General features: G+C 36.0%; 17 protein-coding genes and 1 pseudogene across 24 annotated transcripts in view; 9 read left to right on the top strand and 9 right to left on the bottom strand.

Moving 5' to 3' along the window:
• LOC145574331 (chloroplast stem-loop binding protein of 41 kDa b, chloroplastic-like) overlaps window positions 1–3,331 on the bottom strand; it is a 3,470-nt gene extending 139 nt beyond the window's left edge. The window contains exons 1-10 of the mRNA XM_081632088.1: window positions 3,150–3,331; window positions 2,530–2,664; window positions 2,336–2,422; window positions 2,128–2,218; window positions 1,989–2,043; window positions 1,801–1,861; window positions 1,423–1,644; window positions 922–1,038; window positions 739–828; window positions 1–182 (exon numbers count right to left, since the gene is read on the bottom strand). The exon at window positions 1–182 is cut by the window's left edge and continues 139 nt beyond it. Coding sequence (XP_081488214.1) covers window positions 6–182; window positions 739–828; window positions 922–1,038; window positions 1,423–1,644; window positions 1,801–1,861; window positions 1,989–2,043; window positions 2,128–2,218; window positions 2,336–2,422; window positions 2,530–2,664; window positions 3,150–3,251 — 1,137 coding nt within the window. The 5' untranslated portion in view covers window positions 3,252–3,331 and the 3' untranslated portion in view covers window positions 1–5. The remainder of the gene's footprint in view (window positions 183–738; window positions 829–921; window positions 1,039–1,422; window positions 1,645–1,800; window positions 1,862–1,988; window positions 2,044–2,127; window positions 2,219–2,335; window positions 2,423–2,529; window positions 2,665–3,149) is intronic.
• Window positions 3,332–4,506: 1,175 nt separating this feature from the next.
• On the top strand, window positions 4,507–10,518 carry LOC145576042 (Golgi apparatus membrane protein-like protein ECHIDNA). Its single transcript, XM_081633829.1, has 6 exons — window positions 4,507–4,686; window positions 5,473–5,529; window positions 5,678–5,881; window positions 6,017–6,076; window positions 6,373–6,499; window positions 10,197–10,518. The coding sequence occupies exons 1-6, from the start codon at window positions 4,672–4,674 to the stop codon at window positions 10,283–10,285; spliced, it is 552 nt and encodes a 183-aa protein (XP_081489955.1). The 5' UTR covers window positions 4,507–4,671; the 3' UTR covers window positions 10,286–10,518.
• Window positions 10,519–11,591: 1,073 nt separating this feature from the next.
• On the top strand, window positions 11,592–16,055 carry LOC145574327 (AP-3 complex subunit mu-like). Of its 2 annotated transcripts, none has more exons than XM_081632085.1 (8): window positions 11,592–11,965; window positions 12,130–12,232; window positions 12,334–12,444; window positions 13,625–13,714; window positions 14,227–14,474; window positions 14,710–14,919; window positions 15,021–15,228; window positions 15,386–16,055. In XM_081632085.1, exons 1-8 carry the CDS (start codon window positions 11,931–11,933, stop codon window positions 15,629–15,631), a joined length of 1,251 nt encoding a protein of 416 aa, XP_081488211.1. In that variant the 5' UTR covers window positions 11,592–11,930; the 3' UTR covers window positions 15,632–16,055. The 2 variants fall into 2 exon arrangements, with proteins under 2 accessions (XP_081488211.1, XP_081488212.1); XM_081632086.1 differs by having other exon boundaries at window positions 11,924–11,965; window positions 12,130–12,215; window positions 15,386–16,054.
• Window positions 16,056–16,099: 44 nt separating this feature from the next.
• On the bottom strand, window positions 16,100–19,212 carry LOC145574330 (psbP domain-containing protein 1, chloroplastic-like). The gene is made up of 3 exons (XM_081632087.1): window positions 18,994–19,212; window positions 17,090–17,524; window positions 16,100–16,516 (listed from the first exon to the last, which is right to left on the bottom strand). Exons 1-3 carry the CDS (start codon window positions 19,156–19,158, stop codon window positions 16,295–16,297), a joined length of 822 nt encoding a protein of 273 aa, XP_081488213.1. The 5' UTR covers window positions 19,159–19,212; the 3' UTR covers window positions 16,100–16,294.
• A 1,589-nt stretch (window positions 19,213–20,801) lies between these two features.
• LOC145574326 (alkaline/neutral invertase A, mitochondrial-like) lies at window positions 20,802–26,102 on the top strand. The gene is made up of 6 exons (XM_081632084.1): window positions 20,802–21,853; window positions 22,442–22,607; window positions 22,815–23,026; window positions 23,960–24,453; window positions 24,542–24,590; window positions 25,481–26,102. The coding sequence occupies exons 1-6, from the start codon at window positions 21,128–21,130 to the stop codon at window positions 25,802–25,804; spliced, it is 1,971 nt and encodes a 656-aa protein (XP_081488210.1). The 5' UTR covers window positions 20,802–21,127; the 3' UTR covers window positions 25,805–26,102.
• Window positions 26,103–28,225: 2,123 nt separating this feature from the next.
• Window positions 28,226–33,728, top strand: LOC145576041 (putative pentatricopeptide repeat-containing protein At1g56570). Its single transcript, XM_081633828.1, has 2 exons — window positions 28,226–28,819; window positions 32,517–33,728. Exons 1-2 carry the CDS (start codon window positions 28,226–28,228, stop codon window positions 33,726–33,728), a joined length of 1,806 nt encoding a protein of 601 aa, XP_081489954.1.
• A 2,364-nt stretch (window positions 33,729–36,092) lies between these two features.
• LOC145574325 (protein AGENET DOMAIN (AGD)-CONTAINING P1-like) lies at window positions 36,093–53,392 on the top strand. 5 transcript variants are annotated; one of them, XR_014098041.1, is made up of 5 exons: window positions 36,097–36,725; window positions 41,866–42,309; window positions 42,589–42,649; window positions 49,104–49,211; window positions 53,099–53,392. XR_014098041.1 is itself a non-coding variant. In XM_081632083.1 (4 exons), the coding sequence occupies exons 1-3, from the start codon at window positions 36,300–36,302 to the stop codon at window positions 42,607–42,609; spliced, it is 891 nt and encodes a 296-aa protein (XP_081488209.1). In that variant the 5' UTR covers window positions 36,097–36,299; the 3' UTR covers window positions 42,610–42,649; window positions 53,099–53,392. The 5 variants fall into 5 exon arrangements, 3 of the variants coding, with proteins under 3 accessions (XP_081488206.1, XP_081488209.1, XP_081488207.1); XR_014098040.1 differs by having other exon boundaries at window positions 42,589–42,653; XM_081632083.1 differs by lacking the exon at window positions 49,104–49,211.
• On the bottom strand, window positions 50,910–51,787 carry LOC145576039 (uncharacterized). The gene has a single exon (XM_081633827.1). It carries the CDS (start codon window positions 51,700–51,702, stop codon window positions 51,115–51,117), a length of 588 nt encoding a protein of 195 aa, XP_081489953.1. The 5' UTR covers window positions 51,703–51,787; the 3' UTR covers window positions 50,910–51,114.
• A 1,459-nt stretch (window positions 53,393–54,851) lies between the features above and the next one.
• On the bottom strand, window positions 54,852–62,527 carry LOC145576038 (intermediate cleaving peptidase 55, mitochondrial-like). The gene is made up of 14 exons (XM_081633826.1): window positions 62,355–62,527; window positions 61,559–61,633; window positions 61,219–61,482; window positions 60,961–61,053; window positions 60,433–60,639; window positions 59,341–59,444; window positions 58,721–58,787; window positions 58,537–58,644; window positions 57,984–58,076; window positions 57,021–57,117; window positions 56,817–56,887; window positions 56,534–56,589; window positions 55,344–55,404; window positions 54,852–55,154 (listed from the first exon to the last, which is right to left on the bottom strand). The coding sequence occupies exons 1-14, from the start codon at window positions 62,403–62,405 to the stop codon at window positions 55,047–55,049; spliced, it is 1,455 nt and encodes a 484-aa protein (XP_081489952.1). The 5' UTR covers window positions 62,406–62,527; the 3' UTR covers window positions 54,852–55,046.
• A 632-nt stretch (window positions 62,528–63,159) lies between these two features.
• On the bottom strand, window positions 63,160–68,815 carry LOC145574322 (rhodanese-like domain-containing protein 6). The gene is made up of 7 exons (XM_081632078.1): window positions 68,221–68,815; window positions 67,582–67,780; window positions 66,196–66,277; window positions 65,982–66,064; window positions 65,435–65,567; window positions 64,330–64,507; window positions 63,160–64,085 (listed from the first exon to the last, which is right to left on the bottom strand). Exons 1-7 carry the CDS (start codon window positions 68,723–68,725, stop codon window positions 63,346–63,348), a joined length of 1,920 nt encoding a protein of 639 aa, XP_081488204.1. The 5' UTR covers window positions 68,726–68,815; the 3' UTR covers window positions 63,160–63,345.
• A 1,027-nt stretch (window positions 68,816–69,842) lies between these two features.
• Window positions 69,843–79,058, bottom strand: LOC145574324 (importin subunit alpha-4-like). The gene is made up of 10 exons (XM_081632079.1): window positions 78,651–79,058; window positions 76,176–76,272; window positions 76,005–76,096; window positions 75,788–75,919; window positions 75,227–75,412; window positions 74,982–75,145; window positions 74,738–74,816; window positions 74,128–74,256; window positions 73,506–73,633; window positions 69,843–70,647 (listed from the first exon to the last, which is right to left on the bottom strand). The coding sequence occupies exons 1-10, from the start codon at window positions 78,867–78,869 to the stop codon at window positions 70,269–70,271; spliced, it is 1,605 nt and encodes a 534-aa protein (XP_081488205.1). The 5' UTR covers window positions 78,870–79,058; the 3' UTR covers window positions 69,843–70,268.
• Window positions 79,059–84,018: 4,960 nt separating this feature from the next.
• Window positions 84,019–86,704, bottom strand: LOC145576037 (putative gamma-aminobutyrate transaminase 3, mitochondrial). The gene is made up of 7 exons (XM_081633825.1): window positions 86,576–86,704; window positions 85,293–85,413; window positions 85,128–85,212; window positions 84,958–85,030; window positions 84,720–84,817; window positions 84,372–84,464; window positions 84,019–84,260 (listed from the first exon to the last, which is right to left on the bottom strand). The coding sequence occupies exons 2-7, from the start codon at window positions 85,391–85,393 to the stop codon at window positions 84,153–84,155; spliced, it is 558 nt and encodes a 185-aa protein (XP_081489951.1). The 5' UTR covers window positions 85,394–85,413; window positions 86,576–86,704; the 3' UTR covers window positions 84,019–84,152.
• Window positions 86,705–91,438: 4,734 nt separating this feature from the next.
• On the top strand, window positions 91,439–94,583 carry LOC145575064 (putative glycerol-3-phosphate acyltransferase 3 pseudogene; annotated as a pseudogene).
• Window positions 94,584–100,156: 5,573 nt separating this feature from the next.
• Window positions 100,157–103,051, top strand: LOC145576036 (putative glycerol-3-phosphate acyltransferase 2). The gene is made up of 2 exons (XM_081633824.1): window positions 100,157–100,850; window positions 101,849–103,051. Exons 1-2 carry the CDS (start codon window positions 100,239–100,241, stop codon window positions 102,725–102,727), a joined length of 1,491 nt encoding a protein of 496 aa, XP_081489950.1. The 5' UTR covers window positions 100,157–100,238; the 3' UTR covers window positions 102,728–103,051.
• Window positions 103,052–104,758: 1,707 nt separating this feature from the next.
• LOC145576035 (uncharacterized) lies at window positions 104,759–107,680 on the top strand. Its single transcript, XM_081633823.1, has 3 exons — window positions 104,759–104,934; window positions 105,444–105,592; window positions 107,235–107,680. The coding sequence occupies exons 1-3, from the start codon at window positions 104,820–104,822 to the stop codon at window positions 107,310–107,312; spliced, it is 342 nt and encodes a 113-aa protein (XP_081489949.1). The 5' UTR covers window positions 104,759–104,819; the 3' UTR covers window positions 107,313–107,680.
• A 5,673-nt stretch (window positions 107,681–113,353) lies between these two features.
• LOC145575063 (uncharacterized) lies at window positions 113,354–115,066 on the top strand. The gene has a single exon (XM_081632993.1). The coding sequence runs from the start codon at window positions 113,354–113,356 to the stop codon at window positions 115,064–115,066; it is 1,713 nt and encodes a 570-aa protein (XP_081489119.1).
• A 3,653-nt stretch (window positions 115,067–118,719) lies between these two features.
• On the bottom strand, window positions 118,720–122,108 carry LOC145574321 (uncharacterized). Its single transcript, XM_081632077.1, has 4 exons — window positions 121,747–122,108; window positions 121,226–121,379; window positions 120,799–121,000; window positions 118,720–119,050 (listed from the first exon to the last, which is right to left on the bottom strand). The coding sequence occupies exons 1-4, from the start codon at window positions 121,872–121,874 to the stop codon at window positions 118,956–118,958; spliced, it is 579 nt and encodes a 192-aa protein (XP_081488203.1). The 5' UTR covers window positions 121,875–122,108; the 3' UTR covers window positions 118,720–118,955.
• A 2,070-nt stretch (window positions 122,109–124,178) lies between these two features.
• LOC145574320 (uncharacterized) lies at window positions 124,179–137,891 on the bottom strand. 3 transcript variants are annotated; one of them, XM_081632074.1, is made up of 10 exons: window positions 137,727–137,891; window positions 137,417–137,575; window positions 135,083–135,175; window positions 132,945–132,975; window positions 132,729–132,864; window positions 132,522–132,612; window positions 131,645–131,706; window positions 129,586–129,671; window positions 126,060–127,159; window positions 124,179–124,710 (listed from the first exon to the last, which is right to left on the bottom strand). In XM_081632074.1, the coding sequence occupies exons 3-9, from the start codon at window positions 135,097–135,099 to the stop codon at window positions 126,065–126,067; spliced, it is 1,518 nt and encodes a 505-aa protein (XP_081488200.1). In that variant the 5' UTR covers window positions 135,100–135,175; window positions 137,417–137,575; window positions 137,727–137,891; the 3' UTR covers window positions 124,179–124,710; window positions 126,060–126,064. The 3 variants fall into 3 exon arrangements, with proteins under 3 accessions (XP_081488200.1, XP_081488201.1, XP_081488202.1); XM_081632075.1 differs by having other exon boundaries at window positions 135,083–135,172; XM_081632076.1 differs by lacking the exons at window positions 137,417–137,575; window positions 137,727–137,891 and having other exon boundaries at window positions 135,083–135,449.
• Between the last annotated feature and the right edge of the window lie 2,512 nt (window positions 137,892–140,403).

Genomic DNA, 140,403 nt, shown 5'->3' with positions numbered 1-140,403 from the left:
CTATTTTAGACAGTAGCAAGGGTCTTGCCCAAGATAATGTCATCTGTTTCAAAATCAGCTGCTTTCCTGAATGTTCCCTTTCCAAAGTCAAGGCTGTATGAGTCTGTGAGGCCTTCGACTAAGTCGAACTTTGGTGTCCAACCAAGTTCCTTCTTTGCCTTCTCTATTGATGCAAAGAAATGCTGCATTTAAGAAACAAACTTAGGAATCAGGATTAGTTATATCAGTTATGAGGAATCAGCTAAAATGAGATGTTTCCAAATAAAATTAGCAGGGATAGATAGAACTATGATGATTTAAGTAGTCAGCCTGTTGCAATAAAAAAACTGATTATAAGTGCAAGTTGAAGGCCTTCAAGCATCTATGCCACAATTCTTCTTGGAAAACCTTGACAGTAAGGCCTAGAAACTCGTTGGACAATTATGCTGTTACCTATACTTAAGGCAGCCGTGGGCATAGCATTCCATTTAGAAATTAAGGAAGTCGTAAACAGAATGAGAGAGGTTCCTTTCCGGATATGATCCCCAAGCTTAATACTTCTTATATCATCCATTTCATATCATATATGGCACAGATGGCAAGACTTCCTAGTGTTATAGTGCAATTGAACTTTTTTGTTCCTAGTTATCAATTTTTTTTAATGCAATACACATTTAACATTTTATTCTGATACTGTTTCCTCTTAACACATGGAAAATGAAGATGAAACGATTAAAATCAAGCATAGTCGAGTGATACCTGGTCACGGAATGGGAAAGGCTTCTTTTTACCAAAATCATACTCCTTGGGGTTATAGTGGATAATCTCAGGTTCTGGAAATCCACCAGCCTGAAAAACGAACGAAATAATCAAGAAATTAAAGATTATTAACAGTTAGGGGTTTATTTTAACTTCCACAGATTAAAATTTCAGCAACATTACCTTTGCACATGCCCTTGCTAGTCCATCAAAGGTTACATACTTCTCTCCAGTAATATTGAAGACTTGTCCACTTGCAGCTTCATTTCCTAGAACGTTTACGAATGCATCTGCCAAGTCCTAGTACAATTTCCCTTTTATTACACTTTGACTTGTAACACTTGCCTTCATGCAAGCACATAATCTATACAGCTATATAGTCTATAGCCCTTGTTATCTTCAACTGATTTTTACGGAACTGAACTGATTATTTCTAACTAAAATTGATCTTCCCTGATTTTTGATTGATTTTTAAAAATCTGACTAATATAAGTTGAAGCGAACAAGGCCTGTATTCTTTTCATACTCTTTATCTATGAAGTGCAATTTTCTGATTGCTTATACCTGATAGCACTGATAAACAGCATAAAAAGGCGGCTATAGTTTGTTTGTGAGCAATACTAGTGCAGTACTTTCTGATGGTATAATGATTTAAAAGCAGATAACAGTGAGGTGTTTGCTAACCTTAACATGACCGAGACTGGTAATTTGAATTCCTGAACCAGGGATAGGAATTGGGCGGCCAGCTTTGAGGCGATGGAAGAACCATTCTTCGACAGGGTTATAGTTCAATGGACCATATATGTACACAGGCCTTAAAGCAGTCCAATTTACACCCCTTGTTTGAAGCAGGCTCTCTGTGTCAAGCTTTCCCTTGTGCCTACTCTTTGGATCAACAGCATCTGCCTGAAAATATAGTGTTACCAGTCATGTCAATGAATGTGAGATTAATATACTGCAAACTGTTTAAAGTTCTACGTTCTAACTCCATGTTGTTAGACACGGTGCACTGGTGCAGTGCACATCACATATGCAACTCTGTAATTGTAGTCATTGGATTACCTCACAGTGTGGCAAGAGGTCTGATTTGAGATAAACACCAGCGGACGAGCAGTAAATATATCTGGTAAGTACAAGAATAGATTGTAAGTCACTTTCTGAATTTAAAATGTCAAGACAGACTTATCCTTGACTGTCTGAATCTATCTGCCTGACTCCTAAAGAAACTCAGTTTAGAAGACTAGGCTTACTGCTCTAATTTTGGAAGTGCATCCAATATTGGTTCCACCTCAACTGCCTCTCTTCCTGTAATGAGACACTACATATGTAAATATCCAAGTATGCATCAAGCCGTGAACTGTGTAATCGAGACATACATATACAACTTACCATTTATGTCGTAAACAACATCGTAGCCTTCTGCAGCCAGGCTGCTTTTAACAAAGTCAAAATCCTGTCTATCACCTTTCAAGTGTAGGATCTGAGAATCAGGTAATGTGATTATGATTAAAATAACCATAATGGTTAAGAAAAGAGCTAAATTACTACTGTTGTAAAGTTGATGAAATCATATTCATTTTGTATTTTGTCAGCATACCTTGGATGAAAAATCAGCAAAATCAGCCTCTGATTCACCAGGCAATTGCTGGGCAATTGGTGCTTTTCCTCTTGTGAAAAGTGTCACCTAGATTAAGGCAAAACAGCAAACTTACTGTAATTGAGCCAATCAAGACGTGCACACCCATCAGCGCGCAAAAAGTGGGATAGATGATTTGAATTCAACACGAGTACCTGATGTCCCTCCTTGACAAGGAGTCTTGACAAGAATATACCGATGAAACGGGTGCCTCCCATGATAAGGATTTTCTTGGCACTTGATGCTGTTACATGTAATGCTCCTTTTGGCTGCACCACATTTCTCTTGAACTGCAACAATACCCAACATCAAGTAAATCAATTCGTAGCAAAACAAGGTTAGTACAACTCTAGTTAAATTCCAAGCTAATGAGACATTACTTCCCAATATTCCAATCAAACTCAATTCAATATTACTTCAGAAACATAATTAAATTAGCAATACCACTGAATACATTGTAACTTGGCATAACACCACCACCAACATTTCATTTTGATATGTGACTTTAATGGGCATGAAGCAATTTTTTTTGATTTTTTCCCTTTTCAATTTCTCTTTCCGTACTAGACAGTTGTCATATTATCTTAACTTCTCCATTATGTAATAGTCTACTTGTACATGATTAATAATACTGCATAGCTCAAAAAGTCAAAATAGTATACGTGACTATTAATTTCGCAAAAAGGAGTGCTTAAATGGAAAGACGGAAATTAGATAAACACCCAAATTTGTAACAACAATTCTAATAAAAGCCTAAATTGGCTAATGAAAATACCTGAACAGAGTGGGTGAGTCTACAGCCATTGAAGTCAGAGGAGAGAGAAGAATGAAAGAAAGCTGCTTGGTTTGGTTGAACCACTACCAATCTACTAGCCATTGTTTCTCAGAGTAGTTTATGGGTTTTTGGCAATGGCTGAATAATGAAGGGCTACTGCTTAGTGGGCTAAATTTGGCCTTAATAATATTAATGATCAATATCATCTTTGTAGTTTGTGGTGTTCTTTCTTTCACTTGGTTTCTCCCTCCCATTTTCTCACCAGTTAGGATAAGACTATGACCCTATCTCATCCCCACACTTCGGTTTATAACATCCACACCCTTTCCCTCCCCTTGTTACCCAATAGCCGCATTCGTCTCTATTCGGGTCGGATCACTTATATACGGAGTAATAATTAAATGAGCATGTTTAGTTCCAAATACTCTCTCTATCTTAATTTATATCACTAGTTTAGTGAGTTGGGTTAGTGTTGAAAAATGTAACCCAAAAATAGCACAAGCCAACTTACTTATTTAGCGGGGCATATTTAGATCAATTCGATTACTCGTTTAGTTGCATACCTGCTTAAGATCTATAAAAAAAAAAATTTTAAAAAAAAAATCATATTCCACTATGGCCCAAAAAGAATGATTATGACCCAAAAAAAAAATTAAAAAATAACTCTCCATTGTGAGGTTAGTAAGTTGTTCCCGAAAAAGAAGCGTAGCACTTAAATTGAGTTAAACGTAAATATGAAAATTGTAACGATTCAATTGCTAAAGAAAGAAATGTTAATTAAATTAATTATACATAAGTATAAAAGCAGTAGTCCAATAATCTAATTTATAAACTCCGGAAGTCCAGACTCTCCTTCACTTCCTGTTTTTTTTTTATTTTTTTTATTTTTTTTTATTTTTAGGAAATCATTCACTTCCTCTTTTATTACTCTTCACAACTTCATTTTGTAGGAAAACTGAAAATAGCATATTGTACGAAATTATAATTAATATAGAATGAAGTTCATTTTAATTCAAACTTTGTTGTATTTGACTTATTTTATCTGAACTTATTTTTATAATATTTGAAGTTGAACTTTTTTTTTTTTTTTTTTTAACATTCTAATTTAAACGTATCTAAACTTATTATCTTTGAAATTAGTTTAAAAAAAAAAAAAAAGCTAAGCAGAAAGGGGCCTAATTACTTCATATTCTTTGTATGAGAATTCAATTACGGACTTTTAGAGATAAATTTGGGTGAGCCCAGAAACTCAACCATTACAGCAAAAGCCCAAACTTATCTTCCTCCTCTGATAGCGGGTCGGGCTCGGGTAAAACCATTGATACGTCATACGTCTGTATCCTGTAACAAACACAAACAAACAAAAACAAGAGAGAGAAAATACAAAGGGGAACGAGGTGGAAGAAGCAGAAATAAGCAACAAAGGTCGCTTTTACTTCCCTCGATCTTACAATAAAAGAAGCCATTTCTAACAATTTTGCAATTTTCAACGCCAAATCTTTCATTTGTCTTGCTTTTCTCCATGGATCCGGTCCAAGTAATCCCTCTTTCTCTCTCTATCTAAAGATTCAATTTGATTTGCGTATGTAAAAATTCTAGGGTTAATTTGATGAATTCAATTGCTGATTCAGTTTCATTTTGATTATGATTTTAATTGTTCATTACTTAGATCTGACACTGAATTTGGTTTGATTATTAAGCTTTATTTGATCCTGATCTTGATCCTAGTGTTGTTACTTGTGTTGTTCGTCTTGAATTTTGCGCTGTATCTGTGTTTTACGACTATGATTTTGTAGTAATTGTAGCATGAACATTTTCTGAGAAGATATTGTTGTCAGAAGTTTGGAAGGTCAATGTAGTATCAAGTATTAAGAAATTTTGTTGATCTGCAAATTGTTGTTTTTAGGGAAGGAATTTCTTGCTAGTAGTTTGTTCTGATGCTATAATCTTGTTGTATTCTTTGTTGTTGACCGTGATCATTGACTTAATAGCTTAGATGTTTAGAGCAAGTTAAGCAAATCGGATTGTCTGCTGCTAAAACTGTTGCAATACTTTTAGGGGTCTTACTTGAGTGATTTATTATAAAGAACTATCACTCATTCGGTGTTAACTTTCCGACGTTTTGTCATGGATTTGGAAACAACACATTTCATTTTGGACTAAAAACATGCAAAATTTCGATTGACTGCCCGAGTGTGCTGGTTTGGTACAAGTAGACAACTTTGAGTGCCAAAGTTTATTGTTTCCTTTGTTATAAAGTATAACATAAAACCTGGCATATCATTATATCTATGATTAATATGACTCTACTCCTAATTTGCAGGCTCCTACTGAAAACTATTCAAACCCAAAGACATGCTTCTTTCATGTATTTTTCAAGGTATGTTGTTATGAGAGCCCATGGCCAATGGCACGCTTGGTCTTAGTACTAGATGGTTTTTTTTTTTTTTTTTTTTTTTTTTTTTTTTTTTTTTTTTAATTATGTATATGTGGCAACACTATAATATCATGGGTGTTTTGTTATGCAGGGTGCAGCTTTAGCATTTTACATTCTCTCTGCACTTTTCTTCGATAACTTCGTGATTATCTTTGTGGTTACTGTTCTTCTTGCTGCTCTTGATTTTTGGGTTGTCAAGAATGTAAGTGGTCGCATTTTGGTTGGTTTAAGGTGGTGGAATGAAATTAATGATTTGGGAGAAAGTATCTGGAAGTTTGAATCTCTTGATCCTGAGGTAAGTACTCGTTATTGCACTAGACTTGTTCTAATAGTCATTGCATGTTGAGTATTGCTTGACCATCTTTTGCTTAGCTGAATGGCGTGCCTTTTTAAGTTTCTCTGTATAAATTCATCTTTTTGTGCTATACAGTCATTGGCTCGCATGAACAAGAAGGACTCGTGGCTGTTTTGGTGGAGCCTTTATCTCACAGTGAGTGAAGTTCCTCATTTCGCTTTATTTTCTTTAAAAATAATGTAGTCCCTTCTTGCAAATAAATATCTATCTATTTTTTTGAGCCATTACAAATACAAATTAAATGTTACGAGGTACTCTCTTAAAATTACATCCTGTTCTTGAATTGGTACAATTGCTACCTAAAATAACTTTGTTAAGGACTTAATGAAGTATACAATGGTTCCAAACATGTCTATCTTATATAATTTGGGATGCCGATTTTGGTATATTGCTATCTAAGTCCAGGTTTGTTAATTTTTCCTTCTTTGTAGGCTGCTGCCTGGATCATTCTCGGAATATTTTCTCTGATACGGTTTCAAGCGGATTATCTCCTTGTTGTAGCAGTGTGTTTGTCTCTCGGCATTGCAAACATTGTAGGTTTTACTAAATGCCGCAAAGGTGAGTAAAATCTGTGTGCATAATTGTTGATTATCTCAACTAAATTAAAAGATAGTTTTGTGTGGTGTCCCTTTTTTGGTTGTTTAATCTGAGGAAAGTTCTAAGTATATAAGTTCTTTTCTGGATGGTTGTATAATCACTTGGTCACTAGAATGCAATTAACAAAGTTCCTTTTGCATTTCTGAATGCAAATCAATTTGCAATTAGGTGTTTTTTTTTTTTTTTTTTTTTTTTTTTTGTTTTTTTTTTGTTTTTTTGTTTTTGAGAGATGGGGGGGGGGGGGGGGGGGAGGTGAGCCCTCAGTTTTATCATATCCATTGCAAAAGAAGCTTTATGTTGATGAGAAGTTGATATATGTAAATTATTTTGGGGTATGAGATGACACATAATTGCATTACTGATAAATTTGCAGCTAATATGTCTACTTGTCTTGGTGCATTCAATTCCTAGTGTTGCTGGTTCTTCTTATGCATGCTAAATGGTGATTGACCACCCCTTTTGTATCTGTTTGATTAAGGTTGTTGCATGTGACTTAATAAAAAATGATCCAAATAACTATTATAGAGGGTGCACCCTATGAACGAGAGGCTGTTAGGTTCCACACTTGACGATATCATGGTTTTGGGATTCAAATAATGGTGTAAAGAGGGAGCAATTGGTCCCTTTGAGGTGACAATATGGATAATAGGGTAGGAAAGGGGAAAAATAGGTGGAAAGCCCAAAAATTAGGATAAGCTTGGGAAAATATGGGAACGGGTATTTGACATCGTGGGAGCTCTAGGGGGTTTTGTGGGGTCCTGGTGTATTGTGGGATGGAAGGGTTGTTTAGTTGGTGATGAGGGGTATTGTTAACATGCTTTTGTTTATAAATCAAAATGTAAAAACTTGTGGCGGGGTGACAAAAGACTTCTGTAGTATGATTGGATTACAACAAGGGTTGGCATTGAATCATTTTCTCTTTGCAACAATACTGGATGAACTAATAAGACCTATCCAAGATGAGAAACATTAGTATGTTGCTTACAAATGATAATGTATTGGTGGATGAGACTAGAGTTGAGGTTAATGCAATTGAGGCAATACTTATGCATGCATCACAGGTGAGTTTGGATTTGGTAACCCAATGAAAGATTCTTGATTCCTTAATAAGACCTTGTCAAGTTGGTGATTGGAACCATCTTTTGCAACCCTTGACTACCTCTACATCATAATTCCAAAATAGCCATATAATGTGACCAAACTCATTTTCGGGACTACATAGTGATATTTTATGATTCTAAATTAACTCTTATGACCCCCGAGGGACACTTCCTACACCCACTTCAAATTTGGAAATACTTCCTAAACTCTTTTAGAAGCATGGATTATAACCTTAGGTTTTGTACAATTTTCGACTTTTTCTTGGCCTGAAAAAGAAGAGGAAAAAGTGTTTCCACAGACCCTACGAGACCCCTTGGAGGTCATTTGGGTGGTTGTTATCATCAGCTTTGCTTTTAAGGGTATCAATAAAGCCGGTTACGTACACGCCTTTCTTCATAAACTCAAGGTCATCATGGGTCTTTATGTGACCGATTAGTGGTTGTATATGATTCTTAACAACATTATATAACCCCATGATGAATCTCCTATCATCACTTGAATTTTTGACACCCTATATTATTGACTTCAAATTTTGCCTTCGGAGAGCAAAGTTAGGCATCGAGGTGCCAACCCTCCCCCGGAGACCTACTTGGTGCCTTAAACCATTTTATTTATACTTTACTACCTCAGCGTCTTAGCACACCCCTTGTTGTCATGTATTAAGATGCCTTTATTTGGCCTTGCTTAGCAAGCTAAGACAATACCCTTTATTGCCAAAAGTAGATATTTTATAAAGGTGTTCTTATTTTTATTGCCTTGTGCCCATATCCCGTGCCTTGTGCTCATGCCTCATGCAGTTGTGCCATGCTTCATATGCTAGGCCATGGTATGCCTTGCCTTGGGCAGTAGAGCCCATGTCTAGGCCATGGCATGCTCGGGCTGATCATGGGCTCAAGTTTCACTAAGTACTCTAGGAATATCCCGCATCAGCAGTAATAAGATTGGCCACATAACCACCTTATATGACCCCAAGAGTCACCCACGCATTCAGTTCATTTTTTGAAAAAATATCAAAAATTGACCCAAAATTGTGTATTATAGCCTTTAATTTTGGACAAATTTTCATTTTTTTAGACCCAGAAACTACGAAAATTGCCAAGATGCTTTTTCCCATGGACCCTAATACACAACGGGAGTCCATTTGGGTCAGTAAGACCATCCAATATACCTTTAAATTGTCGATTTACCCGCTTACGACTTACACCGATTTCATAAACTCGAGGCTACCACGGACATTTATGACAACATATAATGATCATATATGGTACCAAACGACATTATATGACCCCGGGATGTATTCCCTACTATCTCGAGACTTTTCGACATCGGGTCCCGAAACCTCCGAAATTGCCAAAAAAGCGTGGATTGTAGCCTTCAATTTTGCAAATTTTCGACATTTTTTTAACCTTCCTATAGACCCTAATATCCCCAGGAGTCCAATAGGGTGGGTGGAACCATCCAATTTTCCTTTAAGCATCCAATTTACTCGATTTCGTACACGCCTCTTGTATTGCCTATAAGCTTCCACGGGGCCTTTATGTAGCTGACTAATGGTCGTTTATGGGTTGAAAAAACATTATATGACCCCGGGATGCATCCCGTAGAGTTTCGTGAAAATCTGACGCCGGGTCTCGACACCTCCTAAATTGCTTCGATTTCATGTATTATAGCCTTCAAATTTGGTTTCCGTACATCATTTTTTCACACAACGAGGTATTGCTCTGATATGTGCACAGATAATGACGGCAGGTATTGAAGGATATTTGTGTGATTCAAGTCCTGTATAACTTAATCAGTATTTTAAGAACTATCAGTTTAGGGGTGGGGATCTCTGTCTCCATGTGTAGAGGAGGTTGTATTTGTTAGGTTTTAGCTAGCTCCAGCCTTGGAAACATCCTCTGGATTTGGATCCCGGGGGAAGTACACAGCACCTAGTGTGTTAGTGTTAGTTTCTTTTTTCTATTCTTTATTAGAAATGCTATCTCAGAGATCAACTTATCGTATCTACTTTGACCTGTATAGAAAGTCGTGCTGTGTTGATAGGTTTATGTGCTACTATCATTCAGCAAGTAATCAAAAGTTTTGGTGGTACAGTACACTATTACTGCCTGGGTTTACAATATGCAGATTTTATCTTTCAAGCTTCCTTCACATTGCAACCATGTAGGTGATTGTATTTAGCGGTTGAAGTGGTTTAGTGATAGATTGTTTGTCTTCATTGCCTGATTGAACTAACTGCACTAGCTTTAATCTAGGAAATAGTGGATTATTTCTGGGAAAGCATGTGGAACTATGTTCTGTTTTTTAAATGGTGTGATTATATTGCGAGTCCTCAAGAACAACCTTGTGAAGTTGGATATGGATAATAATCTGGTTGATACAAACAGATCATACATTCCAGTTCTAAACTTTGTTGTTTGAATTTTTCATGGCCATGCTATCGTTTCTTTAGTATTATCCTCAAGATTCAACCCTCTTTGTCTGGATTTCCTTATTCTTTGCTGTGTTATTTTAAAATTAGATTGGTTCACTGAGAGATTTTCTGTCTTCTGTGCAGATGCCAAGAAGCAATTCCAACAATTTGCCACCCAGACACTAACATCTCAGTTTACATCCACTATACAATCAGCCTTCAGTGTTGTGTGAAGCAGGAAATTGATGTACGTGTGATTTATGCATACATGTCAAACTGTAGGAGATATTCAAAGCTGAATACTTTAAGAATTTGTCGGGGCCAGCTGCTGATCAACTTAGTCTTGACTGAATTCATTTTTGGTGTCTATTTTCTGTAAAGATGCAGCTCGAATTTCGTAAATTCATAATGATTTTGTATAAACAACTAAATTAGATACTTGAATCTTTTTTCCTATTCTCTGAAAGATGGTCTAATAACCCCCCCCCCCCCCCCCCTCTTTCGTTACTCTGTGCAATGACCTTATACCACATTCATATCAGAATTAGTTCCCGTCTTTGGTGCCTGTGTGCTCGTGAGGCTTGTCTAATAGACCTAATATTCTCCTGCAATTTTGTTTTACATAGCTATTATTTAGCAGCTCACCAAGCATGAAGAAGGTGACTTTCAAGTATCAAGTGTGCCAATAATCTCAACATATAGCATAACTTTTGGTGTTCATATGGACCTTTTTTTTGTGTATCCTTTTGTAATTGCTAAATTCCTAACTTCCTTCTGGTGGCTTATTTTTGTCATTGCACAGTTGCACTTTGCATGGTGTAGTAGGGAAGCTTATTCAAATCACTCGTCATAATTATTAGGACTTGCAACGAAATACAGGGTAAAAAATGCGCAATGTACCTTAGCTTTAGGATGAATTTGTGAACATGAGAGAAATTGTGCTAAGTCGAGACAGTACAATTTTGCCAGGCAGGAGGCACCAAAGCATATGGGACATGCCCATGGTGAGGCTTTGGGGCAATGGTATGGCACAACATAAGAAGTCTTGTATGAATAACTGAGTAATTGGTTAAAAAATTGACTTGTGGGTATTATTAATCCATCACGCACAAGTATTTATTTGGTCACGTTAAAATAAGTTTTAATTGATATAAGAAGAGCAAAAATAATTTTAGTTAAGCAAAAATAATTCAAGTTTTGATAAATATCACGTGAGGAGAACAAAGCTTAATGGAAATATCAATCATCGTTTTCTTGGACAAGTCCATATATCAATCAAAACCCATCAAACCTCTTAAGAGTAACTTATAGGGTTTCAATTTGCAAATCGATTGAAAATCAAAACCCATCAAAGCTCTAACCTTACAAATATAAGGACAAATCAATATATTAATCTATAAGTTGGTCATCCTATATTTAAAGATAAGCTAATTTATCACTATTTGTATGTGTGTGTTTTTATGTAAAGAGAGTCACAAAAGACAATGATATAGACGAGATTCGATTTCAAGTTTTGGTTATACCATAAGATTTTGACAAATTTATGACCATGCGTGACAATGTAATTGTATTTGTAATTTTTTTTTTTTTTTCTTAACCCTTCCAAATATTATAAAATAATAATAATAAATTTTTTTTATTTTTTCAAATTTTTTTTTTATTTTTCTATATAGTTTTCTCCTTTCTTACGGAGTGTAATTTCTTCCTCTCTTCAACTTTCACCAGTGACAGCAAAATCTTCGCAAACAAAGTTCAACATCTAAAATTCTACTCATATTAAATTTCTCAACGCAAAAGGTCGAAGCTTTAACATCTAAATCAACCATTGAACCTCATCAAAATCTCCAGGAGAGAGAAACCTGAGAAAGAGACACAAACATGCTACAATGCATATTCATCTTATCAGATTCTGGGTAAAATTCTTTAACTTTACAATCCCAGATTCCCCAATTCCTTCAACAATTTTCAATCTTTCATACTTATTTCAATTGGGTTTTTTCAATATCAATGTTTTCAATAATATCCATATGAAAATTTTAATTACATGTTAATTTTTTTCTCGTGCTTGTGAATTTAGGGAGGTTGTGCTGGAAAAACAGCTGACCGGCCACCGGGTCGATCGGTCTATTTGTGATTGGTTCTGGGATCAAGCCAATTCTCAAGGTGATTCCTCTTCCAAGGTACCCTAATTTTTGTTTCATCTATTATAATTTCTATATAATTCATGTCAATTCAATCTGACCCGATAATTGTAATGTTGATTGTTTGAATTTTGTGATAGCTTCCATCAGTGATTGCTTCACCAACACATTACATTTTCCACATTGTTCGCGATGGGATCATATTTTTAGCTTGTTCTCAAGTTGAAATGCCGCCTTTGATGGCAATTGAGGTTAGATTATTTGGTTATTGCTGAAATTATATCTGTTGTATTTGTTTGACTTCAAAAGAATGACCTGAACTTTGGTGTGGTAATGTGTATGCTTTTATTTCGTGAGTAATTGGTTAATTGGTTGCCTTTAGTAAAAGTGGAATTGAAATATAATGTCAAGGTTTGTAAAAGGAAATCTATCAAATGATGAAGAAGGGGTGTTCATCTCCTTGAGGCCTTGTTAACCCTTTCGTAGGAGGGTAACCACAATCAATGTTTTGCTCAATCTTTGCATTTTTAATAAAAGAAATAGAAACTGCATTGCTAATTTTAGCTCTAGCATATGGGTAACAGTTACTCCTTACTAATTAAAGCTTCTGCTAGTTATACTTGCAACTTAGGTTTGGTTAACACTTCTGTCATATGGGTACAGAAACGGTTGACTCCACAGTTTATATCATTATCCAAGTTTCTTCCAAGCATAACGATGTGCTCGGTTTTAGGGTAGCTTTGGTGTGCTGGTGGTGTTAGCACAATATTTGACAGATGGTGTTTATCTTGTGTTTTTATTTGCTCTTATATGCTATACTGGTTACATGTCTGATTGATACTTCTTGGCATATCAGAAAATGCACTTCATAGTTAATATAATTATCCTAGGCCTTCCAACCTTAATGGTGTGCTTGGTTTAGGAGTAGTCTCATTGAACCCTTATGTGATTCTGCATATATGCCCTTGGTTGGAGATGGCTATCTACTTATTCTGTAAGGAATGCGCTAAAGTAGCAAGAGAGAGGCATATGGACCAATTTACACACTCCCTCAATCCCGTTAAGTCATAATAATGGTGACTCACAATATTGTGGGTCACAAATAAGTATGTACATTGTTCGTGGGTGGATAGATTACTTTATAGTGTATTTACTATTTAGTAGCAAGGATTTGGTGGGAAAGGGGAGGAGAGGGAGTCTAAGCTATCATTTTTTTCTAGTTTGGAGATAATTTGCCTTATCCAGTTAAAAGGATAATTTTAGTGGTCAGACATGGAAATTTTGGCAAAATATGCAGACTCTAGGCAGTCCTCTGTGTAATGCTGGATCTCATTAAATTGTGCACACTTAAATCATGCACCCTGTTTAATACTTTTTTACATCTTATGCATAAATAACATTGCAGTTGAACTTTAACTTTTCCACCTTTAGTTTCTTTGCAGAGCAGCTGATGTACTTTCAGATTATCTTGGAGGAATGAATGAAGACATAATCAAGGACAACTTTGTTATTGTGTATGAGGTAATTTTAAGTTATCTGTAATCTATTTCTTTCATTATCCCCTGCTCTTCCTTATGTGCTCTTGTTACAGGATTTCCTAAAGTAAAATTAGGCCATTCCTCTGACAACAGAGCCTAACATCCTGAGATTTTTAATGTGTGATTGCTTTAGAGATTTCTGAGTTAGTAGACAGTATTTGACGTTTGCGTAATGCTTCTCTCTTGATCCTATCACCCAATAATTGAAAGTTAGACCCTTGAGTTTATGATTCAATGAAATGAAGATTGAATATACAGTTCTAATAGTAGCAAAGTATTGATATGTGATTTTGTTGTATCCTGGCATATAGTAAATCACGTCTGCTATATGTATAGTTGTTCCATTGTGGCTAGATTTCATGAATCACCTCTTTGGATATAAGGTTGTGTTTCAATTTATTCCATCAGTCTGTAATATGTGTTGTTCATATGTACAAGGCTGTCTTTGGGGTTTGCTTCTAACAAGAATTCAAAGTGACTCAAGTTGCCTTGCAGCTTCTTGATGAGATGATCGATAATGGCTTTCCTCTGACAACAGAGCCTAACATCCTGAGAGAGATGATTGCACCACCAAACATTATTAGCAAAGTATTGAGTGTTGTGACTGGTAATAGTTCCAATGTTAGCGGCACGCTCCCAGGTGCAACAGCATCATGTGTGCCATGGAGGACAACAGAACTTAAGCATTCAAGCAATGAAGTGTATGTTGACCTCGTTGAAGAAATGGATGCAATCATAAATAGGTTGGCATTGTTATTTGACTCTGCTTCCCCTTTGTCCTGGAATATTTAGTAGTGTATTGAGGCTTAGATGTTCTCTTATTGATGATCTTTTTACATCTTGTCTATTTGAAGTGTTATCAATGCCAAAGCATTAGTTTCTGGTAATTTGTTTTGTGCTAATTTGACGTCAGCTAGATACAGTTTAACAATTATGAATTCCTTTTTTAACTACATTTTCTTTGCTGATGTTGCTCAGGGATGGCGTTTTAGTAAAGTGTGAGGTTTATGGTGAAGTTCAAGTCACTTGCCATCTTTCAGGTGTCCCTGACTTAACATTATCATTTGCAAATCCCAGCATCTTAAATGATGTAAGGTTCCATCCTTGTGTCCGGTTTCGACCATGGGAATCACATCAAATCTTGTCTTTTGTGCCACCTGATGGACAGTTTAAGCTTATGAGTTACAGGCGAGTAGATAGACACTCAGATATACTTCCAAATATTCCATGCTTTGGCTTCCTTATTCCTTGAGATTTTACTATATTTTTATCTTCTTTTCTATTTGCAGGGTTAAAAAGTTGAAGAGTACCCCGATATATGTCAAACCACAATTCACTTCAGATTCTGGTGCATGTCGTGTTAGTGTTATGGTTGGAATACGGCATGATCCTGGAAAGACAATCGATTCTATAACAGTGAAATTTCAACTGCCCCCTTGTGTTGCATCTTCAGATCTGACAGCAAATCATGGAACAGTGGACATCCTTGCTAACAAGGTAACACTTTTATATGATTTCAGCTATCAGTACAAAGATTACCTTTCCTTATTTAGCTTTGAATGAATGATTGATTGTTTTTTTCTTTTTTTTTTCTTCTGTGGGGGGAGGTGTTAGACTTGACTGATCCATGAACTTACATTGTACACAAATCCAGGTCTGTTCTTGGTCTATTGGCGGAATACCGAAGGACAAAGCCCCTTCGTTGACAGGAACATTAATGCTTGAAGCAGGCTTTGAAAAGCTTCATGTATTCCCAACTTTTGTAGCAGAGTTCCGCATTATGGGTATTGCTCTTTCTGGCCTGAAAATAGATAAGCTTGAAGTGTCAAATGTAGCAAATCGGCCTTACAAGGGTTTCAAAGCTCTAACTCGTGCAGGGGAGTATCAAGTGAGGTCATAAAGTTAAAAGGCTCTGGATATGTGCCCTGAGACCTTGGGAAACGACTTTACAAAGAACATCTGCCTTCTTGAAGCTTTGCAGAAAACAGGGTGTTTCCTCCTCATATCTCATCTCAATCATTCATTGGACCTTGGTGCTAGGAATTTCATGATGTCAGTTTGTCAATTTGTGTGAGCCATCTTTAGAGCTTTTGGGTGTGTTAGAGTAGTTGATTTATTTATTTATTGATTATGAGATACTTGTATCATGTGTGTAGACTTTAAAAGGAAATAGAGATTTATAGAGGTTGAAAAGTTCAAGTTCTGGGCTCTTTTATCCTTCTCTCCTTCCCCAATTACCACTGTAATTCTCCTTCACCCAATCACCGCTGTAATTCTGATGGCAATGGAGGCTTAGCAAATCCTTTTACGTGATTTGTATTCTCTCCCCATGATACCGTATTCTAACATATTGTAGTAGGCTAAAATATACAAGCAAATACGACTAATTGCATTCATGATCATTACAGAAGAGCTGCTTAACATTGTAATTCAATTTGAATATTTGATACAGCTCATAGAGATTGCAAAATGGAGAAGTAGATGGAGTTGGAATCACAAAATTTGCTTTGTTAAACCGTCTTGAGTAAATATTGTGAAAGAATTGCCTTGCACTCATAATAAATTAGGCAGTAATCTTGTTTACTCTGAAGGAATCCATTACTTGACGAAGGTCATTTTCTTCCTCTCGGAATACATCTTCGGGTACTTGTAACCGCAACTCATACAACCTGTTGTTTTCCACTCCAAGAACTGAAAGGTATCTTCGATCCCATTCCTTCCTAACTACACGATCCTGGGGCATCACAGCCAACTCATTGTTGTTGGCATATGACTTAATGTTCACCTGTTTACGGCATCAAAGCATGTCAGAAGGAATTACAATACAACATAAGCAAACGAGAAATCAAAATTCAAAAAAAAAAACAGTTGCTACAACATGACAACAATGCTACAATTTCTGCCAGTAATAGACTGATAGACATGCTCATAGATTAAGAAAGAACACAAATTGTCCTGCAAGCTCGAGTTTCAAGAATGGAGACACCATCACATTATTCAGTATCTAATGCAAGCTCAACACACTAGCAATCAAGGTAGAACCATAATGCCATACTCAGCTTTCTTAGCTACTTGCCAAGAATGCTAACGGCCTAGGGCCAGAAGTCCAATTCAGTTCACACATCATGTTCTTGTCTCTGCTGAATCTGAGTGAAAAAAGTACGCTAGGTAACCCAATATTATTACTAATCCTTATTCTCTGAATCTAAAATTCCAGCACTCTTATTCATTTTAGGTTCTAGTAAACATCTAATGTTTAGTTGTCAAGGACTCAAGGCCAAAGTGAACCAAACACACGACCAGAACAAACTATGAAACTGTAACAGTCTATAACATTTCAGATAAATAAGGCCCTTACTTCAATTTGATAATAGAGCCTCCCATCATCAGCAACTTTAGAAGATGTGGAGAGGACATTTGATTCACGTCGAACACCAAGTCTAGTAGACATGAACTCTGTTAGATATTGTTTCAACATGTTCTTCCCAGCTTCTTCTGGTGGACCCAAATCCTCAACACTCTTGTACTTAGATGATGAGGGTGAAGATATATCCACAAAAAGATTTTCGTCGAGAACAAAAGGATCCCTGAAGAAAATATCTGCCCCAGCACCTTTCACTTGAATCCAATTCTTAGGGTAGTTTAGGGAATAACCGTCGAAAAAATCTATATACTCCCTGAAACCAACAGATTGTAGAGCCTGTGCACGATCGTGGGTTATGATTTGTGTAGCAATGCATCCAGAGAAAAGCCCCACCATTGCATTCCTTCTTGAGACAGCAAAAGTTGGAGTCTGATTATATGGTAGAAAATGTCCTGTGAGAAGCCCATTGCAGTAATAATGCAAGTGTTACTAATGAAATACATGAGAATCATTGGAGAAGCTAAAGCAATGAACCTCTAGATGTATGAATGTATGATTCAAAAGTTCAATACAAGAAAGCTGATCAAAGAGCATCCTAAAGTTTGTCTATATTAGTAGGGGTGAGCAAAAATTCAGGGTACCCTGCTGGAACCGGAACCTGCTCGGAACCGCAGGTTCTAGAACCGGAACCTGTAGAGGTTCCGGTTCTGGGTAATAAAATTGGGAACCTGTTGCAACAAGTTCCGGTTCCGGTTCCGGGTAATAAAATTTTGGACCCGGAACCTGTAGGGTACCCTGTCAGTATAGGTTTCCTATAGGGTATATGAAACCGGAACCTATCATTTAAGCCAAAGTATAAAAGCTCTATATCAAAATTGTATAAAAGCCATCACCTACCTCTCTCCCTCTTCTTATTCATTTTTCATCTTACTCTTAAAGGTTTAATTAATGATATTAATATAAGTATTTGTGATTTTATATTAAATATTCTAGAAAATTAAGTAACTATTAATCTTGCTTTTTAAAGACAGGAACCTATTGCAACAGGTTTCGGTTTTCAGGAACCTATTGCAACAGGTTCTGGTTCCGGGTCCTGAAATTTTTACAGGGTACCCTACTACACTCACCCCTATATATTAGTACATTCAAAATTCAATTCTTTACGGCGATTCTGTAGACAGATGAATTCGCCTGCAATTCAAAGTATATCTTGATTACAACATGATTAAAGCTATAGAATACACAACACAAGCTCCAAAATCTAGAAAGAAGCCAAGTAACCAATATATACTGGCATCTCAAGGTCTTTCTCCCTATTTTAAGCAGGACATTTGATCAAATTATTCAAAAAAAAAAACACATTTGTTTAGGTGCTCTCAATAACTAAACTGCATCTATGTAGTTCAACCTTTCTCCCCCTCTCCTGAATTTGTAATGCTGAACTTGGATACGGGTGTCGGATTCAGGTACTGTTATAAGCACAAAGGTTGATTAATACATACGAAGCATAAGATATAATTTTTCCTGTAATCTCTTGGGCATAACCACATGATGTTGGGAAATGGGAAGTCCATCTTAATCAAAATTTCAGATTGTACCTAATTTGATGGTCATTTCATGATTTATGTGTAATGCCTATACTAATTAGTGTAATGGGTTTCTTGCTCTTACACCCATTTAGCAAATCATACATGATACATTGCTATCACCAATGACACCAAATGCAGTTCATAATGTGCAAAAAAACCCACAAAGGCCACAAATAATCAGAAATTAAAGCACTTAATAGTAAATATAAGCATTATTAAGTATAATAAAAGTAAAAATACAGCCCATTAACCAAAAATTCACAATCAGAGAATAAGAAAAAGTAGATAAGGAGATGGCAAAAAGCTTACAGTTTGAGCTTTGCAAAAAGTCCTGAAAGAAGGCTTCAATTGAGGAGATAAATGTGGGAAAACAAAGGACCCCATTTGAGAACTGGAAGCATTTGTGTTGGTGGGTAGAAAACTTGAGGAGAGAGAAGGCGCCGGAAGTGACTTGAAGATGATGATGGACGCCATCTTCGTTATCTACTTGGGACTCTCTTTCCTACTTTGTGTTGTTTCAAGAGACTACTAGAGATTATAGATTAAAGTACAAAGTAATTAAAGCCGGAGGGGGCCTCGTATTGTATTGTGTCGTGTAACTCATGTTAGCAAATAACAAATTCCTTAAAAATTTAAAAACTTAGTAAATCGGTTAAAAATGGCAAGCCAGTTAATACTCATGTCGGGTTGTGCCAAATTTCAAAAATAATGTATATGCATGGGCTATTGCCATTGTTAGGTTCAGCCAAATTTGTTAAGTGAGAGGTTCAACCCATGGAATGACCGGCTGAGTTGCCTTGAACTTTAATAAAATTGCTAAGGGGACGCCTAGTCTAACAAATGGGAGTGGTTTAATTAGGGATTATATATTTTTTACACAAATTAGGGATTATTTAGGTAGACTAATGTGTACGCACCTTTATATTCAAAGTTCAGTTGAGACACAATAACCTATGATAGAATTAGTTATGCAAATGAGGATGCTTCTAAATTGTATAGACAATCGAGATGTTGTACTAGCCTTGCAAGGGAGGAAATGCATATTGGATTATCGCCTAATGGCACGAAATCTAAATTGGGAACTTGAAGTACTCCATTTTTTAGAGAAGAAAAGGGGGTCATGAATTGGTTAGCTAACAATATGGGGTGGATTAGATAACGAGGTTGAGTCGATTTAAGCCTCTCTATTGGAACTGACTTATATGCTTTGCGAAACTATTATAGGATAAGCTAGAGGTGATCAATTATGGCTCGTCCCACTAACCCTAATCGACCCGTCCCAAAAAAGTATTGGGGGTTTAAGCAAACCTAAAAACAAATTTTAAGTTATAAATCCGAACCTGGCTCGAAAAGTTTGCTTTGGCCTGACAAGCTCGCAACTTTTTTGTAGGTTTGGGCATAAGATTTGACGTTTAGGTCTAGCCCGTCCCAAAATTTTATCATGCCTAGGATTAGTTATGCCTTGAAATCTCGAATCATCTATACTAATATACTAAAGTAATCACCGGAGAGACACTTGGCATGATTTTATGAAAAATTCTCCTTATAAAATGATTTTTTTTTTAAAAAAAAAAATTATATTAAATTTTTTTTAAGGATAGACATTATTAAATTTAATTTTTTTTTTAAAAAAAAAGTGTTACATTAGTCATTTAATTTCAATTAATTATATTTCAATTGACTATTATTATATCATACTTTATAAATTTGTGCAATTACACGGGGACAAAACTAGTTCTAATAAAATTGGTCGATATTTTATTTTATTGTTTCATCGGAATATTCCTCGTAGAAATTAAATTAAAAATTTACAGGTTATAATTTTGGATTAGGAGTATGAATATTTGGACATTATCTCTTACGAATAATACTTTGCTCCATTGGACTAAGATTTTTATTTTTCAATCATGGCAACTTGCAAATTAAAGTAGCCTTATGAAAAGACGAATAGCATAACATAAACGTGGCTTCATAACAATGGCTCGTAAACCTCGCATAAAATCAATTCTTACATGACACGTTAACGGATAATATCTGCATTATCCATTTTTTAATCCGTCAATTTCAATGAAAAATGGTGGGAAATTAAATTACAGCGTCGAAAAAACCAATATTAAATAAATTCGACGCTTTTTTTTTTTCTTTCTTCCCTAACATTAGGAGTTGTCTATAAATCCGCAGCCTTTAATTCATTTTCTCTCTCCAAATTTTCGGACATTTTTTTTACCCATTTGCCTTTATTCGCAGATTATTCTTCCCTGTAAGTTCTAAGTATTCATCTGATTCTTTGTTTCTAAATTGCTTGAATTAGCATAATTTAAGTTGCTTCAAATTTTATTATTACATAATTTATATGTATGAATCATTTCTTATATTATCATAAAATCTGAATTTAGTTGGTTATTATCTTGCTATTTCAAATAATTGTTTCTTATTTGGGAAGATGAAACCCAGTTGTAGGATCCTGTCAAAATGTAGAAATCTAAGGAGTTTTGCTCAACAACCCCAAATTTGCCCACATTTGCCAAGTGGGGATTTGTTGAAATTCAAGGTTTTTGATTATAATCGCAAAATTCATAGCTACCCATATCAATTATTTGGGTTTCGAAGTGAATTTCATCATACCCAGAAAAATTTATGCTCAAATCAGCCAAGTTTTGGGCAATCTAAGATTTGTTTTAGGGTTGGATTAGGTAGAAATAGGTTTTTGGCTGGATGTGATTCCTCTGATGTGAGAGATTATTCGACATCGGTTGAACCCGGGGTGAATGATAAGAATTTTGAGAGTGTTTATCTGAAGGGAGGGGTGAATGTTAAGCCCTTTGTGGTTGATAAAACAACTGAGGATGAAGAAATTTTGAGGGGGGAACAAGGGGATGTTATTGAAAAAACTGTTGAGGGTGAGAGTAGTGAGGATTTGAGGGTTGAAAGTCGAAAGACAGAGGAGTCGGAGATAGAGAAAGAGGCTTGGAGGTTGCTGCGGAATTCCATTGTCACTTATTGCAACAGCCCAGTTGGGACGGTGGCTGCAAATGATCCAAATGACAAGACGCCGCTTAATTATGATCAGGTGTTTCTTCGTGATTTTGTCCCCTCAGCACTTGCTTTCTTGATGAAGGGAGAAGGGGAGATTGTCAAGAATTTCCTCCTCTATACTTTGCAGCTGCAGGTGATTCTGATTCTGTATTATTTTTAAAATATTCAAAGTGCTCTATACTTAATCTGTATCTTTTAATATTGTTTCTACTTGCATATTTATCGTAATGGTTGTTGAAGACTTTGAACATGTTGATTTTGGGAACAATGAAACAATTTATTTGTACTTTTTTTTTTGAACCACAATTTATTTGTACTTTAGAGCCTAGAAATGATGGGGATAGCAGTGGAAGATTGTGAATATAGGGGCTTGGGTGGGGGCAGGGGTACTCTCAGGGTGGCAGCTTATGATAGATACTGTATTAATTTTATTGTTCACAGTCATGATTCTGAAGCTTTGTCCTTTCAATCAGATTTTGAATGATAAATTTCATCATGTCATTGTCCTTATTGAATCCTACAGAAAATGTGTGATGTGAAAAAAGTAATGTTTGATTGTACAAAATTTATGCTTTCCTCATGCACAGTATGATCATTGTTGATCAATTATGAAAGGGATAAATAACCTGGTGTTTATTTGGCTTTCCCTACCTACCATGAAATAAATTTGTTATTAAATGCAATACTTGTTCTGATGGTTATACCTACTGACTGTGCTCAGAGTTGGGAGAAAACTGTTGACTGCTACAGCCCAGGACAAGGGTTGATGCCTGCAAGCTTCAAAGTTAGGACTGTACCACTTGATGATAGTAGTGGGAAATTTGAAGAGGTTTTAGATCCTGATTTTGGTGAATCTGCTATTGGTCGTGTTGCACCAGTTGATTCTGGTAAGAACTTATACGTAGTATCATTTTTTAATGCAAAGTGCAAAGACTGAGAATTATTACACTCATGGTCAATCTTATGTTCTTACCTAAGCTAGCACATCAAATCTCCTGTTAAACTTGATCATATCAGGTCTTGTAAGGCTTTAAACTTGTGAGATGATAGTTGTCTTTGGATTTGACTTTATTTGTTTTTTGTAATGTTGCTAGGATTATGGTGGATCATCTTACTAAGGGCTTATGGAAAGCTCACTGGTGATTTTGCACTGCAAGAGAGGGTGGATGTACAGACGGGAATCAGATTGATCTTAAATTTGTGCTTAAGCGACGGGTTTGATATGTTTCCTACCCTTCTGGTCACTGATGGATCTTGCATGATAGATCGACGAATGGGTATACATGGGCATCCCCTTGAGATTCAAGTAAGTTCATATTTCTCTGGTTGCATTGAAGTTTTTCTGTTGTCATATTCCAAATTTGGCTGACATGCTCATAGCTTGTTGCCACATTTGGGTATTCTTCTGGAATTTGTTATGATAAGCTACGCAGATTTTTTAAAAGCTTTTTGAAGTTCAATTTTGAGGAGGATCTCTTTGTACAGAATTAGCCGTTAATATTTTAATTATTAGTATCTGGAATTTCTTTGACATAGAACCTTGATAGTCACATTTGATTAAGTGATGTGACATTATTTAGGTGATGGACATTATTTAGGTGATGGAGGGAGTGTTAATGACCTTAACGTAGAAGGCTGAAGGGATAGAACTGTTCCTTATCCTAACCCAATATTTAGCATAGTCAAAGGTAATATAGTAGGAGAACTAAGATCTAAGGCCCAGTCATAAGTACTCTTGCAACTATGAAAGCCGGTCTAACCTTAAACTGGCTGGAGGTCTGGACTCTGGAGGTGCAGGAACTCCATTACTTGACTTTCTTCTAGCCTAACACTTTGTTTGGATTGAAGGAAATGGAGGGAAAGGAAGGGAAGGGAAATGAAGGGATGAACTATCTTTCATTTGGATAAGAAATGAGGAAGGAGGGGAATTGGAGGGAAGAGAAATGGAGGGATTAAATTGTGAGAAATTGATCTCTCCAACAATGGAGAGATTTGGAAGGAAAATTTATCTTTCTTCCCTCCCCTCCCTTTCTCTTCCCTCACCTTCACCTCCCTCCCCTTCTTTTCTTTCCCATTTCTTTATCCAAACACACCGTAAATGTTTTCTCATTCTTAACATTTTGCATTTTTAACTATGAATAGTAGGTTTCTTTTTAATTTTTACCAGCATCATCATTGTTGATGTTTTGGATATAATGAAATCATTTCTAATTTGTAATCCATGATTTTGTTTTAATAGGCATTATTTTACTCAGCCTTGCGCTGTTCCCGTGAGATGCTAGTTGAAGATGAAGGATCTAAAAATCTCATCAGGGCTGTCAATAATAGACTGAGTGCTCTCTCTTTTCATATCCGAGAATACTATTGGGTAGACATGAAAAAGATCAATGAAATTTACCGATATAAAACAGAAGAATATTCTATGGATGCTATTAACAAGTTCAACATCTACCCTGAACAAATCCCTCATTGGTTGATGGATTGGATTCCAAGTGAAGGTGGATATATGCTTGGTAACCTTCAGCCAGCTCACATGGATTTTCGATTCTTCACACTTGGAAATCTTTGGAGTATTGTTTCTTCCATGGGTACTCCAAAACAGAATCAAGCAATTTTGAATCTGATTGAAGCCAAGTGGGATGACTTTATTGGACAGATGCCTCTAAAGATATGTTATCCTGCTGTGGAGAATGAGGAATGGCGTATAATTACAGGCAGTGACCCAAAGAATACGTGAGTTTCTTTGAACTATCTCTCTGATTTTGAGCGTCTCATAATCTTTGATTATCTGGTGACATGAATTGATCTCTTGTTCTCACAGCCCTTGGTCATATCACAATGGTGGAACTTGGCCTACGCTTCTATGGCAGGTAAGCTTGAACACATCTTTGGATTTTTATTAAAGCAAAATATTTAACCATGGATAATGCATCCTTTTGGCCATGTGAATATGGTAGATAAGTGTATTTGTTATCTGCTTTCCCTGCAGAAGATTAGGGTTTCTGCTACTACAGTCCTTGCATTGACTCATTAAGGTCAATTCGGTTAGGGATATAAACAGCTGGAAAATACTCATGTCTGTCCTTTAATTTTTTTACCCTGTATCTGTTCATGTTATCTTATCCCAGAACATTTTGTTGTCGGTGTTGGTAATATCAATTATGTTACTTAACTTGACTATGGACTCGTGAAGGTGGTTGTTGTGTAATATTTTATAGCCATTGTGTCTTAGTGCAATCACAGTCACATGTTTGTAGTTGAATTGTTAAACATTGTGGTACTTTCATGTTACTGGATCAATTGTGGGCTGCTATGATCGATTGCTGCCATGGAGAGGAATACTCACAATTGTTGAAATGAGTGTTTTGTTCAACCTGTGTTTCCTTATATTGTCCTGTGAGTGCATTGACAGTATATTTGATGTTGGATAGGCTGTCGTTGGTAAATATTCGAAGTATCAGTCTTTGATTGTGATGGATTTCCATTGAAAGAGACTTGGTCTGTACTCTGATTGCTCACTAAATTTTTTAATACATGAATGCCTCCCTCAGTGCATCACTTAATATCTTGTACTAATATCTCCCGCACCTTAGATATGTGGAATTTCTTCTCCCCACCGAGCTTGCTATATCTTACTGTTTGAGATATTATTAGGAACTTTCTTATTACGAAGTTGGGATGTTAACATCTGTCTGTAAATGTGGAACCATATGTATGGCTTTTCGACTGAACCATCTTACCTTTTGCTATCTTATTTCAGTTTACATTGGCATGTATCAAAATGGGCCGGACAGATTTGGCAGAGAAGGCAGTTGAAATGGCAGAAAAGCAGCTTCCTGCTGATCGATGGCCTGAATATTACGATACTCGTTTTGGAAAGTTTGTTGGGAAGCAAGCACGGCTTTACCAAACCTGGACAATTGCTGGGTTCCTCACTTCCAAAATGATGCTGCAGAATCCACATATGGCATCCTTGCTCTATTGGGATGAAGATTATGAGCTTCTGGAGATTTGTGTTTGTGGGTTAACCAAAAGTGGCCGCAAAAAGTGCTCTCGTTGGGCTGCAAAGTCTCATATTATCTAGAATTTTTGGAGGCAGATATACCGTTGAAAAAAAGACATTGTATAGTACATACTACGTATTTCTTAGCTAGAGAAATGGGGGTTGTTTTTTTTGTCCCTCACAGAAATTTGTCAATCAGTAGCTTCCTTAAGTCATTATTTAGCTGATGGAAAAGTTTGCTCGATTGCTAGAGTACTGAGGAAGCTCTGGCCATATTTTTGTATATACTGTGACAGATGATTACTGACCCAGTTTGGGTGATCTTACAGAGAAAAATAGGACGAAATTTATACAAACATTTCTGATTTCTTGCTCCTCAGTTTAAGTTATTTTATTTTTTAAGTTATTTGTTTAAAAGCTACTTTTGTTTGTAAAATTTGACAGTATCAGTAAATTGTAAGTTTAGATATTGTTTGTATGAAGAAGTAGTTTATAGTATAATTTTCTTTATTCTTGCCTTTCTTTTGGTTTAAAGGCTTAAAGCAGTGTTGTAACTTGAAATTCTTTCCAACTCATACCTGCAAGGTTGATGGAATATTTTGACAAAAACTGCAGAAAAGACAAGTTAACGAGTACTCATCTTTTAAGTCCCTTAAACATGGAAAATATTGGCATTGTTTGGTAAGAGACTAAGGCCCCGTTCTTTTGAGCTTCTGGGCAGAGCACAGCAGAGCAGAGCAGATTTCAGCAGAGCAGAGCAGAGCAGAGCAGATTGAAGCAGAGCAGAGCAGAGCAGATTTCAGCAGAGCAGAGCAGATTGAAGCAGAGCAGAGCAGAGCAGATTTCATTATTATTATTATTATTATTATTATTATTATTATTATTATTTTTATTATCATTATCATTATTATTATTATTATTACTAATATTGTTATTATTACTATTATTATTATTATTATTATTATTATTATTATTATTATTATTATTACAATTATTATTACTACTACTAATACTATAATAATAATTGTAATGCTTTATTATTGTTATTAAATATTAAATATTATTATTATTATTATTATTATTATTATTATTATTATTATTATTACTTCTACTACTACTACTACTATTATTACTATTATTATAATCATTAAATTTTATAATTAAAAATTAATTATTATTAATAATATTAATATTATTAAATATTAATTATATTATTATTAATATTATTATTATTAAATATTAATTATATTATTATAAAATATTAATTATTATTATTATTAAATATTAATTATATTATTATTATTAAATATTAATTATATACTTCCTCCGTTTTCTTTTACTTGCAACACACCTTTTAAGCACGCAGTTTTAGGAGATGATTAGTGAGGGTAAACGAGCGATTTTATCAATATAATTTTTACACGAAAATTAGAATAGAGTTAAGTATCATTTTTAAAAATTATAATGAAAAATTTGTCCATTTACATTACATAAACCAGAGCTCAAAACACGTGCCACAAGGCTGTGTTGCAAGTAAAAGAAAACGGAGAAAGTATTATTATTAATAAATATTAATTATTATTAATAAATATTATTTATTTATTTATTATTATTAAATATTAATTATTATTATCATTAAGTATTAATTATTTATTATTATTTTTATTAAATATACATTATTATTATAATAATTCAATATTAAGTATTAATTTTAAGCAGAGCAGAGCAGAGCAGGGCAGAGCAGAGCAGGGCAGAGCAGAGCAGATTGAAGCAGAGCAGAGCAAATTTCAGCAGAGCAAAGCAGAGCAGATTTCAGCAGAGCAAAGCAGAGCAGAGCAGCTCTAAAGAACGGGGCCTAAGAGGTTATAATTGTGGATTTGTGTGTATAAGTATTATTTGTATATAATTTTGCAAAGACTACCTATGGTCTTTACTATATTAATGGAACTCTACCTATAAACATTTGTTTTTATCACAAATTTTCATTACCACAATACCACATCTAAATAGTAATGGATGATAATGAAAATTTGTGAAGAAAATGAGGTATCTATGGAAGAATTAGCATTACCATGGACATTGACATGAAACATTCTTTACAAAGTTACTCCGTAATACTTATGAAATCATTACCATTACCACCATTTATTTCTAACAATCAAACGCATCATTATGTGGTGTTTTGTATGAGGGATAAAGACAAGAAGGATAACGGGATAAGATAAGGATAAAAAATTATTAAATGATATAAGTATATAAATACATACTCAGATTTGAGTAAAAAAAAATACAGTATTTAGTATTTACGCAGTAGCACTAATCTAAATCTTTCTTAGTTTCTTACATGAAATATACTTTAACGTTTGGACAGGTAACTTCAAATTTCAGACGCCTACACGGCTACACCTTGGCGCAAATTCTTTGCAAAATAGACTTGAAAATTAGAATCAAAACTAATTGTATTGTTTTCTGGGTTTTAAAATTAGATGTTGCACAAAAAAGATGAACACTATCAAACTATCAACCCCTTACATTCGTCCAATCCCATCAATGGTTCTCAATGCCCTACAATGGACCCAAACTAACCCATCATTCTCACCCAAAAACCCATCTTTTTTAGCTACTAATCTCATCAAATCATACTTTGAAAAGGGTTTAATCAAGGATGCACGCAAACTGTTCGACGAAATGCCTGAAAGAGATGTTGTTGCTTGGACAACCATGATAGCTGGTTATACATCCTGTAACTATGACTCATTAGCTTGGACTGTGTTCAATGAGATGTTGAAGGAAGGGGTTAAGCCGAACGCCTTTACCGTCTCTAGTGTGTTAAAGTGTTGTAAAGGGATGAAGTGTTATTCTTGTGGGACTTTAGTTCATGGACTTGCTATTAAGCATGGTTTGGTGGGTTCTATTTATGTTGATAATTCTTTGATGGATGTTTATGCTACATGTTGTAATACTATGTATGAAGCTTGCATGGTTTTTCGGGATGTCTATCCGAAAAATGGTGTTTCATGGACAACTTTGATTGCAGGATACACTCATCGAGGTGATGGATATGGTGGATTAAGAGCTTTTCAGCAGATGCTATCTGTAAGTATCTAAAAGCTCATATTATGGGGTGATATCTTTTTTGTTTTCAATTTGCTGCTCCCATAGTGCAATGCTTGTGTTTCGGATTGGTTAGTTAATTTGGCCGAGCCAAGAGTTCAATCAACTTTGTTAGTATCTAAGAGTCTATTTGAGGAAACGGAAGTGTAACTGCCCACTAACATAACATGAATGATAATCGTTAGTAGGATACTGGAACCTTTTGAACATGTGAACCTTTTAGTTAACTCAATCCTGCAATCATAACTGTAATTTGAATGTGGCAGACTTTCCGGGGAAGAGTCAATCAATCAAAGCCTTAATCCCAAAAGTGGGGTCGGCTAACATGAACCAAATTTGATTATTCCGTGTAGTCATCAACATAAATCTTTCTCCTCCATCCCTTACGATCCAAAACTTCATCCTCACGTAAATCCATGCACTTCATATCCTTCCTCACTCCTTCCAACCAAGTCATCTTTGGTCTCCCTCTTCCTCGTTTAATCCCTCCATGGTCCCACTCTTCCACTCTTCGCACCGGTGCACCCTCGGGTCTCCGTCTTACATGTCCAAACCAACGCAGACGATTTTCCCTTAATTTATCTACAATGCCCGCCACACCTACTTTCTTGCGAATAACCTCATTTCTGATTCTATCTCTTAAAGTGTTTCCACACATCCACCTTAACATGCGCATTTCCGTAACCTCCATCTTTTTAATATGCTCTTTCTTAGAAGCCCAACATTCTGTACCATAGAGCAACACTGGTCTTATGGCAGTCCTGTAGAATTTTCCCTTCAACTTTAAGGGAATGCTGCGGTCGCATAGCACTCCCGTGGCCGCTCTCCATTTAAGCCACCCTGACTTAATCCTGTGGGTCACGTCTTGATCAATGTCACCATTCTTCTGGATGATCGACCCTAGGTACTTAAAACATTCACTCATGGTCAAATCCTTTCCATCCAAACTCACCACTTCATTGCTTGTCCCCCTCTGAGTGCCAAAACGACATACCAAATATTCAGTCTTACTCCGACTTAGCTTAAACCCTCTAGATTCCAACCTTTGCCTCCATTGCTCCAACTTGACATTAACCCCATCCTTAGTCTCATCCACCAAAACGATATCATCTGCGAACAGCATACACCATGGAACCTCATCTTGAATTGGTCTAGTTAATTCGTCTAGAACCGTTGCAAAAAGAAAAGGGCTTAATGCAGACCCTTGATGCAATCCGATTGTAATAGGGAAATCTTTTGTCAACCCTCCGCATGTCCTCACATTTGTTGACACATCCCGATACATATCCTTAACTAGGTCTACATACCTTCGTGGGATACCTTTCTTCAACATTGCCCACCAAAGTATCTCTCTTGGCACCTTGTCATATGCCTTCTCTAAATCAATAAAGACCATATGAAGATCTTTCTTCTTTACCCTATAAAACTCCATCATTTGTCTTATCAAATGGATTGCCTCCATAGTAGATCTCCCAGGCATAAAACCAAATTGGTTATCTGAAATGCTTGTGCATGCCCTCAACCTTTGTTCAATCACCCTTTCCCACAACTTCATAGTATGGCTCATAAGCTTAATTCCTCGATAGTTAGAACAATCTTGAGCGTCTCCTTTGTTTTTATAAACCGGGACCAAGGTGCTCTTCCTCCAATCTTGTGGGATCCTTGTAGCCGTCCATATCTTGTTGAAAAGGTTTGTTAACCAATCAATACCAATCTTACCCAAACACCTCCACACCTCTATCGGTACCCCATCAGGGCCAACCGCCTTCTTAGGTTTCATCTTCCTCAGTGCAATCTCCACCTCTACTCTCCTAATCCTTCGCACATACTCCATGTTGATTTCTTCATCACTCATAGAGGTATCTCCTATCACAACTCCATTACTTCCATTAAATAATTCATCGAAGTACCCCTTCCACCTGTCCTTGATGCCCTCCTCTTGCACTAGGACCATTTGGTTCTTATCTTTGACACACTTCACCATGCCAATATCCTTCCTTGCCTCTTGTCTTCTCTTTGCCATCTTATAAATGATCCTTTCTCCCTCCTTGGAATCAAGCTTTTCATAAACCTCCTGATATGCCTTTTCTTTTGCTTGGCGAACAGCTGCCTTTGCCTTACTCTTAGCCTCCTTATACGCTGCAAAGGTTTCATCACTCCTACATTTTCCTTAGGCTTGATAGCATTCCCTTTTTTGCTTAATTACTGCTTTCACCTCTTCATTCCACCACGAAGTATCTCTCTGTACCGAAGTTCTTCCCCTTACTTCCCCTAAGACCTCTTTGGCCACTCTTAGGAAACAGTTCTTCATTCGTAACCAGGTCATGTCCGGATCCACCTCTCCATCCCAATCCGCTTCTTCAATTACCTTTTCTGTAAAAACCTTAGCTTTTGCATCCCTTAGGGTCCACCATCTTATCCTTGGTTCTTCTTGTCTAACTTTTTTCTTCGCCTTCTCTTTCAGACGAATAGTCATTACCAATAGCCGGTGTTGGGTGACCACACTCTCCCCTGGGATAACCTTACAGTTTATGCAACTTTGTCTATCTATGCTCCTTGTGAGCAGGAAGTCTATTTGAGTTGCATTTGCTCCATTCCGAAAAGTTATCAAGTGTGAATCCCTCTTCTTAAACCAAGTATTAGCCAAAATTAAATCATATGATTGGGCAAAATCCATAATAGCTTCACCACCGGCGTCCCTCTGCCCATACCCAAAGCCTCCATGGACACTCTCATAGCCATCTCGGCTCGCCCCAACGTGCCCATTTAGATCCCCTCCAATATATAACTTCTCTGAGTGGTGGACACCCTGCACCACCTCGTCTAGGTCCTCCCAAAATTGTCGTTTCTCTTCTGCATCTAAACCCACTTGGGGAGCATAAGCACTGATAACATTCACAATCTCCTTGCCACATAGCAACTTCAGCCTTATCAACCTATCGTTCTTCCGATAGACCTCGATCACCTCTTTTGCCAACCTCTCATCGAGAACCACACCAACTCCGTTCCTAGCTCCACCATTCCTTGTTCTGTGGCTCGTTTCTTGCCCAACATACCATACCTTATACCCCAAAACCAAGCCTCGAGCTCCTTCTCCTGTCCATCTTGTCTCTTGGAGGCACATGATGTTCACGCGTCGTCTTTTCATTACTTCTACCAATTCTGCTGATTTTCCCGTAAGAGACCCCACATTCCAAGAACCAATCCGCAAACTAAATTCTTTTCTCCCACGCTCCCTCCTGATCCCAACTCCAAGTCCTTGATTATTTGACACCACAATTGGGCAATATGGCGCGTCGCTTCTGGGCGACGACCTAGCAACCCTTACATACTTATCACTGCACCCGGGTCTGGGAAGTGCAGCGCGTCGCTCAGTAGGGAACGCCCCAATGGCACGCCCTTGCTCATTTGACACCACACTCGGGCAATGTGGCGCGTCGCTTCTGGGCGACGACCTAGCAACCCTTGCATACTTATCACTACACCCGGGTCTAGGAAGTGCAGCGCGTCGCTGAGTAGGGAACGCCCCCACGAAAATATCTGTTTGGCTCATGTCATGGGATGTGACGAAGTTTTCCGGGGAAGAGTGGTATTGTGAATTAATGGCTTCCTAAAATGCCACATAATTTATTTCCTAAATGGGTTGTGCTACTTCCTAATGCTGTTTTAGTTTTAACAGGAGGGAGCTGAGCAAAGCGCCTTTAGTTTCTCAATTGCTGTTAAAGCTTGTGCTTTAACTGGAGCAAGTTCCCACGGTGCGCAATTACATGCTACACTTGTTAAATATGGACTTAATTCTAGTCTCCCTGTCATGAATTCCATTATAGACATGTATTGTTGGTGTCAGTGTCTATCTGAAGCTAGTCAATGCTTCAGTGAGATGTCTCAAAAGGATTTAATCACTTGGAACACTTTGATTGCTGGCTACAAAAGATCAAATTCCACCAAGTGTCTCTCTGTATTTACGTCAATGGAGTCACAAGGTTTTGCTCCCAATTGCTTCACATTCACTAGTGTAGTAGCAGCTTGTGCTGATTTATCACTTTTGAATTGTGGGCAGCAAATTCATGCGAATATTCTTCGAAGAGGCCTTGATAGGAACATGGCACTTGCGAATTCCCTCATAGACATGTATGCAAAATGTGGAAGCATTAGTGACTCTAGGAATATATTTGAATTCCAGTCCTTAAAAGATTTGGTCTCTTGGACTTCTATGATGATTGCTTACGGAGTGCATGGTTATGGAGAGGAAGCTGTCAAGTTGTTCAATGAAATGATCAGATCGGACATACGGCCTGACAGAGTCGCGTTCATGGCAGTATTAAGTGCTTGCAGCCATGCTGGCCTTGTAATTGAAGGTCTTAGGTGTTTTAACTCTATGCTGACAGAGTATAATATGGTTCCAGATCAGGATATATACGGATGTGTGGTGGATTTACTGGGGCGTGCTGGGAAAGTTGAAGCAGCTTATGAACTGATTAAAAATATGCCAGTAGATCCTGACGACTCAGTTTGGGGGGCACTCCTTGGATCTTGTAAGGCACATAAGCTTCCAAATTTGGGCAAGTTGGCCGCCCAATTCATGTTAGAGGCAAGGCCGGACATGGCTAGGACTTTCCTGATGTTATCAAATTTGTATGCATCAGAAGGGGAATGGAGAGATTTTGCGAAAATGAGGAAATTAATGAAAGGATTAGGAGGCAGGAAAGAGCCTGGTTGCAGTTGGATTGAGTTAAATAGTGATGTCTACAGCTTTGCGGTTGGGGATAAGTTAGGACCTCAAACTGAGATGGTTTATGAGGTTTTGAGCATGATGATTCTGCATATGGAAGCAGTTGGCTATGTTCCTGATCTAAACTATTCTTTACATGACCTAGAAGTTGGGACATAGTGAAGAGCATATTTCTATCACATTTTCAGTAACTGAGTCTTTTAGAGAAAGGTTTATAGGATACTTGACTTGATAAAGCTTGGTCGGATCCAATAAGAGAATGCTCAACATTCATTAAGCTTCGTTCTTAGCAACTTTCCTTGCTGGCATCAATTATATATCCTTTCTGTTGGTTGGCTTCACCGGTATATGGTGGATGCTCTGGCAATCTCATTTCTGGCTGCCAAATCATAACTTCATAAGTCAGCAGTTAAGATGTCAGCTGGTGCATCAGTTAATACAAACAGGAAGCTTATACTTGTATATGCATTGCATCTTTATTGTGGGAGAAAAGATTGGTAATCTCATAGAAAATAATCTTGGAATGACTGACGGAATAGAGAATTATAGAAATTTTGAACGAGGAAGTATAAAACCCAAGTCACAAGTCAGTTGCGAGGACTTATCAACTGAAAGTGAAGATTTTTGTTTCTAAGCAAATATTTTAGACCTGAAACAAAGAAATACAGAAAAGTATACTAGGTTACATTCTTTATTCTTGTGTAACATTGTGTGCCTGATTGAGGTTTCTGTTATTCAACTACTTGTATTTGCTAATGCAAATCAGTTTGATTTAATCCTCAAATTCACTCACTTTTTAATCTTGCTAGTCCCAAGATGTGACCAAATATTTGCCTAAAAACTCAAGCACAGCCATTGCCTTCAATAAAGCTCCATTTTGGAGTATTTTCTGCTCCATATTATCCCTTTTTGTGCCAGATCTCAAGTACATCGTTCCAATCACCTTTCAAGGCAATGAGCTTCCTTCCAATCCGCTATCCTATAATGTTGTGACCGTATTTTTGACAAGCACCAAGCAGTGCACCTGAAGTGGTGACTTCAGTTTTCGTAGGCATATGAGTTGCTCTGTTTTGTAGAGAACTTGCCTATCCAAGGAGGTCTACCATGCATCCATAGTTTTTTACATTTGGTTCTATATTGTGCTCATTGAAATGGTGATGATCGTTATCTACTATACACTCATAGTACCCCAGTAAAAGTGAACTCATTTGAAATCAATACATATAAATTAATCTCTGAGAAGATCTCAGGTGCCCTCTCAACAATCCCTTTCAATGCAAAACCAAGAAACACTCCATAGCCCATTGTTGGTAGAAACCGGTATATAATGAACAATTACATTAAAACAAAACTATATCATGTTGACAATGAATATTTACAAAATAATTGTAAAACGAACAAGGTCTTGTCCGGGAAAGCATCAAAGGTATTTGTACGATAGATTGCAGGTTCAAATCCCCTCTCACTCCAATTAAAATAAATAAAAAAATTTAAATAAATCCCAAAAGGCTAGAAGAGAAAGATAAAGTAAAAAAATTAACTAAGGGACAAGGAAGAGAAGTATCAATGGAGAAAAGATGAAATTAACAAGAATAAAATTGTATTCTACCCAATCCTCCACTCTTGCATTATTATATTCTTTTTTCCTGGTTTGAATATGAAATAAATCATTTTCAGGTGATAAAGTATTGGATGAGTTCGTTTCACCATATTCAATCCACCAAAAAACAAATATATATGTTCAATACTTTGTGTGAAATTTTCATAAATTTACACTCCTTATAAAATGTCAAACCTATACAATATCTAAATTTCAAAAGTTGAGATTTTCAAAAGCTTACACTCCCTCTGTCCCAACACAGTTCATAGTTTCGTCCATCCCAAAATAATTGACACGTTACTAAATATTGCATGGGACCACTTTTTAAAAAACCATTTTCTTCTCCTCTTTCATGGCACACTGATTTTTGAGAAATAATTTTAGCCACATAAAAAAATCAAAAGGAATTATTTTACAATAAACAAATGTATTAAATGGTCTCACTCAAATTTTCTTAGATTATGTGTCCATTCCAACGTCCCAAAAGAATATTAAATTATATTAGTCTCACCATGAATCCTAACTCATTCAATATCTTCTCTTTTTGAGTAAGAAATCATTCAATTTTGATGAATCTAGTTACATCTGGATCCATCATAAATTAGGTTTTATAGGATAAAAATATAATCAGTTTAATTATACCTATATTTATAATCGATTCAAACCAGATCAAATCAAGTCATTGAATTTAAACTTTTTCCAATATAAAGTAGAGTTGATCATCAATGTTTCGACCTAGAAAAAATGCGGGTTTGAACAAGCCTTACAACCGTTTTAGTTTAAAACTCGAGCACGATCCAATAAAAGCTCACTTGGACCTTATAAGCTAGACATATTTTGCGGGTTTAATAAAAAGATTTTATATATAAAAGCCCGACCCGACACGAATTTTGATCACATCTATATAAAATCAACTTTTAAAACCCTAAATTAATATTAATCCCTTCCTCAACTCCTCTCTTCTCCCTCCCATTGTTTGTCTTCCTCACCTCACAACTCCATACCATCACATATCCAACAACATTCCCACTAAAAAAAAAATAAAAAAATAAAAAATCAACTTTCCCTTCAACTCACTTGGTTTCCCCTGTTTTTATCATAAAACAACAAAAATCAAGATTCATAAAAGCATGGCTAATTTCCAATTTAAAAAGGGCACAAAGGTTGAAATCAGCATTGATGAAGATGGTTTTAGAGGGGCGTGGTTCCAAGGAACAGTGGTAAAAACACCTGCAAAAAATGACAAGAAAGTAATGGTGGAATACGATACATTGTTGGCTGAAGATGAATCAACCCCTCTAAAAGAGAAGGTCGATTTGGTACAAATTAGGCCAATCCCACCAAGAGAAAGCAAAAGGGTTTATGAATTGAATGATGAAGTTGATGTTTCATACAATGATGGGTGGTGGGAAGGTGTCATCACTCAAGTTCTTCAAGGTGGTCAATACTCTGTCTATTTTAGACCAACTAGAGAGCAAAGTGAGTTCAAAGATGCTGATTTGCGGCTCCATAGAGAGTGGGTTCATGGAAATTGGGTTCCTCCATTGGAAGAAGAGGTATGAGCAATTTTTATTTTTTTAATTTTTTTTTTAATTTAATAAAATTACTTTTTGGATTTATTGTTTTCAATTATTGGATTGTGCATTGTGCTTTGTTTATGGGTTAAAGATCCTAATTTTTTTCCTTTCAAATACTAGGTTGCATGTATTAATTTAGACCATTCATTTCATAAAATATTATTCCTTTGTTTTACTACTTATAGCACTTTGACTTTGACTAGAATAATGATCGATAGTTGAGGAAAAATATTGTGACATACAAGTATAATTCATCTTGATTTATACTTTCATAATATCAAATTTATACTTTTTTTTATATACTTGTAACCGTCTGACTTTTACACTATTCATATGTTTCACTTTGATTTTTTTGATGATCTATAGCTAAACAAAAATATAGTCATTTGGGATTATGTTAGATTCATCTCGATTCATATTGTTTTAATATCATATGTTTATAATTTTTACATATGAGTAATTAAAGAAATTAATGATTGAAATATGACAAATGTGAAAAGAAAAGTGTTGCAAGTATAAAAAATTAGAGGAAGTATAATTTTAACATATTTATTAAAAGATTTTAATGATTGAAATTATACATTGGTAAGCTTGAAATGAGAATTGTTGCAATTAAAAATAATACCCTTTCTTCGTTCTTTTTGTTGACATCGACTTATGACAATTCAAACACTCTTTACATTTGTGTGAGATCTTAAATTTTTAATCTTTTTGTTATTTCCATTTGGAATCTTCATGGATCTAATCTCTAAATCATAGTCGTGTTGCTAAGTGAAGAGTGTACAAGTGCAATAGCACTACATGCATGCACACGCACCACCTCTAGGTATAATTACTAGTAGTGCCATTGTGCTAGTATGTTAATGTGTTATTAAGGGAGTGTTTGGTTCATCAAGTTGGAATAGATTGGTATGAAATCTTATATTGAGAGGTATGAATTCTAAAACTCATACTTGTCCAAAGTTGTTTGGTTTTTTTGTTGGAATGAATTTTATCCTTCATTAATTGAATGGATTGTGAATCTTAGGGGGAGGGGTGGGTATGGGATTCCATGGGTGGGGGGGGGGTGGTTTTAGAATCTATTGGGTGTGAGATTCCATTACTAAAAACCTCAACCAAACATAAAAAAAATTAGATGGAATGGATTCTAACTCCATTCCAATCCATTCCAAATGATCCAATCAAACGACCTCTCAGAGTAGTGTTAAATTCAGGGTGCATGTCTTAAAGTTAGACTTGTGGAGGTTTCAAGGTTTTAAATTTACATGGAATTGGATATGGTTGTGGAACAAATACATGTACAAATTTAAAAAACCCTTGTTATGCATTTTTCAACAACATAATAGGATGATAAGTAGTGAATGAGTGAGTGTAGGTTTGATAACCCAATGACAAACTCCATGGACTTTAATAAGACCCTAGGATATCAAGTTGATGATTGAAACCTCAATGCAACAATATTTTGAAATAGCAACGTCTCAATTTCATAACTTTATAAACCTATTGTTAAGTGTGTTATGCTTCCAAACCAACTTATATGACCTTGGGACAACCTCCCCTCCCCCACATTCTCTACAATTTTGGAAGAAGTTTCAAAATTTAATTCGAAAACATAAATAATAGCCTTCAACTTAATACAATTTTTAACCTTTTCAAGTTTAGAAAGAAAAAAGGTTGTATTACTTCCCATGGACCATAGGAGGCCATTTAGGTGGTTGGAATTATCCACTTGGCCTTAAAATTGTGATTTTAGCTAGTTTTGTAGATGTCTCCCTTCATTTAGTAAGGCCACCACGAGCTTTTATTTGGCCAGCCAATGGTTGTATCCCTTACCATCACTTCAGTTTTTGACACTATGTCACAAATCTTTATAAAAGAAAAGGTCCAATTTCGTGTATGGATAATGTGTGGTCCTTTTTCAACATTGAAGGACTCTTGACCAATGTATAAAAAAGCTCAAGGCGCACAGAGGCGTGAGGCGAGAGGGGTTCTGCTGCGCCTAGTAGTGCGCCTCTTTGAAGTGAGGCGCAATATATGGACAGTTAAAAAATTTTGGCTGAAGTTTGCCTCATGTGCGCCTTAGGTGCGCCTCGTGCACTTTTTGTGCGCCTAACCCAAAACGCCTCGCCTAGACCTAATTAAGCGCTCACCCCTAATCGCCTTACGCCTTAGGCGCGCGTTTTCAAACACTGCTCTTGACACCTTAATAGGACCTAAAATGTTATAATTGAAACCATCTCTTGTAGTTTTTGATTACCAATGCAAAATATTTGGAAATAACCATATAATTGAACCAAACTCATTTTTAGGGCTTTATAGATTTCTTGGTAGGTCTATTTTATTTTCAAACCAACTTATATGACCTTAAGAGATACCCCCAACATGTATTTAAATTTCGGATTTTTTTTCGAAATTGGTCTAAAAGCATGGATTATAGCCTTTAGTTTTGGACAATTTTTTACTTCTTTAGGCTCGAAAAAGAAAAAGGTCATGGTGTTTCCTATGGTATCTATAAGATTCTTGGAGGCCATTTGTGCGGTTGGAATCATCCACTTCACTTTTAAACGACCGATTTCGCTGATATTGTAGACGCTGCCTTTGATAAATTCAAGGCTACCACAACCTTTTATGTGACCGACTAGTGGCCATATATAGTTCTAAATATGTTATATGACCTTGGAATGCATCCCTTACAATGATTTGGTGTATTGAGAATGGTTTGATTTGTTTTGAATAACGAAGGATTCTCTAACACCTTAATAAATACAAGGTGGAGATTGAAACTATCTCTTACATCTCTTAACTACTAATGTAAACAATTCCAAAATAACAAATATTTGAACCAAATTTATTCTTTGAACAATGTACTTTTTGATAGGCCTACTATGGTTCCAAACCAATTTATATGACCCCACTGGACACCCCCCACATTCACTTTATATTTGGAAAATTTTTCTTAAATAGCTCCGAAAACATTGATTATTACCTTTGGTTTGGATTATTTTTTACTTTTAAAGAGAATGGGGTGTTGTTACGGATCCCAAGAGACTCTAGGAGGTTATTTGGGTGGTTAGAATCATATACTTACCTTTAGAATGTCAATTTAGCCCAATGTATAAAAAAGCTCAAGGCGCACTAAAGCGAGAGGGGTTCTGCTGAGGCGCGCCTCTTTGAAGTGAGGCGTACTATATGGGCAGTTAAATTTTTTTGGCTAAAGTGCGTCTCAGGCGCTTTTTGTGCGCCTAACCCAAAATGCCTCCCCAGACCAAAATAAGCGCTCAACCTGATCACCTTGCGCCTCAGCGCTTCTTAGGCGCGCTTTTTCAAACACTGATTTAGCCAGTTTCGTATATGCCACTTTTCATTAACTTAAGGCCTCAACAGGCTTTTATGTGACCAACTAGTGAATGTATATGGTTCCAACAACATTATATGACATGACCCCGAGAAGCACCCCCTACCATCACCGTAGTCGACACTTGGTCTCAAATATTTGTAAATGGTTCGATTTTGTGTATTATAGCTTTCAAATTTGACCTATGGAGAATATTTTTAGTTACAGCAAGATTAGGTATTGAGGTGCTTCTCGTGGTTACCAAATTGCCTTAATTCTCAAAACTTTTGCATTTCATTTTACATTACAAATACATATTCATATGTTTTCGATTTAGGCCCTGTTCACTTCACCTTAAAAAAAATAATATTTAGTAAAAATAATTTCATTTCAGCAAAAATAAGTTTAGTTTCGTAAAAATAATTTCAGTTCAAAATAATTTTAGTTTAGTAAAAATCAGTAAATTTAAAGAAAAAATATAACAGAAAATCAGTAAAAATAATTTCAGTTTAGCAAAAATAATTTTAATTCAGTAAAAATAATTTAAGTTTAGCAAATATAATTTCAATTCAATAAAAATAATTTAAGTTTAGCAAAAATAAGGTGAAGTGAACGGGGCCTTACTTGTGATCTTGTTTGGTTATAGTTCTTTTCTCAAGGCTCAAGCCTAACAAACCCCTTTGTGAGTAAATGTCTCTTCATATGAGTTTCTTTGCTTTCCCTTTTTAGAGTTTTCCTGTACACATGTTGATCACGATAATTAAGGAGTTGACAAGATAATCTAATTGTCTGGTAAGGATATCATACTTGTTGGATTATTGAGAGTCTCCAACATTGGTTAGTAAGATAAATAGAAGGGTTGAAGTTACATAAAGCCACTAGTTGTAGACGTATGCATCCTGTCTCATATAAATATCTGTACTATAAGTATGTATGTGCAGCAATGCAAAGAGAAGTGCATGCCTCTGGTTGTTCATGAATTGAGGCATGGTATAATATGTGTAATGGCTAGGCAAGTACATGTCGACACATGTGTACTCAAAATTAAAGACCAATGGAGGTGTATATACTTTGATGCATGCACTCATTGCTAATCCCACAATGAATGACGCCACAATCTTGTTCACAAATCGCAAAGATGGCCTGGATGTGGCTTTTTAGACCTGGGTTTACACCATTCCTGTTAGCACAGTATGGAGGATTGAAGCCCCTTTTTATTAATGACTTTCTGTATTGAAGGCTACACCATAACTTAGGATGTGGTCCAAAATCAATAATTTTAATGATGTTTTAGATCTGAGATTTGGATCTCATAGTGGCCCTATGTTGTTAATGATGCTCAGTCTAACAATTGAGGAAGGCTAAATGAGTTTGACTCAAGATATGAGGCAGATTTCCCTTGAATTGTGTTGGTTTGTTGGTTTTACTTGTCTTCCATGAAAGGACATCTAGATGTGATGAATATAGCCATAATTTCCATATTTTTCTGCTTGGGATAATCGTAGACATTGACACTTAAAGTAGTGATTTGTTATCGCATATCAGAATAATGAATTTAGATATTGTAATTTGCTAATTCATTGGTGATGACCAATCTAGCAAAAAGCTTTAATTAGGTTCATTGGATGATTACTTGTTGCTTTTTCTTTGCCAATTTGCTAGATCAAACTGATTATCTATTTGTCTGAAACAATACATGCAGTTTGCACAAAACATATTTATTCTATTTTTTTTTTTTTAACCACTTGTCATGCTTTTTATGTATAATTGGCAATTTGACTGCAGGCAGTGCTGCCAACAGAAGACATGGAGAAAGAAGAGAGCCATTTCAGCAAAGGAAGCTTAGTTGAAGTGAGCAGTGATGAAGATGGCTTTGAAGGTGCTTGGTTTGCTGCATCTGTTGTTGAGGTGCTTGGGGAAGACAAGTTCCTTGTTGAATATAAGGATCTTAAAACTGAGGATGATAAAGAGTTCGTAAGAGAAGAGGTTGATGCCGTGCACATTAGGCCACGTCCTCCAAAGACAGGAAAAATCGACAAATTCAAGGAGTTTGAAGAGGTTGATGCCCTTTATAATGATGGGTGGTGGGTGGGCATCATTTCCAAAGTCCTTGGTCGCTCAAAATATCAAGTTTTCTTTAAAACCACAGACGAGGAACTGGAGTTTAAGGATGATGAACTGAGGCTGCATCAAGATTGGATCAAGGGAAAATGGGTTATGGCTTCTAAGGTAAAAACTATAAGTTGCTGGCAAAAATTTTTTTTCCCAGCAAAACTCTTTGAATTCATTTTAATTGCTTTGTTGCATGGAAGAGATAGTTGTACGTTTCACATTAATTTCCTTATAATTATATACTCTACTTCCACAGAGAAGGCAAATTGGATCATTCCTAGCTCCATTCACTTGAAATGGGAAGGAGTTCTAGTTTTTTTCTATCTATTCATTTCACATAATCATATTTGACTGTTTTTTCTGGGAAGTAAATATTTCAGTGAACTCTTTTTACAGGCCATGGACTTGTCAGGCTGAAGAGAATGGTCTGCGTAGAGTGTCCTGAACTGATCCATGTGTAGGTAACCATTGTATTATAAGCTCTGAATTTTATGTTGATTGTCATCATCTTCTTTTCAAGGCCAATGTTTTTGTCTTTGGGTGAGAATGAGAAATTTCTCCGAATAGTGTGCTAACATCACACTTTGGCCGATTTGCTGGAGCTTGATTAGCAATGGCTCCCTATTCAATGTGATTTCTATCAAGTGGTCTGGTAAGATGACCCAAAATTGTAATGGTTATTTGCTAGAGATCAGCTCAGGCCTCCTATTTTGGTCACATACGCAAGGAAGAAGCAGGGCAAGGGGAGTGGAATCAGTTAAGCAAGCCAAGGGTAGAAGAGTCTTTAATGCAATAATTCTGTTAAGAAAGTTTGTTATGGATTAAGGGGAATCTTTAGGCAAGTGTTGAGCTGGCTTAGTCTATATTAGGGGGGAATAATCTGCTGTAAGGATCATGCATTTTTGTTAATTGAGTGTGATTATCTCTGGGAGAGTCCTTTCCTCTCAAATGAAAGGTGTATTGGTTGCTCATTGTTGAATATCAATACATACTATCTTCTTCCTTCCCTGATCTACTCTGTTTTCTTCTCTACAAAATTTATACTGAAAATCTAATTCATAGCAAGTTGGTATCAGAGCAATCGACCTTACCTGTGCAAGTTATGGCTCGATTAACTCACGCGCAGCGTTTGGATTTGCTCGAGCAGGAGATTGCCGGAGTGCCGTCGCAGGTGGCTCATGAGGTTAGCTTGGTGTTGGCGTCATTTCGAGCTGATATCGCAGCACAAATCGCTGCAATTCAGGACAAGTCTCGTTCTGAGCCCCGTCCTGAGCCTCGGACCGTCGCCGCGAATGGGCCACCATATCAGTGGGACAACCCATTTGCGGGAGCACCGTCTCAGTTGGTGGCTGGAGGTGGTGGTGAGCAAGGAGGTCAGTCGATTTGGAGGTTGCGGAAGTTGGATTTACCCCTGTTTGACGGAACCAACCCGGATGGGTGGATTCTCAGGGCGGAGAGATTCTTCCATTTCTACAGACTCACGGCCGACGACCAGCCGGAGGCGGCGGTTGTCGCGCTAGAGGGCGACGCTTTGCTTTGGTATCAGTGGGAGCATAGGAGACACCCTCTCCTGTCGTGGGAGGCGTTGAAGAAGGTGATACTTCGCCGATTTCGCACCACCGCCACTGGCACCCTCCACGAGCAGTGGCTCGCTCATCGCCAATCGGGAACGGTGGCGGATTATCGGAGGAGATTCATTGAACTCCTTGCTCCGATCGAAGGTGTTCCAGAAGAGATTGCGAAGGGCCAATACATAAACGGGTTAAAGGAGGATATTAAGGTGGAGGTTCGGATCCTTGACCCGGTTTCGTTGGATCAGGCAATGGAGTTATCTGGGCGGATTGAAGAGAAGTTGCGTTTGGGCCCAAGGCCCAGAACTGTTGGACAACTACCCACTTGGAGAACCCCGTTTCCTTCGACCCGACCCATTTCTTCTACCCAAATCCAGCCCTATCACCCCCCAAACACGATCCCAGCTAACTCAAACTCCACCTCACCACACCCAAACACTAACCGTTACCACCCTAAACCTGCCGGAGAAATAAGGAGGTTGTCGGAGTCCGAACTTCAGCACAAACGAGAGCAGGGGCTCTGTTTTCGCTGTGATGAAAAATGGAACATCAACCACCGCTGTCCGCGGCGTGGGTTGAGTGTTCTCTTGACTGTGGAGGAGGGTGACGACTTGGAGGAGGAAGTTGAGATGGATATTAGGGAGATGCCGGCGGTAGACCCCCAACCCCTTGTCGAAACCACACCTCTTCCCTTTTCCGACACAATCCCTGGTGTTTCTTTTAGCTCGGTGATGGGAATCACCAATCCACGAACCATGCGCATGGGAGGGACGGTGAATGGCCAAGCGGTGGTGGTGATGATTGACCCAGGGGCCACGCATAATTTTATTTCCACCGTCGCTGCTCAGAAATTGGGAATTCCTCCGTCGGATTCTAAGAGTTTTGCTGTGACTTTGGGCACCGGTGAGGCGGTGCAAGGGGAGGGGGTGTGTAAGGCGGTGTTATTGGAAGTTCAGGGCCTCTCAATAGTGGAAGATTTCCTTCTCCTTCCTCTGGGAAATTCTGATCTAATTTTGGGTCTTCAATGGCTCGAAAAATTGGGCACTATCGCTACCAACTGGAAGACACAATTGATGAAGTTCCAGTTGGGTGATCAGACGGTCACATTGCAGGGGGATCACTCTCTTGGTCGTTCTGGAATTTCGCTTAAGGCTATAATGAAGACATTGCAGAAAGAGGGGTATGGGTTTTTGGTGGAATTAAATCATTTGGTGGGGGAATTTTCTGGTAATACACCTTCAGATGATGCGCCACAATTCTTACAGCAAATCCTTCATGAGTTCTCTGAGGTGTTTGCAATGCCGGAAGGGCTGCCTCCCCGACGCTCAATTGAGCACTCAATCATCTTGAAGGAAGGCACGAACCCCATTAGTGTCCGACCTTATAGATACCCGCAAAGCCAGAAAGATGAGATCGAACGTTTGGTACATGATATGCTCACGGCAGGTATCGTTCAACCTTCTTCTAGTCCTTATTCTAGCCCCGTGTTGTTGGTTAAAAAACGGGATGGGTCTTGGCGTTTCTGTGTTGACTATAGGGCCTTAAACAAATGTACTGTTCCTGATAAATTCCCAATTCCCATTATTGATGAACTTTTGGATGAATTGTATGGCGCTTGTGTTTTTTCTAAATTGGACCTTAAGTCGGGGTATCATCAGATTCGTGTCCGCGAGGAAGATGTGAATAAAACTGCATTTCGTACCCACGAAGGACATTACGAATTTCTAGTAATGCCTTTCGGGCTAACGAATGCCCCTGCCACTTTTCAGTCATTGATGAATGCGGTGTTCAGACCTTTCCTTCGCAAGTTCGTTTTGGTGTTTTTTGATGATGTGTTGGTTTATAGTAAGTCTAAGGAGGAACATGTGAGGCACCTAGAGGAAGTCTTAAGGGTGCTTCATTCTCACAAGTTGTATGCAAACCGCAAGAAGTGCGATTTTGGGCAGGAGCGTGTGGCTTATTTAGGCCACATTATCTCTGGCCATGGTGTGGAAGTTGACCAGAGTAAAATTCAAGCAATGTTGGAGTGGCCTCGTCCAAGAAATTTGAAGGAACTTCGGGGATTTTTGGGATTGACAGGGTATTATTGGAAATTCATCCAAAATTATGCTCACATTGCTCATCCCTTAACTGAGCAGCTTAAGAAGGATAATTATGGTTGGTGTCCAGCAGCTACTCAAGCTTTTGTCGCTCTTAAGGAGGCTATGACAAAGGCTCCTATCCTTGCTTTACCCGATTTCTCACAACCTTTTATTCTGGAAACCGATGCTTGTGGTCAAGGTGTGGGTGCGGTTCTGCTGCAATGTGGGCATCCCATTGCTTATTTCAGTAAGTTACTTGGACCCCGGGCTTGGTCCAAACCTATATATGAAAAAGAGTTGATGGCAATCGTGTTGGCTGTTGAAAAGTGGCGCCACTATCTTTTGGGAAGGCATTTCATTGTGCGCACTGACCAAAAGAGTTTGAAATTTCTGTTGGAGCAAAGAGAGGTGGGTCAAGCCTACCAAAAATGGGTGGGTAAGCTTTTGGGCTACACTTTTGATATTCACTATAAACCCGGCTCAAGCAACGTGGTGGCTGATGCTTTGTCTCGTGAATTACTTCCCCACATTACTTGTGCTACAATGACTTCTTCTTGTGGGGTGCCGTGGGCTACATTCCAAGCTCATATTAACAAGGACCCTTTGATTTGTAAGCTGACAGACAACATCAGGCAGGGACTTAAGGTTCCTAAATGGTTTGCCTTGGACAATGATGTTCTTAAGTATAAAGGTCGGGTTGTTATTCCCAAACACTCGGCTCTCACTTCAGCCTTGCTTAAGGAGTACCATGACTCACCTATTGGGGGCCATTCGGGGGATTTTCGCACTTATCAACGCCTTGCTGCTGAATGGTATTGGTTGGGGATGCGGAAGGATGTTACCCGTTATGTGCAAGCTTGTCTTGTTTGTCAGCAAAATAAGACTTCTTCTCTTACTCCCATGGGTCTTTTGCAGCCTCTACCTATTCCGGAGAGAGTTTGGGAGGACATTTCATTAGATTTTATTGAAGGGCTTCCAAAATCTGCTGGGTGGGACACGATCTTGGTGGTAGTGGACAGACTTTCGAAGTATGGTCACTTTATTCTTCTTAAACACCCATTTTCTGCTCCTATGGTGGCCCAAGTTTTCATTAAGGAAGTAGTAAGGTTGCACGGGATTCCTTCTACTATAGTGTCGGATAGAGATAAAGTCTTTTTGAGTATCTTTTGGAACGAGCTCTTCAAGTTACATGGGACACAATTGGCAAGAAGCACAGCATATCATCCCCAATCTGACGGGCAAACTGAGGTGCTCAATAAGGGTGTCGAGTCCTACCTCCGTTGCTTTATTAATGGGAAGCCCCGTTCTTGGTCTGCTTGGATTCCTTGGGCAGAGTACTGCTATAATACTTCTTTTCATACGGCTACAAATTTTACCCCCTTCAAGATTCTCTATGGTCGGGATCCACCTCACCTTGTTCGTTATTCTACGGGTAGTACTGCAGTTGCCTCGGTGGAGGAGCAATTGTTGGAACGTGATGCGGTTCTTGATGAGCTGCAGTTTCATTTGGTGAGGGCACAAGAGTTCATGCGCTATTATGAGAACAAGGGAAGACGCGAAGGGCATTTTGAGGTGGGGGACTTGGTGTTTCTTAAGCTACAACCTTATCGTCAGCAATCTGTGGGTCAGAGGTTCAATCAGAAATTATCTCCCAGGTTTTATGGTCCCTATCCTGTGGTCAAGAGAGTGGGTAAGGTCGCTTATCAGTTGCTGCTGCCTGAGGGGTCAAAAATACACCCTGTTTTTCATTGCTCACAGCTCAAGAAGTCCGTTGGACAAGGTCACACACTATCTCCTTTGCCTTCTCAGTTGACTGTTGACTTGATCCTTGAGGTGCAACCTGAATCTGTCCTGGGGATTAGGAACAGTCAGCAAGGAGCTCTCACTTTGGTTGAGGTACTCATTAAGTGGCAGCATCTCACACACACTGAAGCAACATGGGAACCCTTTGATGATATTGTGGCTCGTTTTCCAGCTTTCCACCTTGAGGACAAGGTGAATCTTCTTGGGGGAGGTATTGCTAGAGATCAGCTCAGGCCTCCTATTTTGGTCACATACGCAAGGAAGAAGCAGGGCAAGGGGAGTGGAATCAGTTAAGCAAGCCAAGGGTAGAAGAGTCTTTAATGCAATAATTCTGTTAAGAAAGTTTGTTATGGATTAAGGGGAATCTTTAGGCAAGTGTTGAGCTGGCTTAGTCTATATTAGGGGGGAATAATCTGCTGTAAGGATCATGCATTTTTGTTAATTGAGTGTGGTTATCTCTGGGAGAGTCCTTTCCTCTCAAATGAAAGGTGTATTGGTTGCTCATTGTTGAATATCAATACATACTATCTTCTTCCTTCCCTGATCTACTCTGTTTTCTTCTCTACAAAATTTATACTGAAAATCTAATTCATAGCATTATTCTGTAGACTTAGTCATGTGTTAATGGTGGCATCCTCCCTAGGTGACGCTGTTGTGTATATTATTGAATTTCCATTAATAAAACCCCATACAATTAAGCTGCAAACATTGTTCCATTGTAAATTCTAGTTGAAGAAGAACAGATAACTGATTATGTGATTGATCTTAGATTTCACACTTTTGAAACTGACCATGGAGACAAGTGACAATTCAGGCTATGAAAAAAGTCAGCCTGAACTTGTGGAAATAGGGACAGACTGCATCAGGCGGCCTTCGACCAAAATGGTCCATAAATTGCTATCGATGATGGGGCGACAGCCACAGCCCCTAAAGGGCTTTGCCTATTAGGCTAGCCGCCTGGACTATACTCGATTAGCTCTACATATAAGGCTACCAGTGTCAACTTGAATGATTTGTGTTTCGAGATGCTTGTGTGGGCAACCTTCCCATAATTAATATTGGTTTGTAATACGCAGACAAGCTCCATTCAATTGCATGATGTGCATCCATATTTGAGTTAGTTGCATCTCATTTATAACCAACTTGATGGTATCCATGTTTATTTGGCAATATCTGTTATAGAGGTTTACTTGTGAGGATACGCCAAGGCTGTTGCAATGTAGATGGCATAGGAAACTGGGAGATGCGTTACATGCATATGTGGTCTAAGGAAAATTGCTGCATGAAATTGTATTAGATCTAGGTTAAGGCAGGGGGTTAATTCATTTGGCTTTTGGTCAAGAGACTTAAGACCCGCGAAAATTTGTGAATGCTTTGTGGTCATTTGACAAAGAGCATATTGTGAAAAGTTGTTTGGTTGACAAAATCCTAATAAGTTGTACTCCGCAATTCATAGGAAGGCGGAAGGATTTACCTAGCACCTTATTCTCAGAGGAGCGTGAATAACCAGAATTTATTTTTTGGTCAGAAACAAGAAGACGTTTTGGTGAAGTATTGATTTAAGGTACTTTACCTCTTTCCTTAAAATACAACACTTTACATAAGTACTTCTTACATGTGGTCAAAGTTAATATATGTATCACGTAAAAGTCAACACGCTACAATCTTAAAGAGATGAAGTACTCCTATAATTATATTTATCTGTCTGAAGTGAATCGTATAACTAGTTCATTCAATCTTTGACGTCGGACAATCTTGGTTTTGATATTGAGTCACAAGAAAGAATGGTAGAAAGAATTTGCGAGTAAAATTCACTTACATGTGCGCCTTGGTAGTTGGCTAGTTGCAGTTTATGGGTGCAATAACTTTAGATGATAGCCCATCTTTGTCTCATACTTTTTATTATTATTATTATTATTTTTATAACTTTACTTGTCTATATTTATGATCAATTACCCAAAACAGTTGAGGATAACGTGATGCTATTTCTGTTGGATAGTTAAGACACCTTACTAAATATACTATTGCTAATATTTGCTATCATTTAGAGACAAAATAAGTACGTGAATTTTGTAAATGGTATCATTGTCTTTTACTTGTATTTCTTTTGATACTTAATGCTAAAGAAATTAAATAAAATGTCTCTAGAATGATCTTGTTTCGGCGTAAAATCTAATAATCTATCTAGAGGGAAAGCATGAGAACGAGAATTGAACTCTATGAGATCGAGTCTTCCATTGTTTCTCAGTAGCTCACTTGCTTAAATGGTAGGGTGGTTGGCTATTTATTGATTGGTATGCTAAAATCAAACCATGTTAACATTATGTTATTGAAGCAAATTTGAAAAACACATTTGCTTATCTTTGTTGTACATATATATACTAGGTAATGTCATGGTGTGGCCTGAGTCATGAGCCTGTTTGCCACACCGCGACACGTATCTATTTGATGTGTGTTAATTATATTTATTAGACGAGCAAAGTTTATAGGTTTTACAAGATTGGTTGGGATGTATGCGAGTATGTTGTACTTATATTGTGTGTTTTGATCCAAATTAAACCAAAAATGCATTCTGTTTTGGAAGGGTTACGTACTTTATTCATTAATTGCTACTTTATTCATTAATTGCAACCTTATGTTATTTAACCAATGGTTCTTTCTATCTTCCTATTACATGAGTCCGCAAATCTTAAATTTCTCTATGTTCCTCTTAAAAATAGCACATTCTTGACGTTGAGATTAAAAAAGAACGAAAATAGTATAGTAAATGAGCGGCCAAATTTTACGCTAAGTAGCTTTTATTACAGCATTCAATCTGGAATTTATGTTGTCTATGTATATAAAAAAAACTTAAAAAAGAAAAAGAAAAATTTTTATTCCGTTTTTTATGGTGCTATTTGCATTAGCACTTTCTTTCCCACTTCTCATTTCTTCTTGATTAGTTGAGTTTATACCAACTTATATGTAACTTACACATTTGACCATCTTAATTAATCCCAAACATTTCTATTTATGTATATTTAATCTCATTCATTTATCTTAATCATCCAAGTAATAAGACCCTCTACATCATCTATGCATTTTAAAATAGGCAATTCAAAAACATTTTAACTACATAATAACCAAATCGAATTGGTTCAACTCGTGGTATCTAGACATCTGGTTAGAGATCAAACTCATAATATTGGAATACTCAAATCCTAAAATCCAAGACTCGAAAACAGATGTTTGATTGTTCATATATAATGTCTAAAGTGACAGATTATATATTCCAAAAGATAACATAGAATTGATTTGACAAGTAAAAAGAGTGAGCAACAACCCTTTTAATACATCAGTCCATAATATACTTATTTTAAAAGACATCTTTAATTCTTTAGCATAGAATTCTCAACTCTCTAAACAAAAACACAAAGATAACATTGTTAAAACACTGAAATCCTTATTTCCTAGCTAGTTTCCCTTTCCTACACTTCCTTCACAACACTAGCAACTTTCACATCCACCCCATTAGCCACCTTTTCGCCTGCGACTGCAGTCGCAGTCGCAGCAGTAGTAGCATCAGCAACTTTCGCCGCCGCCTTCTCATCTTCGGCATCCTTCCTCAACACCTTGGTAGCCTCCTCCTTCTCCTCGACAACGAAAGCATCAGTCGGGAACACCTTTGAGATACCTGTAGGGTTCCTGAACACAATCTTCTCGCTTTCGGGGCTGTCGACAGTGATCTCGGATATAGTCACCCAAAGAAACAACTCCTTAGCCTTAACTCCAGTAAGCTTCTTAATCTTACAAGGCTCAACATAAGCAGTAACTTCAGAAGCATAGCTTACTAACTTCCCAATCTTTTCAAATTTGTGCTTGATTTCTTTCTTGTGTTTTAGCCAAACAAAGCCTGTTTCTTCAATATACCCACATTCCTCCACATCTTGTAGAGGGAGAAGCCCATTGGGCAGGCCCACTTCTCTTAGAAGTCTCTTGGATTGGGCCAGGCAGACGTCGTTTCCATGGTATAACTCCGTCGCCTTGGCCCGAATCTCGTCTGTTATCATAGACATGATGTTTTCTTGCTTTTCTTCTTCTTGGGGTTGTTTTTGTGTTTGAAGGTTTTTTTCAGAGAATATGATGAAGTTTTTTGTGGTGTTGTAGCATGAAATGGTCAAGTGAAGGAAAAGGAAAGGGAAAGGGTTTGTTAATATATAGGGAAATGATTACAAGTTTACCCTTTGAATTTGATTATATTTACAAGGGTATACCACTTGGAATTTTTAAGTAGTTGGTACATTGAAATAAATAATTACTGAGATCATTAAATGTTTTTTTCATCTTTTGGTTCACCTCACTCTTCTCCTGTGTGTGTAGGATTTATCACCCTTTTTTTTTTTTTGAAGATTTTTGTCTTTGTTATAATGCTTTTTTTGTTGTTGGAATTATGTCGGTAGAGGTTTGTTTAACTAACTCGTGAGCTTTCATTTACTTCGTTGTAAGGACATGTATAGTTGCTATAATTCTAAGGTCGATCAACTCAAGGTGGCCGTAGTTCGCCTCGTTATGGTTGATTTAGTCTAGCCCTCTATGTGTTTTTGCTTATCGTCGTGTCGTTGATCACTTGACCACTAGACCAGTTTATTATAGGACTTGAGTAGAATTAGATTTGTCTGAGCTAAGTCTTAATGTTGAAATTCTAAGCATGTCAAATGTCGTGTGATTTTTTCATAAATTTTCTACCTACAACCACAACCTTATTTATTGAGGAGCTTTCTAGAGCTGGCGCATTAGCTATAGACATTTGCAAGGTGGTGTGCACGTTTAATTTTTTGACGTGGTACACAAATTAAATTCATTGAAGGAAATGGAAAGTTGTTCCTAATTCAAAATTTTTTTGGTGGGTAACATCTTATAAATATAATGTCGTGATAAGACTATACATTTGGACATCTCGTATTTGATTGTTGTCCTGCATTTTTAATGCAGAAAATCAGGCATGAAAAAATGAATTAATTGCATTACTTGCTGTGAACTTAAAGCTCTATAAAATGTCTCTTTCACTGCAAGTTAACTTGGTAAAAAAAAAACATAAATTAGGTCTTTGAAAAAGTTGTGTAACTAAATGAATCTATGAATTCATCTAGTGTCATTGTCTTCATTTAGTTCAATATCTTTAGCTCCCCAAAATTTCTGCGGTTATTTTGGCCTTTTGGTATATCATTTTATTGAGACCATTGCATTTTGTTGAATTCTAAGGCTAAATGGCAAATTGTTAGTGACTTAACGATCATTGACGTGAAGTAATCAAATGGTCTATAATATTCTCTTATGTCGCTCTTCTTTTTTCTTAAGTCTTAAGTTATGGGGCCCTTCTTAAATTCATCCTTCAATTCACATGTTTATAGGATATTTTGCTAGTTTGATGATTATTAAGTGGCTAACATGTTCTCTTTATTTCTGTAATAGGTTCATTAAATAATCTTTCGAGAAGTGGTTACAAGAACTATAAGAAGGAAGTCTCAAAGGAAAACCCAACAAAAAGCATAATTTGGTTAAACTAAAAAGAACAAAAATAAAATTGATGGATGTTGACTTGTATACAACTTGTAAGTAATGAATAGACCAAATTATTTTATGATCATATAATTATAGCTAAATTAGATAGAGAAGATATTTTAAAGACCATATTAGTATATGACAATATGAAGAAATTTAATCCATTACTACAACAATGGTTGGTAATGAAATACATATTGTCCATATTAGTTATAGAATCACCGATAACATGGTGATCCCGGATCACCCAATAATCTTTGAGCAGGTTGTTTATTTTCTGTTATAAATCTGAGCTTAAGCCTAAGAAAGGCGAGTTCTCCAATCAGGCTATTTCTGTTCTCTAATTATTAGATTAACAACATTTTATTGACTATTTTAATACTTGATGCATCAAAACAAATAATTTGGTTAACAACACAACTGCATTAGGGTTGAAGGAAGAAAATTTTGAACGGAATTTTCTTATTCCGCGTGGCATAAATAGAGGTTGTTGTCTGTTGAGAATATTTATTGTAAAATTTTGATATTTATAAAATAGACATATGATATTAATAATTGATAAACAAATGAATAGCAATGTTTATGCACCTTAGTTCTTCTTACACTGTCCTTTTATATTTGTTCAAAATAAATACTACAAGTACATCTGTACCATTACATATTAGCCAAGTTGACTTTTTGGGTCAATGTAACTTTCTTATGTATACAATAAATTGGTGTAAAGACGTAAATTGTAATGAATTACTCACTCCGTCTCTAAATTACATTCCTACTCTCTATTCTGTGAGGAATAAATGCTAGAAGTAGGAATGTAATTTAAGGGGAGGGAGTAGTAGTTTTCCGAGATTCTTCTAATGTTCCTAATAAAAAGGAAAAAAAAAATAGTGTAGTTTGTACACTTCAGCATATACATGTGAAGAAATAATTAGACAGCAAATTTTTATTTTTTGAAAGAAATTCAGGGGGAAAAACATTTATAAATGTAATGACTAGTGATGCAATGTAGGTGGAAGTTGTTAGTAGCCCACCTAAAGGCCTAGTATATAGTATGTGAAGGCAACAAAAATGAGAAAGCATTGAAGACTAAGAAAAACCTACTCAAACGTTAATAACACCGATTGACATGTGATTTTGACATATATTCGTATATTAGTCATTGCTTTTTATATATGGAGATGAAAAACAAATGGAAAATACTTCGTATATGTCAATTCTTATTTATTAGCAGTACAGAGAATCTAATAATAGCAAAGTAAAGAGATTGCAAGTGTACGATATCATTATGAGCTTCATCTAAACCCTTCTTCCAGAAGGCTTGCAATTAAATGGTGATTGATTTAATTTATGAGCTATTTTGGTAGAGAGTAGCTATTTCAATGCTACCACCACCTTCCCAACCCTTATGGTAAACTACTCAGCAGTGAAAACACTTGTGCACGCAGGCAGTAGGCGTAATACTAATTGCATTAGGAATTACTCCGGTGAAAAGAATTTTCTAATGTATTCTCTTTTTTGTATCTAATTGTGGGTTTTTACGTCAAAGGTAATTATGTTTCACTTAATGTGTTAAGAGGTCGTGTTTACAAGCAGCCATTAGACCTTAGCTAAGTTTCCCTAGGCACATATCAAGTCCAAAAAAATCACGAAATATTATATTCTGTAGCAAAATTTGACATGTATATTTTCCTTTTTAGCTCCATAAGCCATTACAACTATTAGCCAGTAGGCCACGTATATGAGTATCAGAATTTTTGACTTGTTTACATGAGATATATCAAAATACAAAGATCCAAAGAATATTTGTAATACATTTGCTTCAATCTGAGTTAGGAGTATCTCAATTGGGACCTCCACCACTCTAACTTGAAGCTGCAGTTCGTATGCAACCTGCTTCTGTTTGTGGGGAGTAGTCGTTTAACATGGACTCGAGGTGACTTATTTCTTTAGGCATCGACCCAGTAAGGACCTGTTTCCAAGACCATAAGATGCTTTAGCAGAATGCTGCTTATAGTAAAGGCTGTAAAGCACTAAGAAAAACGTACAAAATATGCTTAAGTGGAAGTCAGAGTTGATGACATCCAAAAAAACATCAACAATACAGGCCAAACTCTACGTAGGTGACAAATTACAACAACAAATCGACATTAGCCAATACCTCGTAACCACTGTCAGTTATAAGGACTTCATCCTCAATCCTTATCCCAACACCTTGATACCTGCATAATATACAAATACAACCAATTAGTCACAACCTTGGCATTGGCAGAAACATCCATGAGGGCACTAGTTCAGTTGATCAAAAACAGCTTTGAAACATTTGGGTCATATGACCACTGCCAAGATATATTCATATACTACGAGGTTTACACAGGAGAAGTGATACAGAACTTCATGAAGAACAATTCCACTCTCTCATATTGACTTTATGACAATTGGAAATCAGTTTAAGGACTTTGTTGAGATGGAAAATATACATATACCCTAACAAGACATAGTTGACTCAACTCGTAGTAGTTGTTCTCAAATCAACATCTTATGTGTCTATAAACTTGAAATTTCTGGTCAAATATAGAATATAAACAAGTTCAGTAAGAGACTAACAAAAGATTCTATAAGTAAGACCACAAAGATCACAGTTTAATAATAACCACAAATCACAAATATAACAGTCGAATCCTTCAATCAAAGAAGGAATTGGATCCTCCCCACCTCCCTCAAAATTGCCTACCCCTGATCCATATCAAATGTGAAATTTTATATCATTCTTCCATCCCTTCCCACTTAATAATTAATCCTCTCGCACAAATACAATGCTTAATTGAGAAAATTACATAAACACTAACATCCTGCCCAAATAGCCAGCAGCTCCACATTTACAGTAGACCCAGGGCCACAACAGATCATAAATACATCAGCAATAGATATGGATCTCATCTTAAATCTTAAGAATAATATAGGTCATGGCAATTACAAACAGACCTCTGCATTCCATAGCTTTTCCTTACTTCAGGCCTTAATGAATAAAAATTACAGTAATTCTAAACGGCATTGCAACAAGCAACAACTAGTTTATTGACTGCCTCATATGCGAACAACATTTAATCATACAAGTAACAAAATCAAGACATAAACAGATGCAACCTAATACTCCATCCATACCTTTACAAGTGACACATGGTCATGCACAGAGATGGACACATACATTAGTTAACTAACTAGTAATACTTCATCAGTTTTTTATTTTTAAAGTAACAATTAAGATTGCATAGCTATTATAATGTGACAAATAATATGGAATAAGAAAGTTGGTTAAGTAATTACATAATAAGGAATGGAGGGAAATACCTCTCAGGAACACTGAAGGAAGATGGAATATATACACCTGGCTCAATCGTTATAATCTGGAGAAAAAAGCAAATACAGGAATTTTATCAAACAAAAACAACACATCTCCAGTGCATTCCATTCAACAGACCAAGCCCCATCTCATGTCACAAACAAGGGACAAAATGTACCATAAAACACAGCCTGGGCAAAATTACAGGGCTGCTTTCTTGTTAGCGATGTGCGGAGGGGAAAGAAAATCAAAGATAGAAAAATCAAGGTTAAAAAATAGTCTACAACTTACAGCCCCTGGCTGTAGAGGACGATCAGTGCTGATTGTAGAACAATCATGTACATCCATCCCTAGATAGTGTCCTACACAGATCAGAAGCAAGTGGTAAGAAGTCAGAAGGTTCATATGTGGAACATATGTTTACACTTGCCAGTACAAGAGCTAACTTGTCATAAGTCACAGTCCACTACGTCTAATAAGAGTAGCCAGAGATACCTATATTAGTTGGATTGAGCTGATGGTATGTTCGGCTACTGCTCGCTCTATTTTTCAGTACTCCGATATCTTTCAGTCCTTTGTAGAGTTTCTGAACCTGCAATTATACAGAGCACAGAATTAGTTAACATACATCAAAAGTGTCATTACCTAGTCAACAGATGGAACTCTTAATAATAGCATATTGGAAAGAGATTAAAGAGATAAGTAACTGCTTGTTAATATATCGGTACAGACTGTCCTTTACATTTGCATAACAAAAATACCTAATTATATTATTATACTACTTTAAAAATCAGATAGCATGAAAGTACTAATGCAGATATGTATATCATACTCCATTTCCTCGGAAATATGTCTCACGCTTTATTGTCGTGGACTTGAAAAAGCTGCCTAGTAGAAACATTAAGTGGAATTATTTTAAGAGGAGCATCTCTATTACAGAAAAGGTAGAGAATTTACAAACTCTAAGATAGAAACTGAGACGCTTATTTCACAATAAGAGACAATGATTAATAACCAAGTGATGATGCGAATGTACATGGAATTATGAGGTTTTAGTCAAATTAACTATAGCTGTCTAACTTGTCTCAAAGCAACATGACAAGGTAGCATGGGATAAAGCAGGGTAATCAAACCACTGGCATATATTCTTCAGATGTTCTACTAGCTTGTGACTTGACAATAAAGATGGAGCTACATTTGGTCAAAGAAGTTGATCAATTGCCGAATATAGGGTAATTATCAAATATAATACAGTCTTTATAGTATAAAATATTTCAAAATGAATAGCATATATACTCATGCTCCCTCCCCAAAAAGAAAAAGATAATTTGGGTATTGTATCTGCTTGTGAGAATATCATATATCTGACAAACATCGCTAAGAGTGCCAAGATTAGCAAACACACAAATTTCAAGCCTGAAACAGGCAAATAGAAAATAAACACCACACAGCACATACCGATTGCTCATGTATTTGTCGTATGCTTACGCCAGGTTTGCAGAGCTTTATACATTCTTTATTGGTCTCCAAAATAAGTTCATAAAGCTCAATCTGCAATTATGCGAAAAATGTCATCATCTGAGATTACAGCAATATACTTGAGATAATATTCCACTTTCCAGAATATAAAAGCATTGGAGACTTAGGAAAGTAAAATAAAAAGGATAAACTAATGGTTTACCATGGCATCTTGGTGAATCATTTTACAAGGCAGATAAGAAACGAAAAAAGAAGGATACAACTAAAAGATTTAGAAAGAAATATTGCATAAAATATCTTAGAATAGAAGTCTTGGAGGACCAAAACATAAGTAGAGTCAATCACTCCAATGCTGCTTTAAACTAGTCTTAAAGCCTCCTTACTTCGCAAAAATTTATGCCTAACACCTAGTCTCAACAACATAGGGGTAAGCATCCATACAGACAGACTGGTAAATATTTATTTATTCAAGAGATGGAGAAAACTTTCAAAACAAAGCTCCCAAGACATTAAGATGAAACAGATTACATACATGAGCAGGTGAAAATCTACCAAAGGGAGGCCATGTGCGAGTCATATCACTAACATAGCCATGAAACTCACATCCAATATCCATAAGTACAAGTTCCCCATCAATAACCTGCAAAAAATATATTGCTTCACAGGATGCAAAATATGCTTAATTTTTAAAAGGATAAGTAACAAGATGAACTCACTTTACGATCATTTCGAGAATAATGTACCACGCTGCCATTAGGACCACCACCCACAACAGGGTTGAATCTGGCAACAGTAAACGAAACAGAAATCACTCCAAAATTCCAAAAATCTTCAGTGCATAGCTGAGGGCCAAAATTCAGCATATTAGAATGTAGGAATTCGGCACATCAGCCAACAAGATTTTTTATACTATGTAGTACGTACATTTAATAGCACAAATTGCAAGGTAATGGCTACTACACCAGGAGAATCTATAAAACAATATAAATCTTTGGTATCATCCCAATTACTAGACAAGTACACACATTTTAATGACCAATAAGTCAACCAAGATTATCACTATTGACATCTTCCTTGATAAAGGTAAAATGGTTAGGCTAAAAATCAGAACTGAACTGACATGCATAAGGTTCATAGTATAATATATGTATAAATATAACAAGAGGGGGGGGGGGGGGGGGGAATGTGCAATTTCTTTCTCCAGTTTTTTTCCCTTTTCTTCAGAGGGGAGGGGGGATGAAATTGGAACATTTCACGTGAAAACATGACAATACAAGAGTCACAACCACCTTATGCCTGACTGCCTAAGCATGTTCAAAAGGGAGGAAAAGCTTACGCCATTCTTTGGGCACCTCTCATTTTGCATTCATATTCCACCTTTGCAGCCAACATACCTTCATGTGGATATATCTTTGAATGAAACACAGTCTGCAACTGAGCCTACGTATGAAACAAAAATGGCATTGATTTCAGACAATTAGCAAAGATAGTCACATCATTTACTACCAAATGATATTGAAACTAATCAATCATAGAAGGCGGAAGCATATTGTGAAATATGACTATGAGATAGATACTAGTTTAGTGGTTTTTGAAATACTGTCTCAACAGTTTGATTGATTGCCAAAAAAATGCAAGAGAAGAAACACAGTGGGAAAGACAGAATCAACATGACATAAATTACAAAATCTTGGCCTCGTGTAATGAACTGACTTTGGTCACCCAGTAGAAATCAATATAACAGCACAACTTTCTGGTTTTACTAGAAAATTAATAAAGATGAAAGCTTTAAATTGATTGATAAGGAGAAAGGGTTACAAGGGATAATGTAATAGCTTAAGGCTATTAATCTTCGATAGTGAGTTTAGCTCACAACTCTCCAATAATGGCTTTAGGCCATAACTCTCCAAAAGTTTTACACCAAATTTCTGCCTATCTTCCTTCTACCACTCTCTACCTATTTATACTACTTAGCTAAATGGTTCAGCTTTAATTACTCACTTTACTACCCCTTTGTCACTATCCTAATATGCCAACTAGTGGCTGCACCCCTTTAGTTTCTGTTGCTTGGTATGGTTGTGCCTCACCACCTTGTTTGAGATAGTGGTCAGAGGTCTCAGACTCTGTCCTTTTTCTCTGCTGGCTTTTGTTTGTATAAGACACAGGTGGCTTGCTCTGATTTGTTACACCTCGATTAGAACTTTTCAGCTTCTCAGAAAATACAAGCAATCCTGATAATCCAGAATTTGAGGAAAAAGCAGAGCAAGCCATAAATCTAGAGAAGACATGGTAGCAAAGACAAACAGAAACCACCTAGTTTCACAGGCTCATAGACAGCAGCATCGCCATCCCTGCAGTAGCACCACTTCTAGAAAGATTTTTCCTATATAAACAGGCACAGAAAACTTGCAAGTGAGAGAGAGATTACCTGACAAGCAATTGAAGCAGCCTTTCTCATCAACTCAACTTCAGCTGGTGATTTGAGCCAACGCAACTCATGAGTGTATTTAGAAAGATCTTTCACTTTGCCTTCAACAACTGTCTTTAGAAAAAACTCCGAGTCTGTGTAAGTTCTTGTAGCAGTTTTCACATTATGAAATACTTCAGAAGATCTTCCCAAAAATCCTGATAGCATCTGCATGCGTATGTGGGTCAATGGATGAAGGATTTATTATGAAAATTACAGCTATAAGGAACCGATGTAGAAACTTCTCTTATGCTACATGTATTTTGCCTTTGAAGTAAGTACCTCTAGCTTCTCACTAGTGTAATCCAAAAAGTAACATGTCAAACAAACAGCAATCCATCCCAGTGTCCCCCCTTTAATGTCTCCTAATACAACACCCACAAATCAATTTGAAGGGAAGAGAGAAAATTTAGATCCAGTTTTCTGCTAATGAAGATGAGCAGCACGAAAAGATTTAAGGTAAATGACACAAAAAGTTTGACAAAATACCTGTCGAAGTTCACTAATGGGTTTTGCCTGATCAGCCTTGAATATCTCCAGTGCCTCATTCACGCCAGCGGTATTCCCTTCCCAAGTGACATCCTAGTATCAAGCAGAAAATATTTTCACGAGGTAACGAACTCAACGTATCGGAAATACATAACAGCATCATGATTATGCTGTCACTTTTAGAACCTTAACTCCCCATTCTTTTGATTAGGATTGCAGAAATTACTAGATTACATGTTGGAGGTCTGTTGTACATACATGAAGTGTTGGCTCTGGCATGAACATACACAAACCGATATCATGACCTAAAACAGCTATGCCACCCGGTTGCTGACAGCCAGTGATATACAGATAGTCAGCATCTTGCCGAAATGGGTAAGGCACAACATCAGTCATCATCTTCACCGGGGCAGCTGCAATGATGGCAATACTCTTCTCAGGGAGAAGCTCTAACAATTTCTTTCGTCTGGAGATATATTCATCACAAGTTATACCAGGAGTCATCTCCCCTTCTTTTAGCAACTACAACAATATAAAGAAAATTATCAATTGCTTTTTCCCCTCGAACAGGATAAATTGAGAGTCAAAAAAGCAATACCTCAGGATGAGAAGCTGCGGTTGGCTGACCCGCATCAAAGATCTTTGTTGAACAATATGTCCGGCATCCATTTGCCTAGAAAACCAAAATACCCAACACACAATAGCATATTTGAGATAGAGGGATCACTGACTTATTAAATTTTGGATTTTGATATAATAACCAACTTCTCCTATGAAAAGTATGCTTGTATAATAACCAAATTTGGATTTACAATCAGAATCTAAATGTAGAAAACTGTCATTTGGTCCATTTCTATAATTATTACTTTGTAAATCATAAGTAATTTCTAGATCAACAGGTTCGCATCGTTTCCACAACAAATCAGTCCAATCCCAAGGTCAAATTGCGATTCTACAACTTAGCTGCAATTGTGTAAAACTGAACTCTAATAATCCAGACAGAAAGACAAAGTGATGATAACATTTACACAAGACATTATGTTACACAATAGAAACTGATTCCTGCACTTCAAATAACAGAATTGAATGATGGAAACAATCACAAAATAATTACAATTGAATATGATTGAACAGCAGTAGAAAACAAAAATTGAGCACTCACCTAACTGCAGGAAACAGAAAAATCAAATCAATATAAAAAGAATTAAGTAGTTTATATAAACCCAGAAAGATTGGAGCTTCAGAATTATAGTAATGAACAAGTATCTATACTGGGAATTTTATTAATTTGACATTATTTGAAAAAAAAAATACCAAACAAATTTACATTTAACAATGAAGCAAAAATAAGCAGAATCTGAAATCAGAGAAGGGTTGAAGCGCAAGAAACGTACTTTGTTGTAAAAATTTCTGTGCAACAATCTTCTGGTAAGAGACTGCATCATTTATGGAAATGGTAATCCCTAAAATGGGGGATTACTGGATTTTGGTTGAAGAAACCTCGTAATAGCACTTCAGATTCTAAAACCCTTTAATTTAGGGTTTAAGGCTTTTTTTTTTTTTTTTTTTTTTTCTCTCTGCGGTGCCTAGGTGGTGTCACTGGTGTGTAATGTATCTTTGGAAGTGGGCAAATCACAACGCATAGCATCCCTTCTTTAATCGGGATAAATTAATCAAACTAGCATTAAATTTAACACTGGTTTCATCGTTTGACATATATAAAAAAAAATGGGATTTTTTTTTTTTTTTTTTTTTTTTTTTGCGGTAATTAGGCATTTCTACTCACAATTTATTTCATATGGTTGTAAATAATTTAAAACAAAGGTAATATGTTTGCAGAATTCAAAAAAGATGTCGTATAATCGAAAATAAATTAGATAAATAGTTTAATTTTCATACATATTGCATCCTCATACAGTGATGAAATGGAAGGGGAGAGCAGTAGAGCATTACATTTTCAATTGTTAAAATAATTTTTAATCAATAAAAATATAAAGTCAATTTAATAAGTAAACTAATTCAAGTTTAGTATAGGCGAAGATAATGGGTGGGTAGAACACTACTCTTAATAAGAGTATCTCAACATGAAGATAAAAAAAATTTAATCTAACAAGGATGAGATTATGTGAAAATTAATTTCGGACAAAATTTCCCTACTATTTTGAATCATTTTTCTCTACAATGTGCTTGAAACTGTACTTGGGAGTTAATACTATGTCAAAGGATTTAACATCAAACTATCAGAAACCACTTGGATTCAATGGCCAAGTAAATTACAGTACATAAGATGATAAGATCAATCTGGAAAGCACAAGGGTAACAAGTTGTTTGCAATTTTGCATACAAATACATATTGCCTAACCATTAAGTTAAAATGTATTAATGTTACATAAATCGCCTAAGAAACTCTTTGACCTCATCGATATAAGGAGGTCTTGTAGGAATTATATGACCAGAATCGTGCTCGATAATCACTCTGCATCCATCTTCAAAATATGATGATAGATCTCGGCTAAAACCAGATGATATTTGCCGATCACCTCCATCCTCACTTCCAAAAACATGAAGCGAAGGGAGAGTAATGGATCCTTTTTCATGTCCTGCTAGATTAACAGCAAATCCAGAACATAATATTACAAATCTGAAACCAAATTCAAGGTCTAGTCTTCCTCTCTCAGCACACATAAGAGCCACCATAGCAGCTCCCTGTGAAAAACCCAAAATGCCGTCAAAGGGCCCATCCTTAGAAACAACAGATGTCAGATACAATAATGACTCGGTAAATCCCTCAGTCTGCTGCTGATACTGAAGTGGATCAAAAGGCTTTTCAGTCCTTTCCCAATGAGTTGCTTCCTTCTTATGGAAATCAGGAGCTACCAACCATGCATATTTCTTGCTGCAATTTTTAGTAGGTGGGGAATAGTCATGATGAGGAGGACTTAATATGCACTCCTTATCTGGTTTATGAGGTTGGTATATAAATGGTAATTCATGGGGAGCATTCACAAAAACAAACTCTGCCAAGCTTTTCAGTTTTTTTGCCAACGAGGCAGTTCTTCCTTTAAAACTAGAAGCATTCTGACGAAATCCATGAAGACACAATATCCGGAGTTTCTTCGAAGGCCCTATACTTCATCAGATGGAAAACCATAACAGAGTTTAGTGGCAGTTGTAGCATTTACTTTCTAAACGAAAGAATAATTATCAATTCATGATGAAACAACTTTGATCCAGAGAGAATCAACTCATCAAGGTGTTCAAGTGACCTCATATTAGACAGAACCCATTTCTTTGTGTAACCATGGAAATAATCAATTACTACAATTGTGGTGTGCAAGTCAATAGAAAAGTCCGAAGATGAAACCTTACCAGGAATGCAGGGTAATTGAGAGTGGCTTGCGCTAAGAGGAGTTGGGCACTCAGTGGGAGCCGTTCCAACATCGCATGCCAGAATTACTTCAGGACTATTATCATCCACTAGAGGAACAGACTGGACAACTTTTCCATGTTTCTGACACAATTCACAAGCATATTGGGCATTCTCCTTCTGTAGAATCAAGAATCGAAGCTTTAAATGGAGTACAATAATTAAACAATTGAAGAGAAACTGATAACTATGAATGATGTATGCAAAAGTAGGTGAATATGATAATTATTCGCAATCAATGTCAAGATTTACCAGGCAAAAGCTCAAGTTTAGGACATTTCAAAAAGTCAAGGAAAATGCTTGTATAAAGTGGGAGTGTTGTATACAATAGACTAATAAACCTTAAATCACACATTAAGAATAACTTTGCAAAAAGGTAGCTTTAATAATTTGAGGTGATTAAGCCTGTTGTATCCGAGAGAGATAATGGAGGTTTCTTGTGAGCTGATAGGATTCAAGGGCAGTGAGCTAAAATTCAAATGATATAGTTCTTCCCAGCATTCACTACAAGAATACATCTCATCCACAGCTTAGGGACTCTAGAGATCATAGGACCACTTGACCATAATGCCTTCAAGACAAAGTCCCCAAGACCATCCCTAAACAAGTGACATGCTTTCCCTTTGACTTCTTTTCAGGCATTAATTGGTTCTCAAGGATCGAGATCTACGAAGGAGAAGTTAGAATTTTACTTTGTAGCAAATTTTTAAAGATATCATTTTAAATCTCTTAGCATAACATATTTCCCTCCAATCATCCGCATTATTGACACTTATTCAAAAATCACCCAATATGCAATTAAAAATCATTCTAGCCTCAAAGCATAACAAATTTCCCGTAAGAACGCTCTATATCGAGTGTAGTGTGGGGACTATAAAGTATAAACCCTACCCAATAAAAATCCATGGTGACTTTATAATCTCCACCAAATAAGCCATCCTTCAACCAAAGCTCATTCTTAAAATGGTATCAGTCTATCAGATGGGTAACACTGTAAAAGGATGATTTAATTTGTTGAGTAAAACTGTTATTATTCATTATCCTTACCTGACAATCAATGCAGACCAATACAAGCATCCGACAAAATGCACAACGACAGCATGAGGAGTAATCATCAAAAGAGGTCCCACAAAGGAGGCATTTACCCATGATATGTTTACTTGAACTCTCAACTGAAATCCTACCAGAAGCATACACGGCGTCAGCCAAATAGTATAATAGCATTATGACTAAACAATAATTAATCAGAATTTCTAACAAAAACTAAGTGAAACTCTTATGTAAGACAGGCATGCTGCATGCATATTAAAACAGTCCAAGACATCCCAATTTCAGTTGAATATTATCTTATATCCCGATTAAAGCAACTGCCCCCAATAACCAGCAAGATGAGCACCTAACCAAATTTTTGTGAACATCATTTTAGAAAAATCAGACAAGAAACAGATTTAACAAGAGTCCAGAAAAATAATGCATTCTAGATATTCACTTAAACAGCAGCTGATAAAAGTACATTCTAAGATCGTGGAACTGGTGAATTTAAAGGCTAAACATAATAGATATTGAAGAAGGCTCAGACCAAGAAAAGGCTTACCGGGGGTCATAGACAAAGTTTTTTCCTTTAAAAAATCCACCATCGGGAAATTGTTCAAGGTAACGCTGTATTCCGCCATACAACTGCAGTTAAACTACATTGGGTCATGAAAAGTCTCTTACACACAAAGTATGAACAACGAATTAACAAGAAGGCAACAATAACAAGACAACAAACACTAGCTAATGAAACAAACATAGGTACATATGCCAACCTGAAATACATTCTCAAAGCCAGCACCTTTCGATCTTATGTAAGCAGATGCCATCTCACACCTTATTCCTCCTGTACAATACCTGCAGCATAAATCAACAAGTTGAAGTAAGGTCAAAACAGAGATGGGAACATTATTTAACAAAAAAAAAAAAAAAAAAAAAAATCTAAAAAAGACATCAAACTAGACTCTAGATGTAACATGAGAGCAAGAACCTAGCAGCAGCACTCTTTCTTATAATAAAACTTTACTTCAGTTCAAGTAACAGCTCTTCATAGATAAAAAGATGAGCCCTAATTTACTTGACATGGAGGCAAGTAGCATAACCAAATTAAAGAGATACTGTGTTTAGCTAACTTCATCATTTGTCATTGAGTTGAAGTTTTGAAGAGCATCAGCATTCAGCACCATCACAGGATCAAAGCAGAAGTTCTATTTTATAACAGCTCTACAGAGCATCAAGTCTTTGGTGGAATTTAAAATGAAGCAGGATACTGATACTAAAGTCCTGAGACTTGATGCTCTACAAGGAATATAGTGAATATTAAGCTCTACAGGGAAGCTGTGTAATGAGAGGACTGAAGATCAACCTTCAAAAGTTTGATTTGTTTGTTTGATAAATCTATGGCCCATTAAGTGGAGTCCTGGAGGAACAAGCAAAAGGGCCTTAATATTCACTATATTTCCCAATGATACTGAAGAGGAAGTAGTCTTTAGATTGATGGGGCTGTAGCTAAAGGTGATGATTTAAAATATTTGCATAACAGCTAAGGCAGTTTTCCCATTCCCCTTGGGATGACAGTTTATTCAGTATAAATGTATAATACCTTCATAAGTTCTACAAAGCACGAGCTTCAGCATCAATCTTACCTAATGTCTCAAAAATAACCCTGCTTGGGATGCAGTAGGCAGATTGGATGCACGAACACTACTAACCCTAATCCTAGACAGAACAGAGAGGTGCCCACGATAGTCTTGATCTAAAATGCAATAACGTTAATATCTACTGTTGAATATTGATTTAATTCATTGAGACCCAACACCAAGACATGGTGATCTTTTGGCTCAACAGAAAATTAACAAATATAGGAAATGAACTCAGAAGAAGAAACCTCAATCTTGAAAATGTTTTATGTAGAAGAAGATTCAATTGACAAGGCCTAAAGGAATATTTAAGATAATTGGGTCAATGCAGACTTATGAGGACAACATAAACCAGGTAAAAGGAGAGTTTGGAGACAAAAAGATCTTCTATACTTTGGAAACCCGAACTTTCCAACATGGTAACATATAGCCTTCATAGTTTATAGAAACATTGTTCTACATTGCTAACCAACCCCCCTACCCCCAGAAAGAACTTAGTAAAGATAAAGCCTTCAAACTTACATGAGGACGCAATTGCCACGCAGTTTATCAGCATTACTATCTATCCAGGCAGGCAAATCACTATACTGCCTTGTAACAGGATCCAAAGTTTCAACCTCTGGAGATTCAAACTTCCCAATTCTCGTCTCATACAAGTTCCTTGCATCTAGTAAAACAAGCTTTTTAAAGTCGATTGGCGACTCCTCTTTCAAAAGTTTTCCTTCCAAACACAACAAATTTCATATTGCCAATTAAGTACCAACAATTGCCAATATACCTCAAATAAAAATGACAAAACAATTTACAACATAAAGACTACTCCACCCCACTTATATAAAACCACATTCCTACAATCCTACATCGCGACTACTTTTTTTGGGGGATTAATTTGTACGCAGTAGTATGACACTTATCATTGATGATTATAGTATTTCGAGAAAAATCCGTAAATTATCAAATGTTGCTGATTAAATTGAGACTCAGAAAGTATCATTCTATACTCACCAATCACCATATATCATTTAAAACAGAACTAACCTGGAAATGCAATCAATATACACAACTAAAACCAAAAACATGAACAATTCTACACATTAACATCAAAAGAGCAGAAAATTTCTTCAATTCACAAACAATCAAAAGAGATACGAAAATACATACCAGAATTCTGAAGAACTGAGTGAAATTCAAGCGCAGAAAGATGCCGCCCAGCATACGAAATCGAAGGAGTCTTAATCAAAGGATTCGACGAAAGAGTGACCAATTCCTTAACAATTCGAATAGAAAGAGAAGTGAAACCGCACTCTTTCGCAACCTCCATACTCAAGGGTTCATCGCAGGAGGCAAGCTTGAAGTCAGTACCTTCAAAGAAACCGCCATAACTGTCGAGGAGAGCAGCGATGTGGTTATGGAGGAGAGAGAGTTTTCCACCGATTGTGACATTGACGCCTTGAGGAGCGAGTCGAACTCGGCCGAGTAGACCGAGTGACGAACAATTTGACTCGTAAAAGGTGAAGAGTTGGTTTAGGTTTTCGATGGGAGAAGAGGTGTAGTTGTAGTAGAGTAGGACTCCTTGTTTTTCTTCTTCTTCCTTGGTTTCGGACATTGATGGAGTTGTTCTCTCTGTTTCTCTCTCCTCTGCGTTGAGCTCAGCAATGGCGGCCATTGATGGAGAAGAAATGGTGAATTAGAGGGTATGGGACTATGGGCTAATGGGTTGCTAGAATGCTAAGCCCAGAAATGTAAAGTCAATTAGAAATGACTAGAACAGAAAATGAGAATGTATAGTGCATTAGTTTAGTGCCTATAGGTATTGAGTCATGTCGAGCTAGCATGCCTAAAGATTTGGTTAAAATATTAGAATCACCTAATCATGATACGACTTATTGGGTTGTGTCGGAAGTTTTTAAAGAGAGGTTGTAATATAATTGGAGGTAACGTGCTAAAGTCAAATTTCAAGTAATAAAATGTGATACATAACGTCAACAAAAATGTAACTTAGACATAGTTTAAAGCACACATACTTCATACATAGTAATGTAAAGTTGTGTCTCCTTTGGTCCTTCCAATATGACTAACATGGCTTCATACCATCTAATGTCACAAGTACAAGTCACAACATACTTACTTTGCTCTCCATAAGTTTTACACCTAACCTTAATCCTCATGATTCTAACTTTTGTATCAAAAATACTCCAACTTAGCATTAACTCTTTGCCTTAATCTCAACCAACACTACGAAATCATCCACAAACACCACGGTATCTCATCTTGGATAGCCTTTGTTACTTGTCCAAAACTGGTGCGAAGAAGAATGGAAGGAGTGAAAAAATCATCAGTGTAAACTAATTGTGAAAGAAAACTCTCGTGTTACTTCTCCACAAGTCCTAGCATGTCTCTTTCATCGTAATACATGACCTTTATTTATGTCAATATACTTGCATGGTAATCCCTTCTTCGTCATAAGACTCAAGGCACAACAAAGCACATATATTGGTACCTTAGGTAAAACACAAGGTCAAGAATGTCAGAGGAACTAATCCACCATGTCAGATGCTAAACACAAGGTCAATTAACTAATCATGGTTAAAACTTAAAAGCAATAGATTAGACTTCAAAATCAATTTCACATTTGACAAATCCATAGTCAAGTGCTGGTATGCATTGCATTGTTTAGCTGCAATTTATTCAGAGTTTCGGTAAACCATGATGACCTTTCAGTGCAAAAAAAAATTCTTGCAACACAATATTAGTACAAGGGGAAAAAAAAAATTAACTAGAAATGGAGTTCAATCTTTACACTTTTACTAATACCAAAAGATTATAAAAATAAAGGGAACAATACACCCATATAGTAGTAATTATGCATAAGCAAAACAGCAAGAACATTCTCCTTACTCAGCCCGATGACAACCTGAAACTTAAACTTTTCAACGAATTCAAGGTGCCAATGGCAAGAAACTTTTGACTACACTTGTGCAACTAAATACAAATTCCGAGTATAACATAAATTTTCCTGTGAGAGGCAGAAACACAAAACAAAATAGACCCATAGTTCATAATAAAACAATGAGCCCTAAGAGCAAGACCAAAACACTGGCTCCAAGGGGACTAAAATAGCAAAGACAACTTCCAAAATTCAGTTCAGGGGGTTGGGGTGCAGGGAAGAGGCCTAAGAGACAGAGACTACAACCACCAAAAGCTCCACTTCAAACAAACTTGAAACCGCCAGCTGGAATATTGGGTTGGGTAGCACCAAAGTTGAAGCCCTGCTGATTCATAACTGCACCATCTTGAACATTCTGTTCCTCTTCTTCCTCAGCCCAGTATTTTTCCAAGACTTTCACTGCCTTCTCATATATGTCGTTATTATCATGAGTCTGTAAGTTCTCAATCTTGTCCAATCCTTCACATTCATCAATCATTTGAGCATAAATATTAACTCCACCATTCATTCCCATTTCTTTGTCAGCTTCTCCCACCTTCAGTATGTTCTCTAGCCCCTCAAGACAAACCGTGACAATTCGAGGGTCAGGGCATATAAGAAGATCACAAAGTGGTTTGATACAACCTTGAGTAACCAAAAATCTGCAGGAACAAAACAAAATTCAGAGGATAATGAAACTTTGTACCATAATAGATGACTTGAAAATCGAATAAGTTTATAATACAAAGATCTAAGACAGTCAAGAGCAGAACTCAAAGTTATTAAACAGAGATGCAAATAAGCATCAATTTGACAATTTTACTCTAAATCTTTGAATTATTTTGTACTTACTCATTTTATTTTAGTTGACACATTTCTTTAATTTTAGTTTCCAAATTTCTTTTAGACATGTTTGCCAACACATAGTTTCAAATATTTATATCTTCAATCGCCTATAACTAGGATTATAAAAATTAGATATTTGGAAAATAGATGTCAAAAGGAATCTAACAAGACCAAGCATAGCCTTTTTTTTTAAAGAATAAATTACATAAAGAAATCAAAGCAGCTAGTGTGAATAGTGATCAAAGTCAAATGTGTCAACTAAAAAGAAAAGAAATACCAAAGTATGATTTAGTGAGTCCATGCATGACGAAAATTTATAATTTCCCTTCAAAAATTACTTAAAAGGCTTAAAGCTAGCCAATATTCTAATCAATGAGGATGTTAGGGCATGTAGGTCCGCCCATGAAACAGCACATGCTAGATATTCAATTCTATAGCATATTTATCCACATGAGGGGTTTTCGGATTGCATCTAATTAGATCTAAGATAGAGTCAAGCAGCACATGCTATTCAGTCCCACAACATGTGTATGCACATGAAGAGCTCTATTTACTGTAGCAAACTAGCCAAGGCCACCATGAGTCCATGGCCTATAGAATTAGCAGGTTCAACAGTGTGGAAATCATTATCCGGTAAGTGGATAAAATGTTTTAACATACACAAAAGTTGAAACACAAAAAGTAGAAACCTAGGATCAGCAATGATGATCAGAGTTAACAAACAAATCATGAATTCAGAAAGAAAAAAAAGAGTAAATAAATAAAACTTATGAAAATTTCTTGACATCGACAGCATGTATTCATTGTGATAACAGAATCTGCCACAACTGTGACACAGACAAATTTCATTTCTGCCTAGAAACATCAAGCAACTTTCATGGGCTAAGATAAATCATTTATCATAATTGACATGTATAGCATATTTGAAGGCTTGCACAGCAAGACATTCCTTGATTTAGTATGCTCACAGTACATATGATCTGTGTAAGATAAATTAGGAACAAAAGGGTTCAAGGATGTATGTATCACCCTTGTTCGTCAATTAACTGCTATGGTAATTTTCTTCTTTTATCTTCAAGTTCTCCAAATATAATATACTCAATAACATATAGTATACACCAAATAAAGTGTCCCAAGTGCCCATCTTTAATTGTATCCAGACTTACAGAACCAAAACCCAGTTCCAATAGAACGTTATTTGCTGGTCAAACCTAAACCCTAAAAAGGGGGGGGGGGGGGGGGGGGGGGGGAATTTAAAAAAAAAAAAAAAAAAAAAAAAAAAAGCACTTGCCAAGTAATGGCAATGTTCCAGGGTCCAGGGACTATTGCTAGTAGAATCCACACCTCTGCAGCTCTATCATTAGACAAAGTCTTCCATTAAACTTCTCTGAGAAATAGTAGGAATTCTAACTGTTCAACTAGCACTTAATACTGATGTATCAACAAATATTCTGGAAAGAGAAATATCAATATTATCAGTGTGTTCAAGGTGAGTGGTTTCCTCCCTTACAATGTGTGCTCCTGCAAGTTCAGTGTTGGTTCTCCTAGGTTTTTCGTGTTTAAGATCGACAATTTGGGGCTGTTGGGTGATTAATTGAAAATTACTAAAAAACTTTGATTCAATTATGCATTCAGTAACAACTTAATATAGTAAGGGATTTTCTTCAACCAAGCTAGAAGACAAAAAAGATAACGAGGTACCAAAGAATTCCAATATTCCATCATGGAAATGGAAAGTTCAAGAGGATTGGTTACGAAATGGAGCAGATAAATAGGGACTGAACGAAACAACAACACCACTTAAGTCCTATGTTTTTGAGCTGATGTGCGGGTGTGATGACCGCCTGTCCCAAGAATTAGTTTTTTCCTTGAACTTGAATTTGGTTACTTGTGCTTTTAAATTCCCAGAATATGGTTTGCTTACATTAGCATTGTAGTTTGATCCTTAAAAAATCGAAGCTCTCAAACATAGAACCAGCTCAATAACTCGGTACCTTCTAGTAAAACTCATATTGTCTCTCTACAGTTATAACTTTTGTATACTTCTCGACTAATCCCCAATCTCATGCTATGACCACGAAAGCAACCATAACCCAGCAGCTTAATACCAAATTAGCCAAGTTCCAATAGAAAATAAGTAAATTCTATAACGAGTCAGTTTTAATAGCTGATCAGTAGAAGACAACAGAAGAATGTTCCCTGTTGCTTCCTTGTTACTAAACATAAGAAACAAAATTGTCTTACATGCCTAAAAGTCTTTTCTATACTTCCAATCGTACCTTCCCCAACTTGTATTCCCGATAAGGGAAAAAAAAAAACCTCAAGGTTATAAAAAAATGGGAAAAATAGCATTTACGGTTTTACACTTTTACCTCATAATAGGTAAATCAGGAAACTCACTACCAGTAAGGATGCTAACCCCTGCAATCCACGCAGAGTAGGCAATAACGAGCTATTCATAACCAAAGGTGTTGAAAATAGGGCATTAAATATACCAGGGAGAACAATCCGCAGTCCAGGCACATTAATGGAGAGGCGGATTTTAGTCCAGCCCACCCTTCCATAACATTCATCCTAATTCATGATGTCTTAATTTAAGAAAGAACGGTGCAGAACCCTATATCAATATAAACACAACAAAGATACCAGAAAGCACGGATAATGTATGGCATACCGTATCTGATCAGGAGATCCCCCAGATGTGGCATTTGAGATTGCCCATGCAGCCTCCTTTTTAATGTCAAATTCCGCATTCTGGAGCAATTGCACGAGAGGTTGCACAAGACCAGCCTCAATAACGGCCTGAACGACAGGAACAACAAAATGTCAACAAATTTATCACAATGGCACAAATGCACATGATTCCTTCATCCTAGATCACAATGCAACAATACTGCTAGCAGAAATTGAAGATCCTCACAATCATAACACAACAGGAACAACAAAAAGCAGGTACCGTAGACATCCCTTGAAAGAATCTCTACTAAACTCATAAAACTCAATATACAAAATGCTCTAAGCTCAGCATATACCATGGATCAAAAAGACAAGCAAGAATTGAGAAACGTAGCAAGCAGTAATTATGGAAAAACACAAGTAACAAAAAAAATCCAGCATGGAAGCATATAGAGCATTTCCTTCAGCCACAAGTCAGCCAATACATTTGCAAACACATTAGAGAAAGAAATGGTGCCAGTTTTTCATATTAATCATATAGGCATCAGGTAAAAAATAAAAAAGAAAACAAAAAGTCTTCACAAAAGAAAGCCAAAATATTAGCAAAATCAAAACAGTACCTGAATTTGAGCCTTATTTCCAGCAGTAATGTTTGATATTGTCCAACATGCTTCCTTCTTGATGCTCTTTTTGTGATTTTGAGTGAGAAGTTGGTGAAGACAAGGAAGAACTTTGCTGTCTAATACAAACTGCAAAATCAATATAACAAGTCAGATAGGATAAAAGATTGACCTAAAAAATATGGAAAGAGAGCTAGACATCATTGGTCCACTACAAGTAGTTGCTAAGAAAAGGCTTGAGTGCTTGACCATCTAAGATCACCTTTTTTTCACCTTACAATTCATATAACCAACTTCTTTATAAGAAAATTTGTTTTACATATATGCTTGCACAATATCAGACACCTAAAATAATGTTCCCAAAAGTAAATAATGAGTCATAGCCTTTCTTTGTTCCATTAGCTAAAGCAACCTCCAGAAGAAAAATAATTACGTTAAAAAAACACTAAGTTCAAAATCAATAAAAAAAATAAATAAAAAGAAGAAGAAAAGAGAATGAAAAAAAAAAAAACTCCTAAGATACAGCTAGGTTCCTAAGATACAGCTAGGTACATGGCGTAGACAACAAAAACTAAAAGATTACCAACCATAAGTACACCAAGATCAGTACCTGGGTCTGGTTATCATCTCCGGTGACAATATTGCCTACTGTTCGAAGAGCAGGAATAAGAACAGTTGGTGAAGGATGACTAGATGAAGTAAAGATTCAAATTAGTCACAACATCAAGGGTAGAGTATGTCGAAAAAATAATCACCAAACTAAAACACAATGAAATGAAAACAAATAAAAGTGTGTATATGTACCAAAAAAAAAAAAAAAAAAAAGAAAATAGCACACAAGTTCAAAAACATACAGAAGGAGCTGCATGAGCCGATGGCATACTCCAGCTTCAATGACAGCCTGAATTTTGTCGTTAGGGCCATCGGACAAATAAGAAAGGGCCCAGCAGGCATCTGTTAAAACTTCTTCATCATTTAAATGAATCAGGTGTTGAAGAACAGGTAACGCAGGTTTGACCTGAGCAAGCAAAACATAATCAATACATGGTCTCTCACTTAATTTTTCTGCCAAAATGACGCCATCAGATAATATAAAAACCTGTTCAAAGGGTGCAGGTGGTTTGCCACGACAAAAGTTGGACAATGTCCAAGTAGCATTCCTTAGCATTGACAGTTTGGAGTTTTCGTTCAGCTGAGATAACAATGGCACTAGTGCACCATGACTCAGAACGAGATCCCTACAGCTTGGAGAATCACCAGCAACATTTCCCAAAGCCCATACAGCCTGCACGTCAAATGCCAAATGATAGAGTTCAGGAGTTCTTACATCTCATTACACCATCACCAAGAAAGATAAACACAAGCATGACAAATAGAATATACACAAAAATAAACAAAGTTCCTAAAACCAATTAATATATCTCTTCAAATCCTTTAAAGAAAATTGAACAGAAGAAATATCAGTATATCAAAGAAAATAAAACTAGTATAAACTCTATAAAGGCAATAATTCAGACTTCAAGATGGTGTGATTTTTCACAAGAAGAGATATACAACTAATTAAAAAATTTGTTTATAATCAAGATTAATATCAAGAAATTAGCCAGAAAAATGCACACCAAAAATTAAGAAAAAGAAAAAGAAAAAAAAAGGTAATTACCTGTTCCCTGACATCATCACTAGCAGACGCTAAAAGTTGAACAAACTTTGGGACAGCACCATGGTCAATCACAACTCTTGTGTGCTCTGAAGTCCCAGATGCCACATTGGTCAGAGCCCAAGCTGCCTCAAACTGCAGATAAGACAGATAATAGATCATCAAACAGAGACCTGCAATGGTATCAATAATGAGACAAAAAATTGACAAGAAATCAAACCTGAAGTTGAGGTAGATCATGCCTATCAAGAAATTCCACAAATTTCGGGACAACGCCAGCTTTAATGACTTCATCAATTGGAGGACAGCGTTCTGTACAGAAATACAATACAGTATCAAAAACATGTTCCATGAAAAAAAGATGTATACCAGAGGGCAAGTTCATACTAACCAATAGACAAAAGCTTCCTGAATTGAGTGGTTGCCTCTAATTGAATATTAGGATCAGCAGATGCTACTCCTTGCACCATTATAGGGATGCTTTCCAACTGTTACACAGAAACGAGATGTGACAGTTGAAATACGATATGCCACCACTAGCCTATATGCTCACAAGTTGCATTGTCAATTTGTCATATGCCCTGCTGATATAATACTCCAACTACTTCCTTGGCCATGTAAAATTTAGATCTTTAGATGTTCAAAAATATTATTATAGTTTGCATATTACATACTCAATTCCGACAAAATAGCCACAATAGCCATACTAGAATTTCCATGTCAAAATGGATAAACTCAAAAGACAAGTATACAACTTTATGACCTATTAGTAACACCAAACTTTAAGGTTTAAATCAGATTGTAGATAGCAAGAAAAAATTGCTCTCATAATTTCCATACAGGACTTCCTGAACTAAAGAAGAAATAGTAAAAAGAAATCAAAGCTTTTTTTTAAAAAAAAATGAGCCATTACTTTCCTATGCTGGTCTATATAGTTATCAAAATATCTATCACACATATAAATCTATCAAGGGATACCAGAGAATTTAAACTATACCAATATCAAAGAAACAAATGAACATCCAACCCCCACGATTTCTATGAAGGCCAAATAAAAAATGTGAGTATGTGACATTGTGACCTTCGTAGATGATTAACAATCCAAAATTGGAGTCACCACACTTTCAAAATAATGCTAAAACCAAAGATCCACTTTGCAATTTTGAGGATAAGGTTACATAATTAACAAATTATCCATGTTGCCAGCAACAGTGGTTCCACACCCATTACCAGTTTACCACGATCAGATCTGAGATAAATACTTACCTAAACTTATTATTGGTTATGATTCTAGTAAATAGGGCTTAATAGCCCTTATATACTTATCTCAAATAATCTTAACTTATTGGCCCTAATATGAACCTATTTCTCCCCGAGCTTTTTTTTTTAAATGAACATAGCAAGGATATATCCCCACAAAATGGACAACCACAGATGCAAGCCTTTAATCACACCCTCAACCCATATATTATTCTACCAATTCCTCTTTTAACATGCATCAACTGCAACAAATTACCCTTTAGCTCAGGCTTATCTCTCTCAAAGGTAAGTATAAACTATAAAGCAATTTAATGGCCCTCTTCAAATATTAGGTTCTCTCACAACTAAATTAATTTTATTTACCTAATAAACATGTGATTTTTCATAATCTTGAGGAGATAGTAAACTTCACAAAGTGGCAGCGACTATTTATTCCATAAACTACTCTAAAAGTATGCCACTCATCCCTTCCTACCTCCAAATTAGATTGAAATTGTTCAAACCAGACAGATTATAACCTATTTTATTTCTAATAGTAACAAGAACAAGGCAAATCAGAAAGGGAAAAAAAAAACACTAAGGAGGTGGCACCAATTGACAACAGATGGCTGGAGATGGGCAAGGGCGAAAACAGCCAACTAAAAGCCAGTTAAAACTCAATGAGGCAACAATCTTAGCCCGCGCCTAAGGAATCCAGAAGCTTCTAGAGTTTGAGTCAAATAAAGGATTCAAAAAACTCCTCTATGCTCACAGCTCTAGAAAGATAAAATCGATGCTCCATCTGTTTTAGTCAACCTTGAGGCAGTATATATTTTTTACTATAATAAGTCTAAGATATTCAGCAACTTATTACGTAACTAAACTTGGTAGTGATTATAACTAGTTTCGTAAACAGGCCAACAGTTTTCCTACTTATATGCCTAAATCCCAAAGCTACTAAAATTCGGGTTTTGTAAATTAAGGCGTATTCGACTATCTTCATGGAATAGCATTTTACAAAATTCAAGGTGCATCAAGCAGGCAGATGTAAGCGTAAAACCTGGGTGACCACTCCTCAAGCAAACTAACTTGGCAATGATTTAATCCATTTAAATCTCTTGGACTTTTATTCCAACCCAAAACACTAAAATAAAAGGATATGATCTCACATTCGGACACTACAAACCAAACCAAGAGCAGACAAAGCTACTGTAAAATCGACGATCACGCCTCATTCAGTCATACTCGATCCTTATCCTAAAATCCAATTAACATAACTCACTGGATTCAAACTACTTTCGCAAGGTAAAACCAAAACTTTTCATCAAACGCAATTCTCAATTCATTTCTCTTCCCTCATTAACCAATCACGCTTAAAACCCATCAAATCTGAGCTATAACATCAATTGATCCTCTGGGAAAAACTCCAACACAGTAAATCAACCCTAAAACTACACTTCCCAAGTAAAACAAACAACACGACCAAAAACCTAAACCTAATCAAAACTTAAAAAAAACACAGATTAATCATAAAACAAAACAAAACAACCCAGAAATCAAAGGATCGGCACAAAAAACAAAAACCAACAATTCCAAAAAAAAAATGTACGATTAAATAAAATTATACCTTCTTCTCGATATTCTGAGAAGCATCGTGATTGAGGGGTTGAGGGTGAGATTGAAGAATCATACCCTCTCTCCTCTTCTTCAAAAGATTATCTTCCCTCTTATTTTTCCTGATCTCAACCAAATTGTCCTCCCTGCGACGGCGAGCTTCGTCGGCATCGACGCCAAGTTTGTAAGACTTCTTCCTGACCTCGGTTCTGGAATTGGGTCGAAGCGACATTGTTGAATTTCTTGATGAGATGAATTTCTGGGCAATTAATTGGAAGGTGTTCGACGAAATGCCAGAAAGAGGAGTTGCAGAAGAAAGAAGGTAGGAGAGAGAAAATTGAGGGAAATGGGGGAGACGGGAGAAGAGGAGAGGTTGTGAACGGGGGGAAGTGGGAGGAGAGTGAGTTGGATTGTTGCATTATTTTATTATTTTTTTAATAAAAAAGGCATAAAGAAAAATGAAATGGGCGGGTTTGGGTTAAGAAATGGAGGAATTTTTGGAAGTGTGCCAACTCAAATGATGTAGTACTGTACGAATTATTTCATTTTGGGGCCCAATTATGAAATATTTGTTGTCCAAGTTCTTTGGCTTTACTAATTCTTTGAGAGATTGTAAGTTTGTAACATAAGTACAGTCATACATGTCTATGTAAAGTACAGGTGAGCACAGATCGGATATTCGAAATGAAAATTTTCATATCAAACATTGAATATCCCAAATTTTATAGGAAGTATAACAATTTTTAGTTTTAATTTATTTTTAAGGAAAATGTAACATATAATATCCAAAGTTTTGGATATTTCATATTATGGACATGTGAGTTGGATATCCGTTACTCCCTCCGTATTTTTTTAAGTGACACGCTTTGACCGACACGTAGTTTTAGGAGATTTTATTGACTTTAATAAAATAAGATGTTAGTGGGGTAGGTTGAAGGAGTGAGAAATGATAAAGTAAAAGAATGTGAAAGGAAGTGGGGACAATGAAAGGAGTGAGAAATGATAAAGTAAGAGATAGTGGGGTGAAGATATATTATTAAAATATAAGAAATTTCTAAAAGAGAAAGTGTGTCATTTAAAAAAAACGGCCGTTTAAGGAAAGTGTGTCACTTAAAAAAACACGGAGGGAGTATCTAATATCCAAAATATGGATACGTGGATTGGATATCCAATATCCAAGATCCGAAATTCAAAATATTTCGAATATCCAAAAATTGATATCTAAAAAGGTATCTAATATCCAAAAACATTTAAAATTTTTAGAATGGATATCCAATCCAAAAGTTAGTATCGAATCGAATTATCCTAAATTATCAGATAGGATGTGAATCAAATATTCAGATCTTCACTTAGTTTCGTTCGGCCCTATTGTAAAAGCTCTATTAGGGCCAGCTAGTCTCTCCTTTCTACAGAGTAGTAAAGAATGGGAGATTACTACAACGTTTTAGCAATCTTGGTATAGACAAGCTAATTGAGAAGCTAAATGGTTAGTCAATTATGGGATTGATTTGTAACAAAAGTTAGTTGAGGCCATTCCTAAAGATTTTTACGTTGTATTGTTGGAGGATCGTGGTGGTGTGATGTACCATGACCAGGAATGGTGTCGAGATTGACTAGTGCTCTTGGTTGATGTTGAGTAACTGCTTTGCTAGGTTATCTTGTGGTTTTTAGTTTGTTGCTTATTCCCTTTAGGGTTTTGTCCATTTCATGCACCAATATAAAAAATAATTTTTTTAAAAAATAAAATACTATTGCCAGGATGTGTTATGTTTCTCAAAAACTTTTATGTACACCTTATTTATAATAAAATTAGTGTACATCAAACCATTTTAGGGTAATTTTTAGCCAATTGAGGTAATTATATATTAACTTGTTTGGGAATTTTTAAACCTCGTATAATTTTAACGTAAATATGAAATGAGACAAGTTTTATAAGAGTAATGTAAATACTTTTACTCATTGAGATTTGTTATTTATCTAGTCCAAGAGAATAATTTCATAAACAAAGCATAAATAACTTTTATTTTTTATGAGAGTGATTTTTATTCATATTGGGGTAACTTTTACTTAATTCGAGATAAGTCTGACTTGTTTAAGGACAACTTTACAACAGATGTACAGTATTTATTACACACTTTTTTTTTAAGTTATACTAGTATTTGAGACATTGTGCATCTTTTAGGGGGCAATATTAATATTCGTAAACTATAGAGACATATGGAGAAATACTCATATTTGATTTATTTCTAATGTATCAATAACGAATTTTAATGTGTATTTTTCAACAAATAATAGTCATTCATTTGTACGGATATTGAATTTGGAATTTTTGCACTTTTACGTACGTTACACACACAAAGCTCATAAAATTGTTGCTTTAGAAATTCACCCAATGCAAGTTACGAACAATGTGGATGAATATTTCTAGTTGATGGTCCATTGCTGAATGGCAGTCAATTTATGACAACACGAAATCCTCGTGAATCCCAAAATCTACATGAACAACTGAAGTACTCCGTACAACTGAACATCGAAGTTCTTGGTTCCTTTATCCAAAACTACTCATGTGTAATCCGTTCGTTATGCACCTCAAACCTTGGTTGGCCTTTTGGCTTTCAAATTAATCAACATAAAAAAAAATAAAATGGAGTATATAATAATAACTTAGATATTAGTGAGACAGAAAAAGTATGATACTTGTACTCCACATTTGTACTCGTAAATGGATACAATTAATGTACAGAGTAGCAATTTTAATTTTAATTTTAATTTTAGATATTGTGGCTGTTGTGTTAGATTAAATCACAACCGTTCATTTTTTTTGACTAATGTGAACCATTGATGAAATTGACTTTTGATTTTATTTTTGAAAACATCGAAAAAAAAAAAAAAATCAAATTTCCCATGTTCTATCCCTCCATCATTTAGTTTTCAATTTTTCATAGATTAGTTAGCTATTTCATGTTAACCAGTTTTACTGCTATTTTGGTAGAAGTATATGTCATCTTCTTGTTCAACTAGCGTTATTCGTTCTGTTTGTTAAGCTTTTGTAGTAAAATTGTTTAGTTTGTATCAGGGTATATTTTTATGATGAACTTTGGGCTTTTGCACACGTAATTAAATTGTCGATGTTGATTTTTTTCTTCTAAACTCATAAATTCAAATGTGTGATATTAGATCAAAAATAGTTTTCAAGGAATATTAGCTCAAGTCGGTCCAAAAAATTATATTTCTCGACCCAAAGACTAGACTGTTTCTGTTTGGTCCACACTAGCTCTTGAACACCACTAGTTCACTACTGCTTCGTTAATGAGCCAAATGCATAACTACTGCTTTTTCATAGTTGCTACCGGAACTTGCGTTACTTCTAGTGTACTTTGGCAATAAATTTGCTACTCAGCTAATATATGAAAACGAATTTCGTTTATAGTGGATATTAATGGGGACCGACTCCTTTCTATTTTCTCAACCAATTCCTCCGGCATTGCTCTGTTCCAATTGGACATTTTGGCTTATGTCCTTACACCTGTACTGCCCATTTTGATATAGACGATATTGATACTGGAACCTCTATGTTTTTAGCTACCGTACTAGAAAGTATGATGAATTATATTGATGATACACAAATTAGATAGTAAGGAGCTAAGGACGGATGTACAATGTTCATTTATCCAAAAACAGGTAATGTTTTTGCATTCCATGCATGAGATTGAGAGCCTTGACTGTCCAATTATGTTAAAAGTGTTAAAGATTGTACTTTTAATTTTCCAAAGATATACTTCGGGTACGTGAAAAAAAAAAAGGAAAAGAGGGGGGGGGGGGGGGGGGGGGACTGTTCAAAATATTTTGACATCCAATATAATGGAGTACGGAGTAACTAAATCACAACTCACACTGTATTTAAGACAACAGTACATAAACATCGACTTATCAACAATAACAACATCTACTTCATATGTAACTAGTTAACTACCAACCATAACAATACAACATTTCATTCTCATCTTAACATCTTACATCAGCATCATATTTATATCAACCATAACAGAAAGCAACTGCCAACGCAAATCAAACCAGCAGTATCACACTCATAATATCTAACTATAACATTATAATACGTTAAAAATGAATACAAGTTACAACTCTTAGAAGATTATATGATTATCACTACCTAAGGATGAGGTATGCGGCAAAAGAATCCTTAACTATATCAATGAGCTCAAAGACATTATATATTGGCTGCTTTTTTTTTAATTGGGGGACACCTCAACCCTCACGGTTTTATTTTGGTCCAGTATTTGCGGGTCAGACACTGTTAAATTTCGAAACAATGTGAAATTGGCCTGGGCAACCCGAACAAGGAGGAGGAGAGTTTGGTCCACAAACAAAGTTTTGGAGCTTCCATACTAAAACCAATTGGCAATAGTAGGAGGTACTCCTCTACTTTATAAAGTGAAACCATCTTTCCTCTTTCTCCAATATGGGACACTCATAAGTGGGCTACAATGGGTTTCAACACTCCCCCTCACTTATGAGTGTCCTTAGAACTTCAGAGCTAACTGGATAAGGCCAGATCAATAATCCTCTTACGGGCTGGACATCCTGTCGAGGTAAATCCTTATCCAGTAGCGATTAAATACCCAGTTTAGAAGAGACCCGTAACCTGGGCTCTGATACCATGTTAAATTTCGAAATAATGTGAAATCACTACAAGAAAAGGGCCGTTTTGCGACGGAAATAATTCGTCGCAAACTGGCAAAATTCCGTCGCAAAGTGACTTTGCGACGGATTTCCGTCACAGGCATGGCGTCGCTCGAACTTTCGTAGCAAACAGTCCTTTTGTGACGGAATATCCGTCGCAAAACGAATTGCGACGGATTTTGCGACGGAAAGGTAGTTGTAGCTGAAAACAACATTTGCGACGAAAATTCCGTAGCAAGAGGAGTCATTTTGCGACGGAATATTCCGTCACAAATTTTGCGACGGAATGTATTTCCGTCGCAAAATGGATTCTTTTGCGACGGAATAGTCCGTCACAAATTTTGCGACGGAATGTAATTCCGTCGCAAAATCAAGTTTTTTGCGACGGATTATTTTCCGTCGCATGTGTGCGACGGAAAATAATGCGTCGCAAAATACTCCATTTTGCGACGGAAATTCCGTCGCAAAGTTATTGTAATTTTAATTTTTTTTTTTTTGTATTTTGTTTTTTTTCCTGGAACCTGTATTCCTGCAATCCTGTTTAATTTTTTTGTATTTTGTTTTGTTTTCCTGGAACCTGTATTCATGCAATCCTGTTTAATAAAATACGTGCATTTAAAATAATTTCAGTCAAAAAGTCCACGCCCTAACATAATTCAAATATATACAACACGTAGCCGTAACTACCAAGTACGGTACATGATATTAACATATAATTAAACAATTATGGTATTCACATTGCACACTGTACCATGGTATCTGTCAAATGTAAGGAATGAAAGGGTAAAGTTCATCAATTCCTTTAAAATGAAAATTAGATATTACACAAGATAAGATGGAAAATTAACGAATTCATTCGAGCAATAATTTTTTTCTTCTTAGGTCTTCCAAGGGCATTGTTGTAGTACCAAACCAGCTTCACCTGCACACAAACAAAAAATTCCCTAACCCTCGTGTCAAGATAACACTCATAAACAAAATAACGCGTATGTTAGCACAAAACTTCACAGAGAACTTACTAGTTACTACTTACCTGAGTATCATTAGCTTCTGATCCACTATTTACAAAAAAGGCTTTTGCCATTTTTCGTGCTGTAAAAGTCTGTAAAAGCTCCTCAGCAAGATCCTGCAGAATTGACCAAATGATTACTATAAACAATTCCTCGAATTGGATGCAGGATGTCAAGAGCACAGAACAAATACCAGGCTTGCTTTCCTAACTTATTAGACCTTGACAAGAACATCAAACAACCTAATATTGAAACTCCAAATCTACAGTCTATGAAAGAGCTCAAGATCAAACTATTAATCATAACATGCTGAGTAAGAACTCAAAAGGTAACATGTTCTGAATGTGAAGAACTCTGTATGCAGCACTTACTAAAGACACTTTGGTAGTTTTATTCCAGAAAGAATGATAGAACGGCAATTTATTCAACTGCGCAGTCGCAGCAGCAACAAGTCGAGCTTCATTTCCTCCTGCAAGTTTCAGTCCAGGCATCAGACATAGTTGCAGCACAACCAACAAAATAGAACTATATATTCGAGGTAACAACAAAATCAGCATAAATGAATGATACTGAGGTATATATCTTCATCATATTAAGATCAATCAGTACCTAAGGCATTGCACCACAGGCCTGCAAGAGAATCAAGATACTTATTGCCATCGATATCATACACGTAGCAACCCTGCAGGAAGAAAATAAGTGTATTAGCACAACAATATAACTTTCAGTCTCTTGAAACTATGATACAGTTAATAGAAGTATGATGAACAAGGATCCACCTCAGACTTATCTATCACCAATGGACCTAATTCGGTTGTTTGCCACCCAGATGTGAAAGGTGCCAACATACCATGCCCTTTGAAGCTAAAACCACAAATAGAGACAGAACTTATGTCAGAGATGTGATCATCTGAATTATGATTAGAAATGAATTACATATATACCATTTCTTGCTTTCTGTAGTTGAGTCTACTGATGCATTACTTGCACTAGCATATCTGGTCAGTTTTGAGGCCCTGGGGGCAGAAATGGCAGCATGTTTCATTGTTTCTGATTTGAACTCGACTGCAGAATCGAAAATGCAGCAAACATTTGTCAGGAGTACATAAGGTACACAAAATGAGCAACTAGCCTAAATAATCCAGTCAATTGTAAAAATCAATTTTATCAAATGAAGCTAACATATATATGTCTGTTTTTTTTTTTTTTTTTTTTTTTTTTTTGACAGAAACAGATATATAATGTTACATGCTATCAAATGGAATAATGTTAACAATGATCATGCAAGTAAACTAAACATTAAGCAAGCATTGCTAATGGACTAATAAGACTCTAAATTTGGCAGGAAGGACTCAAAGACCTTGATGGCCTTAGAGATTGATTGAATGAAATGTTTCATATTCGCGGTATAATCTTCAAAAGAGAGATGATATATATATATGTATAGTGTTTTGAATAAGGGAAATTTCAAGAATTATCCTCAAAAGACAGTGAGATATTATGTCGAAGTATTAATGAACATGATACATTTGATTCTAATTAGTACAAATTTATAAAGCAATTAATGATAGAGTTAGGCAGTAAATGTTGAATTTTGTTGAAGTGTTCAAGTAAATGACAGCTTAGTTTTCTAAGAAAATCTGAATTCATGATTGTCTACTCGTACTAAGGAATTTACTATGCATCATGCATGAACTACTAAAGAGAGCCACATAAAGGCAGACGATACAGTGTGCAATGTGAATACCATAATTGTTTAATTTAAACAAGTTTAAAGCAAGTGATGAAACACATATAATTAACACACAATTACCCACATTCAAATAAACATACATACACTAACATGTATTTTTAAATTAACATATATTTTAAACTAATCTAACATATATTTTAAACTAATCTAACATATATTTTAAACTAAACTAACATACATTATAAACTAACTAACATATATTTTAAACTAAAATAACATACATTATAAACTAATCTAACATATATTTTAAACTAAACTAACATACATTAAACTAATTCTAACATTGCAATATATCTTAAAAATTAAACTAATTCTAACATTGCAATATAAATTAAACTACACTACACTAAACACAAGTAATTAAATAATAAAATTTAGTTACAAATTAAATTAAAAAACATAATTAGAAAAAGTTAGGGTTTACATTAAAATTAAATTGAAAACAAAAACAAAGGGGGATAGTGGAATACTCACCGGGATTTGAGGGTGTTGTGGCGGAAATCCGGCTGCCGGAAGGAGGGTGGTGTGGTGGCTGCACACCGCCGGCGAACGGAGGGGCGTGAGTGGGCTTGAACGGAGGGGGTGGCGTGGGTGGGCGTGAGTGCGCGTGAGTGGGAGTGAACGGAGGGGGTGGGCGTTAGTAGGTGTGAGTGGCCGGATTCCGGTCGTTCCGGTGGCGACAGCGGCGGTGAAGTGGCCGGATTTTCTTTCTCTCTCTACGCTTTCCTCTATCTCTCTCTACGCTTTCCTCTTTCTGTTCTTCGTTTTCTTTTTCTCTCTCCTTCAGCGAAACTTCAGTTTTTTTTAAAAAAATTTAAAAACTTTTTGCGACGGAATTTCCGTCGCAGAATCCGTCGCAAAATGTTTTTTTTTTATTTTTTTTTTAATATTGTTTTGCGACGATTATTTCCGTCGCAAACAAACTTTTGCGAGGGAATAAATTCCGTCGCAAACTTTGCGACGGAATTTCCGTCGCAAAAGTTTGTTTCCGTCGCAAAGTTGCGACGGAATTTATTCCCTCGCAAATTAACCCTTTTTGCGACGGAATTGTAGTCCGTTGCAAGGTTTCCGTCGCAAAATGACCTATTTCTTGTAGTGAATGGGTCTGGGCAACCCGAACAAGGAGGAGGAGAGTTTGGTCCACAAACAAGGTTTTGGAGCTTCCATACTAAAACCAATTGGCAATAGTAGGAGGTACTCCTCTACTTTATAAAGTGAAACCATCTTTCCTCTTTCTCCAATGTGGGACACTCATAAGTGGGCTACAATGGGTTTCAACAGACACTTGAGAGTAGAGAGGAGGTAAAGGATTCTCTAGCTCCGAGTACTCCCACTTGGTGGGATCCAAACCCCAAATCTCTAGGATTTGAAATAAAAACCTTACTAAGTGAGTCAACACTTTATTGGTATTATATATTGGTTGTTTGGTTATATAGGAGACGTTCATTATATTTCATGTATGTATGTATGTACATACAAGTACGTGTATAATTTTAAAATGGTTTAACTCTCAAGGTTTCAAGTTTAAATATAGCTAGGAACCCAAGAGATGGAAGGCTAGGCCAAGGGGGTGAGTTTTGGCTCATTCCAACATAACCAGGCCGGTATGTATAGCCAAATCAACCATATCCCATGCATGATCACGTTGCTTAATTAGTTAGTGTAGACACCTGATTATGTCTTCCCAAAAACCAAATCCAGTGATGAATATCTTTCACGTCATTGAGTATCGAACGAGGTGAAATGTGAAAGAGTCTCGTGAATCTCTCTGTTTTTAATAAAAATATTTCTTTCTATTTTCGAAAATCTGTCTTTTCGCACCTTATTTATGGAAAATATCCGGTCCAATTTAGTTTGATCCATGATCTGGGTCCAATAATAGTGTAGTTGGATAGGGCTTGAAATTTTTTTTCCAATGATATATTATAAGCCCAATTCCGATGAATAATGAGGAAGTTATGGCCAAAATACTAAAGTGGGCTCAAACTGGATTTTACCTACGACCCAATGATCATGTGGAGGGTCCAAAGGCTTAATCTCATTCCTAAACAAATTAGGATTAATTAGAAGCTTCTATAAGTTTTTTAAAAGATCTTAATTATCCTTTTTGAACGATAAAGATCAAAGAGTTTGAAATTGAATAAAATTTCTCTTTTTGAGAGTCCTTGTTTTGTGCGAAATGGAATATGTTCAGATATTATTTTCGTGCCTCATAATTTTTATCCAAATCTTATATGGTTAGATAGATCTTGAAATTATCTTTCCAATGATATATTATAATATTATTTCTGAGCTATAACGAAAAAGATATAAGAAATTCGAAACTCTATCCTATACTAAACCCTTCCACTATTTCGGCAATATCTTTTTATCTACAAAAGATTTTAATCTAATTCTAATTGGGTTGGAAAGTAGACTTCAAGATCTTTCCAACGACATGTTATATGCCTTATTTGGACTTATGGATCAAAAGTTATGATAAAAACAAAATCCGCAAAAAACTGTTTTTATCGTGCCGCGATAGTCCTTATCTTGCCGCGTCAAAAGGAATTTTATTCTGATTCGAATTCTTACTAATTTTTAATCATTTACGGTCGTTTTCGATTTCCTCCGTTTTAATCACCAACATCATCAACAATCATCTAATTATATTCTTCTCTCTATCAAAGCTAGAAGCTTATTCTTTCTCCCTCTTTCTAAGCCTTCCTTTTTCAAAACAACATTCGTCCATCACGAGACTTAGACACACATAGTCAAGCTCGAAGTTGCCTTTGCCCTAGACGTGAAAGGTTGATAATTTCTCAGGGTTTGGTCCCAAATCTCTATTTCAATTATTTAAATTAATTGTTTGATTTAATATTTTCATTGAAGTTACTAAAGTGTGTATTGTTTTAATAGAAAGAGATACGAGGCAACAAAGTGAGTAATTTTATTGCTCTATATCTTTATAAAGCATGCTTAGATTATTTTGATTCCTAGTATCATGTTAGGATGTTATTTATTGCTTTATAGTATCATGTTTAGGTTGCTTCCTATTTCTTCTATCATGTTAGTATCATGTTAGAGTTAAAGTTTTGGTTTTTATTGTTTAGTAACATGCTAGGATTTGTTATTAATCTTGTTTGTAGCATGCCTAGGATCTTGCTAATAATATTATTATGCTTTGATAGGAATATTATTATTATGATGATGATTTGTTGTATTAATAATTTATATATTGCTTGATATTATTGTTATTGCTTGATCACGCCCTCTCTTGCAGGTTTAAAGGGAATTTGTACTTGAAATCACGCTTAATAAGATAATTAATAATTTTATTTAGGCTAATGTGATTTTAATTCAAGTGATCGCCAATAATAGATTTATTTGTGCATTAATATTCAACAAACATTGATTAAACAGGTTTAGGGTTAATATCTTTATTGTATGTTAGTCAGAAAGCGCACATGAATATGAGAAGAATAAAGTAGAGGCCTATTTTTAGGATAGGTTCAATCTCTTTTAGGTTGGATTTGTACCTTCATCCCCGAATATCCAGTCATGGTTCCGCACCACTATGGAGTTAGCGATCTCATGGATCGTGAAGGGGTGTAACTTTCACCCTGTGAACGGTTTACAAGTTCCTAAAACTTGTTGGCGACTCTTTTGCTCTCGCTTCCTTCCCTTTGGACGCCACCATGTTTAAGTGTATGATTAGAGTGGGCTCAAGTGTGAAATGGTTGAAATATTCCCTACAATTAGTTGAACCTGTTAACTCGATCATTTCGTTTTCTGATAGTTAAGTCATAAAATAAATGGACCGTTCCACTAATATATATTTAACACACCACCCCAACTTCACGATTCCTTTTTACGAGCTAAGAGTTAAGCATCCACGTACTTCTATTAGTAAGCAGTCTCACAAATTATTACGGAGTATGCTACTACGTTACATTCATTGACAAAGATAGATGGTTCAAGGAGCTTACCTACCAATAAGTAATACACTAATAGTGACTGTTTAACTGTACAATTGAAAGCCAATGAATCCATTCACAACCTGTTTGATAGCCAGTTATAATTAATTTGTTGTAACGGGAATGATTTTAAGTGTGATAATTCAATATTTATTGTGAATGAAATTTTGTAGAATTGTAAAGTAAAAGAGATAAATCGGTGACATTACCATGAGAATAGACCTTGACTATTCTTACAAATTTATATTTTTGTTTCCGATTAATTTTAGCATTTCCTTATTTTGTAATAATGGTTCACTTCTATTTTATTTAATCTCTCTCCCACACCAGCACTACATTCACTACTCATTTCTAAAAAAAATTATTTTTCTCACCCGCTAACAATTTATATACGTAACCCTACTAATTATATATATTTCATATCATAAAATTTTCACTTCGACCATTCTATATTTTATACGAGTACATAGTAATTTTTCTCAAACTTTTGTGCACACCACCCTACTATTGCAATATATATAGTTAAGGCTTTTTCTCTTCAGCTTAATTTCAGTTCAGTCCAGTTCAGTTCAGTTCATTTCCTAATTTCCTTCTCTCATAAAATATTCAGTTCAGTTCAGTAAATCAGAACAGACCCTTAATTATGTAAAAAAAGAGTATACAGATTTATTCTTATTGCAAACACTATTACACTCATCTAACGGAATGTCAAAGATATGCTATACTTTATATCAACAAATACGAAGTACTCGTATTAATTAGAGCTAGCATGGGTAGCTAGGAAACCAAGAATAACCGTCTTTGGCCCCAATATAGGTCCCAAAATGTCCCACAATTAGTTAGCTTAATTTTAATTTGATTTGGTAGATCCTTAATAAGCGCATTTGTTTTTTCTTATATTCTCACATTTAAGACTTAAGGGTATAAATAATTAAATATCATGCATGAAGATAAGAACTCTTTGTGCATAACCAATTAACCACGAGTTCATTGTGAGTTTACTTGTGTAACTTGTAGTTTATGATAATTTAACAATAATAATTGAGGACAAAGCCCTTAATAAATACAATCTTAGAAGGCTTAAATCAAAGAGCTGAGCTATGCCTACACGGTACAATTTCGCCAATGAAAGACCTTAAGTACTGTCTTAATCACAAGTTAAGACAGATCAAGCGTCCATTTGTCTATAGTTGTAGACACTAACTAGGTATTTTCACTTTTGAAAGTTTGATATAGATTTGAGGTTTGAAAACGGCCGTGTCTCTACATAGTCCTTTATATATGCGTATAATTAATCTAAGCCTAAACAACGTGTTATGTAACTTCAGTTACCAAAAAAATTGTTAGATTTGATTTTGATAAGGTACCACAACAAAATATAATGGTAGCAACTACGTCGTGTTTCTTGGATATATGTAAGAAGCTTAGGAATACTATTAATTTTTCTCATGAGATAGAGTCACAAAAAGTTCATGTGTACACTTGTCTACCCTCGCGGTTAGAGGAGCTACTAAACCATACTTTGGTCTTTAATGTGGAGGAAACTTTGCTAAAATCTTCTTCATGGTTCCCTTTCTTCATGTTGGTGGCATTTGAAGGCGGAGGTCTTTTACGTGCTTTTTTATTGCTCTTTTTGTACCCTTTAATTTGCTTGGTAGACGAAGAATGGAAGCTAAACATAATGGTTTTCGTGTGTTTTGTTGGGGTTAAAAGGAGTGCCCGAAAATCAGTAGGAAGAACAGTCTTGCCAAAATTCTTCTTGGAAGATGTGGGATATCAAGGCTTCGAGGTGCTCACGAGCTTTCGAAAAAGGGTGGGAGTAACTAACTTCCCTAGGGTTATGGTCGAGACGTTCTTGCAAGAATATTTGGGAATTGGTACAATTGTTGGAAGGGAGATTAAGGTATATAGAGGGTACTATTTAGGTTTGATGGAAAGAAAAAAGGGTGTAATTAAGGAAATTACAAGTCTAGTTTGCAAGGAGGAAAACTTTATTGTAATATCAGGGTGTGAGAAAACATTTAAAGATCACCAACTCATTACAAATTGCAAGGTATGTTATTCATACAGAAAGACTTGCGTGGACCTGGTCCACAATAATATTATTGTGGACCCGAGATTTATATACACGTAACTGACATTATATTGAACATAGTGACCCTTATTTTTAACATAGTAACCTTATTTTTAACATAGTAACCTTTATTAAAACTTGTATAACGTTTAATATTATTGTGAACTTGAATACGACGTTATGACCTTAATTTTAATATAGTGACCTTTATTATTCATATTTTTTTTGAGAGAACCTTTATTATTCATATTGACCAATATATAAATATTTCATTAAAAAAAATTAACCTCTTATAGCTATATATTACAAAATGACTTTTATTTCAACATAGTGACCTTTTTTTTTTATTACAGTGACCTTTTTTTTTATTCATAAAACGGAACCAGGTTCATTTAAGAATTTTTATTATTCATATGCTTAACAATTTGCCCAATTGCCCCACCATCAGTACTTGATCTTTACTCATTTAAAGCTAGCTTAGGTTCATTCATAAGTTCAATATTTAAGTTGTTTAGATAAAATATACAAGTATGTTGTTAAATTTCGAGAGAATATGAAATGGGTCTGGGAAACCCGAACAAAGAATAGGAGAATTTGGTCCACAAACAAGGCTTAAGAGATTCCATACTAAAACCAATTGGCAATAGTAGGAGTAACTCCTCTACTTTATAAAGTAGAACTAACTCTCCTCTTTCTCCAATGTGGGAAACTCACAAGTGGGTTATAATGGGTTTCAACATATGTAAATAAAGAAATAAGGATGCCAGTGAGAAGCAATGAATGTGAGATTATGCCATTAATTAAGCAAATATTGCTCATCTTCGAAATGATCAAATAATAAATACATGTGCATCATGCCAGGTCAAATAGACCGGACCTAGTTTTTTACTAGCGTTCATTTGTTGCTAAATTACATAAATACAAACGTTTAAAAACAACAACAAATTGGAAAGTACACAAAATACGAAATTAATGATGTCCATCAAGTAGTGTACAAAAAATTTAATAAGGTTAAATTTTGATCAAACCAAAAAAAGATCAGAGGTGGATATTTTGCCTAGCTAGACTAGTATTAAAAGCCTTCAAGGTATCATAAATCTTTATGCATACGTAGAGGATACGTAGAGGAGTTATCCTCTTTATTATTAGAAATTAGAAATTACAATTTATGGCAATAATGTTTAGTTCCACTGCTACACTTTCAATTAATTGAAATGTCCAAGGTACAAAAGACTTCTTCTCAGCTACTCGCTCGTATTAACAAAAATTATAATTGGATGATGATCTAATTTAAAATTCTATTTTGTTCACTTGATTATAACTTGAATGAAATTATACTTACTAGCTAGTTATACTATTTTATAATTCCTGAAACATTCATGAAATTTATAAGAACCTAAAGAAATTTACGAATTACACTGTATGATGTAGTTTAATTTGATGAAGTATGTAGGAGTATTGGTACACCTAATTGAGATATCGACAAATGATGACTATGTATTTTTCTCCTCTTAAATGTTTGATTAGCTACTCAAACTCTCTTTCTAATGTTACATTTTTATGCTAGGGTTTCTACTTGGTGAGAAAAGTTGATAAGGAAAAATGGAATTATCTTCCAAGGGACAAATACCCTAAACCCTTGATATTCCACGATGGAAGGTTAGCATTTTTTCCAACCCCTATGGCTTCATTGACCATGCTCATATGGCTACCCTTCGGCGCGATCCTATGCATCACAAGAATCATAATCTCAATTTTCTTACCTTTCAAAATCTCCCTTCCAATACTAGCCTTCCTTGGAACAAGTGGTTTAACGTCAAAAAATTGTTCCAATTCACAAACAATATTAAATAGCTCAACCAACCAAAATAGAAATTCCAAGGGCAAAATTTACGTGTGTAACCACAAAACGTTGCTTGATCCTATCTACATATCATACGCTTGTGAAGTCCCTCTAACCGCGCTTGCCTATAGCATTAGCAAATTAAGCCAAGTTCTCACCCCAATAAAGACCGTTATCCTAACAAGGGACAAGGAGAAAGACGCAAAAGTCATGCAAAAAATGTTAAGCAAAGGCAGTGTTGTGGTTTGTCCCGAAGGGACTACGTGTAGAGAGCGTTACTTGCTAAGGTTTAGTCCCTTATTCGCGGAGATGACTGATGACATTGTTCCGGTGGCCTTAGAGGTTAAAGTTAGCATGTTTTATGGTACAACGGCGAGTGGAATCAAAGCATTAGATCCAATATTTTTCCTTTTGAATCCATATCCTTATTACTATGTTAGCCTACTTGAAAATGTACCTAAATCTCATACTTGTGGAAGTGGTGGTAGGTCCAATATTGATGTTGCTAATTATGTGCAAGCTGAGATTGCAAAGTCATTAGGATATACATGCACGGTATTAACTAGGAAAGACAAGTATATGATGTTGGCTGGTAACACTGGTGATTGAAGATATTAATTTGAATGTTGCAATATATTGGAATAATACTGATTAACTGTAATTAGAATCGAATATGAATGTTGCAATGTATTGAAATAATACTTTTGAATTATAATAATAAAATTCAATGTAATTAAATTTTCTTGTGAACAAATTATGTACTCCCTCTAGTTATTTATATATTTTACATTTTTTACTACTATTTGCTCAATTGTTGGGTATATCCTTGCCCGACCCTCAAGTTGCCTTTAGCGAGGTATTGATATCACAAGATTCACAACCACATGATTATGATAATACCTATACCGCTAAACCAATTACTACATGGTTTGAATACTTTTTTTTTTTTAGATCGAAACATGGTTAGAAACTTATACGGAATACTTGTGTATTTGTCAATAGTACTCAATGTATGTATAAAGTAGTTAGTAGTTATACTTGTAAGTATTAATTGTATGATAATTTGTGAGTTGTACAGTACAAGAGTGGGTCGTGTTGTATTTATACTAGGTCCATGAAAATACAATACTGTTCATACTAGAAAAGGCATTAAAAAAAAAGGCATGAAATAATTAGCTCTTAATATAGCCCATTCACGTAGCCTTCAAGCACTTGATCTTATGTCCTACAATAAAGGGTTTATACACTAACCTGTATACATGGGGTAACTTATTGAAGTAGAAGTCCATGTCTATACACTCTATAAATATCATGTAGGTCCATGCGCCAAATTTTCTTGGTCGCTCGTTCATTCCTCTCTTTAATCAATTTTGTTTCACATATTAATTAAGGTCAATTATTTCCTAGCTAATAAAAAGACTGATTTAAATGAGTATATATATTTATGAAATAAATAACATACTATGTATATCATGTTCAATCATTTACACTGATGGTTAAACTCAATGACAAATTGACGATGCTTACTATCTCCCTACATATCGTTATTATTAGGAATTTATGCAAGTTTAAAGTAATGTGGCGTCATATCATAATATTATTGATTAGTATTTTTTTCATCGTAACGAAAAATAAACAATAGTTAGTATCATTTATCAATATTTGAAGTAGTGACCTTGTATACATTAAAATTATTTTTTAACACAAAAAATAAACAATAGTTAGTATCATTTATCAATATTTGAAGTAGTGACCTTGTATACATTAAAATTATTTTTTAACACATCTCTAATGACGCAACACCCAACTTATATTATTATTTTTTAGTTATTCTTTCTGTTTTTTTTTATTTTTTTTTATCGTGTCACAAAATGCATTGACTTTTAAGTCAATGTATGTAATTACAGTGTATGCGTGCTAACGCACAATATGATGTATATGTATGTAGTATGTATATTTAGAAAGAAAAACAATAGGAGATGTGGAATTTAAAAAAAAAAAGGAGAAGTGGAAGTTAATTATAGAAAAAAAAAACAAACAAACAAAAAAAAAAAAAAAAAAAACATGAGATTTGAGAATTGGGTTTGTGGTTAAATGACCCTGTAATCATATAAAAGATTAAATGATAAAGAATTTCTTATAATTGAATGAAGAACTAAAAATCCAGCTTTTGACACATAAAACATTCTAAATTTCATGTTATTAAATGTTGGTTTATGAATTTTGGCCTATTATTTTATACTTATACAAATATAATTTAAATGATACTGTAGCATCTATAAATACATTGATTTAATTTTCAAACAAACCTAACTAATATACTATTTCACTGTATTATTGTAGAAGTATATCAGAATAATATATAATGACCCTATCCTACATACGTATTGTCTGGCCAGTAGTAACTAATTTTTATTTATACTCATCTTCATGTACTGTATATGTGGTCATATACGTAACGTATTAATCAGATCTCATTGTCTGCTCTTTATTTGTTTTTTGGACCACCCTTAGCTTGAGCGACACATATGGATGAATGAATGGTATGATTGAGTATACCAATTAATACAAATGCATGATCATCCATTTTCTCTATTACTCCCTCTGTTCCTATTTTTTTGCTCCATTGCCAAAATTTGGGTCAAATTTTAAAAGTTTTGACCATTAATTCCCATTATTCTACAAGAGGTAATATAATCAAGTAGGATTTTGTTTGATACATCTCTATGCATATTTTATTAATATCAACTTTTTATAATTTTTATGCGTACAAAAATGAATATATAAGCTTTTTAACATGTGTTTTGGAAATCGTAAAAAGTCAAATAAAGCAATAAAATAGGAATAGAAGGAGTACATTAATTAATCCCACAATAATTGAATATTTTGCAGTGGAATGGGTGCGTGGGAGGCGGAGGATAGAGGGGGGTTCATAGGTCATCATGAGCAGGTTGGAAAGAGGGAGTATTCTAACTATCTACGTAGCTTATAAAAAGAGAAACTTTTCTAATTAAAAGATAGAGAAGGTCACTTAATCTTGTTTTGTCACAATCTAACTATCTACATATCTAATAGAAGAAATTTTCATTTTGATAGGAGAGAATCATAAAACAAGCTAAGCTTCTCATATATATCGTGTTTAATTGATCATAATGATATTTCATTCTAGCATTTTCAAATAAGAAAGTGATAGACGCACTAGTCTTAGTGTTATTATCGGCGAAACTAAAAAAAATAAATTGATAATTTATACTCCTTCCGTTACGAGTTACTCGCAATAAAGAGGGCGTTTGCGGACTCCTAGGCAAAATATATTAAGTGTAATTATTGGAAAATAAGGGGATGTGCTTAGTATTACTCCAATCAAATAAATAAATAAACAAAACCTAAACACCAAGCACCACAACCACGAAACCACCACCACCTAGCAAAACCACAACCACGAAAACACCACCACCCAGCAAACCACCAGCGAACCCACGATCAACGAACCTAGCGAACCAATGAACCCAACGAACCATTCGCGAACCCACGAACCCACGATCAACGAACCAGTGCCACCACCACCTGCGAACCCTTCGCGAAGCCGCGATGCCACCGAACCCACTACAACCCACCACCACCCACCCCGAAACCCACAACCCACCCACCACCCACAACCCCAAAACTCACAACCCACGATCCCAGATCCACCACCCACAACCCCGAAACTCACAACCCACGAACCCAGATCCACCACTCACAACCCCGAAACTCACAACCCACGAACCCAGATCCACCACCCACAACCCCGAAACTCACAACCCACCACCCAGCACGAATTACAAACCAGCACCACCACTTATCACCAACCACCCACCACGAAGCCCACGAACCACCCAACGAACCCTCAACAAATCCATGGAACCCAGAAAACCGTCAGATCTGGAAAATTAGCGAACCCACAACAAACCATGAACCCACATCGGCAGTGACAAAACAACAAGAAAAGGAAGAGAGAGAAAACGGAGGCGACGACAAGCAAGAGGGCATCGACAGTGAGTTCCGGCGATGAGAGCGATCGCCATGGTTGCGAAGGAGATCGGTGGTAGAGTGGAGACCGGGGGAGATGAACTGGGTAAATGGAGTGGAGATCCGGTGGTAGTGGTGGTGGTGGCTGCCAATTAAGGTGATGATGAATTTAGATGGAAGGAGAATGATTTTGGTAGAAATGCATAAGTTAATCAATGTTAGGGTTTAAGTTCATAAGATAAAATCAGTAGTTTAATTAGGGTATTTAGAATAAAAAGTAAGGGTAATGTTGTAAAATCACACAAAAAAATTTACCATAAAAGGAAAGAAATAAGTTTGTTGCAAGTAATGTGTACCGACCATTTTTAATAATTATTGCGAGTAATTCGTAATGAAGGGAGTAACAAATAAGAAAGATAACATATTATTATGTATGTGGTTCTATACGTCTATGTACGTTCCTTAACTTTGCTACTAGATTTTGCATAAAAACATTGAAGGTATACATTATGCTATTATTTGTAAATTAAATGATATACATATAGCCCTAATAAATAATGGGCGACGGAGGAAAAATACAAATAATAAACATATACTTCGTATTAAACATTAATTAATAGCAACAATGGATATAATAACACGCCTTTTGATCATATGACGTGTATTTATGATGTATTTTATTCACCTTGTTTTCACTTATCTAAACCTAATAACTAAGGGCTTGTTTGACATCGTTTTTTATTTTTTGTCTTTTGTTTTTCTCAAAACAAAAAACCAAGATAGGAAACAAGAAAAAAGTGTTTCTACTTTTCTGTTATCAGTTTTCAAAATTATCATGATTTTAATAAGTTTGACTAATTTTTGATTTATTTTATGACATGCACCATATGATTTTGAAAAACAAAAAACCAAAAAACAGAAAACCACAATAATGACAAACGAACCCTAAACTTATTTGAAATTGTTTTCGTCATCACTTAACTATTAACCCTTATCAAAACTTGTTAAATTGAAATAAGTATGAAAAAAGGTGAACACACCATAAGTCCCCTTTTATGGATTATTTTGGATTTACCTACGATATATTGACCTAATAGCTCACCAAACAACTAACTTTAAGAACCATTAATCAACATTAATTTCTCACCAAAAAAGAGTTATACTGTAGTTATAAACAATTTGGTGATCGAGAAAAACCTTCTAGTTCTATAAATCGGTCCCTCCTTCCTAATTGTAACTATTTTTAACCAAAAAAACATTAATAAATATACACATCACTTTGATGTGAATTCTAATCAATAAATGAACATAAACTAAGGACACACCAGGAGATTGACTGGTGTTAAATATGAGTCTGAGCTGCACCCGCAAATTAAGAGAAAGAGTCCACTTCACAATTTCAAAGGAGGTTTCATCCCAAAACGAACCACATGGCAATAGGGGGAGTAGCCCATTAGCCTTATAAAGTGATTAACTCTCTCTTCTTCAATCAATATAGGACACTTAAATGTGGTGACACTTGGGAGGTCTATTTTTCAACATAAGGAATAGTAGATATACGATCAATTAGAAACTTAGAATTTATATATATATATATATATATATATATATATATATATATATATATATATATATATATATATATATATATATATATATATATATATATATATATATATATATATTTGCAAGATTAGAAACTTAGAAATTGGAATTAACATTTAGAATGAGACAATTGTAACCCATTCAAGTGGAGAATTTCTTGTATGAATGCTCATTGTAATGGGGAATTTATATTATTAATATATATTTCTATTTCAAGTATAATTTTCAAATATATGCTTATACTAGCCATTGAAAAATAAGAAAATCAAATTATAAACTGTTTGACTACTCCTATATGTTATGGTGTGTTTTACTCCGTATATATTTATGATTTTCACTCATCTTATCTTATTTGTACTTATTAAAATTTACTCAGTAGGACCCAAAATATATTAATAATGTGATGAGACCGACATCTTTTTGGAAGTATATAATTTTTTAGAAATTTTTATGTAATAAAGAGGTTTAAAATATAAACCATATATTTTTAATCAAATTTCGCTAGTCGTTATATATCTCTATTTATTATGTACCTATATAAAGATGGGACGGGTTTAACGATTTCTATGACACCATATCTAGCAAGCTAGTACAGTTTAGTGTGCACAACACTACACAAATTACCTGAACCAATTAAGTACATACAAAATGCAACAAAATTATCACAATTTCACTTCTTTAACCAAAGTAGAGGAAGATGATGAAATGTTTCAAAAAAACACATTAGTTTTTAGTATGGAAGACATTTTATTAAAATCATCTTCCATGTTTCCTTACTTCATGTTAGTGGCTTTCGAAGGCGGAGGACCTATAAGAGCCCTAATCTTGCTCCTCATGTACCCATTCTTGTGCATCCTAGACGAAGATTTGAGGTTCGAAATCATGGTTTTTATTTGCTTATTTGGCATTAAGAAAAAGAGTTTTAAGATAGGAAAAACCGTTTTGCCAAAATTTTTCTTGGAAAATATTGGTTGTGAAAGCCTTGAAGTGGTGATGAAGTTTGGTAGGAAGGTGGGAGTGACAAAATTGCCCAAGGTAATGGTTGAGGGATTTTTAATGGATTTTTTGGGTGTTGAAGATATTATTGGGCGAGAAATTGGAGTAATTAGTGGATATTACACAGGTTTGTTGGATAAATCGGAGATTGGAAAAAATAAGCAAGAGAAAATCTTTTCACATATGATGTCCGAAGAAAGCCAATATGTTGGGATTTGTGGCTTCACCAAATCTTACGAAACTCGCCCTTTCAACATTTTAAAGGTAAATGCTTTTAACAAATATTTTGTAAAAATGTTCAAGATTTGGGAACTAATCTTCAACACTAAAAATAAGGATAAATAACATGCATTTCATATGAATACTTAACTCTTTTAAATTGGGTGAATGAAAATAGGGCTCTCTTTCATAAATAAGAATAAGAGGATGCTAATATGGATACTTCATATATATGCATGCATGCAAAGTAATAGAGGTGTTTTTTCTAATAAGTAAAAGTGCATGTTATGTTAAAATTCATCATTAACCTCTCCAAATAGTTTTAAGCATATATAATCAATATATAATTCATGGTCGCAAGTTTTGAATTATTAATTTCCATATCTCCATATAAGAATTAACAAGTATATATCTCTTGATTAATACATTTTATTTAGCCGCTTTTGCCAAATCATAACTTCAAACAATTTTAAACATTGATGTTTGGAAAATAAATGTCGGTGTATTAAACAAGACCCCACTCAACAATGACAGATCCAGAAAAAAATACTTCAGAGGGTCAAAATGCAATTGATATATTTAAATGGGGACATTTCATAAAAATATAAGCAATTTTTGATTTATCGGGAAAAAAACTTAATTTTATAGGATTTTTTTTTCATGTTCAAGTGGGGTCAAGGGACCCCACTTAATCACCATGCATTCGCCACTGCCACTCAAGTATGTGTTTTCTTAAAAGTAAATCGCAAAATGAAGTCAATGTAACTTATGTGAGTAGTTGTGAAAGTCAAAATGGGTAAACTAAAATGCGATGAAGTATGTAGTAGTTAAAAATTGAATTGCTTGTGAGTTGTCTTGATAAATGAAAGGGTCATAAACTAGTTAATGTGGTTGATAATTAAGTTAGTAGTTGATTGATAAGTGGTTACAATACATTGATGAAGCCCTTGTTTGCCCCCCACATAAGCTTATGCAAGTTTTTAAACATTAGATTAAAATCTAAAATCAATGGTAATTAATTATTTATTTTTTTATATGTGCAGGATGTCTATTTGGTAAGCAAGGATGATAAGAAGAGTTGGAATAATCTTCCAAGAGAAAAATACCCTAAACCATTGATATTTCATGATGGTAGACTAGCATTTATGCCCACACCATTAGACACCCTTACTATGTTTATGTGGCTACCATTTGGGATTATCCTTAGTATCACAAGAGTACTGGTAGCTGTTTTGCTACCTCACGAAGTATGCTCACCCATCGCGGCCTTTCTTGGACTACGCTATCCTTATACTCCTTCAAAAGACAACCCTAAGTACACTAATAAACCCGAAAATTCAAAAGGAATGATCTATGTATGCAATCACAAAACTTTACTCGATGCAGTCTACGTCTCACACATATGTCGAATGAATCTCTTCACGCTTACCTATAGCATAAGCAAATTGTCCAAATTTCTATGTCCGATTGATACAATTGAGCTAACAAGGGATAGGGAGAAGGATGCCGCGATCATGTACAAGGTGTTAAGCCAAGGGAGGAACGTTATTTTGTGTCCCGAAGGGACTACGTGTAGGGAGCCTTATTTGCTAAGATTTAGTCCCTTGTTTGCAGAGTTAAGTGACGATATTAATCCTATTGCTCTACAAGTAGACGTTAGCATGTTTTATGGAACAACTGCGAGTGGGATCAAGGCCTTTGATCCGTTCTTCTTTATGATGAACCCGTGGCCTTCATATCACGTGAAATTCCTTGACAAGTTACCTAAGGAATGGACTTGTGGAAGTGGTGGGAAAACCAGATTTGAAGTTGCTAATTATGTTCAAGATGTGATTGGTAAATCACTAAGTTATACGTGTACTGGCTTAACAAGGAAAGATAAGTACTTGGTTTTGGCTGGTAACAATGGGCTTTATCATTAAGTGGGGATAAAACAAGTGCAAGCCAAAAAAAAAAAAAAAAAAAAAAAGCATTGATTGCATAAAGTTGTGACAAAAATATAAGTGGTGCCAATTGGGCTCATTTTGTGATGGTGTATTTATTGTGTCATTAAAACCTAAAGCACCTACTTTTAAAAGAAAAATTGTAAAAACTTTTTTTTTTTCTCTCTCTTACTTATAAAAATTCTATCATCCAAATCATGTACTTTGTATATTCATGAAAAAAAAACATGTGTAATATGGATACTTTGTTCATGTAAGTACTTGTATATTTTTTGGTGTACTCCGTAATAAATTTTTATTGAGTGCAAATGTGCAATGTTCATGTAAGAATGGTAGGAAGCAACCTCTTAATTATTTTGATGTGCTACTATTAAAAAGCAAAGGTATACTCCTAAGGAAGGAGTACTGAGTGATTGTTGTCAATGTAATAATCTACTTACTACTCTATTTCTCTAATGGGTCTTCCTAGTTTTTCATCAGTCTTCAACTATAAATCTTATCATAGATTTGTTTGAATATATAATTTCGAAATATCAACTTCTTATAATTTGTACTTGTGTGAATAATTCAACTACTACCTCCAATTTGTATTATTCGCAACAAAGGGGTATTGTTTGTGAGAAATAAAATATTCCTTTGTTGAGATCGAGTAATGCGAACCGAAGGTAGTATAATTGTTATGTCTAGACAAGTGTTAAAGTCAAAGTGTTAGAACTATAATAAAAACAAATAATGTTAGTTTTGTTTAAACTATAATGGTCTTATATGTCTAGACAAGTATGAAAGTTAGAGTGTCTGCAAAGAAGTGAGGCCACTTCTTTTGTGCGGAGTATATATTTTTCAAATTTTTAGTAAAGTTCATAATGAAAAATTAAGAACAATTTATGGAACAAGGAAAAACAAGCACCCTCAATTTATAAAGAAAAACTAAGAAAAATAAGGCCACTTATTTTGTACAGAGTACATATTACTCATTCTTAGAGAACAAAAATTAAGACATCAATTATCATGAGGTCAGCATAATTTATGGAATCAAGAAAATAAGCACCCTCGACTTATAAAGAAAACTATCATAGTAATTAGTAACAATAAAACATTATACATTATTGAACTCTTCATGCCTTATCACTTGATCTCTTTCAAAATACTCCTTTCAACACCTTGACTTTGTTGCTGTAAGACCCGTTCTCTTCACCTTATTTTTGTTGAATTGAAATTATTTTTACTGAAACAAAATTATCTTTGTTAAACTTAAATTATTTTTACTGAACTTAAATTAATTTTACTGAACTGAAATTATTTTTGCTGAACTGAAATTATTTTTACTGGTTTTCTATTATAATTCTTCTTTAAGAAAACTGAATTTTACTGACTGAACTTATTTTTACTGAATTGAAATTATTTTTACTGAACTGAACTTATTTTTACTGAACTAAAATTATAATTACTTAATATTATTTTTTTAAGGTGAAGAGAACAGGGCCTAAATCACGATATTGATAATTAATATTTCTAATTATAGATATTTTAAAAACATGAATCAAGACTACTTCATCATTTAACTGAATTACATTTATAATCCGTATGTACATGTGGTAACAATAACAGGATTATACTGAAGTAAAAATAAACGAAGTAATAATTTTTAAATAGAACATATTAAAACGAGTAATTGTAAAAAATAAAAGAGGAATTCTGTTTGGTAACATTGTAAAAAAAAAAAACTTATTATCTTTGATAATTATGTCGATTAACTAATTTTTTATTAACTAATGATATGTCAACTTTTAATCTTTAAGTAGGTTAATTGACATTTTTTTTTCCAAACAAGTGGACTAGTGGAGCAAGTAAAAATGAGAAGTTGAGGCTTTAAACCAAGGAACAAAACCAAAAAAAAAAAATAAAACAGTGAACTGAAACGACGTCGTATTAGAATTTTCACACTCATCTTCGTCATCAACATGTGAGAAAAGGGCAAAACCCCAATTAAACTTGTTCAATTTCTAAGTACGCAAAATTGCAGTGACCTTAAAATTCTGGGCTTCTGCTATAGTTGCGAAGAAGAAGCGAAATGATTTCAATATGGCGGCAAGTCTCTAGAACTTTCGCTTCTCCATCACCTACTACAATTCCAGCTTTCGTTCCTCCATCTTTTAGATTCTTCTCCACTTCGTCTCCTTATGTAGGTACGAAATTTAAAAAATTAATTTCTGTTTTTTTTCTTCTCTTAATTTGTTGGTTTTTAGTTAAATCTTGTTATGAATTTACAATTTGGATTAATTAGAGGAATACCCAGATTTCATTTTTTAAAATTGTTTTCTACTGGTTTTGGGTTTAGGGTTTAGGGTTTTTGAGCTTGATTTTAACATAGTTGATTTTCAATTTTTTTGGGTTGAAATATTGATCAGTAATGTTTTTGGTGTTAGAAGTCTGAAAAGGGCACAATTTTCATTTTAGTTGTGTTTTCTTTAGTTGCTCAATTTGCTAAGATCAGAGAAGAATGAGAAATAAGTCTCCTTTGTCTTTGTTGTGAGATAATATTTTCTCTTTCAGATTATAATTTGTGGACTTTGCTTCGTTATTTTTGGAAATGCAATTGGATTTTGTACAGAACCCATTACTCCATTAGAGATTTTCCTTTATTAGTTTGGTTAAACTTTTAATTGAGGGATTGATGTGTGGTTTGACATGGCAGTGAAGGTTGGAATACCGGAGTTTTTGAATGGGATAGGGAAAGGAGTAGAGGCTCATGTGGGGAAGCTTGAGTCTGAGTTTGGGGACCTTCAAAAGTTGCTTGTCGTTCGTACTCTTAAGCTCAAGAAGCTCGAAATTCCATGTAAACATGTAAGTATTTCTCTTGATACCTTTGTTGCTGAGAGATTGTGCAATTTTAATTACATTTGTTACATTGTATTAGAGTTGAGTTTAACACATTGTTTACCGATTTTGTGCTTTGGTTATGTATTTATCTCTCAGCTTCCTTGCTGGTTCACTGTCTTGATTACTTCAATCATTGGTAGCAATGGTGTTTATAATTTCAGATTTGCAGTACTGCTGTGTGCTATAATGGTTTTGACGGTAGATTTATTTAATATTCTATTAAAACTGGAACCAATTTTAAAATGTTTGTACTCTGGAGTTTGTTCTAGACTATGTTTCACAAGTACAAGTTAATTAGATGAGGATGATTTCTTAGAGGCTGAGTTTCCGTATGTAGCTCTAACTTGTAGCTATTTGGAGCTCCCATTGCAGCATTGTTTATATAGATAAATTTAGTTCCATATCTGTGGTGCTTATAGTGAAGAACTAAGTTTAATTGATTTAAGACTATTGTAAGGGTATAATGTTGGATCATACGTCATAGTATACCCACACATCCATTGATGTGCTGAATGTTGGTATTCGAGTTTACTATTTGCTGTGACTGGCAGTAGACACTTATGTCTAAAGCACTCTTCTAGGAAATTTGATTCCCGTGGAATATAGAAACAAAGAAGAAAAGGGTGAGTGTTGAAGAAAAAGCCAAAAGCATTGTTTGTGATATACATATTGAATTTTACCAGTTAAATTGTTTTAGCTATGCAAAGATTGGTTACCTTACAACAAATCAGAAATCTAGACATTTTAATGACCCGTTTATGTATTTGTAGCGGAATTTACACTAGGCTTTGTTATATTGTAGGCTTTTAGCTATGATTTGAACTACACTTGAAAATGGAATATTGAGATTAAATTGCGGGAAGCAGGAAGGAGTTCTGAATGGGAAGCACTTCTGTTCTTTGAAATCTTAATTACATATGGTTACAATTGTTTTGGTCTTTATAAAGTTATTTCATACTCTGTATCTCTAAAGACACTTAAAATGTTGGCTGTTGTTTCCTTGTCAATACTTATCCGAGTTTCTGAACAATAGTACTCAATGCTGATTGTGGGGCTGGGAGGTGCTGAATTGGGTATCTTATGAGTGGCTGTTTCTTTTTTGGGGTGCCTTTTGGGGTTAACCAATGCATTAAATTGCAATGATATCGATGCAAGAATGGTTCTTCAGTGTTCACAGGCCTAAATTTTGGTAATATGGTTCTATTCAGGGTCAAGATGCTCTAATGGTCCAATTAGTTATAAGATTTATGATATTTCTATCATGCTAACTAGCTAAACTGTTTGATGGATAATCTTTTTATGCATGAGTTTGGTTTATTATTCTAGTACACCTTCTATTCTCTTTGCAGCACCAGTTATCACGTTTCACTAATGCAGCAAAAAAAACCTGCTGTAATACCTGTGCCCTTTAGTTCTTCCCATCCTCTCTCAGTCTCTCCAGAGTCTCCACCTTCAAATTATTTCTGATGGCTTTAGGAAATCTGAAAATGTTAGAACTGAAGTATTTCTAAATACTTGACAATAGTTTCCAGATTAAAGGAGTAATTTTATTTTACCATGAATTTTCAAAACAAAAGATTGATATAATTTTCATTTTGCTTGTCAGAGGAAGCTGATACTGAAGTATGCCCACAAATACAGAGTAGGACTTTGGAGGCCACGATCTGACATGGTGAAAGTTTAGGTCCTCTCTAATTAGCAGTGTTCCTAATTGATGCTGAAAAATTCAAGGTTGCTTTTCACCTGTCTGAATCAAAATTGTACCTGGTTGACGACGAGACTTGGCACTTTAGGATTATTGCCATTAATTTCAACCTTGTTCCTGATTATTTGGATCGGGTTTTTGCTTTCAATAGGAAATTTTGATAATTGATGGTTATCAGTGTTAGTAAAACAACGCTTTACTGATCTTATTTTGTTTTTTAAAACTTTCCCTACCATTGTGGTGAATTATACTCCGTACTATGTTTTATCAGAATAAGCATACCAAGATATTAGTTCTAGCTGTTTTTTTTCTGCAGTTTATGTGAACTTCTGCTTCTTTTTGTTTTTTTTTTCTTTTACTTGAAAAGGAAAATTAATAATAATAAGTCATACAACATTCACAATGATCTTTACAGTATTAAGTTTGGTAAATCTCAAAATTGGAGTATCAGCACAAATTTCATGATCAAATTAAAAACTTTCAGATTTCGTATTACTTTGTATAATTTCAATGTGTTTGCATCTGATTTCATATTTCTTCATTAAATTATTGAGATTTAAAAAATCGATTGAAAATCATACATCCTCCTATGACAACATACGGAGTAAAAAAGAGGGGAAAAAAATCCTTGTAAAAGGAGGAAGCAATCTACTCTCTTTGTCACATAACAAAGTACTCCGTATCTATTTTTTATTTACACAACTTTCATACTTTATTATGTTATCATAAAATAAGATAGCATTTTAAAATGCATTGATATAAATCTAAATTTATCTTGATTATACGAAGTTTGTGCTTTGTATTTCATCCGTTCTTAAAAGTTCGACTCACTTTGCATTTACACGGTCTCCAATGAACATCTTTGATCATTAATAACTTCGGTTATGTATAAGTAAAATTTTTAAAAAAATGATATTTGTCATTAGGGGAATCTAATAAGATCAAACTTGTTTTTTTTTGTTGAACAAAAAGATCAAACTTGTTAATTTATTTTGATTATATAAATCATAAATTGTGGTCAAAGCTATTTTATTTTGACCACATTAATGTACAATACTCTATATTAATGACAATTTATAAGTAGCACCAAAATTCATGAAAATCAAGTACTTAAAAATTCTTAAATTTTGAGCATCAATATGAAAATCAAGTACTCCCTCCGTGTTTTTTTTAAGTGTTACACTACTTTTTTTATTATATCTTTTCTCTCACATTCATTACTTTACACTAAAGGGTAATGCTATATGTAGCCCTAAGGGCTATATATAAGCATTAAATATACTCTTGGAAATTGTATAAAATTAAGAATTCATGACAAAAACACGCGTACATCAGTGTAATTAGTGTTCATATTTTCATGATTTATTAACTTTTTACGATTTTCAAGTGTAAATTCAATGCTTATATGTAACCCTAAGGGCTATGTATAACATTTTCCTTCAATAAACTATTAACCCCACTATTTTTTTCTTACGGGTACTATCTTTCTTTTTTTCAATTTTTTTATACTCCAACTACTCCACTTACCTCTTATTTTATTTTAGTCAATTAAATTGTCTAAAACTATGTGCCGGTCAAACTGTAACACTTAAAAAAACACGAAGGAAGTACTTGTCTTTTTTTTTTGAAATAGGGGAGTACTTGTCTTGTCAATTTTTTTTTTGTGGTCAAAAGTTAAAAATTACAGTACGAAGTACTTGTATGAGACAGAAGGTTATTACTCACTTCATTTTTAAATACTTGATCTACTTTCTTTTTCCAGCCGTATTTAAATACTTGTTCCATTTTCGTTTTTGGAAAGCTTTTATAATATTTAATTCATTTCTCACACTTGGTGGACCCAATTTAATACTCTTTCTCCTCCTATTCTTCACTACTTTTGCTTTTACAATTTTTTATTTTCTCAACTATCCACTATCTCCATATTTTATTACTTTCTCCAATTTCTCCTAAAACTCCGCGCATGAAGAAATGGAGCAAATATTTAAAAATGAAGAGAATACAAAGCTAGAAAATAAAAGACAATTTTTTTTTTTAAACAATATACGAAGTATACGGAGTAACATACAAGTTTGACAAACAAAGACCTAGAACTTTTTTTTTATTTTTTTTTTATTTTTTATTTTTATATAAATTTCAGATCTAATACGAAGTGGGTATATAAGTACATACGAGTATAAGTTTTTGCAGAGACTCACAATGGAGAAGATAAGGCTTAGACATCGAGCTTTTGCAGTCTTCTTTCACGGCGGCAACTCGTATTCTTTCTTGTCTTCTCTCCCTTCCCCTTTCTTTCACTACCTTTTCTCTAATTCTATTTTAGTTTCTCATTATCATCGTCATTTGGATAACACTGTGTTACATTAAAGGAAAAAGAGGGAATAGGGTAGTTTGAGATCGGAAAACCCTAATTCTATTTGTCGATTCTGCTAATCAACAATGCAAATTAGGGTTTTCCGTTCTCAAACTTCCCCTTTCCCTCTTCAATCAATTGACCTCTCCAATTCTTACTGTCATTTGGGTCGCATCGATTTCAGGTTTTCTAGATCCCCTTTGTTGATATTACTGTCATGATAGTGGCTTCCCTGGACTCTTTGGATTACATCCAGGGTACCTTGATTTTGACGATGAATGTCCCGACTACTTCGACGATTTTGATGATTTACCACTCCATTATCATGCTCCACAAGCTTACCAAAATCATTTTCTTCTTAATCTTCCTCTCATCAGAACTCAAACATATTTTGAAGGATTCTTATGTTACAACCTCGATGCAAGTACTCTAGCCCTCTTGCAATTCCAATCGCTAATTCTTCCCATGATAGGGAGGGTTGGCTGTTTCTTCCATACAGATACTTTTCAAGTGATCCATTAGGCATGAGCTCATAGACAAGAGCTCGATGTCGACCCTCAAAGCAGAATCCCAGGACGGTGACAATTTTAACATGGTTGGTGTTTCCAATACTTGCAACCTCGTTGAAAAAATCCTCGTTAAAAAAATCGTCAGAAATTTGTACTCTCACTTAACTATTTAATTTATAAATAAAAAAACACCACCACCACTCTAACCACCAGCCACCCTCCTCCTTTTCCCCTCCCCCAACTCAGGCGCTGCCTTAAACCCTCCACCTCCGGTAACCTACCTACACGTCCAGCCACCCTCCGAAACCCTAAATTCGGCAACACACCTTAAGATTATCCAAACCTAAATCATCGTCATTTGGATTACACTTGGAAATTTTACCCTCGCAAATAACCTCAACTAATGATTTTTCAATCACTGATTCGTCAACCAATGATTTTTCAACCACAAATTCTATAACCGATGGTTCCTCATCCTCAATAACATTCGTATTATTATAGTGTCCATAGACTTTTTCATCAAGAGCCTTCCAATAACTTTCATTAGCAACTAATCGTTTCCGAATATGATCATAATTATATGAAAAGACTCTAAAGTCATCCGGAGCACGCACGAAAAACTCACTATAAGGGCATTCAGGATTTTCATGACAAAGACGATATTGACAACAACAGTAGTCTGGTTCTGCATAAAAAGCATATATTTCTTATAGTGATGTAAGCATATAGATCGGGCCCGCCTTTTTCTTCGTGGGCTTCTCTTCTCGCGCCCGATCGGGCGCGCCTTCGGGCGACGACTCTTGCACCGGACGGTGACACTTCGGGCGATTTGGACTCCTTGTTTGGGCTTGTAACTTGGCCCAAACCAAATATCCTCCTTGGGGCTTTAATCATTCGGTCCAACGCCTCGTCTTCACATAAGTCGAGCCCTTATTCACCGGTTCGATGACTCTAACCGGCCTTGGGCTATGAAAGATGGTCGTACTCCTTCAATGCTCGTAGTTGCTTCATATAATCCCGGGAAAATGCTCCAAGAGTATAATTCCCTACAAAACTCAACCAAAACTACAAAAACACTAGAAAACACATTAGTAATAAAAGTGGCTCTAAAGAGCCAAAAACACTACCAATTATGACCAAGGGACGGAGGTAAAACACTATATAAAATAGACATATCAGTCGCCGGGCCGGCGGTAGGGGTTCAAGGCGGCAACTCAAATGGGGGAGGGAGCTGCTGTCAAGGGAGGGGGAAAGGGAGAGGGAGGGGTGGCTGGCTGGTTGGTGGTGGGGGTGGGGTTTTTTTTTTTTTTAATTTATAAATTAAGTAGTAAAATGAGAATTAGAGGTTAATTATAAGAAATTAGAGGTTAATTAAGTGTATTAGTAGGACTAGGTTGTTTTCTTTTACTAAAAAGCTTTTAAAAAGTTTTTTTTCGCAAAATGGTTCATGTAAAAGGTTTTTTTTGACAAATTTGCCAAAAAAGCAGGGTCTGATTTACATGTCAAAAACTTGCAATTTTGTATCTGCGATTTGATGATTTCTGTGACTGTTGGGGATTGAATATTGTATGGTAAACATTGAACATGAATTCTTAACTTGTATTGTCGAACTTGAGTTTAGGAAGTTGCAGCGGCATGCTTGACCTTAGAAACTGTAATTATTGCACTGTGACTATTGGCGGAGTGGCGTAATTGAATGAATTAGACGTACCCTCAGTTTAGGAACTCTTGCATTGGCACCAGTTCATGCTTCTCTTTGTAGGGCGATTTTAGAATCACTCAAATTTACTTTGTATTAGAGGTGATCAACATTGGTCCGGCCCAAAAATAGGGTGGGTTTGGGTAAACCTAAAAACGTTTTTTTTTTGTCAAAAACCCGAACCCAACCCGAAAAGCCTACTTTAGCCCGAGCAAGATATATGATGCATTTGTAGAGATTTATGAGACATATATTATAGCAGGCTAGGTGTTAGAATCCGCCTCTTTCTTTATGTATCCCCTTCCCTTTTCTTTGTATTTTCCCTTATGTAATGTCTTTTAAGTCTTTATTTTTACTTTCTAGGCTCTAGGGAGAATTATTGTGTTACTGTCGTTTCAACGTCCACCTGTAATTCTCTACTTATTCAATATAAAGCTTTTTAGGGAGTGAATGATCATTGAATCTAAGCTCCCTACCCCGTTGCTATTGCTTTAAGACTTGTGTGTTGTTTAAGCCTTTATAGATATTGTGCTTGCCTTGTTTTAAAGCTTCCCCACCAAACCAAGAGACCCCAAAGACGCCTTCATCTCGTCGGTTCCGCTTGTGCCCGCTTTGAAGTATCGGCCGTCACAAGCCCCGACTCCGCACCCGTTGTCAACGTGTGTCATCTTGAGATACCTTTGGTCCGTGTTGTTGTGTGTTCACGAACCTCTCTCGCTTTAGGCTCGCGTCCTTGTCGCCAATAGACAAGAGCGCGCCGCACGATCTGGTGTCAAAACTCTCGGACCGTGACAGTTGGTATCAGAGCCAGGTTGCTCGAAAAATGGCGCACGACGAGACGCCAGAATATTCATGGGAAGAACGACTTGCATGGCTTGAAGGCAAGTCGGAAGAGTGGGCTATATTGGGAGAAAGGTTGCCCAAGCTCGAAGATATTGTGATAAAACAAGCCGAGCAAATAGAGAGGCTTGCTTCGACGGTCGATGGGTTGACGGAGCAGCTTAACTTTGTGCAAAGCCTAGCTGATGAGGCACAAGACAAATGTGCAACCTTGATGCATGCTCAACGAGGGCTCGGGGGAAGTGGAGGTGCTAGAATAAAACCTCCCAAACCTCGGACCTTTAATGGCACGAGAGATTCGAAGGAAGTGGATAACTTCATCTTCGACATGGAGCAATACTTCCGCATATGTCAGTTGGAGGACGGACTAAAAGTAGATACTGCCACGATGTATTTAGTGGACGACGCTAAACTCTGGTGGCGCACTAAGTACGCCGACATCCAAGCCAAGAGGACGTCGGTAGACACTTGGGATGACCTAAAGAAAGAATTGATGGCTTAATTCTACCCGGAGAATACTGAGTTCGTTGCTCGAACCAAGCTTGCAACCTTACAACACAAAACCTCCATTCGAGAATATGTAAAAGAGTATTCGGCGTGCATGTTGGAGATTCATGACATGTCGGAGAAAGACCGTCTATTCAACTTCGTGCGAGGTCTGAAAGATTGGGCCCAAAGGGAGATATGGCGCCAGAAAATTGATACCTTATCAGGTGCTATAGCTGCAGCTGAAAGGCTGATGGATTACTCATCAGAGAGGGTGCCTAACCAGAAGAAGGTAAACATGGGGTCAGCTTCAAGTACTCCGAAGAGCACTAGTGGTAATTCTCAAGCTAGCTCGAACAGTGTAGGGAACAGATATAGGAGTGGGGGAGAGGACTCGCGGAGGAGCGGAGTCGCGGCGTCCACAAACAAAGGTGGATCCTCCGGCTCATCCTCCTGGAACAAAACCCTCACTTGCATACTTTGTCGCGGACCGCATAAATGGTTTGAGTGCCAACACAAGGCGGAAATAGACAACCTCCAAAAGAAGCTCTCCTCAATGTCCGCAGAACCGACCAAGGGGGATGACAAAGAAGAGGAGGTAGTTAGCGAAGAAGAACCCTCGAAGTTGGGGGCAGTGTACTATATGTGTGCAATGGGAAAAGAGACGCTAGGAGATAAGAGCCGAGCCACTAGCCTGATGTACGTTGATGTCTTGATAAATGGGAAGAAAGCCCGGGCGATGGTTGATACGGGAGCTACTCATAATTTTGTCACAAAACGGGAGGCAAACAGATTAGGCCTGAAAGCAGTGCATAGTCGAGGCCGAATGAAGACCGTGAACTCTGAAGCACAACCAACTTGCGGGGTGGCAAGAGATGTGAACACTAAGATTGGGGAGTGGAGTGGGACTCTGGACTTCACAGTGGCAACAATGGATGATTTCGAACTGGTTCTCGGGATGGACTTCCTACACACCAGTAAGGCTGTTCTGATGCCCCACCTAGGGTCCTTACTTGTGACAAGCCACCAACCATGCCTCTTGCGCACCCACGCCCGAGCTGAAGAAGGGAAAGAACTGAAAGGCCCCCTCCTCTCGGCGATGCAACTCAAGAAGGGGATTAGGAGGAATGAGCCTACGTTCCTCGCTACTCTCTCAATGAAGGATGAAGAGGAGGAGGGGGACATCCCTGAGGTCATAAGAGAGTTACTGGGGGAGTACTCAGATATCCTTTCCAAGGAGCTCCCAAAATCTCTTCCCCCTCGGAGGGCCATAGATCACAGCATTGAACTGGTGCCTGGTGCTAGAGCACCCGCGAGAAGTCCTTATCGGATGGCCCCTCCGGAGCTCGTAGAGTTGCGCAGACAATTGGATGGGTTGCTGGAAGCTGGATTTATCCGACCTTCTAGAGCTCCTTATGGGGCACCGGTCCTTTTCCGGAAGAAGCAAGATGGGAGTTTGAGACTGTGCATCGACTACAGAGCCTTGAACAAGCTAACAGTGAGAAATCACTATCCAATTCCCTTGGTGGCAGACTTGTTCGACCAGCTAGGAGACGCTGTGTACTTCACCAAGCTTGATCTAAGGTCCGGCTACCATCAGGTTCGAATTGCTCATGGAGATGAACCAAAGACGGCCTGCGTCACCAGGTACGGAGTGTTTGAGTGGTTGGTCATGCCATTCGGGCTAACAACTGCTCCTACAACATTCTGTACATTGATGAATCAAGTCTTTCACGACTATCTAGACAATTTTGTGGTTGTCTACTTAGACGACATTGTAATATTCAGCAACACCCTCGAAGACCACTTAGAACACTTGAAGAAGGTGTTTGAGAAATTGAGATAGCACCATTTGTTCGTGAAGCGAAAGAAATGTGCTTTTACGAAGAAAGAAGTGAGCTTTCTTGGACATTTCGTAGGCGGAGGCCGCATAAGAATGGATCCTAAGAAAATCCAAGCCATTAGTGATTGGCAAGCTCCAAAGAACGTCTCGGAGTTAAGATCGTTCTTGGGGTTAGCTTATTACTATCGCCACTTCATTCAAGGGTACTCTGAAATTGCAAGCCCCCTCACAGAGTTGTTGAAGAAAGACAACAAGTGGGATTGGTTAGAAAAACAACAAGGGGCTTTCCTCAAGCTCAAAGAAGCAGTAATGAAGGAGCCGGTTCTAGCGCTCCCTAACATCAACAAGCCGTTTGAAGTCGAGACAGATGCATCCGATTATGCTTTGGGTGGGGTCTTACTCCAAGAAGGACACCCAATTGCTTATGAGAGTCGGAAGTTGAGTGAGGCAGAAAGGAGATATGCAGCACAAGAAAAAGAGCTTTTAGCTATTGTGCATTGTTTGAAGGGGTGGAGACACTACTTGTTGGGCTCGAAGTTTATTGTTCGCACCGACAACACGGCAGCTAGCTACTTCCTCACCCAACCAAAATTAACGGGAAAGCAGGCTCGTTGGCAGGAGGCCCTTGCCGACTTTGATGTGGAGTTCACTTATAGACCGGGAGCAAGCAACAAAGTCGCTGATGCCCTGAGTAGGCGTGTTGATCTTGCCGCAATGTACAAGCTGGCCCCTATAACCGCAAGCAGTATTGCCACGTCAGTTAGGGATCAAGTACGAGCTTACCTACCAGATGACCCGATGACAACAACAATAATGAAGATGATTGAAGAGGGGAAGACCAGACGGTTTTGGATGGAAGATGGCCTCATCTTCACCAAAGGTACAAAGCTTTTCATCCCTAAAGCAGGAGGACTAAGGAAAATGTTGTTGAAGGAATGCCATGACACTCTATGGGCGGGACATCCAGGTTGGAAGAGGACTTTAAGCTTACTCTCCATGGGGTATTATTGGCCTGGGATGAAGGAAGATGTCATGAACTACACCCGGACCTGTTTGGTTTGTCAGCAAGACAAGGTGGATCGTCAGAAACCTGGAGGCCTCCTAGACCTTCTCCCTGTGCCATCACGTTCGTGGGAAAGCATATCTATGGACTTCATCAGTGGTCTCCCCAAAGTAGATCAGTATTCGACGGTAATGGTGGTGATCGACAGATTCTCAAAATATGCCACCTTTGTTCCCTTGCAGAAGGCCTGCGGTGCTGAGGAGACGGCGTCATTGTTCTTCAGACACATTGTGAAGTATTGGGGTTTGCCTCAAAGCATCATTAGCGACCGAGACACAAGATTCACGAGCATATTCTGGACGGAATTGTTTAAGCTAATGGGGTCAGACTTGAACATGTCTTCAAGCCACCATCCTCAATCTGATGGGCAAACAGAGAGATTCAACGGTCTCTTAGAAGAATACTTGAGACATTTTGCCAGCGCCAATCAGAAGGATTGGGTGAAACTCCTTGACGTTGCCCAACTTTGCTTCAACTCCCAGAAGAGTACCGCATCTAACAGAAGCCCATTTGAGCTGGTGATGGGCCAACAACCTCTACTGCCTCACTCCATAGCAACATCCGAAGAGGGCAGGAGCCGCGAAGCACGAGAGTTCAAGCGAGAATGGCAGCAAAACATGGAAGTTGCCCGTGCTTACTTAGAGCGAGCATCGAAGAGAATGAAGAAGTGGGCTGACCAGAACAGAAGGTCGTTGGAGTTCAGTGTAGGGGACATGGTGATGGTGAAAGTCTTGCCAGAACAACTCAAGTTTCTTAGAGGAAGGGATCGTCGACTGATTAGAAAATATGAAGGCCCCATCCGCATCACCAAACGGATTGGGAAGAATGCTTACAAGGTGGAACGGCCTACGTGGATGAGGATACACCCAGTTTTCCACGTTAGTCGCCTCAAACCATATCATCCAGATGCCGAAGACGATAGCCGTAACACCAGCAACCGCGCCAACATCAGAACCAGGACAAGAACATCCCCTGCAACCGAAGAGTGAAGCTGCTATTTCTTTTCCTTTAAGTGTAAGTTTGTTTGTAAGTCGACGAGGTCGTCGACAGCTTAAGTGGGGGAGGATGTTAGAATCCGCCTCTTTCTTTATGTATCCCCTTCCCTTTTCTTTGTATTTTCCCTTATGTAATGTCTTTTAAGTCTTTCTTTTTACTTTCTAGGCTCTAGGGAGAATTATTGTGTTACTGTCGTTTCAACGTCCACTTGTAATTCTCTACTTATTCAATATAAAGCTTTTTAGGGAGTGAATGATTATTGAATCTAAGCTCCCTACCCCGTTGCTATTGCTTTAAGACTTGTGTGTTGTTTAAGCCTTTATAGATATTGTGCTTGCCTTGTTTTAAAGCTTCCCCACCAAACCAAGAGACCCCAAAGACGCCTTCATCTCGTCGGTTCCGCTTGTGCCCGCTTTGAAGTATCGGCCGTCACAAGCCCCGACTCCGCACCCGTTGTCAACGTATGTCATCTTGAGATACCTTTGGTCCGTGTTGTTGTGTGTTCACGAACCTCTCTCGCTTTAGGCTTGTGTCCTTGTCGCCAATAGACAAGAGCGCGCCGCACGATCCGGTGTCGAAACTCTTGGACCGTGACACTAGGCCTTAACGCGATATATCGTTTGGTCTAAAAGTCATACGTGGAGGAATTCATGGCCATTGCTAGAAGCATGCCTAATTTACACAATTTTCAACTGATTTGGTAACTTCGTAACATGAGTAATGAAGGCTTGAAAGCAATTCTTGAAGAATGCCCTCTTCTTGAATCCCTTGATATACAAGCGTGTTTTCACATTGTATTAGTCAATGGTTTCAAAGCATTTCTCTTTTTAGTCTCTAGTGATTCTTTAATTTACAGAATACTTGAACTATAAGTAAACTATTACCAATTTCTTTCACCCTTTCTAAGTTTCTATGGTTTACAGACCATCATACTGTGTGTTGTTGAGCTCATTAATTAATGTCTTAAGGGTGATAGAAAAGAAGTTATAATATGAGCACGCTCCTATAACAAATTAACGAGGAAACGATGTAGAACATCTGAACATTCATAACTGAGTTTCCCTCGTCTCAATTCTTCTTTTTCTGTCACCACATTTATTTTTTCTTCCATTGGCATGGCTTGCTGCTACGAATGACTCTCTTTGCAGGATTGTGTCCAACTCAATTTTAACCGCTTTGATAATAAGTACGAAGTATATTATTGTTATTAGATTTTTTTTTTAGTTTTTTAAGGAATGGTTAATATATTATTAGAAAAGATATATATTTACAATATTTCTAAAATATTTGTTTCTGTAAATTCATGATTTTCTAAATTATTTGTTTATTTAATTTCGTTAATTTATTTTATTTTTTAAACAAAAAAACTAAGTACACATGCTATTGCTAGTGTATCTTTTATTATATAATTATTGATTGATGATTAATCAAAAACTGCAGTTTACCATATACTTAGTACAATGTAGGAGTGGCCAGCAGGAGAGTCACAAAATAGTGAATAATGACAACACAAACAAGCATCAACTTTGGTCTAATGTCAGACATCGATCTCTTCTCCATTAACAGTAGACATAATAGTGTTCTCTTGCTCCACAAATTCACAAACCAAATGAATCAAGTTCAAATTTGCATAACTAATTGCTGCATAAGTTCAAACTTTCTGGTAAACCACACATTGGTACATTACCATATTTAGGCTACGTTCAAATAGTCTTGCAAACCACACATTACTATAAGTTTACTACATGGTCTTCAAGTGGCACATATGATGCCCTTTCATGTACAATTCATCCAACCCCCTTCCTCACCAAAATTCAGTTATTGGCTGAGAAATCAATCCAGGGGTGGTTTGTAACCATATCGGAAAGTTTTCGGATGACGAATCACTCCCATGGGGCACATGTCGCAGTAATTCTCGTAGTCCGCACCTATAAAAACATCAAAGATAAAGTTAGACAAACATATTTTAAGGAGCCGTGTGTAAGAGAGAGATGCTCATAATAAGAGGCCGTTCATTATTCTTGCCAAAAAAAAGTGAACCATCTAAAACATACACACCCAGGCAAAAATATTGCTAATTAGGCATGCATTAGGGCTTGCCGCCGACCAACACCTACATATCATTTACCATTGAATTCCCTAGTTTCACACAGTAATTCAAAACCACAACAATTAAAGCGTAATTAAGTATTTGCACAATTAAATCATCGAGATACTTATAAAGTATAATTTCACAAAAAAGAAAAAAAAAACTTTATTTGAAACCTATACTGGAAATAGAAGACAAAACATAATCCATCAGGAGTTTTTTTAATTTATTTTTTGGCCATTTTTACGGGTGACTTTAAGCAAGGGATTGTAGTTGTTTCAAAAAAAAAAAAAAAAAAAAAGATTTGTATTATACCAAATAAGCAGGCAGCAATGACATACAAACTTCTTAACCCTCTTTCTTTTGGACTATATTATGCGAAGACTTCCATGCATAGTAGAGCCTGTTACAGTTGCATGTTGCATTTTACTTCTTGCACTTCTATATAGGGATTCTCCCACTCCCCCAACAAAACTCCCAACTCTCAAAGGCAGCCAACCACATTAGGGCTTAGGCCATCAAGGAGGAGGTCATAAACAAAGATGAAATTAATTCAATTTAGTAATGATACAAAACTAGCTCAACTACATTTTCATTTCAGGTTAATTAGAGACTCACATTAGATAATAAAACAGAAGGTAATAACAGCACACAGATGAATCAAGAACAGAATAATCATGGAAACGTAAGAGGGAGAAAGCATTTTAAGGGACATATAACATGCTTAAGGGTCAAAAGAGGAGGAATGCATTTTAAACAAGATATAAGTTTGAGCTATGATGGGAAGTAAAGCAAAGGATATGAACCAAAACCATCCCTTCAAAAAGACAAACTTTTTTACGCTGGTTGGTCACCAAACAAGATTATCAAGTCATCTAAATCAAACAAGAACCCCAGGTTTAAGAGCAAAAAAACCTGAAGAACAATGGATCAATGGCATACTAGACGGGTACAAATAACAACAATGGGCATTATGAAGACAAGAGATCCAAATACTATCCCACCTGTGGAAACTTAAGAGATGATACTATCTCATTATAAAGAGCAAATTAAGCCCAAAGAACTCATCAAGCACAAATATCTAATATGAGCCGACACCAAAGGTTTGCTTTCATAAACCAAGAAGAAGACAAAAGGCTATACAAATTCATTGAAGTTGTACAAATTTAAAAGTTCAATTTATAGCTAAAACAATGCCCAAGCCATAATCCGTATAAAATAAGATCAGTTTGCATGAACCAAACTTTTATCAGGTGTCATATGCTACATGCTCTTGCAAACCCAATTTTTTAAAATCATTTTTTTATGCCTCCAATCCAAGTAAACTTGAGCCTCCCTTGGCTTCTTTTAAATCCCCATAAACCCAACTCTCCACTTTCCATAATAGACGTCTCACATGCCCAAAGCAACCTACTTGGTTCTTATCTTTTACCAAAAAAAAGCAAGCATTCAAAGGACAAAGATAACACTACAAATAGACAAAGCATTATTTAAACAGCATACAGAAAATATAGAATAGTTAAGAATATAAGTCTAAAGCTGAGTTCACCAGGGGGTGGAAAATAATTATAAAGATAAAGGTCTCACCGTCTAGCAGACTACAACAAGTTAGGGAAGAATTCGACCGAGGACTGATCATAAATTCAGCAAAGAAGAGCTTGCTGGAAAAATCCCCAGGAATAAGAGGCACTGTATCAGGCTTAGCAGTGAAGTTGCAATGAGTAGCATTACAGTGATCATGATCACCATGGACGATTTTGCCATTATTTTCAGACTTATAGTCTGTGTTCTGCATGTCATATCATAAAAGTAGTTTTACGTTATGCATAAGTCTTTACAGGGTATTAGTTAATACATTGGTATTTGAAAATGGCTAGTAAAAACTAAAAAGAAAAAAAATGAAAGTGCACTAATGATGTCAATTTAGTTGTGAAATGAGATGTGAAGTGAAATGTACAAAAACAATACGAAGCATAAATTGAAACGAAGAAAGTGATATTTATAGAGTACATACATTGGTTTTGTTAAAGTAAGCCAAGGCCTGTTCAGAATACTCAGCCACTCGTCTCTGGAGCTCCGCCTCGCTGATAGGCTTGTAACAATCAGTACGCCCTGGGAAGTACTCAATCGTCTTGGGAATGAAAAAAGGATAGTTATCCTTCTCCAACCTTGTAATCCATAATCAATCAATCTCTAAATTAAGTTCAATTTAATTCTTATTATCATTAAAAACCTTAAAATTCAGAACAAACAAATTATTATCATTATGAATAATTCCCCTAAAACAAAAACTTAAGATTCAAACAATATAGAAAATAATAATCATAAGCGATAATAACTTTGTAAATAACCAAGTAAAATTGGGCGATTTCGGAACAAACAAATTATTATCAGTATTCCCCTTAAAACAAAATTCCATCAAAAACTTAAAATTCAAACAATATAGAAAATAATACTCCGTAATAATCATAATTGTGAAAGTAATTAATAGCAGAGACAATGAAAAGCTTAAAATCTGGAAAATTATAATCTTACTTGTCATACAACGCTAGAAACTCATCCATAGCTTTATCGAGGTTAGTGCTATCCAAAGGATCTGCATCCAGAAACTCAGTTAGAGGAGGAATAGAACGAAAAAGACGAACAGGGATAGAGTCATCCATTTCTTTTCGATTTCTATTGCTTCTCTTCGATTAGGGTTTTCTGCAAAATTTCAGAGGAAAGAGGTTAGGTATTCTAATTGCAATTTTATAACCGATTTGGAGTCGGTTTTGGTTCTAATCTTTTCTTTTATTTAATGTTTTTTTTTCCATTCAATTTTGGTTTTTTTTTTAAATTTTTTGGTTTCTTTTTTTTAATTTTTTGGTTTCTTTTTTCCCAATTCTCTCTCTTCTCCTATCTTTCCTAATTCTTATCAAAGTTTTCCATTAAAATTTTCATTACTATATTTTCTTCTTTGTTTTTTTTACTCTGTTTTTTCTCCTTCCTTCTATAATTCCTTTTTCCTCTGTTTTTTTTTTCTATTTTTTCATTTTTTTCGATTTTACGATTGAATCTGTTCCTTACAATATGGAATCGGTTGTTTATCTGATTTTTTTAATTCATATGAATTGAATTTTTTTAGCTTCGATCAATTTCATTTGTGTATGAATTTCATCTGATTTTTTGCATATTTTTTATCAATGAACATAATCATGCAAAATATGAACATATGCATAGGTTCCCTTAAATGTGAAAATTAGCTTTTCATAAAGTGAACATAGGCATAAAAAATATGAACATATGCATTTCAGAAAGTAAACATAATAATATTATTATGAACATATTTAAGAAAGAAAACATATGCATAAACAGACTTAATGAGAATATTTCATGAACAACAAATATTTACTATAAATATTTACATTATGAACATATAAAATACTATTATGAATATAAGGCATTTAATTATGAACATAAAAAATTGAAGAAATAAAAAATAATATGATTATGAAACATATGCATCATAAGTATTAAAAATATGAACATATGCATTTTAGAAAATGGAAATACGCATTCAAAATATGAACATATGCGGTTCATTTTTGAATGAGTATGAACATAATTAAACATTTCAGAAGGTGAACATATACATAAAAAAATATGAACATATGGATTTAGAAAGTGAATATATGCATTTCAGAAAGTTTACAAAAGGATTCAAAATATGAACATAAGCATTTAAGAAAGTGAACATATGTACAAAAAATAAGAACATATGCATTTCAGAAAGTGAACATAAGTATTCAAAATATGAACACAAGAATTTACAATATGAACTTATGCATTTCAGAATGTGAACATAAGGTATCCGTTTGATTTCACTAATTTTTTTGACAATTCCAATAAAAAATTTCGAACAATAGAGTATCGAACAATATTCAAACAAAATTAAGTGATAATCATATAAATTCAAACAAAATTAAGTGAAATTTACATAAAATTGCCTTTTTTAGGGAGAATCCGTTTGATTTTTCATCTCATCTCAAATATACATGGTTGTTTTTGAAGAGAGATAGTGCATTATGTTTGATTGTTAGAGAGAGAAAATCAAAAAGATGAGTAATAAATTTAATTTCAGAAATTTAATAGTGACGTTTTTAAAAAAAAATTATATTTAAAAAGTAATAGTTGTTTGAAATATGTTTACTTTTTGGGTGGGCTCATTTTGGTTTGGGGCGCATTTGAAATTGAGCTTGTGGGCTGGTGTTGCATCTAAAATAGGTGCACAAGGGTGCATCTTAGACCTATTGCCAGAATGCAGCTAAGACCTATTGATAACCAAGCCTTTGCGGGCCATTTGGGCTAGATTTGAATTTAGTTTTTCTTTAACTTGAGTAAATTTTGTTTTTTATAAACTTATCTTATCTAATTTTGTTAACCCTTGTAGTAGGTTAAACTACTCTTTAAGTACTCTTAACATTTTGGTTCTAAAAAAAAAACCTTTTTATTTTAATGGAAATACTCCACAAGTAGAATTTTAGTGGATAGAGTTGTCTATTTAGATGTGCAGGTCGGATTTGGTGACATCAGATCGAATCTAATTTTAAACTTGAGTCATGCTAACTTAACGTGTCTATGCAAGCCAAAATTTAAACAGGATAATTTTCAAGTTGATTTCAAATCAAGTCAGTCGGGTGAGATTTTAACACCTCTGACGGTGAACATGGAGTTACAGACCTTATTGTCCATGTAGTAAAATGGAATTGTAATTGTTATAGCTTTCACGTATCTGTTTACATGCAAAATGAATACTTAGTAAAAAATTTGAAGTGTAGAAGAAAGATAGTAATTGACTTGTATAAATAAGATAAGCACCTATTTTTTAAAAAAGATAAAGTTAATTGTGTAGCATAATTTAAATATTTAACCTATTTGAATCAGTAATTGTATGCAAGTGAAAACATATATAAAGTAGAATGGTGTACTGCAGTCAAATTAGATCAATAGCATATAATGTACACATAGAAAAGCTTGAACTCCCAAGCTTAAAGTGTTTGATAAGCAGGCGTTTTCTACGAACATACAAACTACTGTGTATATGTTCCTGACAATTCAATTCAAGCTGTGTATGTTCCTTGCAAACTCAGCAAAAGATTTAATTAGATGAAGTCTTGTAAGTAGATGATTGATAAGAACACAAACTACTGTCTATATTCCTACTAAACGGTCCCAAAAGAAAAAAGCTAGATAGTTACGATAAATCCATTTCATACAAGGTGTAGCAAACTAAACTTAATACTGGCTGAAGGCACTGCAGATTGCATGCTGGTACTAGCACAGCAGAGAGTCTTATTTATGGTAAGCAAAGGCACCAAATGGCAAATGATAATGAGCTATGATGCTCAGTTACAACCCTGCACATTTTTAAACTTTCTTTGCTCTGTCTGAATCTTCCTAAGGAATGTTGACAGCAAGATTTGCAGTAGCTTCAGTGTCCTTAGTAGCAGGAGAGGAGTTCTATTTCACAACAAAATATCAGGGAAATCAATTCCAAATGCAGTTCTATTTCCAAGGAAGGATCCAAACAAAACCTTAAAACTCATAAACATAAATGGATCATGAAGAAGAGGTCAAGTGGTCAGAGTGTAATCCGAAGCGTTAATAACAAACTAAGCAATATCACTGATTTTACTGCTACATTTACCACAATAAATAACAGATTTAGCAAGCAAACAAAGCAAAAGATTTACAATATTTTTATTAGGGCACCCAAACAAAAGCAACACAAACCCATCCAAACAAACGACAAAAGCAACACAAACCCACCCAAAAAAAAAAAAATTAGGGCACACACATATATAGTCCTCCAACCCAAAGAATGCAATATCGACACCACAATTGAAAAAAGCAACACAACACCATAGATCAGTCCTTAACCATTGTGTAAACCCACCTGAACAGAAGTTATCTCCACATATCACAAGGAAAAGGGCAGAAAAAACTAAATGCAATCCAAAAGGGGCTTTTAAAAAATGAAACGTCCAAATAAAATACACCCTCAAAACATGTAAGTGATGTAACCACTCAACTACCACCACAACAGCCTACAAGAAAATAGAATTCCCTATAACCTAGCTATTTGGCCAAATAAATTAGCCAAGTAACATCGTCCAAACAGAAATAACAATTAACATAGGCAATACAAACCTAATCAGCAAAACACAACTAATTACACAACTAAGATACAATCAAACACAAGCATTACATCAATTTTACCAACATAACACAAGTGAAGCACACAATTAACCTCTAATTAAGCAATCAACCCCAACAAAGCCTTAAAAGGATCGCCCACTTCCAAAAAGGTAACCTGAACAAAATGTCAGAATATACTAACTATGGACAGTAAGGCACAGTTGCGGCTGAGAAATCGCTGCTACAATGAGATCCCAACCAGACATTGGAACCGAAATTGATAGCCAAACAAAAACAGGCCATTAAACAGACAAAAAGGGCCACTTCAATTTTTAAAATGCCATATGGCAGCGCAAATAAACCTCTATCCATAAGAGTGACCTTAAAGCAAAGAACCAAATCAATTTGACTTTTCAAACGGCAACTGCAAATGAAAACAACAGCAACAAAAAGAAAGAAAACCATTAAAGAAATAGACCAGGGAATCAAAGAAAGTGGACAAAGAGACACCACACACCAGCAAGGCACCCGGAAAATGAAAAAATAAAGGTGTCATTGTAAGGGTAAAATTGGCAATTCTCAAGTGGTGGATAGATATTGTAGCTACAGTAAAACCAAGTTTTCTCATTAAGGCTCATGAATAAATGAAACAAATCTAACAAAATACTTACCAGAACTAGAGTAATGTGTTTTGATGTAATTGTTGCAATGTGGTTGCAAATTCTTCAACTACATCTGCATCCCCACAAGCCTCTAAAAGCCGCGGTACATCGGAAAAACCTGCCATGGCGGCTTTGTGAACGCCCTCATATTTCTGAACGAAGTTCTTCATCTTATGGGCTATGTTGCGGATGCGTGTGATGTACTCTTGAATTTTTCTGTTCCAGCTCATAAGTTCATCATCATCACGAAAAACCAACCCAACTTTTGTGATTTGATCAATTATATTTTGACCCTTTCGAAAATATTCTTGAGAGGATCTCAAACCTCTACCAACCATCTCAAAGTCAGCGAGCACTGAGTCAATTTGGCTTTTAGATTGTAAAACGCTTGGGGGATGAACTGGTGGCAGGGAACATCCATATACAATTTCGGTAATCAAATCAGCTTCCATCCATGAGCGGCCATGATCACACATGCTTTTTTCAGAAACCCCCTCGGAATTTTGATAAGCTATGTATAGAATACCCTCAACTTCTCGTAAATCAACCAAAACAACAGCATGATATGCTGTTTTCTCTACCTCCATACCTTTCGTATCAAATCTCCTCTCAGTCCTTAAACTACCACCTCTTACATACACATCACCTCCATCAACATTATAAGTAGTGTATACAGGCACAACTCCTATAACTGGAAAAGATTTTAGCAAATGCTTCAAGTGATAGTTTCTGTCTTCTTTTTCACAATCTATAATCCGACAGTATTGGATAACATGGATACCATGATTCCATAATGGTATAACTCTGGTTTTTGCCTCAAGTAGTAGGTCAATAGGTTTCCACCTACTTTTGCGATCAGGATACTCTTTTTTCAAATCATTCTCCCATTTTTTGTGGTCAAATATACATTCATCTTCAGTCAATGAGAATCCCTTGCTTGCATTAGAGTACAACAACCTCAAATTATAATCAAGTTGCTTCACAACTGCTGCAAATGCACACATATTGGGACCTTGTTTGATAGGAGGCTGTAAAATCTTCACCCCATTGTATACCTCCCACCGAAACTGATGATTTGATAGTTCCTCAAAATGTTTGTGATGTTTTGGCTGCATATATAACATTAGATTTATAAATTAAGGTGAAAGAAAAGTAAAGTTTGTGAGATTAAGGAGAAGATGAAGCAAATTTATTATACTCATGAGTCACAACATCAAATCTGCTATTCAAGAAAAGCCAACAGTAAACTTACAAGACTTAGTAATCCCTGATAAACACAGTAAATCAAAGTTCAGGAAGAGATTTGGTTGCGCTTACAGCCAGGGAGCTTTGTTGATTTTGAAAGGATGGTTACCCAAAGCATTGACTAGGAATATAATTCTAATGAGGTTGGGTAAGGGTTGACAAAAAAGTATAATACCCTACACTGCAAAGAGGGCTTCCATGTAGGAGGGATTTTGATGAAGCATCAATTGAAGAAGTACCAAAAAGTTTCTCTGATCCAGAGTTTAGGTTCATGTAGATTGCCCACCTGTTCCAGGATTCCTTTACAGTACCAAGAGGGAAGATTTGAGTTGGCAGACTTCTGTTATAAAGGATTTATTGTATTTGTGGGAACATAGTTCACATAAGACCAAAATGCAAAATGCAAAATGCCAGAGAAAGAGATCCTATGTCAATTTGAAATCTATTGTGTTGAGGAACACAACTAAATGGTGGAAAGACCATTCTACCATCATTATAAACAATTTTATTGGGCTAATACGGGTTGAAAAACAGAACCCCTCATTTAGATTTGATAAAATTCTCACATGCAAGACAAGGCACTGGAGACAGCGACTTAATAGCCACCGAAAGCTAAGGATCATCGTCAGGGTCAATTAATGAAGGAAATAGCAAATACAATATCAATCCAGTTCGAAATCCTCATCAGATGACAGTGATTTTCTAAGAAGAAAGAGACCGCTATGGAAACGAAGGTCAAATGACTGATATTTGGCGGTAAGAGTGGTGGTGTAAGAGGTTGGTCTGGAACAAAATCCAGTCAAGACCAATCAGGAGACATCAATAGAATGTCAAAGTAAGCGTTGCACAAAAATCAAAGTGGAGGTAATGCTATTTATGAATGTGTTAAAAAGTCTCTACACTGTCAGTTCTTGCCCGGAGGCTTCTTCCCATACACAGAGACACTGATTCTGTACCCTGTATCTAATTTCCCACCTGCTGCACTTTTATGAAATATCCCTCAACCTGCCCTTTCACTATCTCTAGACTTCAAGAGTTATCTATAATTTTTTTTGAAGTCCTCAGATGGAAAAAGGTTATGACTACTTTAGGAGCCCAATGCCAATGTATTCCCATATTTCTGACATTCAGAACAATTTTGCACTTCCATATTTATCAATCCCATCTACAAGATACTTTATTCTATAACAAAACGTCTATATACTCTCTATTTCAGCCTTATTTTGGAGGTACAGTTCCTTCGACTTTTAAATATTCTTTCTTGTCCTGTCCATTACCTCCCCAATATTTCTTTCCTTTTTGTCATCTTCCAATGGAAGGGGTAGACTCTTCTTAAGGTTTAAGAGAGCTAGAATCAGCAAAAATTGTGCTTAAACAAAACGTAAAAATTTGTATCAACAAAGGATCAAATTTCCCCTGAAGTCCTCTTTTGACCCATTATGGGCTTATAGGTCATCCTCTTGTTTTGCTATCTTAGACTTTAGCTTTGCTTCAAGCCCATTTCTGTCTCTTCTTGGACCAAAGAATACCTCCGCTGTTGCAAAATCTAGCCCAAATATTGAATGTGTTGATCCACTACACTCATATGCTAGTTTCTCTCTTCTTCCTTTGTTAAATACTATCACAACCAGAAATTTCATTTCTGCCTGCCCAGTTCCTTCCCTGCTCCTTTCCCAGCAACACCCAACTCCTCTGGGGTTAGAGGGTTCATTTTATTCTGCTTTTTCAATATTTCTGGTTGAAAATTTAAAAGATGACATAGTTTAATCTAAGGGTCAGAAATTCAGAATCAGCACCTAGATTTTTCGGAGGAAGTGTTGGAAGAAAAAAAAGGGTGATTACAGAATAGAAAAACTTCATCTATTGGCAGCAGAATCCTAACAAATGAGAAAAGAGAGTGGACTGTTAACCTAACAAAACCAGATCTGAGAGAAGAACTGCAATAAAAGATATCTACTTTGAAGAAAAGCGCAAAAGTTCAGAAGTATCAGGAGAATTTCAAGTATGGGCTGAGAGACGATGACAATATCTGGGAGAAGAGGAGAAATTAGTGGTTAAGAAGAAAGATACACCATCTACTCCTGTATCCCGAAGCCTGGCTGGCCCTCAGCAGCCTTCAAGCCGGGAAAGATATACCTAGCTTGGAATAGAGCAAAGCAAGACAAGTCCCCTATCGGCTTAAGCAGATTTCTATGTATCATTTTTTCTTGTTCAAGTGTAATGTGATAAATCTTTTCAGCTAAAATTTTACTAAGCAGATGCAAAATGAACGCTAAAAAATTTAATTTACCTCTTCATTATTTGAAGCAGAAACTCCATGAGGAGGTGACATTGTAAAAGAGTCGGCATACAGACATAGCATCCCCTCAAATTTTCCTATGATCAACAAGAAAAGAGATCTAATCATGCAACAGATGAAGAGAAATTAACCAAAACACTGCACAAATTAAAGTATCACTGAACCTCAAAAGAAAACAATCACCATTTCTAAGCGAAAGTATCTTTATCTAAATCATTAAGATAAATCTATCCGTGTTTATTAGCCACCATTTCATACAACCTTCCCCCCCAACAAAAGAAAAAATGGATGGAGGAGGATTTTTCACCCTATATTCCCAAGGTTTAATGAAACAAATAACTCTATCAGTTGTTTTTAAAAAAAAAAAAAAAAATCTATCAGTGTTTATCAGCCACCATTTAATACAACCTCCCCCTTCCCCCCCCCCCCCCCCCCCCCCCCCCACACACACACACACACACAAACAAAAGGAAAAAAAAAGATGGAGGGTTTTACACCCTATATCCCCAAGGTTTAATGAAACACACCGTGTTCTCAAGAAATAAACACAACATACCACAGACGTTTTCAAAATCACCATGTAATTCCAAACCTAACAAGCGAAACTCCGTTAAGCCTCCATCCCTGATACGTTAAACTCGCTTTCCCTCCGTCTTCCAAATTAAATTTATTTCTCCCCACTCTCTCCTTCCCTAACAGGGAAACCCACCCCAATCACCTGCCCCCTGCCACCGGCCACAAGAGGCTAGCTCATTCACCCAGCCACCACCAAATAACTCACTCCCACCAGCCACTTTAGCCTCACCACTCACCGCCACCATGTAAATTTGATATGCATTCATCAAAAGTCACGACTTAAGAAACTGAGTGGAGTAAAAATAATTTGACGTTTAGATCAACACAAAAGTAGAAAACAATGTGAGAAAACTTGGACTTCAATTATCCAGTCTTTGCATTCATAATTTGTTACCTAAAGAGAAAAAACAACTTTTTGGACTCACTTGTGTTATTGTCACCAACTTTAGTTGAAATTCAGACAACAATACATGTGTCCACCAACAGCCACATCACACCCATCCCATCCCAAGCATGAGACAACAGAAGCAATGGATATCACTTGCAAGGTGTTCAATAATTCAGACACAAAATCTCATAGCAATTTTCTGGATTAAATTTAAACTGGTTTTTTCTGTTGATGTCCATGATTTTTTAAGGATTAATTGGAAAAACAGGCAACGAATAACCCAGGGGAGGAGAATAAGACTGTAATAGTGCAAGAAACTGTAATTGGAGATGAAGTGTATGGAAAAGTTTCATGTCTGTCTTTATACTTCTACATTAAAGACCATGCACTTAAGCTTTAAGCAATTTTTAACCCCACCCAAGGTCCCTCCTCTCCTCTAATCTTCTCCCATCCATAGCTATTTTTCCTGAGAAATCTTGTTTCCTCTCCCAATTGAAATGGAAATTGCACCAAGTCTTTACCCAATCAAAGGGAGGCAGTCACGGTTGCTAGCTGCATTGGGTGGTTTTAGCATCTAAGGAGCCGATGATGTGGACGGAAATGTGATGCTTCTTTGGGTGGTTATTGGGGGTTGAAATGCATAGGAAAAAACAAGAGAGAGAGTGAGGATCAGTGAGAAATTTTTTGCAGGCAGCAATGGAAAGAGAGAACAAAGGAGTTTTCGTGTTTGTGAGGGGAGGAAGTGGAGAATAAAGACTGTGGGAAGGAGGAGAGAGATAGGGTTGGATTAAAGAGGGTGGGAAGGGTATTGAGTAATGGGAAAAGTGAGTGGGATGTCAGTGTTAAGGGTACACGGTGAATTTTAAGTCATTGGGGTACATGGAGAACTTCATTAAACCTTAAGGTATATGGTGGAAATCCCAAAAGAGAGAAGTAAAGGTCTACAGCCTAAAACATTACATGAAAATTGAAAGTGTAAGATGACTAAGATCCCAGCAAAACAACATACGATCTTGAATAAGTCCAACAATTAATCTAAGTAAATATCTAGAGATTGCAAATCAGCAGATTATATAAAATACGAACCTGGTGATCCCGTTACCCAAACATCATGACCAAGTTCCACAAGATCAATATTCTGGCAATACCTGCACATATAGATAGTTACTAGTACACAATTGTTTTGAGTAAAGAGAAAGAATGAAGGAGATTCAAGCTTAAATAGACACCATAGGATAGAATAAAATTCCACATATAATTCCAGCAAGGACACTATCCAAACGCACAAAAGAGTAATAGAAGAAAAAAAATAGCCTCCAAAGAAAAAAGCAGTTAGAAGACTAAACAAAGAGACGACACACAAAAAAATAAAGCCCTTTAGGGACAATTATAGTTTTTAACTTCACTAATCACACAACTGACAGCTTGCAATCCTTATATATGGGTCATTATTGCCACCACATATTAGCGTCATACATCCCAACTTGTATAAAATATACCTTTCAAAACCTTGAAAAATTGCATTATATCAACCAGTATTATTATGCAAAACCAATGAGACGGTCTGAGACTTGTGAAAATTGCATGAATAACAAAGTCTACAATATGGCAGTATAGCAAATTTAAACAACACAGTAAGAACAGGTTTCATATCCCAATGATGGATAACATTTGATGCCAATATTCCATGATGAACCAAACTACACAATAAAATAAAACACAGACGATATTAGTTATACAGACCCACAGAATCACGCCTATATCGATTGAAAATCTCCTCGACACAAAAGGGGGGGGGGGGTTCAAACGACAAAATTGCTTTCATATCATGTGTATATTCAATATCATCATGAATCCATTAATAAAACCCCAAAGCTGAAAATTTACATCAAAATAAGATAGTGATATTGAAAAAAAAAAAAAAAAAACACACAGAAGAGTAAGGTCATCAAGATTATATCACCTTTTCATGGCTACAAGTTGCACTTCGAAGCCATCTTCACGCATTAAAAAATGACTCTTATCTGAATAGTCCTCCTTCTTTATGATCCTCCCTTAATGTACACAGAGGAGGCATCATTAGTACACACACACACACACACACACACACACACAAAAACAACTAGATTAACCGCCGAAATGTAAACAAAACAATCCTATCAAAACCTACCAGTTAAAGACTCTTTTTGGCTCCCACATTCCACGTCTTCCAACATGTCATATTCTTGTATGTAATCAACGATTTTCATCAGACACCCCCTTGCCTTCTCTTCTTCTAAAACTTTCTCACTACCATCAGAGTGACGCTGCCATGCCAGGAAAACAAATATTAGATTATAAGCCTAGCCAACTCAAGAAGAATAAAAGCAGTGAAGCAATCACATACCTTGCAAGGGAGACTCATTTCCTTTTTAGCCCTGTGATTTGTACACGCGAGTACATTAGGTTAAAAGTAAACCACGAAAAATAAATTGTGCAATCATAACAAGCTCTAATGCACACAGCCATAATCAAAGATGCTATTAAGATAAAAGATGTATCATCATTCATTAGACATCAATGAAATAGGTCTCAAATTGGATAACATGGTATTTTCTTTTCCCCAGGTGTGAGGAGGTTGGTATCAAACGGCCAAAAATAACACTAAAGCCTTGCTTAGTTTCCTTAATAGTCTCCTAAGATGTTACCTTTATAGTTATCTGATCTTGCTTGACAACTAAGGTGAACTCTAGTCCTTGAGAATAGTGATTAGTTTATGAGACCACTCAATGGAACTTCGGTGATTTGCAAATATAACCTAATCAAATCCAGCTACATACTTATACATATAAAGCCGAATAAATTCTCCACAAAATAGTCCCTTGACATCTATTTTTGAATGCCAAGGGTCCCTTTACTTTTAAGGAAAATTACACAACCAATAAAGCATACCATATACATAGATGTTGTAGTCATGCAACTAATATCTTAGTATGATAATTTGGATATTTGAATGGCCAAAATAAACCAAATATGGTTACTCTAAAATCTTTAACAAGACCAAATTTGACATTAGTGGCCAAGTATGACTAAAATGACCACTTGGGAGTTCAACTAGTATCAAGAAACGATGAAAATAATTAATGTATGGACACAAATACAAACAGGAAACCACCCCGCTAGTAATAACATCCTAAACTCCTTTCAAAAGGAATCACCCTTGAACCTAGCTTATCTTCATAATGGCTCACTTGCATTTCCATAAAAAGAATATTAATGCCTCTGTAAATTCAGAAACTTCTAATTCCACCACAACCCAAATTCTCAGCTAGTTACACAAATTCCCTCCCACAGTCCCACTAAGTCTCATAATTGCCTAACAAGCCAGATGAAATTTAAAATATATAAAATAAAAGATACAGAACTAACCAAAACTAAATGATGAGGCTTTACAGCCTAAGGTATTGACTTCATGGCGATGCTCGCCGTCTTGAACACCAAGCCCAAGACACATTCACCATCATCCATACTCTTAGCTCTATCTCCCTGCTTAAACTCTTTCAGCTTCACTTAATACCTTTAACTTTTTTGAAAAATTGGTCAATGCCTGACACTTTAACTACATGTCTCATATTTCCATAATAATAAGAATCCTCATATTATACCTTCTTAGTCTAGCATTGAACCTTTCACTTTCCCCATCCATACCAGCCGAAGTTCTTTTTTATTTTCCTTCCAACACTTATTGTCAAAATACCACCCCATCCACAAGCAAATAATTTTTTCATCCCCAACACTTATTCTCAACTTTAGCTAGAGAGAGATCAGCAACATCAGTGCTTCATCTTCTTATTTAATAGAAAATGTTCCGCTACAAGATCAGCCCGTTAACATTAGAGTCCCTTCAGTGCACCTTTTATTCACACAAATATTTTGAATAATACAAAATATTCTCTCAAAGCTCCCCACATCCAGGAACAGGATACTTAACTCAAAGGTCAAAACTAGCCTTATTACCCTTACCACCCAGACATTCATGCCCTCCCAATTTCTATCACAATATTCTCAAAAACCACAGATATATGCCAAACCCAGAACAGGGATGTGTGAACTTCACCAGAAAAGGTTCAAACAATCAAACAATGCACAACCCAGTGACTTACCCATTGCAAAAGATGAACAACTAAATCTTCATCTCCAAATCACTAATACCCCTGGTTAGGAATTAACCACACTATACGCAACACCACAGCAAGTGTGTAGAAGATACCAGCAACTTCTATTGATTGGAAACTACAAAGTATAACCACCATAATACTCTTAACCTCACAAAAAGGTCAAAATCACCATCTATCACAACATCATACATTCATAATCTAAACCCTAGACTTTCTAATACTATACCCAAAAGATATTTACATCTGACCTACTAACGTTAAATCATGAGACTACTAAAAATGGAAAACTAATTTTGCAACAACAAAAAAAATTCAAGAAAACAGATTATTACAGGGAAAAAAAATCATAGAAGAGAGAAAAGCTTACCCGTCCCTGTTCTCCATCCCTGTGATTTTCGTAAGTTTACCAGTAGAGAGAGTATAGTAGTAACAGCAGTGACACCAGCACCATCTACTTCTGCTACAGCGTTTTTTTTTTAGAGAGAGAAAGAAAATATCAAGAATCCCAGCATATTCAACAATCAACAGTACATTTTTCTCTCTCTAATTTTCTTTTCTTTTTCTTTCTTTCAATGGTTATTTTGCTTTGTTGGGTATTTTTTGGACTAAAAAATGATGACTATTGTAAAAAGAGGACCCTTTTTTTTTTGGAAAAAAATGTAAGTACAGAAATGCCCATATTAAATGGGGCTTCACCAATATGCAAATACAAAGTATAGCCTAATCTTAAAAAAAAAAAAAAAAAAAAAAAAAAAAAAAAAAAAAAGCCTAATCTAATTATATACTTGAACACGAAGCCAAATTAAATTCACCCTAGATACTTGGCATTTCTTTTGAATGTCAAGTGCCCCTTTATTTTTACGAAAACTACTTACATGTAATTTACAGGATACAAAAGTATATAAGCTTAATATAATATGAAAGTCTTTGAATATGCAAAACAAACCATATATGGATAATCTAGAGTCTTCAACAAGACCAAATTGGTCCAAATATGGATTTAAAAACCAAGTATGATCAGAAAGACCTCTTCAGTAATACTTGTGTTTTTTTTTACAAGACATCAATATGAAATTGGTGAAGTAATACACTAGAGTGCCCATATTTTGTTAATACAAGTATGATAAAAAAAAAATAATAAAATAAAATAAAAAAGACTACATGGGTGCTTGATTTTAAAAATGGATTCAAAATTAAATGAGAAAAACAGTAGCATCTACTAGTATTGAGAATCAATGAAAGCAACTAATGCATGGATGCATAAAAATAAGTAAGAAACCAACAACTAGCAATAACATCTTAAAGTTCTGCCAAGTGAAGATACCCTAAACTCGATCTATACAATGGCTAACTTTGCCCACAATTTTCTACCGAAAAGATATTAACGTCATGTAGCTTCACAAGCTTCTACTTATACCACAATCAAAATTCTTAGCTAGTAACCTGATGTCTCGCCCACTTAGTCTCATAGTTACCTAGCCAAAAGACCCCAAAAAATGATGCTGAATTTACCAATGATATTATTAATCACAAAAACTAACTGAACCTCATGCCAGGTTACTGTATGAACTACACCATAAGGCCGATAACAAGATGCTTCAACAAATCAGCAGTGTGCCCAAATCTTATAGCATAGATCTATCTAGCATCAAGATATGATGTACAAACTTCTAAAAAATAACTAAACTTTCGAGAGGAGTAGGCGTCTGATGAATTGGTATAAGTCATCAGATAAGGGAGATGCAGCACTTAGATGAATAATTTGTTCTGCACTTAATGTGCATGACTTAATTGCTCCAGGCCTACAAATTTTTTCTCAATATGCTTAGTGATAGTGGAGTCTGATCCTTCAGGTTTGAATTAAAGACATGATTCTACATTCTCTCATCTCTCTGGATGCAACCAAAAAACAAGTAAGCACTTTCTCAGCTTCTTTGAAAGAGAAAAAGAAATAAAAGGCCAGATTAATATATATCTATACACCCATGTGGTTGACCAGGATGATATTTAAAACATCAGTATTTCTTCAAGATTTCAGAAAAGACACAAACGAAGCTATTTCTGGCATAGTTTGATAATATGACAGAAAGGAAAAGAAGTTCCTCCTGATGCCTGTATGTCAATTTTTTTGTACTCTCTGGATGTAAAAAAGAGGAAGAGGGGTCAGCTACACATATTCCACATAAGAAACTCGTTCATATTAACATACCAAGTTGTAAAGAGTAATGATTATTATATTTTGCTCTTTGAAATGGCCAAAAATTAAAATCACCCAAACCAATGACACAGGTACAGGAATACAGCCCCTCAACTCAATATTTTGCTCTCATTGTCACTTACATACAAAAACAAACAAGTGCAGCAAGAATTGTGTTTGGACCCTTTGACACAGCCTATTGATACTAGTCAAGTATTTGGATCTGAGCTTCTTTACCTAAACAGGAAAACAGTAAACCTTTTTCAAATCCAACCCTTCCTCTACCAATTATCTTGCCTATTTCCCAATAAACCACTGGAAATCATCCCTAGCAAACCATAAGGTGCAGCCAAAAACAAGCTAAGGAAATTTCCTATTGAAAAGACCAGAGCTAATGACCCCTGTAAAAAAGGCTTTGAAATTCACCACATAGGCACATAGTGATGTACCCTCATTCATTTCCAATGTTACATGTGTAAATTGAAAACCAAAACAAGCATTTACGTTGGTTAATCTGAGTCCTAGAATACTTGTGACTATGAACACTACTAACTGAGACAAGTATTCACAGTCACAAGTAATCTTGGACACAATCTGTGAGCAATGTTCCCCCATTCTTCCTCCTCTGATCAGCGATGGCCACTTCATGTCAAACCCAGCAACCTAACAAACAGAGATATGACATGAAAATACTGAATTTAAGGACATAAATACTATGGAAGTTAGATCCATGGAAGTTACAGCTTTTTTTTTAATTTCCTTCATCCTCAATAATTGAAGAAATTAAATTAAAAAAAAAAAAGGTTTTACAAACCTGACTTTGCAGATATGGAGCTCTCCTCTCCATCCAAGAAGATGGATCTGAACAAATTTCCTAGCATCACTCTGTATGTGTTTTTTTTTTTTTTTTTTTTTTTGAGCTCTCCATATTTTCTGAGCAGAAGAGCATGAACGAGGCAGGACTGACTCCTGAGCGGCGTTGTCCACTCCAGATTTACATTGAGTCATTGAGTACCGCCTTTAACTAGTTATACTTTACCAAGTACTTCTTATTTTGACTGTGGGGCCCTGCTTACTAGTAAAAAAAAAGTACTTCTTATTTTGACTTTATCATTTTTTATTGCGGTGGGAAGATATCTCAGTCTCAAAATTGAAAATCTTACGGTCAGGATTAGAAAATTACAAGCCATTAGGCGATAGCAATGTCGGGTGGGTCGAGTAGGAGACCCGCCCTAGGTCTTGGTTTAACGGGTGTAAAAACTATACTCGTCATAGGTGATAGGGCGGGTTGAATTTTAGACTGTACCCGTTCGCAAGTCGCAACCTAATCCCACATCATACTCGCCCCGTATCTCTCGAGTCCCCCCACTTTGTAATTTGTACCCACCTTGTACCAATATCTATAATTTTTTTATAAAATAAATTATTATACATAAATTTTAATACTGATGTTTTTTGAAAAAAAAAAACAAACTTATACAATAAATAAAAACTTGTGTTAAGTAACAATGTTTTTTATTATTATTATTATTATTTATATTGTGTATAATTGGTATATTGGATAAGGCGAGTCTTGGGTGGGGATTAGGTGGTGTGAATATCCAGATGGTGTGAATCCAAGTGGTGTGGATATCCAGATGGGGATGGAGTGAAGATGATTTTGAAATTTTACCCACCGGGCGAGAATGGGGATGAATTTTGGACTCGTCGCGGGGATGGGTAGAGGTTGGGATGAGAATGTTAGGAGGGGATGGGGATAGTAAGGCCGACATCCACCTCGCCCCATTAACATCCCTACATACCGAGACCTGTCAATCAAGTTATCAGGTCGGGTACGGAACGAGTCATATTGGGTCGAGTCAAGTTTGGGTCAACAATTAATCAAGTCAGGTTAAGGTTAAGTCAAGTCAATTTGGATTTCTGATTTCGAGGGTGGAGGAAAGGCGAGGTTTCTATTTTTACAAGGGTCAGGGAAAGGAGGGTTGATTTTAAGGGAAAGGGGTGCAGCGGCCTACCGATTCCTAGTGGGCATGATGAAGGACGGAGTAGCAAGGGAGGGGGTTTACGGTAGTAGGGGAATGGATAGCAAGGGAGGGTAAAAATTTCTATTAGCAAACTTTATGGATAGCAAGGAAGAGGTAAAAAGTTATAAAACCTTATTTTTATATAATTAAATATTAAGATTTGGAAAAATTGTCCATAAGTACATAAGGAGCAATGGTAGGAGGACAATGATATAATTAAATATTAATAAAAATTATAAAAAAATATAATTAAATATTAATTAAAATTATAAAAAAATAAAAAGTTATATTATAAAAATTTATTTTTATACCTATCTAACAACATATTATATGATAAAAATATGTTTATAGTATTATTGTTAATACGTAAATAAATATACAAGTAGTCAAAGTTAGTACTACATCCGTTTTACATTAGTTGCAACTTTGAGCTTGATACGGATTTTAAGACAAAATTAAATAATGTTTAATTAATGAATTAAAGATAAGTAATTAAGCAAGATAGGGGAGAGAAAGTAAAGGTAATTAATAAATTAACTACCACCAACCAACAGCAGCCACCGTACCATCGTCGGCCAACAGTGCCACCCTGAAACCACCCACCTCACACCGTAAATTCAACCCATCTCAATCCGAACCACCCTAAAACCACCTACACATACACGAACAACCATAAAACCATTTCCTCTCCACCTGAACAACCCCGAAATCACCCCCTCTTAGCTCGAAAAAACACCGAAACGACTAACCACCCCCTCTTAGTTCAAACCACCTTAAAACCACCCTTTCTCAACTCAAACCAACTCGAAAACCATACATTATCATCGCAAACCACCTCGAAAACTATACCTTCTCAGCGCAAACCACCCCAAAACAACTACCCTCGCTCACCCCCTAAAACTACCCACATTCACCCTAAATCGCCGTAAAACTACCCCTACTCATCCTGAACCACACCAAAACCACATTAGTAACCCTAATCCACCCAAAAACCGCCTCGAGCCACCCCAAACTTGCCTAATCACCCCTCGTCCCCTCAAACCATCAGGTCTAAGCGTTTAGAAGAGAGAGAGAGGGAGAGAGAAAAGGGAACATATGAGGAGGAGGGCGACTTTGACGGTGGTGATGACCATCAATGACAGTTAAGGTAGTGGTTAGATGCAGCGACGACAACGGTAAAGATGGTGCCACGGTGGTTTTGATACGTTCATGGGAGATGAATGAGTTTTGATGATTGTTAATTTAATTGGGTGACAATATTATGTTAAATATGTTAGAATAGGAATTTAATGAAGTCTGATTTAGGTAGCTAAATAGCAATTAGCTAATTGTGTTTTTAACTCTTTAATAAGGGTATTTTTGTATTTTTAATGAAAAAACTACTCCCTCCGTTTCATAATGTTAGTCTCGTATAGAATCAATCACATAAAATAAGAATATTTGGAATTTAACATTAAAGTACAAAAT

Source organism: Chenopodium album, chromosome 13, assembly GCF_948465745.1.
Source record: "Chenopodium album chromosome 13, dcCheAlbu1.1, whole genome shotgun sequence".
NCBI classification, from domain to species: Eukaryota; Viridiplantae; Streptophyta; class Magnoliopsida; order Caryophyllales; family Amaranthaceae; genus Chenopodium; species Chenopodium album.
This window is presented reverse-complemented; position numbering and strand designations above follow the sequence as displayed.

Excerpts from the sequence above, each read along its gene's own strand:
- LOC145576042 (XM_081633829.1), top strand. Across the intron at positions 5,882-6,016 it reads TTGAATCTCTTGATCCTGAG|TCATTGGCTCGCATGAACAA; the intron begins GTAAGTACTCGT and ends TGTGCTATACAG. Across the intron at positions 6,500-10,196 it reads TTTTACTAAATGCCGCAAAG|ATGCCAAGAAGCAATTCCAA; the intron begins GTGAGTAAAATC and ends TCTTCTGTGCAG.
- LOC145574327 (XM_081632085.1), top strand. The coding sequence starts at position 11,931 with ATGCTACAATGCATATTCATCTTATCAGATTCTGG. Across the intron at positions 11,966-12,129 it reads TTCATCTTATCAGATTCTGG|GGAGGTTGTGCTGGAAAAAC; the intron begins GTAAAATTCTTT and ends TTGTGAATTTAG. Across the intron at positions 14,475-14,709 it reads ATGGATGCAATCATAAATAG|GGATGGCGTTTTAGTAAAGT; the intron begins GTTGGCATTGTT and ends GATGTTGCTCAG.
- LOC145574330 (XM_081632087.1), bottom strand. The coding sequence starts at position 19,158 with ATGGCGTCCATCATCATCTTCAAGTCACTTCCGGCGCCTTCTCTCTCC. Across the intron at positions 17,525-18,993 it reads CTTTTTGCAAAGCTCAAACT|ACTCCAACTTTTGCTGTCTC; the intron begins GTAAGCTTTTTG and ends CCATATAATCAG. Across the intron at positions 16,517-17,089 it reads GGCTCTATTATCAAATTGAA|GTGAACATTAAGTCATATGC; the intron begins GTAAGGGCCTTA and ends TGCCGTAAACAG.
- LOC145574326 (XM_081632084.1), top strand. The coding sequence starts at position 21,128 with ATGAAACCCAGTTGTAGGATCCTGTCAAAATGTAGAAATCTAAGGAGT. Across the intron at positions 22,608-22,814 it reads TGTTGCACCAGTTGATTCTG|GATTATGGTGGATCATCTTA; the intron begins GTAAGAACTTAT and ends TAATGTTGCTAG. Across the intron at positions 23,027-23,959 it reads GGCATCCCCTTGAGATTCAA|GCATTATTTTACTCAGCCTT; the intron begins GTAAGTTCATAT and ends TTGTTTTAATAG.
- LOC145576041 (XM_081633828.1), top strand. The coding sequence starts at position 28,226 with ATGAACACTATCAAACTATCAACCCCTTACATTCGTCCAATCCCATCA. Across the intron at positions 28,820-32,516 it reads CTTTTCAGCAGATGCTATCT|GAGGGAGCTGAGCAAAGCGC; the intron begins GTAAGTATCTAA and ends TAGTTTTAACAG.
- LOC145574325 (XM_081632080.1), top strand. The coding sequence starts at position 36,300 with ATGGCTAATTTCCAATTTAAAAAGGGCACAAAGGTTGAAATCAGCATT. Across the intron at positions 36,726-41,865 it reads TTCCTCCATTGGAAGAAGAG|GCAGTGCTGCCAACAGAAGA; the intron begins GTATGAGCAATT and ends ATTTGACTGCAG. Across the intron at positions 42,310-42,448 it reads AATGGGTTATGGCTTCTAAG|AGAAGGCAAATTGGATCATT; the intron begins GTAAAAACTATA and ends CTACTTCCACAG.
- LOC145576039 (XM_081633827.1), bottom strand. The coding sequence starts at position 51,702 with ATGTCTATGATAACAGACGAGATTCGGGCCAAGGCGACGGAGTTATAC.
- LOC145576038 (XM_081633826.1), bottom strand. The coding sequence starts at position 62,405 with ATGATGCAGTCTCTTACCAGAAGATTGTTGCACAGAAATTTTTACAAC. Across the intron at positions 60,640-60,960 it reads CCATTAGTGAACTTCGACAG|ATGCTATCAGGATTTTTGGG; the intron begins GTATTTTGTCAA and ends ATACGCATGCAG. Across the intron at positions 58,077-58,536 it reads GTAGATTTTCACCTGCTCAT|ATTGAGCTTTATGAACTTAT; the intron begins GTATGTAATCTG and ends GCATAATTGCAG.
- LOC145574322 (XM_081632078.1), bottom strand. The coding sequence starts at position 68,725 with ATGGCCGCCATTGCTGAGCTCAACGCAGAGGAGAGAGAAACAGAGAGA. Across the intron at positions 65,568-65,981 it reads AACTTTGTCTATGACCCCCG|GATTTCAGTTGAGAGTTCAA; the intron begins GTAAGCCTTTTC and ends TGCTTCTGGTAG. Across the intron at positions 64,508-65,434 it reads TGGTCTGCATTGATTGTCAG|AAGGAGAATGCCCAATATGC; the intron begins GTAAGGATAATG and ends TTGATTCTACAG.
- LOC145574324 (XM_081632079.1), bottom strand. The coding sequence starts at position 78,869 with ATGTCGCTTCGACCCAATTCCAGAACCGAGGTCAGGAAGAAGTCTTAC. Across the intron at positions 75,413-75,787 it reads GTGATGATGTCAGGGAACAG|GCTGTATGGGCTTTGGGAAA; the intron begins GTAATTACCTTT and ends TTTGACGTGCAG. Across the intron at positions 70,648-73,505 it reads GGATCTCCTGATCAGATACG|ATTTTTGGTTACTCAAGGTT; the intron begins GTATGCCATACA and ends TTGTTCCTGCAG.
- LOC145576037 (XM_081633825.1), bottom strand. The coding sequence starts at position 85,393 with ATGAAACATGCTGCCATTTCTGCCCCCAGGGCCTCAAAACTGACCAGA. Across the intron at positions 85,031-85,127 it reads TGGTGATAGATAAGTCTGAG|GGTTGCTACGTGTATGATAT; the intron begins GTGGATCCTTGT and ends TTCTTCCTGCAG. Across the intron at positions 84,261-84,371 it reads CAGAAGCTAATGATACTCAG|GTGAAGCTGGTTTGGTACTA; the intron begins GTAAGTAGTAAC and ends GTTTGTGTGCAG.
- LOC145576036 (XM_081633824.1), top strand. The coding sequence starts at position 100,239 with ATGCAACAAAATTATCACAATTTCACTTCTTTAACCAAAGTAGAGGAA. Across the intron at positions 100,851-101,848 it reads GCCCTTTCAACATTTTAAAG|GATGTCTATTTGGTAAGCAA; the intron begins GTAAATGCTTTT and ends TTATATGTGCAG.
- LOC145576035 (XM_081633823.1), top strand. The coding sequence starts at position 104,820 with ATGATTTCAATATGGCGGCAAGTCTCTAGAACTTTCGCTTCTCCATCA. Across the intron at positions 104,935-105,443 it reads CACTTCGTCTCCTTATGTAG|TGAAGGTTGGAATACCGGAG; the intron begins GTACGAAATTTA and ends TTGACATGGCAG. Across the intron at positions 105,593-107,234 it reads TCGAAATTCCATGTAAACAT|AGGAAGCTGATACTGAAGTA; the intron begins GTAAGTATTTCT and ends TTTGCTTGTCAG.
- LOC145575063 (XM_081632993.1), top strand. The coding sequence starts at position 113,354 with ATGTCGGAGAAAGACCGTCTATTCAACTTCGTGCGAGGTCTGAAAGAT.
- LOC145574321 (XM_081632077.1), bottom strand. The coding sequence starts at position 121,874 with ATGGATGACTCTATCCCTGTTCGTCTTTTTCGTTCTATTCCTCCTCTA. Across the intron at positions 121,380-121,746 it reads TTTCTAGCGTTGTATGACAA|GTTGGAGAAGGATAACTATC; the intron begins GTAAGATTATAA and ends ATGGATTACAAG. Across the intron at positions 119,051-120,798 it reads TTGTTGTAGTCTGCTAGACG|GTGCGGACTACGAGAATTAC; the intron begins GTGAGACCTTTA and ends ATGTTTTTATAG.
- LOC145574320 (XM_081632074.1), bottom strand. Across the intron at positions 132,865-132,944 it reads AAATGAGTCTCCCTTGCAAG|CGTCACTCTGATGGTAGTGA; the intron begins GTATGTGATTGC and ends CTGGCATGGCAG. Across the intron at positions 132,613-132,728 it reads CCAAAAAGAGTCTTTAACTG|GGAGGATCATAAAGAAGGAG; the intron begins GTAGGTTTTGAT and ends GTGTACATTAAG.